Raw genomic sequence first — 121896 nt, forward strand, 5'->3', positions numbered from 1 at the left:
TATAATACATTTTCTCTGACCTGAGAGCCCAGAGGAGAGCTAAGGGGTGAAAGCCTAGACATCATTAAAATATTTCCATGAACAAACAGCAGTACACTGCTCACCTTGAAATGCAAGGAAATGCAAGCAGTTTCCCTAACACACATTATATGAGGAAGCCCTCTGTCCTCCCATGCAAAATTAATAACATAGATGACTCTAAGCATGGATGATTTGCTTGGGTTTTTGTTGCATTTATTTTTCACCAATAGCTTGTGATGTCGACTACTAAACTTAAAAATAAAGTAAAAGGAGCACCAACTGTCAGGAATACTGAAAGGGTAATGCTGATGGTCCAAATTATGCTCAACCTCTGCTTGGCAAAGGGGGCTCTGGCTTCAGGTCCCATCAGCTCAAAGCCCCCAAATTTCTCAAGTTCCCCTTCCTTGCCTCAGCCAAGTGAGCATGGTCCACACTTCACACAAAAAGAGTTTATCCTGCTTTTGTTAAATTCAGCAGCAAGAGCATAAGTAAGGTCTGAATTCCCTAACTTATCCCAATAGTAGCACCATCATTCCAGAGAACACAGTTGCACTACGCCTGACATTTGGCATGGTGCCAAAAGATTCATGCTTATGTGCTCCAGAGAGTCCTATTCTGTTGCCAATACTTCTCCTAACAGGCTAAATTGAGCTGTAATGTAAGTTGGGACATTGCATTAATTTTGTATGATGCATGATGTACGATGAGAAAAGACTAAGTAGGCCCAGGCTGTACTACCAGATTGCAGGCACAGGTGTGAGTGCACTATAGAGATTCATATAAGAAAGTTTGAGAGAAGGACCACGTCAAAACCTCTGCTCTACATTACTACGCACAGTATAAAAATGCTCCTCTCCCCTCTCCTTCTTGTGACGAAAATACGCACCCCAACACCACCCCTGCTCCTCCTGATTGTCCAAATTATGCTCAACCTCTGCTTGGCAAGAGGGGGTCTGGCTTCAGGTCCCATCAGCTCAAAGCACCTCAGAACTCAGCCAAGTGAGTGTGGTCTGCACTTTGCAAAAAAAGAGTTTATCCTGCTTTTGTTAAATTCTGCAGCAAGAGCATAAGTAATGTCTGGATTTTTGGATAATCACCATTCCACCTCTTCCTGAATTCCTGGGAACTTCCAGAGAACACAGTTGATTATGCCTGGCATTTGACATGGTGCCAAAAGGTTGTTTATGTTTATGTGCTCCAGAGGGTCTTATTCTATTGGCAATACTTCTTTTAACAAGCTAAATTAAGCTGTAACGTAAGCTGGGAGGATGCTTTAAATCTTGACTGATGCATGATGTGCTAATGACAGGACAAGACTAACAAAAGTAAACCCAGGCTGTACCACTTTAGATTGGGGCACCAAGCTTGGGATAATTGTCTGTTGAAAGGTCAAATGACGCTTCAGCTTTCTCACAGAAGGCATGACTTTTTCCCCTAGGATTTCCTGATACTTGATTGAATCCATCTTGCCCTCGACATGCTGCAGGTTTCCAGTGCCAGAGGAAGCAAATCAGCTCCAGAGCATCATAAAGCCACCGCCACGCTTTCTTATAGGGAGGGTGTCCTTTTCAAAGTCTGCTTTATTCTTCCTCCTCCAGACACATCGCTAATCCTTAGGCCCCAAAAAGTTTACATTTTGTTTCATTGCAATGTTGAACAATGTCAAATGTCAATTTTTGTGCTATTCCAGCCACAGAAAGCTCAACTCAAAACCCCATTTAAACAAGAGAATGCCACAGTGAACTCAGGCTTATCCTCATTCTTATCAAGGATAATCTTGTGAATATGCAGCAAATCTGCTTGATAAAGCCACTTTCATTAGGCCTACACGTGACTAAATTTCACATCCAAATTTATTTAATGAATTAACTCTCTAGCTTTTCAAGTTTTAAATGAACCCCTACAAGCAGGAAAGCACGTTTTATCACCATTGCACAGCAGCGCAACAGAGTTCAACCTCCGCATTAACGCATTCGTGGCAGTGAATACACACACTCTCTCATTCACTTACACTAATGAATAGGGCAGAGAGAAGACACAAAGTGGTGGGTAATCACAAGAAGCAATTGTGGGTTATGTGCCTTGCTCAACAGCCCCTCAGCTGTGAATGTATAGGTGGAAAAAGTGATGTTCCCTTACCCCTACATCTTGCCAGTCCAGAACCTTTGATCATTTTAAAACATTTGACCCTCAGGTACCTTGTGTACTTTTCTAACCTAAAAGATTTTAGAAGAAGTTTGACTACTTCCGTAAATGTTATCATTAGAAATGAATAACCTCTTGCAGGGTTTTCTTCTGAAAACAAAAATACAACTAAAAACAGAAGCACCTGTAACTTTTCCAAAGTTAATTTAACATCTCTATTCCTAGTTAATATTGTTCATTTCTGTTCAGTGTAGCACACTGGTCTTTTACTAATGCCATACTTTAAAAACTCACATGTTTGGGATCACATCTCATGTGATTTCATTCAGTGGCAGTTTTTTTCCCAAATAAATGTAAAGAAAAGGTAAACTATATTTACCCTGGCATAGCTAAATTACGAGAGTTCGGTATGTGGAACTGACATCTGAAAAAAATCCATTATAACCAAAACAGAGCTGTTATATTGGCCAGTTCCAAAACCCCAAAACTGTTACAACGTCTTGACTCGTTATATTTACACCCAACAAACCTAGCCTTACACTGCTGGAAACAAAGTTACGCATGCTATGGTATGCAGCTCCTGTGAGCTGCTGTGGTCCTATAAACCAGTCAATAAAAGCTGAGCTCATCCTTCATTTTTCATGGACTCAGCATCAAAGGAAAATCGTGTTACAGCGTGTTTACAATCTGAGCCAAAATAGTTAATGGGCATCTAAAACCATGTCTGGGAATTTTTCACCCCAACCAAAATGACATAGGCGTTATATGGCACCTTTTAATCCCTTTTCGCAGGCCCATGAGTAGCCATTTAGAGCGACTACTTCTGCCGCTCAATATGATTGTTATTATTAATATTACAATGCTTCATTGTTGTTGCATTTATTATATTTACTTGAAATATAGCTCATGAACATGACATAACAAAGCCCATTATTTGTCTTGGACTTTTCCACTGTTATCAAATTTACCTTTTGATCACCTAAGCGGAATGTATGTCACATATCACCCACATTTTATAATTTCTTAAGCTGAAAAATGCTGAAAAAAATACAACAATAATAATAAATACAACAACACCCTGTATATCTTTTATACAGCAATTAAAACATGGTAGCACACAAAAATGTTGATTCTATAGGCTGCTCTATCCTAATATGTGCATGAACCCGTACATACATAGCTCTGTCTGTGGCAGATTTAAACCAGCAAAACAATACAAAAAATATTAGGCCACAGCATAAAGAGGCTACACCAAGCGTAAGTGAGAGTGTAGCCTAAGTGAGAGCCTAAGAGGCCACCAAACTAAGGTACTCTTAGAAAAATTTTGATAAATTTGAGTTTTGTCCTATTGTGTTTTGCACTGCTGTATTTATTAGTAACGCAATACACTTCCTTGCTTACGTGGCACCGTCCTGTGGCATAAGTGCCTTGAAACCTTTTTATAAATTCAGTTTTTGCAGTGAGGAAAGACGTGCTTGAAAAAGTTCCCCCTTAGTTTGGTAGGAAAGCACTACTGTTTTTTAAAACTACAGTTTGGTTTTGGAACCTGTCAGTGATGAAGGCAACGTTGCCAGGTTCAGGTTGGCAAGCTTATAGGGAGGCAGCAGGAGCAACTGCATGAGTTGCATAAGGCTGCAGTACATAGAAAGGCTCATGCTATAGTGAGTGACCCAAGCCATCCTCAGCACAATCAGTTTTTACCTTCTAGATGACTCTTTAGGATGCCCATCATCATTCTTTTCTTTAAGCATGTAATGATCAATGTTTTATGTTTGTCTGCAATAATGACTTCATCACAGATGGAGAACAAAGACGAATGTTTAATATTGTTGGACAAGTAACAAGTATTCTATTCGTCTTCCTTGATTCAAGCTTTCATCATGGTGAAAAGTTATCCTTTTTGGAGTTTCCAGTGTTTGCAGGTTTGTAGGGCTACAGCAGAGAATATTCATGCTCAGAGAGCTGCCAGTAGCATGCTGAGTGTTCGCTTTCAGAAATGGCATGGTTTACCCCATCACACCTTTGTCTGTTCAAAACACCTTTCCTGGTCAACAGGGGATGGATTGCTTTGGGCCTCTGATGGTAAAAATAGGTAATTGAGTGGAAAAACACCAGGACAGGTTTCAAAAGGGAGACCACAAACTGTGCATACTCAGAGGCCTGAGAAAATCTGTGCAAAAATGCCATCCATTTGAAATGCATGTACACAGAGACCCAGATTTTAAGGGGCAACAATCTGAGCTATAAGAGGGCTTTGTAAGCATGGAGCATACCCATAAAGACCACATGGTGGATTACTAGGTCAATTCAGTTCAAACTCCCCACTCCGAAAGTGAATATGGGAAATGAAAAGTCAAAACTTTTGCAGCCCTTGGTCAAACTGTCCTCAAAGCTATGGTTCCCCCACTAGTTGTAGGCCTGTGGTTCACAAAGAGGAATTCCATCAACCTTTATATATATCACTTCAGGAATGTCTCTTGGAGCCATTTCAAAACAAGATCCAAGATTGTCAGTTCACAAGTACAAGCTATTGAAAGGTGTGGCCACTTTGTCAAGGTCTTGTTCAAGAATCCGACTGGCTCCCTCAACTAAAAGGGAATTGATTGAAATGGTCAAGAACAACCCAATAACCACCAAGGCACAGGCCTGCCATGAACTGGAAGCTGCTGAAATACCAGTGTCAATGTCTACAGTCAAGCAAGGTTTACACTGTCACAAACTGAGAGGCTGCCATCCAAGAAAGAAGCCCCTGATCCAAATTTGACACTCAACTAGCTGTCCACATGGACAAAAAATCTTCTGGTGGAAAGTTTTATGGTTAGATGAGACAACAGTTTAGCTGTTTGGGCCATTCAAACCCAAGAACACATCATGCTCTTGCACTGTATCGCTGCCAGTGGAACTGGTATATTGCACAAAGTGGATGGAATAATGAAGAAGGACAACCTGTGAATTCTCAAGCATAACCTTAAACCAGCAGCCAGAGGGCTGAAACTTTGACACAATTGGGCGTTCCAACAGGACAAAGACCCCAAACACACACATCAAAGCTGGTCGTGGAATGGCTAAAACAGGCTCACATTAAGCTTTTGGAAGTCCTGACCTAAACTTTATTGAAAATATGTGGATTGTCCTTAAAAGTTGCATGTGTGCCAGGAAACCAACAAGTGTTGTTGAATTCTACCAATTCTGCCAAGAAGAGTGATCAAATATCCACCCAGAGTTCTGCCAGAAGCTTGCTGATGGCTATCAAAGCTTCTGGTCAATATGCAACTAGCTAAGGAACCAAACTAAATAATATGTTTCCTGTATGTATGATTCTGACCCTGTTATAACCCCCCCCCCCCCATACACACACACACACACACACAAATTCATGTACTTTCTAGCAAAAATGTGCGTGTGTTGCACACTCATTCTGTCACAAAAAAAGAAATAACTAAAAGCCCAATATTGCCATGACATTCAGGTCAATGATGAAGGTATGTAATCTACTGACCACTGTATTGTAGAGAGAATAAATACACATTATCACACATACTGCAAATATTTACTGGGGATAAAACAATATTGTAGAAATCTGCATTGCAGCATACACACAGTAAAAACAGTAACCTAAAAATACATCATGTGGTTAACTACACTGCTCAAAAAAATAAAGGGAACACTCAAATAACACATCCTAAATCTGAATGAATGAAATATTCTCATTGAATACTTTGTTCTGTACAAAGTTGAATATGCTGACAACAAAATCACTCAAAAATCATCAATGGAAATCAAATTTATTAACCAATGGAGGCCTGGATTTGGAGTCACACACAAAATTAAAGTGGAAAAACACACTACATGCTGATTCAACTTTGATGTAATGTCCTTAAAACAAGTCAAAATGAGGCTCAGTATTGTGTGTGGCCTCCACGTGCCTGTATGACTGGCCTGTCTCCTGGTAGCGCCTCCAGCCTCTGGACACTATGCTGACAGACACAGCAAACCTTCTTGCCACAGCTCGCATTGATGTGCCATCCAGGATGAGCTGCACTACCTGAGCCACTTGTGTGGGTTGTAGAGTCCGTCTCATGCTACCATGAGTGTGAAAGCACCACCAACATTCAAAAGTGATCAAAACATCAGCCAGAAAGCATAGGTACTGAGAAGTGGTCTTTGATCCCCACCTGCAGAACCATTCCTTTATTGAGTGTCTTGCTAATTGCCAATAATTTCCACCTGTTGTCTATTCCATTTGCACAACAGCATGTGAAATTGATTGTCAATCAGTGTTGCTTCCTAAGTGGACAGTTTGATTTCACAGAAGTTTGATTTACTTTAAGTTATATTGTGTTGTTTATGTGTTCCCTTTGTTTTTTTAAACAGTGTAGTTTTATTAGACTTAAATAAACACTTTAAATAAAACAGTGATCACTTGCATGTTAGTCTGTGGCTACTGTGCTATCTTAGGTCCAACATATTAGCTTATGGGTAGAACTTTAGATTGACACTCTACAAAGCATAGATTTTGTATGTACTATTGTACTTTCTATAATGTTTAGGGCTTAAATGACCTAAAATTGAAAATATAAACACAGCGGAAACATACATACGCATTAATATGCATTAACGTCAGCCACTTATTTTTTGTGTTAAAAAATAAATTCTGTATTAAAAATGTGTTGGATTCAGTCCTCACTGTACTGTATCGAACAGAATTCTGAATTTTGTGAATCATTTCACCTCTTATTTTCACACATATGATATTAGTGTTCAAACAAAGCAAAGCTTACAAGACATGAACTGAAACAGCCACATTCAGAGATATGTGAGAGATTGTGGCTTAATGTGAAAGTATTACCATGTGTGGAAAAACATTAACTTGTGCAGAAATGTGCACTTGGAGTAGTGAACAAAACAAGAATGCAGAAGTGCTCAGGGCTATTAGCTCTTTGGATAAAGTAGCTCTCAACTGGCCCAACAGACCTAGATCTTCTCACTCCCAGCATGATCCTCAGGGAGCAATTTTGATCCCTCCATTTACATTTTCCAAACCAACCAATACCGCTGGGCATAAGTGGGTCTTAAGGATTACTATAAGGATTATGATCTAGTGCGCAAATGTGTTTTTACTGGGCAGAAGGCAACTTCCTCGTTGCCTGTGGTTTTTTGTCTCATTACTGCCATGCATTTGTATTTGTGTGTGTGCGTCTGTGTGTGCGTTCTGGTCTAAGAATATGTTTCAGAGCTGGAATGCTGATATTTCTTTCCATTACATTTTTTGCTGCTTTCCTTATAAAATGAGACACTCCACCATCGAGTAATTGGACCACACATTCTCCACATGCCATGGCACCAAGCTGGGAAAAGCTTTAAGAAGGCTTTTACAAGTTGACAAATGCTTATGTTGCAACTGCTAGGAGGACTTTGTTTGGGAATATCAAGGAGAAAGGTCATTTGCTTGAACTAAGCAGCAGCATTCTGAATACACCCTGGGGTGGAAACTTCCAGCTTCCAGCAGTAAAACAAAACAGCTACTACACTGTGATTCAGACATGGTTAATTTGAGGTACAATTCTTAGAGCTGTAACACACCTTGATCAACACTGCCCTCCAACAAACACCCAAGGAACTGCAACCAAGGGGATAGACCAAATGAGTTTAAGGGGATTAATTACACCTTTTATTTTCCAAATAATTCTTAATAATTCTGTGCCAGAGATATACACAATGTCATTCGAGGTGTTTTGGTGTGAAGTGGTGAATTGTATGTACCAACATTGTGTTGTACACTGTAGGTCATAATGTTTACATTTACATTTATGGCATTTTGCAGATGGTCTTATTCAGAGTGACTTACAAAAGTGGTTTACTGCCCTCTCAGAAAACATCTCTAATTGATGTGAATAGACTAGAGTCTAAAGGTACCGCCAAGCTTAGATACTGCCAAACACAAAGTCAGTGTAGATACCTAGAAACACATGATGCACAACACTCAACATCTAGATACATATAAACTACACTGTGTCTGAATGTCAGTCTCATTAAAGTAAGACATTTGAGTTCAATCACAATCTGTGTTGAGGTAAATGCTTTTGAAAGAGATTGGTTTTTGGTGTGTTTATTTCACCACTTTGGAGCCAGAACAGATGAAAGAATGCAATATAATATGAATATATCCATTTAACTTACTATCCAAAACCACTAATACACATACACTATATGTCCAAATGTTTGTGGATGCCCCTTCTAATGAACCCATTGCCAACACAGATGTGCAATGGGTTTACTAGAAGCTTGTTTAGTCCCTCTAGTGAAGTAGAGCCAATAGAATTGGACTCTCCAGAGCAAAAACACAAACCTATTGGCACCATACCTAATATCAGGTGTGGGCTCAATGCTGCTTCCTGCATTAAGCTGTGGAGCGGTGGAACTGTGGATGTGATCGAACTATTTTTCTAAAGCAGTATTATGCAAGAATTGGTATTCCTTGCTCCTGTGTTGGAAAGTGTAATTCGCTCTTTGTGCCCCCCTCAAGAAGGACAATCTTACATGGATTTCTGGACCTTTGAGAGATACAGAATCATTACTGAAAGTTAAAGAAGCATGTGGACTGAGGTGATACATCAAAATTACAAGCTTTACACAAATACAACTCTTATGTAGGATTAGGAGTGTTGCCTCCGCCCGTTACTCCAAGGTTACATAATGGCAATGGTTTCTGGCAAGCTGAGCCTGGAGTAGCAATGAGCACAATCCACTGGTAGCACTGTGGAGCAAAATATACACAAAAACACACATACAACCTGAATGTCATGTACTCAAAGAAGAACTGACAAAACAGCACTGGGAGATAATGCTTACGGTATTATTGATTAAGCTATAGGTTAGGGTTAAGTTTAGTTTAGGTGTGAAATAAAGTGTTGGTTAAGGTTAGGTTTAGATGTAGATTAAGATAATCAAATTTCAAGTTACCTTTTTGTAGTTTTTCCTTGGTTACAGTAACCAGTTTAATAAGTAGCAATGTGTCATATTACAAGACAGAAACAACTGAATTGGATGTTTCTACTAGGAAAGCTGCATCCACCACAGTTTCTTGAGTGTGATTCCTACATTGTTTTTTTGTTTTTTTTTTTCAATCTGGATTTACCCTTAAATTCAGTCTTAAATAGACCTGACTGTACCTCTTCACCAAGACATTTCCTTGTTGCAAAACATATCATAAGGCAATGTCTCATGATGTCATATAACTTTATATGAGAAATTAAATGCTTTGGATGTCTGGTTTCTATCACAATGAACAAAGCTTCTGTAGGTTTCTGTAGGATGGTGCTTTTCACATCAAACCACAGTAAATTACATAACAATGAAATTATGCTGGAATGCCCTTTAAATCTGCAGAGGCCTTCTCCTATACACTACGTCATCAAGTGCAATCTCAAAGTAACTCAGATCAAATCAGTTTGTAAAAGACTTTGATCATCAGAGATGTTAAAAATCAAGGATACTAAGTGTAGCAGATGGAAATGCTTTACTGCTTATCAGTGTAAATAATGCTTCCAGATTGTTCTATCCTGCATCCATTCATCCTTTACTGCATTTTTTTGCATTTATTTTCCTTCTCACTTCTCCATTCATTCTCCAAGTCATCCCAGGGCCATACAGCACAAGACAGGTGTGATTCTGCATGGTCGTGTTTGCACCCACCTGCCAAGTTTCACACATCTCATAGCTGTTATCTCACCCTTCAGTACTCCTAATTTGAAACACTGTACAGTAATCTAAGACTGAATTGATATTATATTATACACATATTTCTATTGCTAAATGTACAGTCTCCATGTCATTGGATTTCATTCATTTTAATTGTTTAAAAACATGTTTGATGGAAGACAATTCTTTAACATTAAAACACACCATATTGCATAGGGGTGGATAATCAAATATATGGTTATGCATATGTCATGTTAGTACATGTTTATTCAGGAATTCAAATAGGCCATGTATAGCTTAGTGAACAAACGGTGTACTTCCTGTCATTTATAAATGAGCTTTTGGCTGAGTCTAGGACTAAAGAGAATGTCAGGACAGAAGCAGCTCATGGTGTCTCTCAAGACAAATGGTCACATCTAAGCAGAGCTAAATTTAGATGCACATGATAAGACATGATTAGTTATAGTTTCCAGTATACTAGTATTGGTGTCACACAACAGTATTGACTGATATTACTGCATTTACAATATTAAGCAAACCAAATAAATATTTTTATGACAACATTAAAGAGGTAGGTTTTCATGAGTAGGACTTGAGTAGGACTTTCATGAGTTGGGCTTAATTTGCTTTCTTAAAGTAAACAAAAACAATATTTATAGATTCATTAGTCACACTGTGAACATCTGTATATATAATGTAAGGATAATGATTTAGAACCTCGGAAACTAAAAGAAAGAAGCAGCTAATTGAGGTTGGGTAATTTAGTTTTGCTAAATAGTAGTTGTGCCCAACCATTAAAAAACTGTCAGACTAACTCCATTTACATGAACATGTAATTGTCAGTTTAAAAAACTGGCCCGGGTGGTCCAGCGGACTAAGGTGCTGTCACTGTGATCAGAGGATCGCCGGTTTGTATTCCGATCACGCTGCTAGCCATCAGGGCCTTAAGAGAGTGCAATCGGCCTTGCTCTCTCTAGGGTGGGTAGATGGCGCACTCCCCCCACATCACTCGAGTGCGGTGCTAGCACGGGAGGGTGTGTTGCTCTCACCCTTATTAGTGTCTGGGTGTTGCATGTGATGGAGGGAGGGAGAGAATACGTACGGGTTAGGTAACTGGCAATCTAAATTGCGGGAAAAAAAGTTTAAAATTTGGATGGCCCATCCTTTCAGTCTCCTTCATCTGCTGTGAATTGTGTGCAAATTACCAAGTCTTTTCATGAGCCAGTGTCTGCAAGGTAACTCAAACTCAACCAAACAGCCAGGGAAACACTCAGGTATCCATGCTAAGCTAAAAAGTAACCCTAGCTGACTGACCTTTACCATCGTTTCTTTCCAATGTCTGCTCCTTAAAAAACAAACTGGACAAAGAGTTTTAGTAGAGCAAACCACACATCAGAAGGGTAACGTAAAAGTGTTACGTTACATTACGTTAAGTTCTGCAGTTCATTTTTGCTGACTGGATACAGTATCTATGGCTAGCTAACCAAACACTGCACCGAGAGGATGCAGAAAGGACAGCAGCATTATGCACTAAGCCATGGAAATAATTACAAAAAATATTTACAATAATACATTTATGCTCTGTAGATCCTGTAAGTCATTCCGGTGATGTAAACCAGTCAATAAAAGCAGAGCTCATTGTTTTTTCACAAGTCCACCATTATAGGAAAATCAATGTGTTTCATTCTGAGATAATTCTGAGGGTTTTTGACTGGCTTATAAAACCACATCTGAGCATTTTTAAAAACCCCAACCGAAGTCCTACTCAAACTTATCATTTATACATCTAAAAAAAAAGAACAACTCAATATACTGAATGGATGCATTGATGAAGCTTTAAACTAGCTAAAATAATACAGAACAAACGTGTGTGTGCCATTATTCCACAACTTCATTACTTATTACTTAACAGCGTTTATGCATGTTTCTTTCATCATGGTTTGATACTGTGTTTGCTGATTGAATAAACAGTGCATTAAAGTCTGGTGTGTCTCAAGCCAGATGATACCTCTCTGGAAAAAGTTTGGGAAACCCTGCATCAGAGCACTTCTGATAAAAGTCAAATGTGCACTACACTATTATGATTAGAATTCATCTAATCTTGTCTAAAAAAGTATGGCTATAATATAATGTTAGTGTGAATATGCTGATTGATCATGGTGAACAGGGCCCTACAGTATCTTCACCTAAGACTGTCCAAGCTGGTTTTGAGGCCCACTTTGATCTCATGGGGGGCGTTGAGTCCTGTACTAATGTAACTATGGAAACATCTCAAACTGTTTGCACCACGACCACAAGCTCACTCCAAACTGACCACAGAGCCTTTCAGTTGACTGGAAGTGGAACCAGCTGCAAGGTTGCAGGATTCTGGACATCTGCCCTGTGGCAATTTCACCTTCCCCAGTCTCCCCTACTCCCCCCTCTTTCATCAGCACTTCTCTTGTTTCTCTTTCATCCTTTCAGTACTCTCTTATTTGATCTCTTATCCTCCATGTCTCTTCCTGAACCTCACGTTCATCATCAGTTTTCTTTTGAAGATTTGTCCTTGAGCCGTTGCTCCTGATTCCTGAGCGATGTCATGGCACTCCTTTTAAATATTCTATTCATTCATGCATCTGAACTTTCTGTCAAACTAAAGTTTGGGAACTTTAAGTATCACTTACCCTAGATGCAGTTGATAGGCCAGGGCATTTTGATATATGAAGTTTGTCAGACTGACATTGCTAACAAACACTGCACTTAGATTTTCACCAATCTCATGATTACAAACATCCATCCAGATCTTCATTCGTTTGACACAGACAAATCTATGCTGTTTAGAACATGGTATGAATTACGTATCTCTAAGTCCACAATAATAACAATAATCTTAAAAGCTAAATACACTATATGGACAAAAGTATTGGGACTCATTCATTGTTTTTTCCAAAATTGAGGGTGTTAATCAAGTTTATCCTTCTTTTGTTGGAGTAAGTGACTGATTCTTAATCTGCGTTCTGCTCTGTACTTTTGTTCCTGTGTTCTTGTGAAACGTCATTAGTTACAAACCAAGTACCGTTCCATTTGAAAGTTCAAATCTAGCCAAGTACAGTCCGAATGCCCAGATGTGTTCTTGTTCCGCCCATGTTATCGAGGATGCATCAGGACATGACTTTTGTAGACAGCCAAATATCCCAGAATGCATTATGCACCACACTGCTGTTCCAACTGCAAAATTACTGTACAGCACTTGCGAGACGAACCTGATAAGTCAGTTCTACTTAGTACACAAGTCCGCATATGGTGGACCTTGTATTGAGAATCTCTCGCTGTCTCCACTGTCCAGGGCAGGCTTTCCACTAGATTTTGGAGCACTGCTCTGAGGATTTGATTGCATTTAGTGACAAGTGTTAGTGAGGTTAGATGTAGGATGATTACCACCCCACCTCATCTTAAAAGTACTAGGTGGAGCACCATCATTCCTGAGAACACATTTGCACTGCTCCAAAGCTCAATGCTGGGGGGCTTTACACTTCTCTAGCTCACACCTGGCATTAGGCATGACACCAGTGGGATTATGTTCATCTGCTGCGGGGAGTCATATTCTATTCGAGTTCTATTGATAATACGTCTGTATAGGGACTAGATCATTTTTGTGCATTTGCACTTCTGGATCAGCAATGACTGCAAACTTCAAGTAGCAGAATGCATTCATTACAAAGTGTGTCCACAAACATTTCTACCTTAAATTTTGGCCTGGACCACATGTTTTAAACAGGCTAAGCATAGATCAGCTATGACCATGTAGACAGGAGTTCAATATGCATTTTATTGTGAGACATTCTGCAAAGTGGCTATAATAAATGGATGGGCTCTTACACTTTTCTCAACTAAATGTTATTCAGTTAAGACATTACACAGTGAGACAATAGACTGATCAGCCATAACATTAGTAACAATAAGTTGGTCTGTCTTGTGCCCTCATTTAAGTTTTGATAATTTGAGGCACTGACTCCACAGGACCTTAATGGGTTGCATTTAGCCATCACAGTTTGGCCCTAGTCAAAGTGGCTCAGATCTGTATGCTTTTACCACATCAGCTCCAAGAACTGACTGTTCACTTTCTGCTTAATATATCCCACCCCATCACAGATGCCACTGTAGATGAAGATAATTAGTTTTTCACAAATCCAGGTGTTGTTTCTCAGAAGCTGCATTTTAGAAAAATTATAAATTTGCTCAAGTTTAACTCAAACTGCTTTCAAACATGACTTACCCTGGCCTGTGAAAAGTAAGATTAGGAGCATTTATTATTTCCTTAAACCCAGTGCAAGCTTGATTACTGAACATTCTTTTTGTAAGTCAAATATTGCAAAAGGAAGTAGAGTTCACTAAGTTCATTTCAGTGAATAATCAACACAACAGTGCTGTTCTTACTTCAGTACAAACTTTCAATTCTTTTTCCAGCCCGTCCTGAAATGTGTTTTTTTCCTGTTTAGCTTACTCTTCGGTTGCTTGTCCACCTATCACTGCCCCAAAAATAGACCCCACTAGCCTTGAGTAATGACACTTTAAAATACCATCCCACACTAAGAATACCTTCAGTGCATTCTGAGTCAAAAATGAAATGACTAATGTAGCAGCAGCAGCCCTTATGAGAGAGTCTTTTCTTTGCCCACACATCAGAAATGGCCACAAGGAAAGCCTAGCTGACTCAGCGCGGGATCTGCAGTTCACCCACAGATCACACTGGGCTGACAGTAGTGGGTACTGCCTTCTCTTTCATCAGCCCGTCTGGCAGCAGGCGTGCTGGTTTGAGGTTACACCCAGTGCCAGCGTGGTATCAAGGAAGGAACCTTTTCAAGAACCATACTGAAGTTCTTCAGCAAGTATGACTACAGACTGGTGGCGCTAACCAGCTCCACTTTGCTTAAATTGAAGACTTTTAAACATAGTTATGCCAAGATTAAATTAATTAGTGACCGGCTGAGCATGCTCACATAGAAAAAATAGCATTTTTTCCCTTCCTTGCTAACATGCAAATCTACTCGTGTCAGCATTCATTTTATACCTACGATACAGTTTTAATGAATCTATTGCAAATGTCAGGTGATAAACAGGTGAAAAACTAAATAAATAAGCCACACAAAGATTAAAACCAATTGATCAGTTAGAACAGATCCTATTTTGTTAGTTAACCCATTAATGCCCATACATGAAATTAAATTTGTAAACATTTTCTACATTTTTACATTAATAAATTATTCTTTCAATTTATTTTAATGCCATAAGTCCACAAATGCCTTTTAATGTTGAGCGAAAAAATTATTAATATTTACATCATTACTGTTTACTCTTTACATTTTGTACCTCCTTAAATTTTTTACTGTGTACTGTGTTTACTTTTATAACTGTTATATGTAAATGAAACACTCCTTATAACTTCAGTGTGAAAAGGACAGGGTACAATGCTGGAGGGCAAATAGGCAGACATTACAAAAACAACTCAACACAGCTGTTTTTCCATGATATTAGCCTTCTTGGGTTCATATGTTCTGAGCTCATGCAATCTAGTAATCCATAAAGAAACCAAGAATGTAAATGAGCTACGAAAAAACCACACTGACACTAAAGCACTGAAACTGGGTAAGACTGAGAACTAAACTAAAAACCCTACAAGGGGAGTCACTCCACCAGGAAGGGCTAACAAAAAGTTACATCAAACAATACAAGACCACTAAGAGTGGGGTATAAATATGATGATACAAACCTGCAACACCTGGAGAAGATAACAACAGAAAAGACACAAGTGAATCACAAGGAGCAAAATAAAACAAAGCAGTGCATTTCCCAAAACAGGAGTTACAAGCTAGCTAGATACAATCCTTAAAGGTAATGGCCTTCCAATAGATTTACATTTATGGCATTTTTAGCTGATGCTGTACTTGTATTACAAAGGTGGGTCAATGTAGTGTTAGGAGTCTTGCCCAAGGACTCTTATTAGTGTAGCGCAGCATAGTCACCCAGACCAGGAATCGAACCCCAGTCTCCCACATGGTGTGGTAGCTCACAGGCAGGTAGTGGTGTTATCTGTTGCGCCTCACCAACCACAATAGGACTGTCCCTCAGCTCTTCTTCTAAGCCCAAAGTTTAGGCTTAAGTTATCTGGCTGAGAAAGCCTCACAAAGCAAAACGTTTCAATTTAGGCAGATACATTGAGCCCAGCGTTTAGCCTGTAAGGGAGAAGCTGAGGGACATTTCTATTGGACAGTCCTCACCTTCAGTAGGCCAGAATGAATGGGTTAATATTGCTAGTACTAACAAAAACCTCATACTGGCATAAACCACACAGAATTTTGATGAAATTTTAATAATATGAATAAGACCACAATATAGTTCCTTGCGGTTATTTGTTTCATTACTGGTGTTCATTTGTATGTGTGTGCTTGTGTGTGTGTGTTGAGAAGAAAGGATTTAGGCACAGACTCCCTTCCTCTGGCTCATGGACCTAACTTTAAACTCCTCGATTATACAGGCTACAGGCAAAACAGATGGAGATGTAGTGTATAGCAGGGTCGCTAACATGAACTGCTGACGTAGCCTATGTGTGTGCGGTGATGTGCATTATGCATATCTAGATCTCTGACTGCAGCACTTTTAGAGTTTAATCCATCAAAGTGAAGGTAGGTCATTTCACTGGAGAATGCTGGGAGAACTAATACACCGATAATGTACCTCATACACTTCAGAAATGCCAGAAATGGCAAGAATAAGATATGCTAAGAAAGCAGCAAAGATCAAACAGAGGACAATGTCCAAATAATTAAAAGGGTGTGATTAAGGAGAGAGATTGGATTTGAAATATTACAGCAAGAACAGATATCATTTAACAACAGAAGACACCTGAGATTACGGAAAGAGATGTATTGGGTGCAAGAGAGAAAAATGAGCCAATTAACTAAATAGAACAAACAAAGCAAAAGTAGTTCAACACTTGTCTCCACCCGCTAGCTGATGCAACACAGCTAGCATTCATCAGCTCAGTTAGAAAAGCTGTGAATATAGAATATGAGTATTTCTGTCTCCTGCCAATGGATGGCTGTGGATCGGCTGTGGATCAGCTGTGGATTGGCTGTGGTCGGCTGTGGATCGGCTGTGGATCGGCTGTGGATTGGCTGTGGATCGGCGATTAAAATGTATATCTCCACAAGTTCACATTTAAGTACTACAACTTGAAGTAATTAAAGGACCAGCTGGATTCTGGGGGACGACAGTCTGTAATGTGACCACCTCAGGGAAGAAGCTGTTGCGCAGTCTGGTGCTGGTGGAATGGATGCTCTGGTACTGGTTTCCATATGGTAGGAGGGTGAGTTTGAATGAGGGATGGAAAAGGGGTTTTCCACATTGCTTGTTGCCTTGCAGATACAATTTCCATTGAGTCAATGGTGGGAATAGGCATTAGGCCCCCTTTCAAACTTTTACATAGAGATTTAATGGCAATTAAACATGAAGAGGTTAGGTGTGCACATGCTTAGTTTGAGTAAGACTGATGTAGCGATCAGCCTGCATGAGGTATTGCAATTTCTGCTAAATGGAAGCAAGACGAAAGCTAGAAAATCAAGAAAAACACTTCTTGTACATTATTCAGGAATTAAGCATCTGTTGGCTGTTCATGTTGAGGATGTACATTTTGTTTAACAGGTCTCTAATGGGGACTGTAAATTCCAGGTGTATTCCAGGAAAACACTGTTTAAGAGATGCACTTTGAGCTCCAAATCAGTGGTTACAGCTATGTGGTTCATAGAAACCCCATATTATAACATAATTTAGAAAATTGCAAAAAAGTTTTCTAATTATTATGTGCTGTTAGCAAGCTGAAGAGTTTGTAGCCAGGTTAGCTTTTAGCCTTGCCCCCGTTCGCTTCCCTTTTCTCAGGTTTTACTGGTAAACAAACAAGCCAGTGTTTTTTCCATTCGGGTGTGTGTTTAGCTTCGATTCCTTCAATATCTATTCTGAAACAAATACAGACAAATACTGATAATACTATCTGTAGTCAGAACTGCTTTTTTTGTGAGACAAAGTGGTTAAAGGAGTCTTTTGTTCTACCACAGTTTTCATTTTGAACACAAATGAATTATCTGTCTGCATAATTACTCATGGATGAGAAGGAGGGGGTGGAGGTTTCGCAAACAGACACACACACACACTCATTCAGACACAACCAGCCACACAGAAAAAGCGTAGCGCATGACTAAGCAAGCATAAAGTGGCATCAACTCTCACACACACACACACACACACACACACACACACACAAATCTGAAAACCAAAACAAACACTAAACAAAACATGACTCATACACCAAGGCCAGCTCTGTCCGTCTGTGTGTGTGCTCACTTTTACAGATGCTGCCAAATTATACTACAGACCTCTCGAAGCAGGCAGGACCAAAGCTGAAGGTAAAGCACTCCTTGTTTTCCATATACTCACTTTATTAGATGGTAAAACTGCCCTGGTAAATCCAACAACAAACCTTTCACTCCATAGGGAAGTTCTTAATGGGCTAATCGCCTCCATCAATTCTATGCAGCCTTGGGGTACATAAGGGGCTTGGTTTACGGCAGTGTTCAGTGTTCATGCAGTGGAAAATTCACACTTTCAGACGCTGCATTAATAAATGTTAATGCTCGACTCCAGATGTGCTGGGAGTCAAAATCCTACCTGCTGCAACCACACTAGCCAATTACAGCTCCTTTGATTTTAGCCTTCTAACATGCTACCTTCTAGCTGAAATACTTTCTGGTGTTTCAACATTTCATGACACAATAATGACGCAGAAAGGCTTACTACACACTAAGGTGTATTACTTAGTAACTACAGGGACTTCTGTACAAACTGATAGGGCTATTCTTTGGTCATAGAAGTTTGTACGAACACTTTCGGCCCAGTGGCGGTCGATAGGCTGTTTAAGCGGTTAACTGAATTAATGACTGTACAGCAGCTTTTTACACCTATAAGGTCAGTATATCAAACAACATGTTTACAGAATGTTCTGCATGTGTACACATACATGGTTACAATGGAACTGGATGGATAGTACAGTATTGTTTGTAATATGCAAAATCAACTAAGTGGTGAAGTGTGACTTATGTATCAGGTCATCAGACCGGGCCATAAATTGGTCAAAAGCCAAGGAAGAAACACATCTACAATGATGCTAATTTCTGCCAGCTAGTTAAATGTAAGCACAAAGCTATGAAAGTGGAATGGAATAAATCGTTTTGGCTGTTCTAGTATAAACTACAGAGAACTGCACTGTTAAATGTATAAAATCCTCGAGGAACTTTCCTTTTGGGTGTTTTAGTACAAACAGAGACTTGAAGCTTATGGACGTCAAGTCAAGTCAAGACAAGACAAACTTATTTGTATAGCGCTTTTTACAACTGTTGTTGTCACAAAGCAGCTTTACATAATCAGTAATTAGTAAAAGAATAAAAGAAAAATAAATAACATAAAAAGACTTCTAAGACCTCCAGTGTGCAATCCAGCAGCGACAGTGGCAAGGAAAAACTCCCTCAGAGCTGGAAGAAAAAACCTTGGTAGGAACCAAGACTCACAAGGGGGACCCATTCTCCTCTGGTCAGAACTATTTATAAATTAGTGATAAAAGTTACTAACCCATCTATACTGTTGTACTGCTCTGGTGCGCAACATTTTCCTAATCATAATATAATAATCATGGTGTAGAATAACTTAATATAGTCATGGCAGTGATGGGCAGAGTAATGTGAATAATAATAGTTAATATTGGTAATATTAATAGTGGCAGATAGTTAAGATGTCATTTTCATAAACAACAGTAACAGAGCAGTTAACATATTTCTCCTTGCATATAGATTTACAGGCCTTACAGGTGTACAGCACAGTTGTACAGTTGCCACCTTTTTTTGTCTGACTGAACTCTGGTTTGCTAAAATACTGTATGTATATCAACATACATTTTAACAAAGAATTTCTGTGACAAAGGGAAAAAAATTTAAACATTATTGCTATAAAAAATATAAACATTATTGCTAATTATTAGAGTGCTGGTGTTTTATTATTGGTAATGGAGTATTCATTTTAATGGAGAATTTGGTTGTTTGAATTTGAATGATTGTTTCTGTAGTTTTAGGAACAAATATCTGTATGTAGGCTTTTGTCCACTAATGCTGGTTCCTCCATTTTACCAAAACTGATAATATTGATATCTGAGATAATGTCACCATCAAGCAAAAACCTCCTATGTATGTTAAAAAGTGAACAACTGCAGATACATGGTATTTGTGCAACAGTGATGATAATATAATATGATATAATATAATATACTATATGTAATGTTTTCCATTGGACCATCTCAATATTTAAATAAAAATGGTTGTAGTTCATGTTAGTGCATGTATAAAACCAACAGCAGTCTGCATTAGAATGTCCATATTTCTTCCTGTGCGTTTTTTTTTTTTTTTTTTTTGCAGACTTGTTTGGTATTCAGTCAGGGTTTGGATATGCATGAAAACCCAACACTACCAGAGTAGACCTAACACAGCCCTGACAGAGAGTCGTTGTGATTTTGCATGTTACTGTGATAGTTCATTTCCTGAGACTAGAGAACACTACAGTCCAGGAGCAAGCCAGCTTTCAGGGCCATTAAAGGAGCTGAGTGGAACACAGGTAAATCACCTGGAAATGCCACAACACAAGCTTGCTCCTTAATGGTACATTTTACCATGCTATGCTACAATATGTATATATTAGGTACAATAATAACTCCCAAAAATATACCAGTGTGGAGCAACTAGGCAGAAGACATAAGCACTATGCCCTGTTATAAAACCTCATGTATTAGAAAGCACCATACAGTATTTGACTTTCCTTCTAGCCTAAAGCAATAGTTCACCAAGAAATATTTGTGTACAATTTGTGTGCAGCTACAATGCAATTCCTAATCTCATTATTGTTATATTTAAGTAATGTGCTGTTGCTGTTTAAGTAAAGCGATGTTCTTATTTTATAGTTCCTTTTTGGCTGGAAACTAAAGGTTTAAGATCAAGAAATGCTGACCAGAAAATTATGCACATCAGCACTCTTTTCCCCCCATAGTGTCTAGGACGTTACAGCAAAGCTAGCTCTCCCATTGGCTAGGTTTTAAATTCTGAGTGGGACAAATTTTGAGAAAAAAGGTACTCTAGGCCAGGTGGTGCTCAGTCGTGTTCATGCAGATTTACCACCCTAGAGAGTTGAACTCTGCAGTGTTGTACACTGTTAAAAGTTTAAGATCTTTCAAGACCTTTTGGGTGTTCTTTGGAGGTGCTTTGACGGCCCTTCAGGGAACCATGTACCTCTAAAAAACTTTTCTTTTTAAGGTTCCTCAAAGCACCTTAAGAGCTTTCTCCAAAGTTTCAAATTGAACAACCCCCTTAAGATTTTTATACATTTAACAGTGTAGATGTCCAAGACCAAGATTGGGTACCTCACTCTAGTCCTGCATTAAACCAATTGGCAGGATATAGGCATCCATTACTTGTTAGTTCCAGTGCAAAACTAAAGAAGCAAACTTTGGAAACCAAGCATTTCTTGGCTGACTGACGTAATTTGAGGTAAAGGGGAAAAATAGTTTTTGCTGAAGTATTGTTTTAAAGATTTCAAAAATCACAAACAAAGCCACAGATTGGGATGGTGTACTAAATCCGTGCAAGAGGATCTCAAAAGTTCTCTCCCATTCACAATGGTTCATGGCTTCTCAGTTACTTTTTGAATATGCTGAAGCTGACCACTAACATGAGGATGCAGCTGCATTTTGTGGCCAAGTGTTCTGGACTTAACAGATTTATGTTAAAATGTGCCTCACAAACTTACAAATAACATCACCACTTCCTAGATGAAATAAGTTCTTGAAATAAAACGCTATGATTTTGAAGCTATTGCCATTGAGAAAGAGCTAAAATATTCAAGACTTCCCATCAAATAAATACAGCTGAGCTTTCAGACAGGAATGTGTTGGACAGTAAGTGAAGCATGTGTTTCACAGAGAGAGAGGTCGGCATGGAGTGTTTGCTGACCTCTGAAAGAAGGGTGCAGTTTTTACTCTTATTCTCAGTGCCAAAACCACTCAACAACAAACCCTCAACAGCCGCCCGCTACTCTCCACTGCACCCAGACATACAGAACCAGGACAGAGGAAAAACAATAAGAAAAAAGTGAAGAGAGCTCTGTAAAGCCTCAGCCTGAAACTCTGTAAGTAGCGATGGTTCAACCAAAATTCCCAGTTACATGATTTGTCACAGTATGGTTGGCCTATTTCGGAGCTGGAGATGTGATGCTAATGCAGCTAACAAGTATTGGAAGCTCACTGTTTAGATTAGCACTGTGCACATTCCATGTCTAAATCATCTCACACTTACCAAACCTGTAATTGTAAAATAATCTCAAATAGTCTTGCTTAAGTAGTTTCTGACACTGTATGACATACTATGACATCTATAAAAACGGACAGAAGTTCAGACAAAATTGAGAATTCAGGAGGCTACTCGGTACTACCTAGTCGTTCTAGGGCCCTGAGCAAAACTTGCTCACCCAAAGCAGAATCTTCATACTCACATTAATGAATACATTTTCTACATTTTCTAGAGGCAGAGTTGTCAATGATGTCGTCTTATTAAAGCTCATGGAAAGCCTCAATACTCATAAAGGGGATTCCACATCATTTACCACTAGTAGCCTCCTAGCTCTGTTTAAATGAACCCACTAATGCACTAAAGAGAGTATAATGCAGTTTCAGATTCTCCCATGAATGCTAGCTAGCATAGTTCTGCTGTGAACTCAAGCAGTAACATGCTAATGGGTGCTTTCCAAATGTTTTTATCATTTGCTCACATTTCTAACAGGCCATGAGGATGATTTAAATGAGTGATACAACATGTAATTACCTGTATCTTGTTGATTAATCATGCTGTCAGCAGCTGTTTGGGTATTTTCCAGTCCCCCGTGCATAATGGCAGTTTGAAGCCATTTACAAAAAAATTACATTGCACATTTTTGTTCCACATGTGCTCTGACACTTGGGAACTGCAATGCAAAAGCAGACTGGGATACCATGTGCTGCATTATATATCTACCCCTTGACAGATGCCTGTAGACAGTAGATTAAGATTCTCAACGTTTTTACTTGGTTCTAATGTTATGCCTGATCGGAATGCATATTTTATTTATATTATAAATTTTTTTCCACAATAATTTATGCCCATGGTTGAAGCAATCCACTCAAGTACAATGGAACAGGTTGTTTCTGACCATTCAGACCAATGTGGTTGACAGTTTGGGTCTCCTTCAGACCATGGCAAAGTGGCTACACTTCCCAATAACTTGTACTTACCTACAACAGTTTGGACTGTTAAAGTAAACTGCCTGAGGTCTAATTTGCTCTAATGTTAAATTAGGTGAATTTCCCTTTTAGAATAGTCTGGGATGTGTAAAATCTCGACTTCTTTAGGATCTATGTTGGTGTGTCCAATGAAATATGGTCACAGTATATAATGAACTGTATAATGTGTTTAAGTGAGGGGCCGTTCCATTTTATTACTGGATTATATAGCTGTGGTCTAGGTTGCCAAATGCTTAATTTTATCAATCCAACCTAGATGGCAGTGCTGTCATGGCAACGGAAGGCAAGAGGCTTCAGAGGAGAGGATGAATAGGAAATGATGCCTCTGCAAAGGTATGCAGCTATCTGCCTTACACACACACATATACACATACATGCTGTAAACATTCACATACATGCAGCACACGTACATATCTCATATCCTCAGTGAATCAGTTTTTGCTCATTTCTGACCAGTATGCGAAAGCTGCAGAAAACACATCAATGGTATTTTGGTTTGCTATGAATCATGGAAAGCTCTAGTCGGGCCTTAGAGACAGGAGGGAAGCTGAAAGCCTGAGATATTCCCTGCAGCAACAAAAGGCCTTCCTGCTGATTCACTGTCTGACCTTCTCTCGTCTCTTTTTCTCTGTCTTTCTCTCCACAGCAGCCATTTGTTTCTGTATCTTGTTCATTCCTCAGACATTTAAACTCTCTTCCTCCTGTCTCTCAGACTCCAAACCTCTTCCTTTCCACCAACATTTCTCACCAGCCCTTATTTGGTCGTTGGTCTTAGGTGGTTTCAGATGATCCAAACTCGTAAATATTTTTAGATAAAAAACTATGCTATAGAGGAACCATGTTTGGTTCACTAAAACATGTTTAAAAAATGTGTGTAAAGAGATCCTTCAAAAATGTAAAGAATATTCACATCATGTAATAATGCTATACCAATTCAAGGGTTCTTTCTTGAACCACACACACATACACATGTGATTCCCTAAAGGTCACCTCAAAATCACAGCTGGATAACTCTCACAGCTGGATAACGCTAACTGTCCTGCTGGTCTGTGCTGTTATGAGTGAACAGCTAGACTTCTAACTCACTATGTTGCTAGACTGTAAGGGAGTAGGGGTTTGGTCTGGGGAGCTTTGGTCTAGAGTGCAGGTGGCTTCTGCTTTATGGTAGAAAGATAGTCCCCTCTCTGATAAGTGGAGCCAGAAATGACAGATGACTGGGTAAAAAGGGAGGAGAAAGGGTGGAGGAGGGCAGTTGTAGACACATGATCAAGGTAAAGACCGAATTAGTAGGAGGGCAGGGTCTTCAAACATGTTTCTCCTCCCAACATTTTTTTTTTTCATTTCAAAAAATAAAAATACATATATTTATTTAAATATTTATACTTTCCTTCTGACAGAGGAGTGTGGATTTGAAGGACATTATATTTTTTGTCTGCTTGTCAGGAATTTGGCAAATATTTGATTTGATGATTCTTACATTTACATTTACATTTATGGCATTTAGCAGATTCTCTTCTATCCAGAGCGACTTACAAAGTGCTTTGATATTTACCCAAGAAAAACCTTAGCTAGTTAGAATAGACTAATAGTTCAAACGATACCTCCAAGCTTAGACATTACTAAACACAAGACAATAAGGTGACCATAGTACTCTAATCGTCCAAGTACTCTCGGAAGAGGTGGGTCTTCAGTCTGCGTTTGAAGACAGCGAGCGACTCGGCCGTTCGGACACCCAGGGGAAGCTCGTTCCACCACTTTGGTGCCAGGACAGAAAAAGCCTGGACGCTTGTCTTCCGCGGATTTTGAGGGATGGCGGGTCGAGCAGAGCCATACTTGAAGCTCACAGGGCTCTAGGTGCGGATCGGCTTTTGACCATTGCCATCAAGTACGGAGGGGCTGGTCCGTTCTTGGCTTTGTAGGCCAGCGTCAGGGTTTTGAATCTGATGCGGGAAGCAGCTACAGGAAGCCAGTGAAGAGAACGCAGCAGTGGAGTGACATGGCTGCATTTAGGGACATTGAAGACAACCCGTGCCGCTGCATTCTGGATGACTTGGCCTGATGGTGCGCAGAGGAAGACCAGCCAGAAGAGAGTTGCAGTAGTCAAGTCTGGAAGTGACGAGAGACTGAACAAGCACCTGGGCGGCCTTTCTAGAGAAGAATGGTTGAATTCTCCGGATGTTGTACAGGAAAAATTTGCAGGACCGAGTTACGTTTGCAACATGACCTGAGAACGATAACTGATCATCCATGACTACATCAAGACTTCTAGCTTCTGGAGCACTGGAGTGACTAGTGAGTTCTCAAAGGAGATGGCAAGATCGTTTTTTGGTCCAGCAGTTCCCGGGATGTACAGCAGCTCCGTCTTTCTGGGGTTGAGTTTGAGGTGGTGAGCCGTCATCCAAGAAGAGACATCGGCAAGACATGCTGAGATACGGGCAGAAACCTGTGTGTCAGACGGTGGGAAAGAGAGCATGAGTTGAGTGTCATCGGCGTAACAGTGGTAAGAGAATCCATGAGAGGATCCATATTTTTGCTTTTTCATCCAGGCTTACGCTAGTTGTTCATATGCTTTTGCCATTTGTGTGTGTTCGCATGTGTGTGTTTGAGAGTATGGGGGCACAAGTTCAGGCCAGCGGTTAATGAATGTAATTACCCAATCAAAAAGTCAAAAGAAAGGTGGAATAACTTAAGTTGCAATGATCTGTATGGCATTTACAATAGGGTCTTGATGCTTTTACTATTTTAATGTGAACAAATCAGCAAAGATTGTTGTGTTTGTCAGTTATCCTTTATTTAGACAAATCATGATAAGATATTGGCATGCACTGATTTTAATCAAGACATCACATTCAATTCCACCAACAATCCTAAGATCTCTTAACACCAATTCATTATCATTCAAATGCAATTATCTCCATCTAGATCTGAAGGTCTGAAAGTATGCCATAGCTGATTTTGTATGTGACATTTATAGAAAAATGTTAATTAGAAAGAAGTGTTTTAATGTATTTATGTGGTTCTGTAGTGTAAGATGGTGAAAGTTCCCAAACTCTGGTCTTTCTTCCATATTATAGCATTAGCCTGACCTTGCATATTAACACTTGTGGAAAGCACATTATTGAATGATACATAATGCATGGACTGATAGGCCATAATACATTCAACAGTTGTTGGGGGAACCATAGTTAACATACTTCATTTACATAATTATATGATAATAACAAATACATTGTTATAACAATAAATGGTTGCATAATATTTTAATTTAATGTTAGAATTGAATTTGTAGAAGGAATTTGTTTGCGGGCTATGCTGGTTCCTACAGTACAGAGGAAACAGTGGCAATGGAATCAGTCATTTCCACTGTCTTTAGGATATATAACATGTGATTAAAATGTAGACTTTCAGCTTTAATTCAAGGGGTTTAACCGTTAAGGAATTCCAGCCATTTTGATTTCACAGGACCAAAAGTAATTGGACATTTGACTGATAAGCAGTTCCATGGCTCAAGTGTGGCCTCTTGCCAGATTGGAGTTGATTCCAAGAGTTACATCTGCATTTGGTGGCTGTTCATCCAAACTTTGCCTGTCATTAGAAGACTAGGGAAAAATCAGCAGTTTCTGCTAACATTGACTAAATAAAAGTGGCTAAATCAACAATCAGCACATTTTTTAAAATAAACACATGCACTGAGAAGCTCCATAAGACTAAAAGGCACTGTACCTCCAGACCACAGAAGACAACTAGGGGCAGTGGTGGCTCAGTGGTTAGAGCGCCGGGATATCGATAACAGGGTTGTGGGTTCGATTCCCGGGCTCGGCAAGCTGCCACTGTTGGGCCCTTGAGCAAGGCCCTTTACCCTCTCTGCTCCCCGGGCGCTGGAGTTGGCTGCCCACCGCTCTGGGTGTGTGTGTGTACTCACTGCCCCTAACACGTGTGTGTGTGTGTGTGTGTGTGTGAGTGTGTGTTCACTACCAGATGGGTTAAATGTGGAGGACACATTTCGCTGTACAGTCCACACTGTACAGTGACGAATACGTGCACCTTTATCCACCTTTAATGATGGCAAAACGTATTGTTTGGTGAAGAAAAGCCCCTTCACAACATCTAGTCAAGAACTCTCTGAAGAGAGTCAGAATCTACAATCAAGAGATGCCTTCAGGAAGGTAAATACTGACGGTTTACTTCAAAATTCAAATTACTGGTAACACTCAAGTACAGAAGGGTGGAGGTGGTGGAGGAACTGTTATGACATGCAATGGAGTCACTGGTGTTTATTGCTGAAACGACTGTTGACCGAAGAAGACAGAAGTTAACAGGATTCTAAATTCTGAAGTGTATAGAGCTACACTTTCTGCCCAGATTCAAACTCTGTTAAACTGATTAGATGGTGCTTCACAGTACATATGGATGTCCCAAAACATACCACTTAAGAAATGAAATGTTCTTAAATGTCTGAGTCAGTCACCTGACAACCCAGTTGAATTTTTCATTTACTAAAGACAAAACTGAGGGCAGAAAGACTCACAAACAAGTAGCAAATGAAGGTGACTGCAATAAAAAAAATCCAGTGAAAGCAACTCAACAGAGGAAATACTCCTTATATTTATAATTATGTTAGTTTGTTCCATTATGTTTAAGCAATGGGACAAACTGTACAATAATAAACTGTTAAATATTAAACTGTAATAAACTGTCTACATTTTAGTGACATCTTGATTGCTTCATTTCAAATCCATGGTGGTGGTTACAGAGGCAAAATGACAAGAACTGTGTCCAAGAACTGTCCAAACACTTATGAACCTGACTGCTATATAGTTTCACTATGACACTGTTGTCAGACTATCTTAGACTGCTCTTTCACTTGAAGAAAAAAAACACTTTAAATGGAACGTTTTTATATATATCAAAAATATTTAAAAAACAAATCCATTAAACAAACCAGATGAAATAGGAGATGATGTTTAGAAAAAAACACACAGAAAAACTGAATGATCTATAAGGTCAGCCAAGATTAGTCTTGGCTTGGTGCGTGCACACACACACAGACGGCTATAGCAAAGTAACTGATTTATATATTTTTTTCCTTCCATTCACTCTGAAAATTGCACTGTAAACCACATCCTGCCAGATTTAATCTACCCCAGACCACAGCTATTCATCTCTCAAATGCTTGTACACTGAATAACTGCCAGCACACTGAAAGAGTGCAGCTTCTACCCCTTTTGTATCAGAGATAGGTGTGACTGTATCTCATAAACCCTCACACACTCTGTTCTACACCTTACTTTTCATAGTCATATGATGAACCACATGCCTTGGGAGGTTACGTCCCAAACTGCTTTCCACTGTAGGTATAGATTACAGATTTCTTTAACCTTGAGGAGTCCCTGTCATGAAAAAAATGAATCATCATTGACTCCCTAGTTCATACATCCTGTATATGGAAGTTAAGCTGCAGAACAGACTATTTTAAAACACTTAGAACACTTTAAGACCACTTTAAAGGTTTAAAAGTTTAAATCTGGTTGTGTGAAGTTACTGGAAGTTAGTGCAGCGACTAGCTACAGCCAATGAAAACATATAACACAGATAGGGGAAAAAAGGGGGAGGGAAAAATAGGGGCAAATCAATGCACAAACAACCTGTATCTCTTACTGACATCCATTTTGAAAAGGAAAAAAATAAATCATAAGTATGACACGCATTGATTCCAGCATAAAAACGTGTTTTTTGACAGCATAAAAAAATTGTTGCGGGTTTCTTCTGCTGAATCTTGTAATCCGTGTCCTGACTCATCAGTTGTGTAATTTGCAATCCACAACCACTAAAAATTCCTGATTACAAGACAAGTCATGTAGTGTAACTCTTAACCCGCTAAATGTACAATAACAAAGTGTTATCAACTATCTGTTATCTGTAAATCTGTTATACCTACATGAAACAGGCCCTCAACCAAGCCATCGAGAGAGTCTTCGAGTTTCACATAAAAGCAAACATAGTAGTAGTAAGAGTTGTACCCTAATCCTCTACTTTTGACTCCACAAATTTCTGTAGCTGCCAATACAATATATGCTTAAAAGAGCAAATCTGGTGTCTTTGCCTGCCTCAGATGTTAAAAACGGGGGGGGGGGGGGGGGAGATGAATGATGTGACCCACTAAACATTCAGCCAATCAGAACGAAGTATTTGCTTCAAGTTGCGCCTCCACCACACACAACGGAGAGCCCACAAGTTATCTGGCTAAACCAAGAACTCCTGCTTTGTCATCCATTTTGGCCAACAGATTAAAAAACACTTAGAGCTGGGATGTTTGAGACATTTTGCAACCACCTCACAACAGCAGTAAGTGCAGTGCTTTTGCACAATACTTTGCTGACTCATAACTGTGATGATTAAAATATGATAGAAATATGAAAACCAATGGATTACTGTGTGGCATCATGGCATTTGTAATAGTGAACCCACTACCCCCTCTCCCATTTGGGGCTGGACCAACTTAAATCTCTTAAATGTCAAATCCAGTACTGGGCAACCACCCAAGTTCAGCTGTTCTTTGATGTATACATAGTAAGTGTGTGACTTTGGTTAAGAGGGGAAATGCTCAGATGTGGTTCTACAAACCTAGTTACAACCCTGTTATTTTACCTCAGAATTAAACACACCGTTTCCCTTTTATGGTGGACTTGAGGAAACAAAATAATGACTCTGCTTTGATTTTTTGGTTTACTTCACCATGGCAACCCATAGCCATAGCATTGCACGCCATAGCATAGCTTTGCATTTTTAGCACTGTAACATGATTGTGATTAGTTTTATAGTTATACACTGTTCAAAAAATAGAGGGAACACTCAAATAACACATCCTAGATCTGAATGAATGAAATATTCTCATTGAATACTTTGTTCTGTACAATGCCTGGGCATGCTCCTGATGAGGTGGCGGATGGTCTCCGGAGGGATGACTTGGACTGAAGCATCCGCCAACTCCTGGACAGTTTGTGATGCAACGATGGAGCGAGACATGATGTCCCAGATGTGCTCAATAGGATTCAGGTCTGGGGAACGGGCCGGCCAGTCCATAGTTTCAATGCCTTCATCTTGCAGGAACTGCTGACACAGTCCAGCCACATGAGGTCTAGCATTGTCCTGCATTAGGAGGGCTGTGCAGCTCTCCAAAGAAATGCCACCCCACACCATTACTGACCCACTGCCAAACCGGTCATGCTGAAGGATGTTGCAGGCAGCAGATCGCTCTCCACGGCATCTCCAGACTCTGTCACGTCTGTCACATGTGCTCAGTGTGAACCTGCTTTCATCTGTGAAGAGCACAGGGCGCCAGTGGCGAATTTGCCAATCCTGGTGTTCTCTGGCAAATGCCAAGCGTCCTGCACGGTGTTGGGCTGTGAGCACAACCCCCATTTGTGGATGTCGGGCCCTCATACCATCCTCATGGAGTCGGTTTCTAACCGTTTGTGCAGACACATGCACATTTGTGGCCTGCTGGAGGTCATTTTGCAGGGCTCTGGCAGTGCTCCTCCTGTTCCTCCTTGCACAAAGGCAGAGGTAGCGGTCCTGCTGCTGGGTTGTTGCCCTCCTATGGCCTCCTTCACGTCTCCTGGTGTACTGGCCAGCCTCTGGACACTACGCTAACAGACACAGCAAACCTTCTTGCCACAGCTCGTACTGATGTGCCATCCTGGATGAGCTGCACTACCTGAGCCACCTGTGTGGGTTGTAGAGTCCGTCTCATTCTGTGATGTTTAAGTGTTCACTTTATTTTTCTAAGCAGTGTAGTTAGAAGCCATTTACTTATTAGTATTTTATTAGTAATATTTTTATTTCGTGGTAAAATATTTACTAGAATAAAAAAATTAACCTACATGAAATGGAAATTCACTATATCAACAAAAGTATTTAGGCCCACCTTAAATAATTGAATGCAGGTGTTTCTTTCAGTGACATTGCCACAGCACCTATCAGTCTGCTTTTACAAACATTAGTGAAGGAATGGATGGTTCTAAAGAGCTCACTGAATTCAAGTGTGGTACTATAATAGGATGGCATTATTGCAACAAGTTGGTTCTTCTTTCCTAGATATTCCACCATCAGCTGTGAGTGGTATTATTGAAAAGTACAAGCATTCAGAAAGCACAGCAACTCATCCACAAGTGACACAAGTGCGTCAAAGTCTCCAAAGCTCTGCAGGATCAGTTACTGTTCCAAACCTGCTTGTAGAGCTGAAAAATGGCACCAACTCCATATTAATGCCTATGTATTTAGAATGGGATGTCATAAAAGTTCCTGTAGGTAAAAAAGTGTCCCAATACTTTGGCCCATGTTCTTTCCCTGGAGTTTGTTTTAGATTTTTTAAAAATAATTTTTCATTATTGTAACTTTGCCATGTTACACACTTCATCCTGTTATGTATGTTGTTCTCCTATTAAAGCTTCCTAATAGACAACCTCATATGTAAGTTCACTCTTACTGTCACTAATCATTCTAATATCTCTGAAATATGGTATGGTATGAAATATAGATACCATAAGATATGAGGTGTGTTTTATATACCATTTCTTTCCTAGATGATTGAAATAAATCGTGTCCAATATGGATGCAACACAACCCACAAATCCTTGTCATCCAGATCGATGGTGACTCTGTGGCGTCTTTTCCAACTTAAAAAAGCAAATTAAACAATGTGAAATTACATGCTCAGGGCCATTACATGACATGGAGTATGTTTGCCTTTCTGTTGTAAGAGTATGGCTAATTTATGGTTCACATTCCAAGCAAAGCAAAGGCCACTGAAATGACTCTCATTTTTCACTGACATGTCCTTAACAGCCTCCTCACCCATTGGCTATGGTAGAAACTGAGGGTGACTCGTATGCAATAAATGTGCTATAAATACAGATGCCCAAAATAAGCCCTTGTTTTCACAAGGAAATCATTCCTATCAACAAATCCAAACCAAAAATACATATGAATAAATCTGTGCATGATGTAAGTTAGAAAAAAACAAATAAAGCCATATAATAGATGATAAACCTGACAAAAGTGATTTTACATTTGTAACTAAAACACTGCAAATCAGATAAAGGCACCGTTCCAAAAATACACATCCTATAAAAACACCCCAAAATCCCAACGAGTGTAAATTCACTTACATTACCACTCTGTCAGGGTGTGCTAGTGCTATTGCTATTTTGTGGACAAGTGAATCACTCTGAGGCCGACACACTGCAGGCAAAGTAAAGAGGAAGGTATACCACAAAACGCCCAAACAAGGATGCAAAACGTACACTCTGCTTCCCCAGAATCATCAGTTCCGGAAACTTTTGCGTGGTGTGATTCACTCAGTCTTAGCAAGCCTACAGAACACTACCTTTCACTGAATTGATTTTAGCCATTACTGAGCCTCCATTTCCAGGCAATTTTGGACAGACAGTTGTCTGGGAAAGGAGGGGAGGGTGATTCAAATATAGATTGGTCATTTTCTTCTACTGACTAAAGCAACTGTAGAAATATGACACTCCCTTGGGTGAGGCTAAGGAGTCAGCAGGCGGTGTCATTGCTTTTAATTCCACCGTAAAATTATTCCAGATTAAGGTGATGTTGCTGAGTTCATGAGTTTACGGAAGAGGGAAAGAGGGCATGAATGCTTGAGAGAAAATAAAAAACATGGTAGTGAAACAGCATGGTCGTGAAACAAGTCTGAAAGCAGCCGTGAGAATAAAATTGCATTTAACAGCCCTTAAACAGTAGGGATGTAAATCATGCAGGGTTACTGCGTCAAACAGAACAAATGCTGATTTCTGCATGTGCGTATTTGTCTTGCTTATTTCCCCCCATTCAGCCATGGCCTGGGAACGCTGATCTTTAACAGCAGGTAAAAACACTGCTATAGCCTGAGGTTTGGCTGACTTTACTTTATGCTTGTATTGTGTTCTAACTTAGACTTTTAATAATGGCTTAAAAAGTGCCTATAAAACGTATTCACCCCGATGGATGTTTTCTCCTTTCATTGCTTTTAGTAATGGAATCATGCTCACTATAATGACTCTTTTTATAATAAAATGTCAGATCAGATTTCTACACATTAATGTCAATAAATAAAAAGATTTAATGTAAAATAAGTGACTGCATAAATATTCAACTCCTTTAAAGTGACTGGCATAATTCAGCAGAGGTCAAGGCAACTGCTGCTAGTAGTCTCACTGTTAGTAAAATGGAGTGCAGTGAACGTGTCTCAAAGAATTGTAGTATAAAGACACCTGTCTGGAAGGTCCAGTCACTGGTAATCAGTTTCACTGGCTACAAATACACCATGAAGACAAAATAGCCCTCCATGCAACTCTGAGAAAAGGTTATTGAGGGCAAGATACAAAAAATGGCACATATATAAATCTGACTAGAGCAGGCCATCCTCACAAACTGAGTGACTGTGCAGGGAGGCCACCAAGGCACCTATCTATAACTGCTCTGAAGGAGTTTGTCACAAGACCTGGTTCGTGTAGCCTGGAGTGTTTGTGGCAAGCCTAGCTGGCACTGTGGCTGGAAGTTAGTTAGGCCATGTACACAAAATTGTGTGTGTGTGTGTGTGTGTGTGTGTGCACATGGCTTTTTTATCCTAGACTCTAGACGTCACAGCTGCTTGAAAATGAGGACCTGCAACACAGTCCTCATATTCCCATAACTAGCAGAGTCTGGAGGTACTTTGCTGTTTTACTGTTTCTGCTGTTTGACTAGGGCTTTCACTAGGGTGCTGGGTTTATGCCAATTTTGGGGGCATAAATATATAATGAGTCAAGACTGTTACATTACAGATCTGTGGTTTTGGAATTAGTCTGTTTTACAGCTCTGTTTTGGTTATGGCAAATTTTCTTTTGAAGGAGGACACAACAGTGTTTGAGGTTCATTGGTACAGTTTGTCAGTTCCATGTAGCAAACTCTCATTTGTCGACTGTGCCAATGCAAATACAGTATGTCATTTGAGGTCCTCTTTAAAACAGACTCAGTTGGTTCTGGTAGAAAATATGATTGAAGTAAAGGTGTGAAGAGTATGAGGGTTTTAACTGTACCATGCGAGTCACAAAGTCAGCAGTTGGGAGATCAGCCTGATGCCAGTGCAAAGAAGTGCTGAGTGGACTGGTTTTAGATTAATGGTCTGCACTCAAGACACAGACACCCTCTTATGAGCGATGAAATGTCTTCTCGAACGCGTCAATATTGCAACTCAAGCTGTTTCCACCCAGCCCTTCTTGGCTTCGGAATTGATGGGACAGTGAATCTTTGTATTAGACTCCAGCTCGGGGCTTTAAATGCAGAAAGTGAGCGAGTATAAGAGAGAGAGAGACAGACAGACAAACAGTGAGAAACAGAGAGAGAGAGAGAGAGAGAGAGAGAGGAAGGTTGGAGTGTTTGTGGCTAGCCTAGCTGGCACTGTGGCTGGAAGTTAGTTGTGCCATGTACACAAATTTATATGTATGTGTGTGCTGAGCTTTTTCACCCTGGACTCAAGACGTCACAGCTGCTTGGAAGTTTCTGCTGTAGTTGTTTCAAACACTTCTTCCTGCGCACCCTCAAAATAACAGCACAGATGATTTCAAAGCAAACCCTGCAATGTCCCCATACGGATGGAATGTGACTATTATGTGGCTTCAGCATGCAGCTGGAGAGCAACCTTCTCCAAACCAACAGGAACCTTTGTGCCAGCTTTTTAGAGACATTCTGCGGGCAGGACAAAAGGGATTGTTCCACACCACAGCTCCGTTAATTGTTCCAGTTTTCTACAGTGTGTATCTACATCAATACATCCAGTGCATGTATATGCGTGTAGGCTTGTGTCTATGCTATAAGACATGTAAGATGGACAATAGTACCTGATGTGGTTGGGATCTGTACTGTGAGGACCAGCAACCGGGTCCTCTTTTTTTCCCCATTATGGTTACTAATGCTAACCATACACTAGAAGACTGAAAAGTCTGAAGTCTGACACTCTCTCACACCTAAACACAATTTGTTTTTGCAAGCACTTAGAATCTTGCAGGGTCACTGTTTGCAAGACTGCAACTGCAAGAAGAGAAGCTGTTGAACAATGGAGCAGAAACAGAAGCAGCTTTTGCCACAGCTGCCCTTGTATGTAGTAGTAGTTGATTCAGAAAAAAAAAATTCAGGAAAACTACATAAATAAAGACTGAGTCAAGACGGCTATTCTAATACCCTATACCAAACAACTATGATGACAGAAATGTCCATTTTCCTATTATTAGAAAATTCAATATTCTAAAGGATAAATATTTGAGACTGTGATGTGTTTACATTATAATGGCGACAGGTGATGGAAACCCTTATATTCCATGTTATTTAATGGAGCAAAAATGGATCATCCTCCTTCTGCCCGTGGATAATCTTCCCAACTTGTGCTTTCAACTGCAATGTTGGAATAACGAAGATGCTCCTTTTTTTAACCTCTAGATTCTTACTAGACACCCAGTTGTACCTGTTTACTTACAACAAAGCTCACGCTTAAGCAAACACTGCTAATTATAGACATTAGCATGTATTTTGAAACATTTCAGGTTAAAATAGTGCTAAATGCTATCCTTCCGCACACAGGCTGCCACGCCACTGCTGTTCCAGTAATGCCATGGCAACACAGGCCTCCATCGGTCACATACCGCTATGAGGCACAGAAGTGCAGTTCTTGAACAGTAACATGTAAACAAAGCACTACAACGGCGGAGTGGAGGTAAGTCTGATCTGTTATACAGGTATATACAGGTTTATTTGTGTCATTTCTGTAGTAACACTAAACAAAAAGCTAGAGCATCCAGATTGAACATGCTAACCACAAGCTGAAGCAATAGTTAAGATTTTGTGTAGTTCTGTTGCACTGTTATAATGCTACAATACATGGTATTATTACACCCCCTCTTAGACATACAGATAGATATAGATATAGATGTAAGACATAAGGTATGTTTGACCCCATGTCCTTACATTGGACAAAAACGCATGTGTGTGTGTGTGTGTGTGTGTTTTGCATGGCCTCTCCTCCTCATCTCCCATCTGGTCTCCATTAGGCAGGGAGTATAAAAACACAGACAGAAAAGTGCCGATCTGACAGTCTCCCACACACTTTCTCTCGCACAAACACACACTCCCTCTCCGTCTCACAGCCATGAGTTCAGCGCTGTGGGTCTGTCTGCTGTGCCTGCATGGCTACCTGCTCACACACGCTCTCGAGTGTGCCGACGGAGGCAGAGACTGCGCCGCTGGGGAGGTTAGCGAGGTCAAGGTAGGGCCTTTGGCGTCTGTTTAAAAACCTGCTTTATTTGCACAGAGCTTCTTTTCTTGCAGTCTGTAACTTTGTTACTACTTGCTTTCACACTCACACACTCTTCTGAGCTGTGAATGCCACAGAGCACCTATAAAATTATTCATAGTCATTATTGCATTATCTGATTATCTTTAATACTTTATCTATAATACTAATAGCTATGGTATGTAGTTATGACAGCAATCAAGGTCTGGACCCACTAAGTGGTTTACAGTTCAGGTGGTTTTAAATAAAAGCAGAAGTAGGTTTTATTTGGAGAAGCAAGGATTTTTAACTGAAAGCCACATTTCTACAACGCTGTGGTTTGGAGAAAGTAATGTTTTAGAGTAATGTAAGTAATAAAGTACATACACTACACTACTTACAGTGGGGGGGGGGGGGGGGTTGGTGAGTTAAGATGATTCTGAGGGTCTGTGACAGACAGGGGTCCTAAAAATGTGTTAATTGAGTATTTTGGCAGAATTGTCAGAGTTGTGGGGCCCAGTCTATCTTTTCATTGGGCCCAAAATCCCTGGCAGCACCCCTGAAGATAAAAGAAAACCTTTCAAGGAAATGTTCATATGAGATACCTTTTTTAAGGTTCATAGAAATCTCCAGATAAAGGTTTTACACCAGTTAGTTTGTCCTAGAACCATACACCCAAGTTAAATACCATTTAGGAAATACAATTTAGGAAGGGTATGGTAATATGGACATCCCTTAGAACTGGCGATAAGTTGTGGAGTAGGAGTCTGTGGTCTATAGTAACCACCACTAAGTGCTCTGGAATGCTTAATCGTTACGTTCCTGCAAAAGTGCGTCACTACAGTGCGGCAGACTGGGTTGTCTTAGCGTGGGATGAATGGAATAGGCATAAGGTGTTAGAGACATATTCAAACATTAAAGGCTGTAATGCAGGCTCCAAACAGATGTGCATCAGGGTGCCCTAACCACAAGGGCAGATGTGAATTAGCTCTTTGCTCTCTGTCCTGTTGTGTGGTGTCTGAGCTTTTACCAGCCTCCATTACCAAAAATACCCTGAAGGGAAGAAAATGTCTCCAACGTTCCGTGGTATTTCCATGAGCCAGTGCCCTGTTTGACTTTCCACTCCCTGCTAATGTGAAGGTCCCCCTCCCCATCCTTCTGTTTCCCACGTCCAAATTGAACTCAGACACAAATGCACACACATATGCGCAGACAGGAGTAAAAATCTCTGTCCAGATTGCATGGAGTTCTTCGAGGGTCACTGTTTGGGTCAAACTCATTTTTTGACTTCCTTTCATTTTGTTAATCTGTTAAAAGGGCTGCCAGCTATTATTAAGAAGCTGACCCTTATTACATAAGAAATCCTGAATACAAATGTGACAGCTATATTCTGTCAAACATCAGCCTAACTAAAAACCATGCTCTCTTGACTGCGGGAATAAACTGGTAATAATGTGTTTGAGGTTAAGTAATTGCATCTCTTTTAAATTAGTTCAAATGAGCATGAAATAGATTGCTTGTTAAAGAGAACTGTGCTGTTGGCCAATAAAGGAAAAGCATCACACCACCATGGATTTGTTTGATGTTTAATTTAGCCAAGACAAATAAGTGTTAGAGTGGCTAAGAAAGAGGAGGGGGAGAGCGAATGTGAGAGAATTGATAAGTGGCAACTTCAATCACGCATGTCAGGACTTAGTCCCTTGATACAGCTACATTTAGAATATTAATTACTGAATTGTATTACATATTACATTTAAACTACCCTCATTATTCGTTTGTACAAACCTCACAATATTGCATCAGTATAACAATGATTTAGAGTGTAGAAAATAACAAACTAAAAAGAAATCTTTTCAGCAAGCTGTAGCAGGAAGCAGATTTACTTGCATAGTTTTGGGAAGATGATTAGTGAGGGATTATCACTGTACCTATTCTAATGTTACCTCCAATGAAGTAGAAAAAACAGCCATTTAACGGTACATTGTGGAATTCCTATTTATTGTTGGACAGTATCATGTATCTGCATGGAGTTAATATACAGTATTAGATAGGATAATGTATTTCTAAGAAGTTCATTGTTCTCCAATGAAAAACATATACTTTCAAAACTGTGACTTTACAGGAGGATGCAAAAATGTTATTAACTTTAAATAGAGTCGATGTAAAGGGAGAGATTATTTCAAGTACATTAGAGCATTTCAATTGGTCTAATTATTCAGATTTAGTGACACTGTGTACAGAGCAGCTACAGGGTTCAAACCATGGAGAAAACTAAAAACTGACAAAAATGGAGATACATGGTTTTCATTGGACAGCAGTGTTACACAGTATATTAGCATACTGTATTTATATGGAATTCATAAACAGTATAAGGTCAACTGGATCTCGAAGAAATGGTATCCAGAAAAATAGCATGAATCAATCAAGATCTAATAAGGAATGTTTTTTTTCCCCCCTTTTTGCATGCAATTTAGTTAAGGGTCCAGCGAGACACTGACTCAGACAGAGAGAGAGGAGGCCACGCCAACCTACCAGGAACATTTTCAGCGAGAGGTTTCCCCAACACTCTCATTCAGGTGGGTGTGTGTGGTGGAAATTAAAAAGGCTAGAGATATGCAGAAGTCTAGCTTAATCCCTGTTGTGTATTCAAAAGCAGACCTCAACAAATTGATCTTGAAAAACATCAGGTTTTGTTTGTTAGTGTTAATTGATAAAGTTATTTGTATGGGATTATTCAGAATGCTTTAATTAAATGTCATAACACATTGGAGGAATCTCTAAGTAAAATAAAAAAATATTTTTATTAAGAAAACTGAAGCCTTCTGATGCTCTCCAGGCAAAAAGGAGCACATTTTATTTACTGGATTAAAATTTCCCCTCAAAACCCCTTTATGGCCAAAATGAATTCAACTAAAAAGCTAAATCCTTCAAACATCAAAACTGGACAGGTGAAGAATGGGGAATAGCCTGGCCTGGTGAACCTTAATTTCTGCTGCAGCACACAGATTTTGCACCAATAGCATGAATCCATGGATCCAACCCATCTTGGGTCATCAGTTCAGGTTGGTCGAGGTGGTGTAATGGTATGGGGAACATTTGTGACACACTTTATGGGCCTGTTAATACCAATTAACATGGCTCGAATACTAAAGGCTGCTGAGCATGTTCATCCATGACTATAACTTGCACACTTTCTAACATCTACATCCACAGTATCATGTCAAAAACAGACCTTGCAAACTGTGACTGGTTTCCTATTGACCGGATCTGAATTCAATAGAACACCTTTGAGATGTGGTAGAATAAGAGATTCACAGAATGAAGTGAACCAGAAAAATCTGTGCGCTTTAATAATGTCAACATAGACCAAAATTTCCAATATATTGTGAAATTCATACCACGAAGAAATTAGAAGATGTTTTGAGAGCAAAAGGAGGTCCTACCTACCATTAGTATAGCCTTCCTAATAAATTGCTTGATGAGTGCATTATGTTTTTTTGTATAGAGCTGGAAATGGTGTAAACCTTTGAATGAAGTAAATTCTATGTGCTTTATATTGTACGCTTCATACATTTTTATGTTTTGTACATTTCATTTGTTTTTCTATGTTGTTTGCCTCAGGCTGACAGATCGAGGCGTCATCTGAACAGCAATAAGAAGAAACACGCGCCTCGCAAATCGCGAGTCGGCACTTACTCGCTGCTCCGGCACAACCCTGCGAATCCTCTGCAGGTACGTATCCATGGCAACGACCTCAGGCATGATCACCTTCTCAGTGAATAAATGAACTAATAAGCACCATCTTATCCTTGAAGGCAATAATGATACTTGGGGAAAAAAAAACAAAAAAAAAATGTTGCCTAGCAGATACGCGTCCTCAACTTGGCTATCTCTAAGCAATGATTTTCAATGTGAACCTTTTCATTATAAAAGGCTGTCTGAAGCAACAGCCTAACTATTCAATTAACCGCTTCAACTGGTGTTGTGGTACAAACAAAAGGACATTCTAAAGCATGGCTGGAAAACTGAGAATTCTCTGTGGATTTCTGTTGCAGGTAGTGCGAGCTCGAAGGCACACTGAAGCTGCTGCCGTTCCAGACATGCCTCCATTAAAGGTATAGGAGAAACTAATGTGTCATCACTCACAGATTACTATACTTATGTGGGCTAATCACTGGCCTAAGTGGTGGTGTAACTAAAACAGTCTAATTCTAAGGCTAAACTCATGACCGTAACACTAACCGTAATTATAACACAACCATAGCCATAGGTGTAACCTTTAACCATAAGCTAAAACCCAAAACTCAACCACACAACACAATGTACCAGACATATACACAGTATATACATATGTTACTAAGGCATGGTATTTAGACCTATATAACTATATATATATATATAGTAGACAATAAATCAATGTTATTGAATTAACTGCATAAAAGGAGTGATATAAACATGTAACTTAAGTTTAATAACTTAATAAAACTCTCATAAGTCTGTCTTACAGGTCTCAATAAAACCTCTGCTTTCTCTATATAAATACAGGGACAAGCCAGAGTAGTATACAGTACAAAGCATATAGTTTACAAAAACGATTTGGAGCCTTCAACTTAGTGGCAAGGGTAAGGTAAGCTAGCCAGAAGGTTGTGGGTTCAAATCCAGTTTATAGGTTGGGTCTCAGATCTTTAATTTTGGGTCTTCAATTCAGATGTGAATGGAGAATGGAGGAATCTACACTAAGCATACTTACCAAATAAGCTACTCATCACTCAGTCGTCACTCGTTCTGGGCTCTAAGGACCTGCCTCCAATAATAAACACTCATATCCTGTCATCATCTGACGTTTCACATGACCACGCTTTTCCGCAATTCAAACACATCAACTATTCAATTTACTTCCATTATCCTTTCACACTACCCTCTCATTAACTGTAATTACCCTATAAAAAACACAGGGTGGAGGTGGAGAAACTGTATCACAGACCTACGTCAGGTTCTACAATAAAAAAAAGCCTCCTGTGTAGATGAAGAAGTGTATTTTAACTCTAGAAGCCTTTTCTGTCCTCGATCTCTACAAGAGCTTTTAGAGAAATACTATGTTTGGAGTATAGCTGAATTTAGGTCATGGGCTGAAGGCTGCAAAAATGGAGAATCAAGTCGGCATCGTTTATTGTTTCTGAGATCCACTCTGGGTGGTCCGGTTTGTGCTACTGGGTAAGGTCGTTAACTCCCACTTCCTAAGGTGATGTTAACTCGATGGCAATTCTGTACTGCATTGGGCATAGTCAAGCAGAAATATAAATGTAGGCAGATCAATAATGTATAGCTTACCTGAGTTACTTGACCCAACTGGCATTAGACTGGCTAAAATGTAAAGCTTTGTCTTTCTTCTGTTTAAACAATTAAAAGTAAATCTGGTGATTTAAGTGTATTTAAATAGATTTAATTTATTAACATTTTTCAAATTCTCATCACAGGCGTTATGATAAACGTGTGAATACCAATAAACCTTTCTTTTCATTGACAAGTGCAAAGCGCATTTCCTGAAGGAAAGACTGAATGGTTACCCAGCTTAAGTGGTTCTACTCCAGACAGTTGCTAGGCTGTTGCTATATGTTCATGAGGGTGAAACTGTTTTTGCTCTTTCATGTGGTTGCTAGGCAGTCGCTATGAAATCCCACACGATTTCTACAGTGTTTGCTAGAGTATTCAAGATGGTTGCTATGGAGTTACTTAATAGCTGCTAAGTGGTTGCAATAGTGTTATTAGGAGGTTGATGCGGTGCTGCTTACTGGTTGCTGTGTGGATGTTTCCACAGTTTCTAAGGTATCCATGGAGGGTGCTATAGTGTCTTCAGGGTTTTGCCAAGTGGTTGCTGTGTTGCATGTTGGTTGGGTGTTACTAGTGTATTGTATCACTGTTACACAAAAAGGCTGCACTACATTTTGCACCCCATTAATTTCTATAGGGCAAAAGGCTTGCATTATTAAAACGTTACTAAAATATCTGTAGGTTTTTTTACAAAATATTTTTTTGTTTAATGTGAATATATTTATCACTTTTATCATTCCTCAAACACACTGACAGCCACTGACAATTTTGTTTGTACTTATGTCACAGAATGTCTTGTTCTGCTTCACTTCAATAGAGTTCACAATAAAAAACCCATATGAGGTAAAAGAAAACAGTAAGCAAAAAGAGTTCCTCCTGCAATATACTCTTACAGAGTATAATACAAACCCATTCTGATAAATAAATGAAAATTATAATTATAAAAATAAAAAAAAGAACTTATTAAAATAAACGTTGGTAATAAGAAATATGTATGTAGACACATTATGGTGATGAGAATCAGGGTTAACGAGTTTTGACTAACGATATAGAGGTGCAACTGATCTACTAAATGATATCAATATTGCTTGTTTGCATGAGGACCATGGTGCTCATGTGTATTGACGTGTTGTCAGAATTTAATGAGAAATTGGCCAACTAAATCTAACTAGTAAATGACATCTGTTTGTTTTAGACAGTGAAGCAGAGGCCCAGGAGAAGTGCAGCCAAAAAGAAGAAGAACACAAAGGCTGTGGTCTGCTCGTGAGATGGGAAGTCTGTGGAAGTCAAAACAAACCAAAGGCTAATACAGGCACAACATTCAGTTAATCTGGAAACAAACACACACCAACTCCATTCACACTTAGAGGCTGGCGTCCTGTAGGCTTTTCCTGTTTGATCATGCAAGAGGCCGTAATTGAGGGTCAGCTAATTGTCTGCTAGTATTCGCTGTCGCTCATTTGGCACTTCAAAAGCCTGTCCTTGTTTAACAGCATTAAAGGTGTGTTTATGCAAGTTGTTGAAGGATCTGATGGACAGATGATAAAAGACAATGAAGCACATTTGTATTTACACAAAAAGTTGCAATTATATTAAGCAATGGCAGGACACTGGAACGGGCCGATTATGCTTTTGTTTGTAATATTCTTATATAGTGCAATGTTATATAATGCAGACTTTTTGCAGATATATGCATGTATAAGGAATTTCTGGTAGAACACAACTTCAGCAAATTTACACAAAACAGGTGCTATCATAAGTGACTTGAGAAAACAGGCTATACTGATGCAAAGTTTTACAAAAGCATTTATATGTAACCGAACGTTGATGTTTTCATATTATTTTGTATGAAGCTAATATAAGAAGATGGATTGTTTTTTATCCTAATATAAGAAATGATATAGGTGTATATGCAGTGCTTTAACAGGTATATTTACACTACTATGTACATTGTTCACTAAATAAAGTCTTTAAATATGTACTTTGGATCATTTAAGGCCATGTACTGCTGATTAATTTAATTATATCATCTTTAAAATGTGGACATGTCAATGAAGATGTCTTGTATTAAAAATATCATTTAATCATTTTCAATTCAGTTCTATTGACATAAATGACATTTTTATGAAAAAAAAGCTAACATTTTAAATGATAGAACCAAACACTTCAAGATCTTCCATTAAAATGTGATGAATTCTGCACACTCCTAAACAATTTGAAGGTTTTCATTTCAACCAAGCAAGATCACTCCTTGTGTCAATCAGAGATTCTCCATTTATGGATGTAGGGTTTACCTTTTAGGTCATCTTCAAAACATCATCTTTAAGGTCATGTTTTAGACATCAGAGAAAACTGCATCACTTCTTAGAGCAAACAGCTTCCAGTCTAATGAAAAACTGTCATGTCTCAGCGCTCATGAATTTAGACATCTGTGCCAATGGTCACACTGCATCAGGAAAAGTGCCCTAAAACCAAACGGCCTCAGAAGAAATGGCATCAGGGACTAGTGGAGATTCTGCCATCAAAGGGCACTAGGAGAAGCAGCCTCTCAAATGGCACCAGGAGATACAACCATCCACCAAACAGTATCACAAGAACCTGTGGGTTGGTGCAAGGTTCCCATGATGCCGCTTCATCTGAGGCGGTTTCTTCTGATGCTGTTTTTGTCAGAAGCTGTTTCTCCTAATGCCATTTGTTTCTCCTAATGCTGTTTAATGAGAGGTCATTTCTCCAGATACTCTTTGGTGCAAGGCCATTTCTCCTGATACTGTTTTATCTGGGGCAGTTTTACCTGAAGCGGTTAGCTCTAAGGAAGGAGGCCATTATGTCTGATGTGTGACAGGTTCTCTGTCATGTTAAGTGACAAAACACAACAGAATTTGAGGAAAGGCATTGTAACAGTCTGACACATAGCAGTTTGTGTAGAAAATGATAAAAATGGCAAATGTCATAACTTCTAGCTTACAGATCCCTGGCAAGAGAAAAGACGTGGAGAAAGGGGACGTGGAACATGCTGAGCACAGCCAGAACATGCGCCAGTGATGAGCTCAGAAATGACCAATTAGAGAAGAACCACTCTGACCTTAAATGGTTCTGCAGCTACACATGGCCTCATTCATCTCTCAACCACCAAGACCATGGTGTATATGAGTGTGTGTACGGCACTTGCCCACGCTGTCCTTCTAATCCAGCCTGTTAAGGACTCCAGGCTGGTCTCGCTTTAACTACACGTATAAATATGTACCACTTGCAGTCTCTCACGTGCACACACACCCACCTCCACCCCCATACACACATGCTGAAGTGCTCTGTCTGCATCCATTCATCATATGATTTAATGAAGGTTAAAATGAAGCTGAAGTACAGCAATCGAGAGGAAACACTCATTCCAAGAGGAGAAAACACTTATGCATGCTTACTGACATACAAGATGTAATGGACAGTTTCTATGTCTCTTCTGGATTGATCAGTGTGTGTGTTTAAAGAAGACTCTCAAATGCATGTAAATTATTTTATTTACATAGTTTTTTATAAGGCATCAGTGAACTAAAAGGTAGTAAAAATGTATAAAAAAACCTATGTAGCCTTCCATTAATCCTTATTTCTACAGATCCTTTTTTGCATTATTACAAAATCTTTTTAAAACTGATTGATGAGATTTTAAGGTTTAGCTACTGAAGGTGCAGATGCTGCTGAAGGTTTAGCATAACTACACAAGGTTCGACAAAAGGTCTTTTCTGGAGCAATGCCATAGAAGACTCATGTTTGTAAAAGAGAAGGTCTAGAGGAGGCTGTTCTCATAAACCGAGTGATTGTGCAGTAAGGAGACTAGTGAGGGAGGCCACCAAGACACCTATGACTACTCTGAAGGAATTAACCGCTTCATCAGATAAAATGGGAGGAACTCTGCATACACCTGTCTTCACCAGTCAAAGCATTATGAGAGAGCTTTTAGAGGTTTAGAGAAGTGGATGTAAAGGTTTCAGTTTTAAGGTCCTTCACCCTCACATCTCTCTTATGAAATGTCTTTATGGAACCAAAAGTGGTTCTTCAATGGTATTGCTCATAGAACCCTCTGTAGCACATTTATTTTTTTATGCATATAGATTTTTGCATATAGAACTTGTTAATCTTCATATAGGTTGAGTCAATACTGCAAGCTTTTTCATTAGAGGCTGATCTAGTGTCTGAGATGTTTCCTGATTAAACTGACTGCAGCATTGACTTGAACATTCATTTTAGGTTAGCGACCATGTGTCAAAACGCCATGCTGTAATATTGCGAGTACTCAGAGCTCATAAAGAAATCAATAGAAAGTCAGAGTTTCAGTACATGATGGATGAGGCCCAAAGCCTAAAAAAAGAGCTTAATCAGTCATTGTTTCAGATCTGCTTATATATTACGTGGATTGACAGCAAGAGTTGATCATACGTATATGTTACCTGGCTAATTACGGGCTACTAAGTCGCTGTTGAGAGGTTGCTAGGTGGCCTCTGGCATCCGTGATGAAACAATGCGGTCAGGTGCGTCTAGAGTTTAGCGCTCACTTGTCTGAGCTGGTCCCTGAACTCCATTTGGGCAATGGAGGACAGATGAACCTCATCAGGACCATCAGCTAAACGCAGTGTCCGTGCATATGTATACCTGAAAACAATCAAATGCATTTAACTACCACAGCACAATACACATATGTGCATTTATACATGAAAAGTCCTCTGCATAATGTGTGTCCAGTCAAGGTAGGCAGGTGGGTTGTTAGTAAATAAATACATAAATAAACAGTTAATAAATACAACCAGTTAATGTAGAACACCCCTACGTTTTGGTGTCATCACCTACACAACATCTTGAAAACAAGACATTGTAAATGTTTAATGACAAATGGACCAATAGAAATGCTCCAAAATAACTGTAAATAAGAACTTTCTACATTCACTTCTATTGAATTTAGAAGGTTTTAGTGTGACAGCAACAAAATATATGTGTTTGCATTAACTCAAATAATTTGTATTGCTTTTGAATACTCTTGCCTATATTACATGTTGATTGTAAGGAAAGGTTTTTAAAAAAGCCTGAGGAAACAAACTCATACACAATATACACAATAGAGTACAGAGTTCAGAGCGCACATTCTCTTTAGTTACTGTCTTTTTAATTATTTATTTATTTTTTAAAGTCAGCATGTTGAATGTGCCAGAACGTTTGCACAGGCCACATTTTGTGTCTTATTTTTGTCCAGCATGATAAACTCAACAAATGCACAGTAACTGTAAAGTACATGAACAGAATGTGCCCTTTTCCCCCACTTCCCCTAAAATCAACAAATTAATGTGTATTTGTAAATACTGTGGACCAAAGGTGCTCAAACATTAGCATACTGCACTCAAACAATGATTTATGAAAATTGATAACTCAACATTAGTTAAGTGTTGGATATGTTTAGACTGTCCTACTCACATCTGAGCCAGGGGAAAGTCATCAGACACGCCTGCACCACCATGGACCTGAATGGCGCAGTCCACCACCTTACTTGCCATCCTTCCAGCTACCACCTTTATCATGCCAATCTAGAAAAAGTAAGGTGAAAGAAACACACACACACCCACACACACACACACACACACACACACACACACACACACAATGCTCAGTCTCACTTTGTCTACATTCACTGAGATCTAAATCTGATCCATTTATTTATATTGGGCCGTTCAGTGTCAGAGTGATTAACCTTATAGGACTCTATATTATTGTTATTACTGCTGCTGTTTAAAGGGTTACATACCTATTATTCTGTAAGCTGTTGTTAGTGTTGAATATGTTGACTTTTTTACAATTCTATTAATTCTGACTTATAATAGCAATATAGCTGTTCTCCAAAGAAGGATGGCAGAAAAAACACCAAGGGCACTAGATTTGTAAGTACCCAAGTGGTATTGAAAATCTAAATTCTGCGGATGTGGTACTTTTATACTGTAATACTGTGTTAGGTGTGTGTATGTGTATGTGTGTGTGTGTGTGTGTGAGAGAGAGAGAGAGAGCGAGAGAGAGAGCGCTCTTTTTCTCTCCCCAGTGGGTGGTGTGTTGGAGCATGGTGGCTTTTCTCTGAAACAGCACGGTTTCAGTAAGAAGCTCGGAGGTGCAGGTTCCGTGCGGGAACACAGCGGGCAGTCAGTGTTAATGGGATCAGTGCTCACACTGCTGCTACAGAGCAAGCCGGATGCTGCGTTGCCGTGACTACAGCCAGCAGGACAACATGGCCAAACATAATTACCACCCCAGGGAAACGGCATTGTGGGTAAATGCCCCCTGCTGGACCGGTAATGGAACACAGTGAGGAATGTGAGGCGTGCGTGTGTTTGAGGAGATAAGACAGTGGGCTAAGAGGCTGAAACACAGGCTTTCTATTATAAGATCTCTTTGATCACAACAGTCCACAAGGGTTCACCAGATGGGCATCAGTTCAATTCCTCTGACCTGAACCTAACACCACATTTCCTTTGCATACTGGGTGTGTAAATCTCTAACGTTAATGCAATTACTACTCTTTATAAAGCAAATTGCCATGGTACTACAACTGCATATAACAGTTTTAAACAGTGGGGATTGTGAGCTAGGCTCCCCCTACAGTCACAAGTACAGTCACACTTTGAGCCTCCCCTAAAGGACATGCTTTTCTGCAAGCTGAGAGATGCAGTCCCTGTACCTGAAGTAAAAGAACAATGTGGAAAAATGTGGTAGAGTAATATTGCCTTATATTATATATATTATATAGTAATATTGCCTGATTTTAAAGTGCCTTCAAAAATATTCATCCCTTTGGATGTTTTCTGCTTTTAGCGCTTTTATAAATAGATGTATGGTCAATATAATTAGGCTTATAAATTTATCAATATATTATCAATATAATTATGTCCCCTGATCTCCATTTCACTAATTGTGAGAATACTAGCATCAGTTCCCTGGACTTGCCTTAGGTCAGTCAAAAGGGGGTGAATATTTATGTAATCACTTCTTTTACATTATATATTTTTATTCAGTTTTCACTTTGACATTAAAGGCAAAACTTATATTGACCATGATTCCATTATAAAAGAAAAAAAAAAAAAAGGGGGGGGGGGGGGGGTAAATACTTTTCATGGTATAGCACTGTAGATGAATATGATGCGGGTTTAATGACCTACAATTCCTGCTTGTGTCTACAGCCCTCCCCCAAAATTGAACATTCATTATTAGCTATTAGTTACCTGCTTCCTTGCAGCCTTGTTCCCCTTTCCGTCCAGTGTGTAAGCTGCATGTAGAGACAGCAGGCGTGTCTGTTCAATAGCAATGCGACACTCTGCTATCCAATGCGCCACAACTTCCTACAGCCAAAATATAAACAAAAACACCATTTATATATGCAAAATTAACAACTTATTTTAATGTACAAATACCAAGCCGTTTGAAATGTCCACAAATGACAATAGCAGCCTGCATGTTAATCATCTGGCTCTGGTTCTGACTGCTGAGGTGAAAAGAGCATCCCTAATTAGTTGTGTTATTAAAAAACAAACAAACAAACAAAAAAAACTCATTCACCTGTTTCTTATTAACATTTTCTCTACCACTTTTAGCTGAGCCAATTAACCCACCCACTCACTAGGACTCCCCCTATCACTTGAAATGCTCCTGACACTAGTAGGGACAAACACATGCTTAAAAGATGGAAACTTAACTGCTACAGATCCTTAGCTCTGATACACCAGCCAACAGATACCCGTGCTGGCCAGCATCACAATGGAAATAATCTACCCACCCAGAGAGAGCATGGGCTGTTATGCTCCCCCGGGCTCCAGCTGCTGATGGTGAAGCAGCATGACTGGGGTTCGAACTCATGATCCTCATGAAGTAACAGTGTCAGCATCTGCTGAGCCACTCTGAGCCCCAGGTTTCGCAGTTCTATACAGATGTCAAAATGTAGCAGCTATGCCATTTAAGGTGGAATAGAAAAGTCTAATAGGAAGCTGGCAAGTTAAACTATTTGTTGTAAATCTGTAAAACTGAATAAAAAGAAAAACTGAATATTTAAATAAAGTAAAGATTGTGACTGAACTGATTCCAAGGGCAACCAATTGCCATTACAAGAATGTGCAGAGTGGCCAGCAGAGGGCACTTTGTGGTCAGGGAGTAGACACAAAATTACTGGCCATAATTATCAGCCATAATTGTAAACTCACCTTTATATTGTGCATCTGAACTTTTTTAAAATGGAAATATTTGGATTTTTTTGGGAAACTTTAATAAACATAATAACTTTAATAAATATAATGCGATCTCAAAATAGGTCAGTTCACTCAACTGTGTGTATGTCCTCAAGAAAGAAAGAGAAGCCTCTCCTTTTTTCTTTTCACATAATTTCAGGATGCTACAGTGTGTTGTAAGCTCATATTTATAGGCACTGTCTGCAGAGACACTCTGCTAGACTAAGAACAGCTTCCCTTTAATCTCACAGCATAAACGTTTCTCAAACACTTTCCTCCCTCTATCCTGCCAACGCTACACTCCTGTCCAGCACTGTACACTGCTCTGTGTCACACCATAAAGTGTTATGAGTGCAGACGTCCACAATCATTACCATTAAACTTTAAATGTGTTTGGAAATTCTGTTTTGGGGACATTTAATTACACTGCACACAAACAGAGGGAAAATAAGCTTTAAGTACAATACAAGAGCAGAGCTGTAGGTGCACAATTACGGACTGTAGTCCATCTGTTGCTGCATAATTTGTTAGCCCCTCCTCTACTCTGTACATCAATGGAAAAGAAACACAGTACAACAAACAACGACTAGACATTCTGGGGTTCACTTATAATGAATAAAAGTTAATTACCCTACCTACCCTAGACAGGCCATACCACTAATAACCTAGCAAGCTATATATAGAGTGTATGAGGTACTGTGCATATGTAAGTCATTCATTATTTAAATTTCTAAATAAAATAATTAATTCACTCTTCTGTGTCCCCACCCTTCACCTGTACTGCAGCTTTTACATCCTTTTTTAGGAGAATCACTTTTAGGTTTTCTGAAATCTGCAGAGACAAATTTTCACACCTCCAAAGTTTAGTCCCAGAAGCAGCTTCTTACCATTTTACATCATTCCAAACACATAAAATGAGGTCTAAGGTGTGACCTCTGGGGTGGTCAGTCCATTAATAAAGCCAGCAGATTCAGCAGTTTCATTAGCAGATGTTAGAATTCTCTCCTGTGAAGAACTTATATTGTACCAAAAGACCTTTTTAGATTTTACTAGAAATTAAACAAATAAGAGGTGGCCTCTGACTTCTTCACATCACTGTATATAAACTGATTTTTTAACCACCACCATCAATAACAAGAAAAATGCATTCATTCTATATATGACAGGCAGGAAATGGAGTGTTGGACTAAAGTGGACGCTTAGGACAATCAGAGAAATAGGAGATATCTTTATGTATTTCTTCCTTTTAGAGAAGAATGCTGAATGTTCAGGAGCCTGACTGATGTCTTGGTTGTACAGCATGACTGAGGCACATTGTGCATAGAGCCAAACCATATGAAGTGGAGAGTGTGTGGGTGTAAATGGGTGGCAGTGGTCAGAGATCTTGGCTACAATTCAAGCAGTCAAAAGCTTGACCCCAAATGCTGCATTTGGCTTTTAGCTGTATGACATTAATGATGCATGAAATGCATTATAACGAATGAGAAGTGTCTTATTTCAGGAAAACAAGCTGGCCACTTTTGATCATTGCTTTGCTTCTTTTGCTTTTTCCAACAAGGAAAGCAGCCAAACATGTGTCACCGTTTGGCAGTTTGGTGAGGAGCAAAGGGTAAAAAAACATGTTGCATCTGGTGTGAAAAGGTTGTGTTGTTTATTCAGACCGTGTTTGTAATGGCCTTCAGTCCATAGCTAAACTGTAGGCAGAAGAAACTGCCATCATTCAAACATACACTTTAAGCAATGTTCTCCCCTTAATTTTATTTTTCAGACCACTAAATGACATGTTAGCAGTGTGCAATATAATCATATTTTATTGTTTATCATCATAAAGTATATCACAATGATTTTTTTCCCATAATATTGTGAATATCTTTAGTACTTGCTTATAAGCTTATAATGCTCAGTAACACACACAAAGGCTACCTGAGTCTTCAGATATTCAACCTAAGAAATGTGAATATGTGTATGAGCAGCCTACAAGCCAGATCCCATAAAGTGCTTTTCCTCCTGAGAATAAAACAGGACACGTTTATGAAAGTATTGTTGTCCTGCAGAAGGGTAAATACTTACATGTTGGTATAGTCTCTTCCCGAAGGTTTGTCTGCTGGCTGATCGTTGGCACAGCAGCTCCAGAGCATATTCAGCCATCCCCACTGCTCTCATGCAGTGGTGCAGTCTTCCTGGACCCAACCGTCCCTGGGCTATCTCAAACCCTCGTCCTTCACCTGAAAACATCCCGTTTGAGCGTGAGGTCCAAAAGAGAAAAGCAAAAAAAAAAAAAAAACACTGTTGTTCACAAGTTTGAAATCAGTACAATTTTGTATGGGAAACATGCCCAAAGTAAAAGTGATATTACTTAACTTCAAAGAATCCTCATACATAAATGTGTGTGTGTGTGTGTGTGCGCGTGTATTTGTGGGGAGATGATTTATTACACCTTTAAACATCCGAAATGCACTGACAAAAGTAACATCCCAAATGCTTTATAATAAATTAAAACAAAACAATTACAAACTACAAAACAATTATTAAAGAGAGCATTCCGTTATTTACATTTGATTAGCTATTATTGCTCTCAAAAGATTGTATTTTATTGTTACTTCTTATCTTATCTCTTGCACATATGGCTACATTGCATATGACTATTCCTATCAATGGATCCTAAGTTACATAAAGAACAACAAATAAAAGAAGCATCCCTAATTTACTTAAAATATAATGCAATTTAGAGTAACTGCTTTGTTGCTGGAATTGCAGTGAAAACATATATATTAGTGCATAAGTAAAGCGACACTGTAAATACAGTGTCCAACCAAGTCTAAATGTGCACGCATATACAACCATAAACACCACAAATGTGCACACATGTCTGTATGTATGGTATCTCACCTAGAAGAATGTTGGAGGCAGGAACCCGAACGTTGTTGAAGTGAACCTCAAAATGACCACCATGACTAGCATCTGTGGAGATGAAAGAGAAGGAAGATAAACATCTAACACTCTAGGTTAAGCTGGGTTTCAGAGAGCCTGCAGCACACACACACACACACACACACACATATGGAAAAAAGCACAAAGGAAGGATTTGTTTATGCCAGAATCATCAGATTATGAGGTCATCATTCAGCTTAAAAAAAGAAAGACAGACAGTGGAAGTTCAGGAGATACACACCACAAAGCCACTTGCACTAAAGTGAGCAGTTAAGCTTTAAGAGTTCAGTAGTGGTCAGAAATTTACATACAGTTAAAATGTTTTTTAATGCTGCTGAAATATCCAAAAGTGATGTTAATATTCTTATTGTTGATCTTCCCTTACATACATTTCCCTTTATCTTTACATAGTTTCTGCTGCTTTGAAGATTTTGGTCTGTAGAGAACACAAGTTTGTAATGCAGTGAAGTCTGGAACTCACCGTCCTGTCCGAACACGGTAAGTGCTCGGACCTTTCTCACTCCAGGTGTGTCCATAGGAACCAAAATCATGCTATGCTGACCATGCCTGAAACGGACACATACAAAACAGCATTTTTAAAGAATACTGCAGTACTGTACTGTCATGCTGTTTTTTTATCAGCAAGTTACAACAAACATCCCCTAACACATTCACATCTCGCTCTGCTGCTGACTGTAGACGGTCTAATTATTCATTGGGCCAGACTAGAACAGACTTTAGACATACTGTATGAAATGCAAGTGGAGAGTAAATGAGGACAGAGACACTGCAGGTTTTCTTCACTGTCTCTTGCCATCTCTCTCTCTCCTCTAACAAAGTCATTGCATTCTCTGCGGCAAACATACCCATCATGTTTAGGTGAGGTTGTGAGCAGAAAGACTTGGACAGCAAGAGATGAATTCTAATGCAGCGAGAACCTCCCTGTGGAGCGGAGGAAGAATAAAAGACAACCGAGTGGGGAGAAGGAGAAAGAGAAAGAGAAACACTCACACTCATGGATGCACATACACACTTCTTATTGGACTGGACTGGAAGCTGAAGCTCACAGATATGAATATTAGACTCTCAGGCCCTATCAGTGATTGGATGATTGCTGATTTGATCTCGAGTGAGGCTGCAGTAGTCTGTGGCCGGAAGTCTCAGAGAGCACAATTGTCCCTCCCTCTCCTTGCCCATCAGTCAACACAACGCGAATCAGGGTGGGTGTCTGTTAGCAGACTATGTTGCGCTACACCAATAAGAGTCCTTGGTAGGCCTGTCACGATAACAACATTTTCTGGACAATTAATAGTCTCCTAAATTATCGCGATAAACGATAATATTGTAATATGCAGAGTAAAATGCGATGTCTTTTATCTCCTTCAGAATGCCGTCTTTCACTTCATTATATAAAGCTGGAATGGCAGTTTGAGAGATGTATGTTTTCTTTGGCAATTCGTACTGCCTGTCAAACGTTTTCAGCATGTTTTTGAATGCTGTTTTTTCCACCGTATTTAACGGCTGCATCTCTTTGGCTATATAGTGAGTTACACTGTTTGTAAACGTGCGCCATTTTACGCTATCACGTTTATATTTACACTGTCGAGCAAAGGCATCCGTGATGGTCACCTGCTTGGACGCCCCCTCTTCAACCGGGTTCTTTGTTTCCAGCTGGATAAATTGAACTGGATGGTTGTGCTTTAAATGGGCTCTTAGGTTAGTTGTATTACCATCTTTTGTTGCCACTGTTTTTAGACAAAGACGACATACCGCCTCGTTAAAGCTGATGGGCTCTCCGCGCTCATATGTCTTAAAGCCAAAGTGTTCCCACACTGGAGCAGTGCAATGTGGCTTTGAAACCAAGTCCATCTTGAATTACTTCTCCAAACTTTCTTTCTGGACCAGCCAACACGCCTCCACCTGCGTCTGCCTCCTCTGTGTGCAACGCACACGTTTCCTAACCGATAAATGTCGCTGTCTGGCCCAGACATGTCTTCGCCTTAGATAGGGAGCCAGCGAGAGAGCAGCACCGTGCGCCTTGCAGAAATCTTGCTGCGTTTTTTTTCTAATGTAAACAAACTCGCGCCAAAACCAATTGGCTATTATCGGCGTCTGCTAAACTTATCGTGGACACGTCCATTTATCGTACGATAAGTCGATAACAATTATCGCGGCAGGCCTAGTCCTTGGGCAAGACTCCTAACACTACACTGGCCCACCTCTGTAATACGAGTAACCTTGTAAGTCTGCTAAATGCCATAAATGTAAATGTACCCTCCCCTCACACTCCCAGTTATGCATCATGAGATAAGGGGAATCCTAGTCACTGTTATAAATGTACAGTAAACACTGCAGCACTGAACACTGTTAAGAATGTATAATAAACACTGCAGCACTGAACACTGTTAATAATGTACAGTAAACATTGCAGCATTGAACACTTAAGAATGTACAGTAAACACTGCAGCATTAAACACTGTTAACAATGTACAGTAAACACCGCAGCACTGAACACTGTTATAAATGTACAGTAAACACTGCAGCACTGAACACTGTTAATAATGTACAGTAAACATTGCAGCACTGAACACTGTTAAGAATGTACAGTAGAAAAGGAGAAATGTGTGGTATCTACATCTGTGAGAATAGTGTGGGACAGTGTGGTTGCTGGGTGGGGATGTTATCGTGTCTGATGTTTAAAGTACAGAACTCTTCCTTTCTCACACCCTACACCACACCCACAAACACACACACACACACACACTCCCCTACATTCCCATCCAATTAAATCTGTACACCTGCGTTCACACACTCTCAAGAGCGTAGTGCCATCCAAGAAGAGAGGGGGGGGGGCATTACTCTCAATAAAATAAGAACTGAAAAAAACACTTAACCCTTAGAGGTCCAATTATTTTAGAGATCTAATCCCATTTGAGCTCCTTAAATGTTGCGTATCGTATCGGTCAATACCGACCAAATCTTTGTGTTTTACAGATTATAGCCATATGATTTTGTCAAGATCCGGGCATTTAGTGTTGCCAATTAATGCTGCAGCAAAATCCCTTTTCAGTAGATTATATAATGTGACATTCTGGACTAATATATATTTTAATATATATTTTTATATATTAGTGTCACGAATGCACATTATCCTGCTCCTCCCTCTCGGTTGTATATGCAGCCTTTAGAGTTTAAAAAACAGAAAAGACACAATTCATTTTTAACCAGCTATTACTGAAGATGTGGAAAAATGTGGTGGTAATGTAATGCCCAAATGGTTTTGGCGGCATAGTCAACAGCTGGAAATAGACAAACAGCTGTGTAACAACCACAAACCCACATTTTACACTCCCATGTTTGTGGGCACATAAGCTCAAATGCAGTCAAAACATTATGTTGAACTGTAAAATAGTTTCACACTGCAAACTCTAAACTGCCCTGTTACCTTCTAAATACTCTCCTTACTGCTCTGAATAATGTCCTTTAATGGTGCTCAGATGACATAAGGGGGTGCTGTGTCAGAACACAGCAGCACAGCAGTAAAAACACAGGATAGGGTATTGGCTCGTGCTTAAAATAACTCCTGATCCATTAAAATATGCCTTATTCGATAATGCATTACAGATCCCTACTGTAAGCTATACGCTTTAAGCTGCACTAATTGCTGACACAGATGTGCACACACACACACACACACACACACACACCTTGTCTAGTATTTGTAGAGAAGTATAGGACTCCCTAGAGCAGATATACATGAACCTTTTGGCACCATGTCTAATGCCAGGTATGGGCTAGAGGGGTGTAAGGCCACCCAGCAATGAATGAAATCTTATTCTCATAGCAATGCTTCAAAATACAATAGAAAGCCTTGAATGTACTCCAACAAAAGCAAAAGTAATTTTAATACTTGTACACGTCCTAATACTGTTGCCAATATAGTGTATCATTAAGATCATGAAAACATTGAATTTTATGTTTGGTTTACATTGTGTATCAACAGATTTACATTTGTACTGATTTCTGTTTGTTTTCTAGAACTGGCAAAATATGGCCAAAAAATATTATTAAAATGTATTATCATTACTATTATTATTCTTTTGGTCGTACAAATCGGATCGGTTAAGTGTAAACCACCCCCTGAATTAGTTTAGCTGCATTGCACAAGAACACAGTATCCATTTAATGAGATCAAATCTACAATTTTGCCCCAAGCTTTCTGACCACTGACCAGCTGCAACAGCCTGCCTCCTTTTCTATTCTCCTTTCTGTCTCCTCTGCCTTACAGCATTCCTTCTTTAGCTTTATTACACACTGCATTGATCATTCATGCTTTTTCAATAGACCTTTTTCACTTCTCAAAGTCCTCTCTGCCTTTGTTTTTCTAACACAAATCCCTCCATAACTCTAGCCTTGTCAGAGTTTGAGTGGTGAACTTTACAGCAGGTCAAGGCTGAAGACTGGAATTGTGTTTAGAGACGGTTCAGTGAGAGGAATGCAGACAGTCAGACCTCTACACTGACCACAGCTTCTGGTTTCAGCCGGTGTCTGCATGTGTGTGTGTGTGTATGTGCATGTGAGTGTATTGCTTCACTGCGTCTCACACAGAGGAAGTTATGAGTGCAGTGGAAATTCTTTCTGGACCTGCCAGGCTGGGTGAAGTTAGCTTGGTGCTAATGCACACAAACACACCCACATATAATCCCCTTAACCCCCATATGTAAAGCAATGAGCCTGGAGGCCCTTGTCGATTCTTATGCTTGCCTATTTTTCACTTGGACCGGTACTAATGTTATGGCTGATGAGTGTACATTATATATAATGTCACTAGTTGGAAAAAGCAGTCAGTTTTCTTCTCACTGGATGTTAGTGATGAAAACTGGACCTTGTTAAAGTTACAAAACAAGTTCAGGCTAATGTGATTGTTGCTTTTACATGATGGAAATAATATAATTGCAGCAATAAATCCACTTTGATGGAGCTTATTTTGTCTACTTATATAACTACAATAAAATGCACAGCTTTTAAAATGCCAAAAGAAGCTTTTCTTTTGGCTCAAATAAGACACATGCAAATACGCATGATAAACTACACGAAAAACAAATGATCACTCATCGCATTATACGCAGTGTATAAAACTAAATCAATGTCTAAAAGCTATACTGTGTTATTAAGGTAATGCAGATTAGTACCTGTTACTTGGGTCAGTTGTTTTGCTCCTGCACATCACCACAGCAATCTTGCACATTGGGTTACCTGCACCTGGAGAGAGAGGGGAAAAAAAATTGGCAAATGATGAAATACAATGTGAAACCTTGAAAAGAGTTGTGAGTTCAAAGACTGATTGACTTAAAAGGTCCTGGCTTTTACATATTTAGAAATAGCCTTTTCCAGGATGCATCAGAGAACATTTTAATCCATAGAGCTCTTCTTGTTTGTTTTTAATGTAATAGAAAATGTATTAAACTTTCAGATCTAAACTCTTTTATACTTAAAGCATATGAAATTTTGGGAAATCTAAAGGCAGCTGCTACAGTGTAATACAATATGATGATAATTTAGATGAGGGCTACTAATTGACTCACTGACTAACTTTCATTAGCAATGAGTATTGTTAGCAAAATAACATGAAAAGAAGCTTATATATACATTTTTTAAAATTAGTTGTTACATTCAGAAGTACCTCCACCTTCAGTTTCCCAGTGACCCTTCTTAATAAAGCAGTGTTAATTAAAAAAACAAGACAAAGTCTAAAAGCTCATTTACCTTAGAAGGACAGTTGGAAAGTAATTGCATGTAAGTGGTCATGATAACCAAGCTAATATGTTCTCTAAACAGCCTACAGCTGAGTTTAGGGAAATTTAGTTTGATATCGGGGTATTAAGAGGTGAAAGATTATATCGATATAGAGTGGGAATCAAGTTTTGTAAAATTTTGTAAAGCACCTGGAAGGCTACGACCAGCACTGTCTTTAATACATAACATCTCTAAATCAACACTGGATGCACATAGAACCTTATTCTACACCTTATTCTGTGAGGTCTATAGGCTCAGCATGTGGCTGCTGCTGTTTTTTTTCTTTGCTACTTTATTGCCGGTTCACCTTTGTTCAGTCTTGTTACGAATTCTATTGATACACAGTTTAGCAGATTGCCATTTACACCGCATGCAGTTGTTAGTTTGTAGCCTTGTTCAAGCTCTTCAATCAAGTCTTCTACTTTTTTACTGCACATGTGTTTTGTGTTTGTTTCTCTAGAGGGAGCTCTTTCTCAGTCCACCCAACAGAAACGCAGTCTGGCAGTAAACAGCAGGAGAATAATGTGCGCTTGGGCGTGTATTTAAACTACCACTCAAACAACAACTCAAACAAATTAAATTCATGTTCCAAAGTTTGAAATTGACTAATAATTGAATGGAACATCACGTGGTATTCATGTGCAACCTCATACATTTAGTATAATTATAAGGTAAGAAATGTTAGATGTGTCCACAATAACCTGTGTTGTAATACAATAACGTGTAAAAGGCTATTATTTTATCTCCGCTGCAAGTGTGTAAAACCTGTAAAAGCACCATATATTATATTAAAATAAAACACAAGCTGTCAGATTTACAAAATTGCTTTTTAACCCGTCCTCAGCTAGAGCCAGTTCATGCCTGGATTCATTATTTGGATGCTAAAATAGATTATGAAAGTAGAATAATTATATAGATACTGGGTGTCCATACTTGTTCTAAGAAGTCTTCTTCTAAAAACAGAGCAGCAGACTTGTCTTGACCTCAAGAGTTTTCATACTCACACTTGTCCCAGTTCAAATTTAGTCTCTGGTTGTGAGTCTAGCTACTATTTACCAAATATTACATTTATTTTTAACTGTTATCTGTCACCACCAAAAACTGACTCATACTCAAGCACCTAAAAAGCAGGGGTTGAACTGGGCAAGAGTGCAGTAGAACAGAGAGGAGCTCTAGCAGGTTTGTGGACCAGACCTATAATTGGATGAATTCTACAAATATTGATTACAATTGTTGTTTAAATATATTGAAATAACTGCTGTGATGAACCAAAATAACCTTTAGTTATTTCATATTTCACTTTCAGTTCATTTATATACTTACATTTATGGCACTTAGCAGATGCTCTTATCCAAAGCAACTTACAGAAGTGCTTCACCGTTCATCGGCAGTCCACAAACATTTCACAAGTATGTGTAAATAGACTGGAGCCCAAAAATACCTCTAAGCTTAGATACTACTCAATACAAATATATGGGTACCGAAATACAAAAGCTGCACAATACTCAACATCTACATAGATAAAATACACTACACCTCAATGTCAGAAACAACAACAACGTAAGACGGTCACACTCATACAGCAGTTATGCTCTCTGTTAATAGGGGGATTACTAAATTTAACAACAGACCTATGATACATAACCAGCTGTTTTGCCAACTGTCTCTAAATAAACTAAGGGCACACATTTTGACCTATTTAGCTACTGTAGATACAGTACAGTAACACTGTACACATGCTGATGTCAACACTGTTTGGATTTTTTTTTTTTTTCAGCGGGTATTGACAGAATTAATTTAGAGAGACCACTGACTGATTTCTTCATTATTCAATCTTTCAGAAAACATATTTTCCTGTAGATTCCCCAATCCAGTGCTTTTAAGAGATTGCATTTCATTATCATTTGAATTAGAGCTCATGTTTTGCAGTTTTATTCAATTTAAGATAGAACATGCTTTATATTTTGATACTGAAGTGATTTTACTGTCTCTGATCTATCGGACTAGACCTCATTTTGAAAGCAGTTCACAAACCACAAGGGGGTAAAAAAAAAAATAATAATCTGGGATGGAAGCAGTTAAAGTTTGGTCTTGATAAGGACTCAAACATTATAGATCTCTAGTGTTCTAGATCTGATCTTGCACTTATTTGGATTCTGTCTTTACTTGGACTCATTGTCATTAGGACTGGGTTCGAATCCCAGGTCATGCTGCCTGCCATCAACAGCAGACACCAATAGAGCACAATTGGCTCTCTCTCTGGGTGGATTGATTGCTCTCTCTCTCTCTCTCTCCCCCCACACTACTTCAGAGAGATGCCGACTTGGGCATCCAGTCAGGATGCATCAGAACTAGGTACCCATCCCAGGTGGTGGATTATTGCACATGTGTTGGAGACAGCATGCATCAGTCCTCACTCTTCCAGTGTTGAAAGCATTACATGTGATGGGGAGAGCACTAACGAGTGGGTTGGGTAACTGACTAAAATTGAGGAGGAAAATTGGATTTAAAAAAAAAACTGGAGCTTCAGAAATAGTAACACAAAAACCCAGTAACATATCTACATACACTCTTTCTCTCTTATCTATTACATTCTCTAGTTCTAAATGCAGATAATACATGTGGCATCTGAATCAAAGTAAATAAAATGCAGGACTTTTTTCCCTCGGTGTACACACTGTCTTACACATGTACGAAAGGTCAGGAAGGGAGGCCTGGGACCGGCGACAGAGAAGCCCTGGGGACTGGAAGGAGTGGCCATACTTCTTTCTCTTGTTTTCCTCTTTTCCTGTTTATTATCCAAGTCTCTAACCAGTAATATCCACATACAACAGATCTACAAGGCAGATTCAAACCCAGCCAAACCCAAATCACCCCGGAGGAGCTTTCCACAGATCACAGATCGCACACAGACGGTACACCTTTAAGCCTCAATTCAAAATAATTACATGTGGATGAGGCACATTTGTGATTATGTAAAACACTTTAAGTACTGCTTAATGACTTAATTATTATGAAGTCAAATGTATGGAAGATAATTTGGGGATAATTACACATCTATACCTAAGGGTTTAATATGTGTTGATCTTCTGTGCTGATAAAACTGAATCTCTCTCTGTCTGTGTGTGTGTGTGTGTGTGTGTGTGTGTGTGTGTGTGTGTGTGTGTGTGTACACACTATAGAATGTAAATCTGAATCTTTTGAAAGAGAAATTTTCCAGAACAGAATGACCAGATGAACTCCCCACAGCCACACGCACATCTGCTGTTAAATATGAGAGGAATGTACAAAAACACACACACACACACACACACACACACACACACACACACACACACACACACACAGATACACACACACACAGATACACACACAGACAATATGTATTTCAGTTACACAATAAGTATACATGAATAAATGGAAGAAATGCTATATGATAAAAGTACTAGGCTAAGAATGCACCATAATGATAAAGTTCTTCTACACGCAGACTGAGCTATGCTCCAACAACACGCATGCCAGTAAGAGTCTTCACATGTGAGCACTGCCAGACAATTCCCCCCAATGCCAATGAGGCATCTGACATCACCTGTACTCTGCAAGCAACACATAATAAATTTCTGTTAACACAACAGGTGTGTTATTTAACACCTAATGCGTTCTAACCAGCTCAAGTGCAGTACATCAAGTCCAGTTCAACTGATTAACACATCCGATTTTTGAAGTTAAGGTAATGTCAAACATCATGTCGGAGACTTTAACACAAACTGTGTCCAAATAATGAGCGTGCAAAAGTGTGTTGCTAATTAACACATCATTTATGGAAGTGTGTGATGAGAGACAGCTGTGTATTGGTTTGCACAGCAGGGATGCACACAGCATACACAGCTTTATTACAGTGATATAAGACAAGACAAACCAGACCTGACAGGCTGTTATACGTTATGTAATTCTCACACACAGACTATGTACAGACCTATATAAGGCTTACTGCCAAAGAACAAGCTCCTCAAATCTATGCAGTGTGTATTTGCTCAGTTAAATTATAATCTCACAATACAAACAGCATAAACACCTCCAAACACCTAGTTTTATTGATAGTTTTCACACCTGGCTAATTAGATCATGTGATCTACTAATGGAATTTAACAAATCCATGCACTGCATTTTCCAAACTAACTCACAAAACTCTTCAAAATTAAAAATTCTAGTGACTTTTATTGTATTTGTTTGCTTACAAGCAGAACCACTGTATTACCACAAACAAGCAACATCACATTTAAATATTAATATTTAGAAAATAATCATATACATTAAGAAATATATAAATGTGATAAATATTTATTCTATATACACACATATGCACAAATTCTATAGTTTTACATATCAGGACATAATAAACCAAACCTGGTTCTCAGCAGGTCTTAAAATTAGGTAAACACAACCTCAGAAACACCACCACTACAAAACAGACTCTACTGCATCATTATTTATTTGAAAAAAACAAATGAAGCCAAAATGGAAAAGTCATGTGTGAAGTACACCCCAAGAGTCAATGGCTTGCAGAACCAGCTTTAGCATCAAAAACTTAAAGTAATGGTTTGCTGTATGACTATCAGTCTGTCACATCATTCTCTATCACATTGCTGCAGTTCAATGGAGTTTGTGGGCATTTGCTTATGCACAGCTCTGTTAAGGTCCTGCCACAGCACTTCTATTGGGTGGAGGTCTAGATTTTGCCTGGGCCATTGCAGCTCCTTTTTTTCAGCTTTTGTGTTGTAGATTTGCTGGTGTGCTTGAGATCATTGTCCTGTTGCATGATCCAACATTAGCCAAGATTTAGCTGTTGAATAAATGGCTTCTTATTTGACTCTTAAATATGTTGGTATACAGGAGTTAATGGTTGACTTAAAGACTGCAAGGTGCCCAGGTCCTGTGGCTGCAAAATAAGCCAAAATCACCACCCCTCCAGGACCATGCTTGACAGTTTGTATGAGGTGTTTGTGCTTATATGCTGTGTTTGTATTTTCCCAAACGTGGCACTGTGCAGTACATCCAAACACCTCCACATTGGTTTTGTCTGTCCAAAATACATTGTTCCAGAGGTCTTGTGGTTTGTTCAGATGCAACTTTGCAAACTTAAGCCGTGCTTAAGGCTTTTTCCTGGCAACCATACTTGTTCAGTCTAATTGTTTCGTCATGAACTTCAACATTTAACATGCTAACTAAGGCCTGTAGAGTATACGATGCAGCTCTTGGGTTATTTTGCAAATGTATGCAGTGGTCAGTACCTACCAAAAGGACCCCAATACTACAGGACACCTTCAGAGTTTGTGTGGAGTCCATGCCTCAAATGATGCTGTGGTGGCACTAGGGACGTTATTTATTTCCAACTACTGCCAATGCCAAGACTTTGTTTGTGAGCAACATTAAGTCTGACTATAGCATAAATATAGTAAAGGTAGCACTAGAGAATGCCTTCAGCCCTATGGATAAATCAACAGGCAGCAAACTATCAAAAGTAACAGCAAAATGGAGGTCTAGTGTATGAACAAAAGGCAAAGGGACTGGAATCATGAAGCAGCTGGAATCATTGACTGTATAAATGACATACAGAGTATTTTGCTTGAACCTGCAGCCACTGGTTCACACACACAGACAAACAGGCTCTGTACACTGACACTGTATCCACAGCAGAATGCAACTCACACACCCAAACAGACACACACACACGCCAGTGGCTTCCCTCTATTCTGGAAAGACTTGTGGTTTTCCTAAGTATGACCGTGTGAGCGTGTGTTTTAACTACACTTACATAACATATCATTCTGGTGAAAACACACACACACACACACACACACACACACACACACACACACACACACACACACACACACGCTCACAGTGTGATTCTGAGGGCGTGATTCTAAAGGCATGCCCAGTCATGTTCACTGCGCCACCAAAATAAGAGTCAACCGTACAACCCTGCGTTCCAACGGCACAAGGGTGCATTCCACCTCAAAACAGAAAACACAAACAGCCCCAGGCATCAAGACCCTGATACATCTCCTAACGACCGGAATATTGCATGCTTGGGAATTACCCAGAGCACACAGCAGAAATCTAAATGATTGGAATCAATTGCCACAAGACAATTGCCTATTTTTCTAGTTAATCACAAGGCAATTTTAAGTGTGTATGGATTTGTGCAATTTACAGGAACCACAAACTGTATATTTCCCACTTTTTGCCATAAAAGGAAAAGGTGGTGTTATACCGGGAATACCATTTGGATTTATTTCATAAGCTATTTCGTAGTTTTGAGCGTGCAGTCAGGGACACACTGTTAAGGATTTGACCAAAAACTCTGGTTGACTTTTCTTTAGACTATATCGCTACTATGTTAGCTAGATGGTTGACTATTCTAGCTGATGTTATCTAGATGCTAACTACTCTAGCTGATAGATCTCAATTATGCTAGCGGATGTTAGCTAGATGCTAATTACTCTAGCTGACAGATCTCAATTACTTTAGCTTATGTTAGATGTTAACTACTCTAGCTGATAGTTAGATGTCAATTACTGCAGCTGATGATATAGGCTTTTCATAACAAATGTCACAAAGCGGCTTCACAGAGATATGGGTCCAAGCCTCATCTGAGCAAGCCAAGGGCAACAATGGCAAGAAAAAAAATTTCCTTTAAGTCGAGAAGATGAAACATTGAGTGGAGCCAAGACTCAAAAGGGGAATCTATCCTTCTCTGGTCAAATAATTCACAGCAAATAACATAACAACAAGAATAACTAGACATAAAAAGTGGGATAATGAAGAACTATGGCTAATATGACAGCAATGACAATGCAAAATTGTTCGTTGGTAAGGAAAACACCCTTAGCAACATCCAGTCAAGTCAAGAACACTATTGAAAAGGTTGGCGTGTCATTATCTACAAACAAGAGACGGTATCTTCAGCATAAATACAGACATTTTACGTCAAGATGCAAGCCACAGATAACACTCAAAAACAATGGAACTGGTGTTTATAGATGATGTAGCAGGATGAATTCTAAAGTGTTCAGAGTTAGAGTCAGTTAAATGCTGCGAAGGTGAAGGCACCTTAAAGTACAGATTGATAATGACTAAAGAATTAGTGTGAATCGAACTCCATTGTCTGGTTAAAAGAAGCCAGTAATTGTACTAAAATTACTGAAATCTACAATTTCACTTTTTGGCTATTAAGAACTACATAAACAACCCTCTGGTGGGTGGGAGGGCACAGAATTACCTTAGTTTAAGTTAGCTGCAAATCTAAAGAGTGAAAAACAGAGAATTTCACTTCATATGTTAGTTTTCTCACAATGAATAAATGTCTTTACTGACAGTTAGAGATGGGTTTTCCAACAGCCTCTTGGCACAAAGATCATTATTAAATGGCAGAGCGAGAATCACTACGAACACGTTTACTACCGGTAATGATGAGCTTCAAAAGGTTTTAAGAAAACTAAACATGGTCAGTATACATATGAGATGCCCCTCCAAATGATCAATCAATGTTTATGTAGACTACATTTGAGTACAGCCTGTTTGAGTGAGGGCCTACAAGCTAACTTGCCCTCACTATCATTATAGTCTATACAGCCTAGCTAATGGCTTCATTTTAAACACATTAATCTTTTCAGCGTATTGTTCCAATACTACATTTGGTCATTTCTATGCTATTAGGAGGCCACAGAAGACGGGAAAGATTAAGATCATCCCTAATGGCCACTGCACAACAGTGCAACGGAATTACCTCTCTGCATTTAACCAATCCGATAAAATGAACACACCCACACACACATACGGAGCACAAACTCAGCGCCACCTCAGCAACAGGGGATGCCTTGTTCAAGGGCACAACAGTCATGACTGTTGAGGGATCCTTTACATCCCCTGCCTTCACATCCTGCGAGTCCTGGGCACTGAACCAGTGACCTTCCGGTTCCCTTCCGGTCCCAAACTCACTTCTCTAACTATTAGGCCACTGTCACAAGAATTTGCATAATTATAACTTTTAGTTAAAAAAGGTTATCTGACTTAAAAAAAACTAAACCACCAAGAATCCATTATTCCTGGACTCACATTTTATTAATTGTTCGCTTCAAACACAAAACATGGTCCAGGGAGTTTCTAACTCAGAAACAGTGACTAGAGAAGAAAGGAAATTAGGTGGGGTTTGGGAATCTCCAGAAATGTTGCCCAGAAAGTCAACGCTCAGAAAACAAACAACATTTTAAAGGTGCACGTATTTGTCACTGTACAGTGTACACTGTACAGGGAAATGTGTCCTCCGCATTTAACCCATCTGGTAGTGAACACACACTCACACACACACACACACACACACACACACACACACACACACACACACACACACACACACGTGTTAGGGGCAGTGAGTACACACACACACACACACACCCAGAGCGGTGGGCAGCCAACTCCAGCGCCCGGGGAGCAGAGAGGGTAAAGGGCCTTGCTCAAGAGCCCAACAGTAGCAGCTTGCTGAGCCCGGGAATCGAACCCACAACCCTGTTATCGATATCCCGGCGCTCTAACCCCTGAGCCACCACTGCCCCATTTGTGTTTGTACGCAGAAGAAGAAAGATTTTATTATGATTTCAATTTGATAAGCAAAGTCTTGTTCTCCAGAATGAAGAAACCTTGTAAAACCATGTAAAAGTATTACATTTCTTGCCAACAAAACAAAAGCGCTTTTGACCCAAAGCATCAAAAATCTGTTGATTCTGAAAGTACATAACGTGTAGATTATTTTCTAGGACATCCTGTCAATTTTATATCTTAAGAATTGAATATTGGCATTAGACAAACATGAAATTGGCTATCTTGTGTAATTACTGATACACGCCAACAAATGAATAATAATAATTTAATTTTACAATACACAGTTAGAAATGTTTATCAGTGTTTTAGTTTACCTAAATGAATTGCTTCCTATGCATTCTACACTGCAGTTCAGAGGCCAGCCATAGAGGTAGGATTTTCCTTCTCTACACGTCTCCAAACATGTAATTACAGGTTCCTAGAGAGATTTAAATCAGGTGATTGCGGTAACTGTGGTAGTTGGTCATTGTCATTGCGCCATCAAAACGCAGCGTTGTCTGCGTGATCTTGTTGGAACACCTAACCATTTGGTGGATTTACCACTTTACATGACCAGAAAGGACGGACCCAGTCACATGGAAGCATTTCCAAACATCAGTGTTTGACACGTGCATTTGAGGATGTGTCTACTTTTTGACTGCCAGTGTATTTACTTCTTCAGTCGTTCATAAATGCAGTGCTTATGTTCTGTGGGCTGAAACTCCAAAGGCAGTTTACAAATGTAAAGTCATTAGATGGGTGTGGCGCGTCACAATGTCACATAAAAAGGATTCACAAAGGCCTCATAATCTCAGAGTACTGTGACTTAAACCATTAGATAATGAAGAGGAGAGAGACCGGGATAGCCAGAGAGAGAGCACAAGAGAGTGAGAAAGAGTGAGAGACAATGTGAGAGACAGAGAGAAAGAGAAAGAGGAAAGAACGATACAATGAAATACAATTACCTTGGACTATTTAAAGCATTTCAACAAGGCTATGAATGTACTGGCAGGATTATACCCATACTTTTGTGTAACAGTGAGGCACAGGAACCTCTCTCTAGGTTATGCAATTCCAATCCATCCCACACACCCCGAAAAAAAACCCTCAGGCATATTAAATCAATAACTAAATTTCTACAATTAAAAATGATCAAAACAGAGAATACATACTTGCTTATGTAATTGTAATAGATTATGTAATTAAATTAATAAAAACACTAACAATGTACAGCTGTAGTGCCCACCATGTGTGCCATAAAATAACCTGGAAACACACTTTGTCACCATTGCTCCCCAGTACAGTGAAATTCAACCTCCGCATTTAATGAGCCGTGAACACACACATGTAAATAGGGCAGTGAGAACACACGCCAGGAGCGGTGGGCAGCTAACTGAGCTGCGTGGGAAGGAACACCACTTTCTAATGGCCTAGGAGACTAAACCAGTAGAAAGATGATTTCAATGGTGCAAGTGGGGGTGTACTCACGATAGAGTTGAACGTCTGACTGTTGACATTTGCCAAGGTTGTTTTCAGTCAGGGATGCACCTGTGTTCTTCGTTGCCAAGACACCAGAAATTTACCTGAACACACCTCATTTCGAGACCACTGCACCCATCAGTGTAGATATATTTGCAAGCAACGCTATTTAAACAACGCAGGCAGAAGGTGCGAAAATAGACTGTTGACAGGATGTAAGATAGCAATGAGCATCGCAACGTGCTATATGCAGGGTGTAAGATACGGCCCAAAGAGTAACATAATAAGATAGTGAGGAAGAGGTCGAGTGTGATGGACAGAGAACCAAGAGAAAGAATAAGCACGGACACCATACAGACCATTTTCCAGCTAACTGCAGGCACAGGCATGTTTAGTAGGCTGCATCATCCAGGTTTGCTTGCTTTTCCTTTTAATCAAAATTGGGCACGCCGCTAAACTCGCAACTATAGTGGGCTTGTTTTTTTTTTCACACCTGTTATCAGAGTGTGACTTCACCAAACAGCCCCACCCTGTGGCTCTCCTAAAAGCACATGGGAGAATGAGCTTATTTGGCCATATACTAGATAGACAGACACAAAATGGAAATTTGACACATCGTAAGTTTAAAAATGCCATTCTGAATTTAACAGAGCGTCAGTATTTTGAGATACCAACAAATACCTACAAATGAGATACCTAGTGACAAATATACAAAGTGAAACCACAGACACTACAGCACTTGTTCAGGAAGGCCTAGGGTCTCCTGTGAAAAGTTGCTCTTGTTAAAATCTCACATTTGTTCACACACACATAAGTCTGCATTGCGTTTGAGGTATTTTCGATACAGATTACTCATCACTTAGTAATCTCATCACTGTTTCTCATTACTACTTCTAAGCATGTTGCTTCGCAACAGCCTTTCATGAAAAAAAAAATATTTTACTAAATAAAATAAAAAACCTGAAAGAAAGACACATGCGATGTACAGACTTAAACCTAAACCTATGGATAGAAAAAGAGTGCCAGAGATTCTGTCATCACTGCAGCTCTGGACTCTGCACTAGAAAGAGAGCTGCATATTCTCTCCTTATGTTCCAGATAAACATACCTCAGACAAGAGTTCCTACACTTAATATGAACCAACTGTCCACTACTTGAAGATAAAATGTTGAAAATCTGCTAGGTGTGTATTTAGGAGAAATTTCAGTCTGTTTGATTATCTGCCAATATTTTATGAACACACCCGCCACACTCTGAGAGAAGAGTGGCACTCTATATTAAGCCCATGTAAATATATATTACTCTGCACTGCTTTATGTATGATGTGTATATGCATGTATTAGTCTGTATTAGTATGTATCATCATTAATACTATGATTTTTTTTTCTAATAATCATTTGCTTTGGCAACAGCTGCTATTTAAAATCCTACCAATAAAGCTATTTGAATGGATTTGAATTTGAGAGAGAGGTAAGACAGAGAGAGAAGTGACAGAGCGTGAGAGAGTGCGAGAGCACAAAAGAGGCAGGCTTGCTGCAGGAGCACTGTACGCTGAACACTGTGTTCGTTCATGAGTTCATTACAATGCAGCGTATAAAGCTTCATAGACTAAACACACCTACTGTTTAACCGTTCATTCACCAGCTCGGCTCAACACCCACAAATTCATCACACATCCCATTCTCATCAGTTCAGAATAAACCACACTGCATTCTCAGAAACCCAACCGAATTCCTTCAACAGGAAATGGAACAAAAAGTGAAAGAGAGAACGAAAACCAGGGAGAACTAGGAAGCTCCTTAAAGTTGTGGCAGAGAGAGGTGGGGTAATCATGTTCCCTTGCTCTTTTTTCCCACGTGCAGGCAAACACACACACAGACACAAGTGCGCACACACACATGCGCTCTCGCACGCAGGCATCTCAGTTACCCAGCAGTCTCTTCATTCCTCCACACTGAGTATTGTTTCCCTGACGGGCTCCGGACTGCCAGAGAGCAGGAGTGTCTCAGTGATAGGGCTCCTCAGAAGAGAATACACACACATATACACACACCCACACAAACAGCCTGCGTTCAAGGTAAGAGAAACTCCACACACTCATTAACGCTTTATCCGCAGCACTTGTTTTACAGCCAAACAACAGTTGCAGCAGGTCAAAGTGCTTTTGCCGTGTCACTATGTTTGCTGATCTGTACAGTGCCCAGCAAAAGTTTGGGGACACTGTGCCTTTTGTTGTGTTTTTCATATGTGAACCGGTTCATGTTCTGTGTCAGTTTACAGGGCAGCCCACATTAACATTAATATACAGACTGAAGCAAATTAAAACAGACACAGTTCTGATGTGCCTTTGCTTGAAAAAACTCTAGATCACAGCAGAACAGATGCATGTGAACACAAATAGAATAAAATACTTTTTAAATTTTTCATTTGTGTGAGACTAGCTTGAAGAACAAAGTTTGAGTCTCCAGATTTCTCCTGGATGTTCCCACTTTGAGCTTGGATTTGCTCAATTCCATCACCTGATTTAACACCATTAAGCACTGATTTCTGGTAACTCTAAATAGTACTGTTTTCACATGAGGAGAGCTTTTGGAGATGTTTTAATGAAACATCTGTGGCATCCAATCACTACTTTTATGAACTTGTTAATGTTTATTTTTATTTAATGTTATTTGTATTTATTAATGTTATTTGTATTTATATTTTTATTAGTGTTTTACTGAGTAAATAAACACTCAATGCCCAGATAAGGAGCGTGCGGATTTTCACAGGTGCACAGTAGTACTGTATGTGACAGTGCTACCATGGCTTTAATGTCAAACTCTGCACATTTTATTAATTTCACTTAAAAAAAAAAAAAGCCAGTGCCGAAACGCTCTTCACGTAATGCCATATATACCGTACAGTACATGCTATTGATCTTGGCCAGGACACCTCTGCCAAGGACGGCTTTAATCTAAAGTAAGGTTTCCCTGTTTTTCACACATAACAGAAACATGATATTAAAAATATTCACATTTCAAACATCTTAAAACTTTTTAACCAGAGTAGAAAATGCTAAAAAAGCAATAGTCCCATGCTGAAGTGACGTTTTCTGTGTATAAACTGTAGAGTCATTGTTTTTTCCAGCCGATTTACCGGAAAAGCTAGTTGACATTCTGCTGGGCATTCTCTCTGGTGTAGCATTTAAAAGTCTAGGCAAAGTCCCAAGCACTGTGCCTCACACGTTTATGACAGCTGAAGCTCTAAAGTTCAGGATAATGATATATAAAGGGCTTTGCAGTACAAGCAGCAGGTAGGGCATTTTAGGTCATGAATTTCCTTTTAAAAACATTTAAAAGAGCATTTGCATGTCAATAAACTAGCTATTCTTTATTAGTGTGTGAGCGGAGAGTGTTGTGTACAGTGTTTACACAGTGACACATGCTATTGAGCGAATTAAAGGGTGTAACAGGTCTTTTAAAGGGAACCTAAGGTTTCCGTGACGGATTGTGACAGGCTCAAAAAGACAGCGTGGGCTGGGGCAAAACAGTGTCACAGAGTCCTACTTTAATATCAAGTCTACCTGCGTCATCAAGTCTTGAGCTTTACTGCTGCCATTGTTGTCATTTCGCCAACACAATTTCATAACATTAGCACCACTGACAGGTGAAGTTAAAAACTACAGTGGCATCTGTCAAGGGGTAGGATATATTGGGCAGCAAGTAAACAGTCAATTCTTAAAGGTGACATGTTAGACGCAGGCAAGTGTAAGAATCTGAGCCACTTTGACAAGGTCAAACTGTGATGGCTAGACCACCAACAGAACACACAATCGAGCAACATCAAGCAGGCCCTGTGGGGATTTCCCTGGTATGCAGTGAGCAGTACAACTTGGCGCAAGATACCACAGGACACCTTCAGAGGTCTTGTGGTGTCCATGCCACTAAACAGTGCAAAAGTATTTGGCATCTCAGGATTTTTTTAGGAAAACACAACAGGATTTAGAATAAACATGAATACTATTAATAAACTACTAATAGTACCACTAATAGGACCATTTCCAGTCCTCTCTGTCTTATGTGTTGCTATCATCCAACACCTGCTCGGTCTATTCAATCAGATATTAAAAGATATTAACGATTGCATTAAAAACCCCAAATCGTCATACTTCACTGTTCTTAAGTTTATGTGTCATTAACCTAAGACTTTTACACAGCACTTAATGTGCATTTTATCCACCAGAAAAAGTACTTCCAGCAGCTGTTGTTGTAACTTGGCAACCTTTGTTTGTCACAATGATACAAATTAGCAACAACTGGATGTATGTATGATAAAAAAAAAGGTCCAGCAACTGCTGTTTTAAAGCTGTGGCATACAGCTACTGTTGTTGCAACTTAGCAACCGCTGGTTAGTGGAATGATACATGTATGGTGGAAAAAAGTCTCAGCAATTTATGTAACTTAGCAACCACTGGTTTGTGATATAAAAAACATATAGCGCCAAAAAAGAGAAAGAATAACAAATGAATAAAAACACAGGGCAACAGAATAACAGCACACCTGACCTTACTGTTGCATGTAATAAATCTAAAAAAAAACTAATGACTTCTGTATTAATGAGCTAGATACATTAATATATCAGATATTATATTGTGAGATATTAAGACCACATTTCAACGTGCTTTTGTTATCAATGGCAGTGACAATGACATCTAGGGGTAAAATATAAAAAATAATTTTAATTTAATTAATTTAAAAGAGCAGATTTATTTTTGAATATTAGGAATAATATTAAACTTAATATTTGCATTTTTCAGAGGAGAGATGTGGTGAATTCCTTTTTTTTTTTTTTTTTTTTTTTACATCTCAGACAAAGCTGACAGACATACAAACCCAGTGAGAGAGCACTCTGTTTATGGATCCGTAATCAGTAAGTAATCAAAACTGAAACAGTGGATCTGTGGATGCGTATCTTATGCACTATAAAATAAACCAGACAGGAGCAAAAGGCTAAGTGAAGATAAACAGATCTGATCTAACTAGAGGTAAACACAGCAGGTCTGACGCTTCCAAGGTAGTCTGCACTAGTCACACATGACTTTTTCTAGATAAGAAGATATGAAAGACATCTGCTTTTCATGTCTCTCACACTCACACACACACACACACACAGTCACACACACACACAGTCACACACACTCTGTTAATCCTGTTTTGATCGCTGGAGTTAGACAGATTTGGCATGAGCACAGCGTAGCATATTTTACAATGAAGTAAGTGGAAAAAGTCATTTGATTTTTAAACTAGAAGAGGGCGGGGTGGTGGGGTTGTGGGAGGGGGGCTATAGAGGGGCCAACTGAGCAGTGCAGTTGGACCTTGACTGGCATTCCAGCATTTTCGTGGAAAATGGAAGCTGCACAGAAATGTGTCAGGATACTCCCATTTTTCCTCTTCACCACATGTTTAATTTATACACTTCTGATTTGATTATTTCATAATTTGGTAGCTTAACTTTCACCACTGTTATTTATAACAAACAGTGATGGAAGTTAAGATTAGGAACTTGGCTCACGTAAAGAGCAGCTGATGATTTATAGCTGTGTTTAAAAACAAAGAGCAGATTTAGAGGCGATAACACAATGGCATGCGAAATGTGTGGAACTAAATATTATTCATAAAACCAGTGTACTGCTGCTCAGCGCATTGCTTCTCCTAACCACCACACTCTTTTTCTGAGTTACTTTGGAAAGAACGCCACCTTGGATATGTTAATGATCTCATACATGTTAATCACCAGCACTCAGGGCCTGTTTGGGTGCCAAAATAGACCAAAAATCTCAGAAGCAGAGCTTGAACAAACACTATCAATGTAGTATCAAATGTAACACAATTCAGGGTGTATTCATGTCTAAAATGAAAAGCAGCAGAATGATCTCTTTTCAACCTACATTTGTTCTTTAATCTGAGTGGCTGAGCATTTAAAGCTGTTGTGAAAACACTTCAATTCTGTATTAATGCATTCGGAAATCCTTCTAAAGCAGGCCTGGGGAAATCCAGTTCTAGCGGGTCGGATTTCTGCAGGGTTTTTTTTTTTTTTGGTTTTCTTGCTCCAGCACATCTGATTTAACTCAAAAGTTTATCTCCTGGTTTAGTCGGTGTACTGAAGCAGGGACATCACCAAACTGTGCAGGACTCCGGCTAGATCCCCACTCTGTTCTAAAGCAAGTCAAGATGCAATAATTGTCATGACAATACATTAGTTAAATCAGGTTGGGTGTGTGTTGTGGAAGATCTGAAGAAGCGTTGGGGAAAAAAAAAACCTTGATTTAAAGCAACATTTTGTAGCATTTTTACCTTAAAATAGCGGTTAAAAAAATCGTGTTAATGCTCCACAGACCTGTAATAGTGAAAACAGAGTCTCTAACGCTTGCCACTCTGGACTTGTCACACCAGAAACTGCACTGTGTAACTCTGGTGAAGTGGCAGGACAACACTTGAGAGAACTGCATAACGGTGCGTAAGTCACATTTGTGTAAAATCGTGTAATATTACTCTATTACATCAGTCCACTCAATTTTTTTCTCTCTGCTTGTAAAAATGTGGCTCAAAGCTTAAATTCCATTTCCTGGCTGTAGGAGTAGCCCAGGAGCTAGAAAATACCAATTCTCACATAATGCCACTTTAAACCATAAAAAAAAATTAACCAGTGGATTTCCATTCTGCAGGCATTCTTCAGAGGAAATGAAATTGGACAGTTGGGTTATATTCATAAAAAGAAATTATGATATTTATACAAATTTATTAAGAAAAAGAAAAAGAGGTTGTTAAATGAAACCTGTGATCTTGTACAGTATTACCATATTAAGATTTTAAATGGCTTTTGAATTACTTAAAGAGAATGTAGGATAGTAGGATGTAGGATATGTTACTGTCTGTCATCATTTAACATTTGGTATCATCCAGCACAAAGATAATTTATGTATTTAGTAATTATTTAAACAATGTACTGATTTAATCTTTAACTCCACATTCACACTGTGAACACTGTTCAGAAAGTCACCAGACGCTGTGTCAATACATTATTTGGAACTTTGGAATTTGTCAAGCAAGAAGAATATAACACTCATAAATTAAGAGTGACTTTTAAGGTGTTTTCATGGTGTCTTTTGCATATATGAACACATTAACTGACATCAGACCCTCTAAACAAAACCACAAATGGACTGAACTGAGATCACTTTCCGGTGGTCTCGGTACATGTCACTTGTGGATCGTTTTGTGGTGCGATTGATTTGGGCATTGTGAAGAACAGCTGAATACTACTATTATCTTATAGCACTCAGCAGGGGGAAAACAAACTCCTCAGTGGAACCTCTGCCCAGCAACAGCCATATTTCAGCAATAAGTAACATAAGGCTCAAATGTTACAGTTATTTTATCTTGATGAAAGGGTAATGCAGGGCACACCAAGATGCAGTGTTAACCCCCCTACTACTCTGCCTTAATTGAATACTGCCTTATTAAACATTGACAAACAATTTAATAAATAGCATAAAGTACAATAAAAGAAATCTTTTTGAACAACGATCGTTCCATGTACATCCTTAATGGGTTTATAATAGCTTATTGGACTTATTGGTGGAGTACTTCTATCAAGGCTTTTAACTTGGCTGAGCAAATCAGATCTGTCATATTATGAGCTTGAACATCAAGGTGTGGTGTGAACAGAAAAACGGTCAGAGATCTAATGAGAGCTGAAAGAGACTGAAAACAGTCTGCTAAACACAAAAAGCACAGAACAGAGTTTAGTTGCAGCTGATTGCCTTTCAGGTCCACTTTAACAGATCAGAGTGTGCTTCATTTAAAACTAGGTGAATGTGAAAGCACCATTACACACTTATCACAACAAAAGAATATCTCTGCCCTGCTCATTGCCTTGACCTTGATGGGCAGACACTACAACCTTCAGTAATCCGTTATCTTCAGAAATGGAATACTAACATAACACAATCTGTGTCTGTACATGTGGGTGGGTGTAGTGGGCTGTTCAAAATAGATCCAAAAACAAGCCAAAAAAGTAAACAAATTTAAGACTGACTTTTTTTTTTTTTTTTTTTGGAGATGTGGTGCATTTCTTTTTCTGTTTATCTGACACATCAGTGTTGCAGTGCTGAACACTCTAAGACATTCCAAAAAACCCCATCAGAACTGTGGCAAATGTTACAGTCCTGGAATTTGCCACATTGCATTCCGAGGTCTAGAGATAACGCACATACCAAGGCTATACACTCCTCAAAATGACAGATTGTCCTGCTGGCCATAAAGTATTTGAAGCATCACTACAACAGAACCTACAACAGAACCAAGAGTAAACCTGCAGTGTAAATATGGAAATTATATTATTGTTCTGGCTTTAATCAGTATTCTAACCAAAAGTTCCATTTACTACGACTTGGGAACCCAGGGAATGCTGCTTTGGAATTCATTTATATGGTGTATATGGCAAATCATTTATATGGTGTGATGTTGACAATTCTTGTACATGTCTGCCAATATCGGCAAATTGTCTATAAAACGTAGAAATTGGGACAAATTCTATCTAGATTAGTAATACAGAGAAATGTAAATAATAATCATTTTTTGGTACTTTGCTCAGCGCTGCCTGAACATTCTAAACACGTCCTGAAATACTGCCTTAAAACATCTGTCTGATGTCCTACTTTTTTTAAAAGTACTGTTTCTATGCATGAAGCCAGCAAACAGACATAGCTCAATTAAGTAAGTGTCCAATCCCAAAATGGAAGGGTTTTCCATGTTGTGCTCATCAAAACCTGCAGCTGTCATAAGCATAATTCTGGGCTAAAATCTGTCAGAGGGTCACATTGCACACATGCACATACTGGATCATGCAGTCTTTAGCCACTAAAAAAAGTCACTGTTTTTAAATTCCTTCTCCAAGCAGATGTGAAACCTGCCTTCAAGAGCAAGATAAATGTTTCCACTACACCCTGCTGTGGCTCTGAAATAACACATTAAATCATAGATGTTCCTCATAACCATTCAAGGAAAACCAGAATAAATATATACAAATAAATATACAACAAGCCCTACGGTGAGCACTCAGCCAAGGAGAAAAAACTAAATCCCACAGCTCCTAAAAGAGCAACACAGAGAAAGCAAATCATAAATGGGGAAAAAAAATAATAATCTCAAGAGACACAGCCACGTCATCCACCCGGGTCTTTACACCAAACGGCGTCCAATCCAATTATGCTGATTTAATTATACACAGATGTGTTCATTTTCTCTTTGGTGAGGCGCTGACACTTGTTTAGATAACATACAAACCCTGCAATTTTAGAGATTTTTATCATAACATTTATTAAACAGAATGAATTTCTGGACTAAAGCTGATGCCACGCTGTTGGCATTATCTTCTCTCTAAAATAGACATGTGACGAGGCCTTCTCATTTAGCAAAGCAAAGACAAAGTTCAAAAGTTAACGAGGCAGTGTTCTCGGTCATGTTTATAATGGATGAGATCAGAGAAATGCAGTCCATTTTCCTTATGTCATCCCTCAGTAAAGCACATGGACACGTGCATAACACTGCAATATTACTCAGATGTTCCTTAAGACCATGCTTTGGTGGATGAGGTGTGAGCAGGGTGTTGCATTTTGGCATTTCACAAGACATTACTGTAAAATATGAGGAGAATCAAATGCTGCCATTTAAGTGTGTCTTTTTTTGTTTTCTCTTCCAAGTAGAAGGGTACAGCCTGTCTTTGGTCAGCGTAGACTACTAGATAAGGACACAAGAAACAGGAATGCTGAGAGCATGGTTTGAACGCACCTAGATAAGATTGTTTTAAGGTGGAGTTTATTATTTTATTTTTTTATATTTATTTTTTTTATTTTTTTTTTTTTATTTTATAACCACAAGAATAATTATGTCCCTCACCAAGTTTTGTCCACTTTGAAGTGTGTGTTTCTAAAACTTGAGCCAGTTTAGAGTACAGAGTAAACACTGTAGGCTAGTTCGGAGGCTGTAAGAAGCCTAAATTAAACAATAGTGTCCAAATTTCGAAAATACTCATTCTCAATCCATTTTATCTCCGGCTAGTTCCCAAAGTTTTGAATGTTTAGGGTGTAGCCTGGCTACTGGCATGCTACATTAGTTATCGTGCCACACATCAACAATCTGATTGGCTGCTGCACAGCTTCAGGCATTCTTTCACATTATGAAACTTACACTGAACATCACTCTTTTTTTTTATTTAAGGCTATCATGGACACCCATCAAGATTACGACTTTGAGGACCATGATCATGACAATCACAGCTCCAACCACAGCTACTACTATGATGAAAACTATGGAGACTACCACACTGTGTGCGACAAACATGAAGTTCGTTCCTTTGGTGGCATCTTCCTTCCTGTGGTATATGCTCTAGCCCTTGTGGTGGGCCTGGCTGGAAACTCAATGGTGGTCTTCGTCTACCTGTCCCGAAAGCGCTTACGAACCCTGACAGACGTCTTCATCCTCAACCTGGCCTTCGCAGACCTCCTTCTTCTCTTCACCCTGCCTTTTTGGGCGGCGGACGCAGTCAACGGTTGGGAGCTTGGTGTGGCTGCCTGCAAGATAACCTCGGCCCTCTACACCACTAACTTCAGCTGCAGCATGCTGCTGTTAGCCTGCATTAGCGTAGACCGCTACCGGGCACTAGCTAATGGTTCCACAAGTGCACATGGTCCATCTGGTAACCCACGCAGAAAAAGGGTGATACTGTGCCTCTTGGTCTGGGTGGCAGCCTGCATCTTTGGTTTACCAGACATGTTGCTGGTCACAGTCAAGCCTCACTTTGGTGGGCGTAAGGCCTGCAGGGCAGTGTACCCTCCAAGCATGGTGCGAGCAGCTAAAGCCACCCTGGAGTTTCTGGAGGTGTCTCTAAGCTTCCTGCTGCCATTCGTAGTGATGATATTCTGCTACTGGAACGTTGGTAAGGCTCTGAGCCAAGCGGCAACTTCTGGGGTGAGAGGGGGGAGGCGGTGGAGGGCTTTCCGGGTGCTGATTGCTGTAGTCGGAGTGTTTCTTCTGACACAGCTCCCCTATAATGTGGTGAAGCTCATACGGGCAATGGATGTCATCTATGCTATTGTGACAGAATGTGAGGTAAGCAAAGGACTTGACCGGGCCACTCAAGTGACGGAGAGCCTTGCCCTCACACATTGCTGCCTAAACCCTGTGCTATACATCTTCATTGGATCGTCCTTTAAAGAGCATGTGTTGAAGATCGCCAAGCGTTGTGGACAGACTGGGAGACGCTACAGACAGGGTACCGAACAGCCCACGGTGGAAATCTCGCTCAAACCACGTACGCAAATTGAAGCACACTCTGAGTCAGAGGAGGAAGACACCAGTACCTTCACAATCTAACCCAAGACTAATGTCCATGAACAAATGTCTGCATTGTGTTACTGAACAGACGCAGATTTTCCATTGGTCAGGTTGGTACAGCACATCCTAATCCACAACTATCAGATACAAATTTCATTACGGTCTCCGGCGATGATTTTGTTGTAGGGAATACAAATATAAAATTAACTAGAAAACATTGTTAAACATGATGGTAGTATTACACGTAAGCAAGCAGCAGGTTGGCAAGCTCTAGCTCCACCTATACACTCCAACATATTAACCAAAATTAGCATGAAAATGACACCAATATGTGGGATCACGGATCAGTAGCTGTACTGCACCGTCCAGTGAAAAACACCAAGAGAGAAACACTTTTTAACCCCTTAAACTACAAGCTTATCATTAACTGGTAACAGCTAAAAGCATAATATTCTGTAACAACACAGAAATTACTGCAAGTTAAAGGAGTGAGGAATGAAAAGCTATGCATAGTTTAAGGTATTTTATTCATTTTTATTTATAAAATCATTCAACAACTACTATAAAACTTTTTTTATTTTATTTTATGTGGTTATGTGCATGTACTGGGCAAACATATGGACCTATGCAGTTTTAAAACCTCAACATAGTATCACAAGAAGAGTTCATCATACCAACTATGTTGATCATTTACTGGTTATCAAAGCATATAAGATTTGAGTATAATACAAAATAACTGACCACATGTCAGAAGTTGTGTTATGTCACTGTACATATTGTCTTCGTTTAATATATAACACAGATTATGTACAGAAATATATTAAAGCATTCTTTCATAACAAAATGTGGATTGAGTTTTAAACCTGGAGCTACTTTTATAATTGGATAAATGGCAAGTTTGGGGCATGTCCGAAGCAAGAGTTGATTTATCTCTGGCTATATTTATAAATGTATAATTGTGTATTTTACAGATTATAACAGGACACATAAAAGTGTCAGAAAAGCATCCTTTCATTATCATATCATTACATGCACTTTATCTGCACATATTATCACTATATTTTTGGTTATACATTAACCAAAAAAAATACAATCGCCAACCTCGCAGCCCTAATTTTAAAGGAGTGTGGTATTTGGCACCAAGACTTACAAGCTTGTAAGTCGTGATCCTTTTTGTCTACAAAAAACAAGTCCACACCCAGGCCCGATACAGATCTTGTTTGGTGGGCCGTGGGCAGGGTGTGTGGGCTCATTATCAGGGGTTTGTTTTCAGAGAAATCGCATATGAACCTAGGTTTTTTTTTTGCTTGCATTTTTACATTATGATAGGACCTAGATTTATCTGTTCATAGCCTTCCTTCAATACAAACACTTAATCAGCGAAATATAAATGCCATTTTCCAATGTAGGAACATCTACAAAAGGAGCAAACAAAATGAACCAATCACACAACCCCACATGCTGTGCCAGGAGCAGACAGCTTCCACACGCACAGCAGACCACACCGGACCCTCATCTCAAGAGGACCAGAGATTGGTCTCTGGAACCCTTCTGGATTTAAAAAATGCTTTCACACTCAAACAAACATACCAACATCTCAGCGCAAGCATTACTGGGTCCCCTACTGTGAAAACACCCTTAGGTGCCCCGGATCCTGACGTCATTTTATTGGTTGCCCTTTCATTGGATCACTTTTGGTAGGTACTGACCAAGCTAGCCATGACTATTTGATTCTTGTCAATATGGCTCAAATTATTATGCCTGCTTATTTTTCCTACTTTTAAACACATCACCTTCAAAAACTAACTATTCGCTTGCTACTTAATGTCTCCCAACCCTTAACAGATGCCACTGTAAATGAAGATAATCAATGTTTTTCACTTTACCCGTCAGTAGTATTAATGTTATGGGTGATTGATCGGTGTATATGCACTATTATACTGTATACAATGTAGTACACCAGGCATACATACAGTCCACCACATTCACACACAAATATCCGCATACAAACATGGTGTGCAAACAAAGTGCACTGGCATCTGATTCTAATGTATTATATGGCTTTGAGGGAAAATCAGTACAGTTCTCAGTTTCATACACAGCCCAAATTGAGAAAGGAACTTCCTCTCAAAGCAATAAAACTAATGGGCCATATTTCTTGCTTACTTGAAAGAAAGCAAAAAAAGGCAATTATTCTCTCTTTTCTAGCAAAGCAAATTCATGTTGATTTCCTCCATCTTTAGACATAATGAGATGGATTCCTGTACTATAACCATGACACATACCCCCTCAATAAATCACTGAAGTCTTTAAGATGATTCCCTATTAATCAAACTGTTCCAGAGAGCTTGTATCCGACTCACTCCTCTTACAGCCACGAGACATAATTTTAATCAATCAGCTCCACCACACTGCATTGCACACCGCTGACAAACAGTGGAGGCACTGTCTCACTCCAAACACAGACATAAATAGAAAGTCACAGACAAGATAGTAAGAAATACAGTACAGGGACGGGGTTCTCACACACCAGCCTCATAGTCATAGGTTGGGTTGGAATGAGGTAGGTCCCTCTTGTGCCACCATAACAGATCTGATAACGAACGCTGAAGACCCCTGAAGACGTTGTGTGGCATATGGCATTAAAGTATCCTTTAAGTCCTGTAAGTGGCCCTGTCACTTTTTCACCGGCTGTCCTTTCTTGGAGCACTGTTGGTAGGTATTGACCACTGCATACCTAAAACACCCAACAAGAGCGGTTTTGAATATGTCGCTGATTCTGTTGTTTAGACATCACAATTTGGCCCTTGTCAAAGTGTCTCAGATCCTTATGCTTGTCCTTATGCTTTCCTTCCCACCATTAAAGTTATCCCAAAATATTAAATGATACTGAGGTCTAGACTCTGTGGTGGTCAGTATATTGTTCTGAAAACAGCTTGGCCTGCCAATTTTTTTTCACAGTGAGAGCTTCTTGATCAGCTCCTCATACTTTCAGACACACAGTACAGAGTCATCGTCTCACAGTGGAAAGATGGACAGAAACACGTGGAGAGGGGAGCTTGATTTCCTCCTATCAAAGATTAAAGCTTTAAGAGGTGTTTACTTGAGGACAATTTTGTTGCTCTACTAGGACTAGGTCCTTTCAATTTCTCCTTGCTTATGCACATTTATCTATAATCAAATCTCTTCTGAAAACATCGCCTGGAAAAGAATGACTGCTCAGGAAATAATGTGTGACAGGTGTAGGCTTTGCTGTTGTAATGGTAATACTATACACCACAGTATTTAAAAATGTTGCCGACATCTCAAAACGAGGACAGTATTTCAAAATGATGACATATCTGATGTGTCAAATTTATTTTCTGTCTCTACCCAGTACATGGCCAATTAAGGTCACTCCCCTTTTAATAACACCACAGGGTGGGGGTGCTGTGAGTGCTCACTGATAGGTGATGTCACGTTCACAGGTTTGTGTGTGTGTGCTCCGAGATTTAAAGCTTTATAAACATGCATGATTTGAGCCTTAGTTAGTTGGAACACGGTCTGTGGTGTAGGGTGTAGTCTGCTTTCGAACTAGGCCTAGATATACCCAGCTACGAGTACAAACACAGCAGTCTCCTTTCACCTTTCTGTTACTCCTAACACCAGTGGCTTGAATGTACTGGGCTGTCTCTGTATAGGTGTAGTCAGGCTAATTACGCAAAGGTAGTGTAGCACTGGTTTACAGATCGAAAATCAGTTTACATTCAGCAGTCCCTCGATCATGAATCACCAGTCATCAAAACATTTATAAGTGGGGTTCCTGTCAGCCAGACTTGAATTTGTTCTGTGGTGAGCATACTGTTATCCTGCTAACTAACAGTCACCCTGTATGCAGTCACCCTGTATGCAAACTGAATATTGCATTTGGTTATTTTTCGGTTCAAAAATAAGGCAGGATGAGATTGTCTGGAAGCCACATAAACGTAATCCCCTAGTAATACTGTATACTGCAATATTAGTTTGAGATGGTATAACCATTTGGAAAAAAGTGGATACCGCCCAACCCTGGACAGATGGTCTCTAAATCTTTGCCCAGCCCTGTACATTCGGAGCTTGTGTATTGGTACAATGAAAAAAAGTGTTTTCTTATGCTCACAGCTTACTCTAACCGAAACTTTACTCATGTAGAGATTTATGTAGCTCTTCAGAATTTACAATCAGTATGAATTAGAGTTGGGGAAAAGCTCTGCCTGTGAATGCAGCCACCAAGTGCCACACTCTTCTATGAGCATTTTTTCCGGCTACACACCCTGATGACTCATCTGGGGGATGCGGGGTGGGGGTGGGGGTGGGGGATGCGGGTGGGGGTGGGGGGTGTAATTTAACCCCATCAACCACATCATTTTTGCTATTTTTGCCTTCAACCTTTGTTTATCCAGGGTGTAAGAAAGTACAATTTCTGCACTTGGGTGAAATTCTGTCGTTATCCAACAAAACTAAGAATAAAAACACCCAACCCCCCCCCCCCCCCCCCAAACATAGAAATAGAAAAAAAGACATAGAAAAAGTAACAAATTAAAAACTTTGTGCAACATATGCCTGTGGCCACTGATGACTGAATGGGTTTCTGTGGTAAGAGCATCCAGTGATTAAAAAGGCATTGCCACAGGTTTAAAAATTCACTGAATAAGTGAATTTTTTGATCTTCTACATTAAAACTACATTTATGGTATTTAATAGGTGAGACTGAGCTGCAGGCAGATATAAGGCCTGTACAATAAGCTGCCTGTATGGTATAGTGTACATCTAAAGACAATTCAATTGGGACATACACAAAAGCAAAAAAGTTTTTTTGGGTTTGCTGCCAAATATAACCTAAATTATTCATTCATACTGCCCCCCAAAGCCTTAAGTCTAATGTTCTGGTTGCTCATTTTGACTGTATATTTTTTCTTATGAGTAAGAAGATCTTTTCAATGGAAATAAATCCAGAACACCCAGCAGGGCCTGCTTCCAGTTTCACAGTGGGAAATGGGAACTGTGCGTGGCTGGCTGGTGGTGAGTGAGTGGGTGATGTGAGAATGACTCAGGCTGAACCTTTTATAAAAACACAACAAATACAAATGTAGCTCATGTGTGGATGTGCGTGCATCCTGGTATCTGTGGCAGCTGTGTGACGTCAGTGCTCTGGTCTTTTTCTTGATATAATTTGGTATTACTCACCCCGTTCTCCACAATTACAGGAGGATGTTTATGTTTACCAAGCGTGACCAAGCAGACTTCTACTGTTAGCTGTAGCATCATCATTAGCAGGTGTATGCGTAAGTGGAAGATTTACTAACATATGCTTTATCACAAACCCTATTTTGGTCCCAGAAGATCCCAGTTTAGAATTCATTGATGATTTACCATTTACCATTCTACAATTAAAGGCTCCATATCCTACATACACACAACCATTTCCCAACCTCTCTTTATCATTAAGAACTAAACAGGCTGTTTTGGTTAATTCGCTTTAAGGACTGATAAGAATAATTAGCTCTGTTCTGATTGCCTGTCCTATGCTGTATGGTGCCTCAGGCAGGTGGAGATATGTAAATGAGATGGTTCTCATGACAGAGAATCACTGAAGTTATAAATATGTTATATGTGGGCTATATATGGGCTGTAGGGCTGGAGAAAGAATGGTACGTTTTGAGGCAACATTATATCCAGGAACTCGACCCATTTCAAGAAAAGAAGTCACATTCTGACTTAATGACTCAGAGTTTGAAACAAAGAAGGCTATTTTTTCCTCCTGTTTTGTGGAAACAGATTTCCACAGGAAAGCAAGAATGTCAAACAGGTTTTGTAATGCTATGTTCATGTCGCTGCTGTCCAATGAAAAACATGTATCTCCATTTTTTGTCAGTTTTTAGTTTTCTCCATGGTTTGAACCCTGTAGGTGTTCTGTACACTGTGTTATTAATTCTGGATGAACAGACCAATTGAAATGCTTTACATTACTTGGAATAAGCTCTTATTTTACACTGACTTCCATTTAAAGTTATGAAAATTTTTGCTTTCACCATTTTGGAGATTCACGTTTTTCATTAGACAGTGAAAATATGTAGACAAAGGTTTGCTTAAATTACAATAAAGTGTTTTTAGATGCACAATTGGTTTAGAGGGCTGTGCTCTGTTGCCAGGAAATCCTGGGCCCAAATTCAGATCTCACTGGCCATTCATGGCTGGGAGTCCAAGCAAGCCCAACTGAGAGCTACACTCTCCTAGGAATAACAGTATTAATAGCATTAGAAAGGGAAAGTTGGTGAAAGAACCAAAGCAACAAATGCAATTTCTTTGTAAGGTGTTCACAGATTTGTTCAAAAAGCATAATGCATAAAACTATGCTACTGGTTTTACTTTAATGCAAAAATGGAAAAAAAAATTGTGATTACTGTACGCATACTTTTGTTAGGATCATTACCAAAAGCACAAGCATAAATCTACGCTATTTGGCCATATTTTGTGGTTGTATTTCAAAAACTGTGACCTGTGAAAAATTTACAGAAACTGAAGAATAAAAACAAAGATAGGAAGAAAAGTCAGAACAGTAATTTGGCTTTGACAAGCCAAATTAATAACAACACAGTGGTGGCTCAGTGATTAAAGTGCTGGGTTACTGTTTACAGGGTCCTCTAAGCTGCCATTGGTTGGCCCTTCAGCTAGGCCTCAGAGGTGCTGTAGCATTTCTGCCCCTGGAGAAGAACTTTGCTGTGCAAGTGTATAACATAATAAAAGTACCATGGAATTGGCCAGCCAGCGGTCACTTCCAAGTGTCACTTCCCCTTTGTCTTTGATACACTAGTCATTTTTGCCAATAACAATGTAGTTCCACCACAATTGGTCTCTTGCAAACACTGATGTTCCTTAGTAACTGCAGTAACTATTGATCTAAAGTATCTCAGATTTTTCTCAGTATCTCCTGTTTGTTACTAGTCTCTTAAAAAGGTCCACATAATGGAAAACTGCTTTTCCCTCACCAGTAATATGTGATCACTGTTAGAGTTTTACTCCACACTCCATACAGTCCATTTATGGAAACAGCAAAAAGTCCATTTTGAAGTAATTGTTTTTATGATAACATACACTATATGACCAAATATTTGCGAACACACCTTCTACTGAATGCATTTAGCTAGTTTAAGTTGCACCAATTGCTGACACAGATGTGCAAATACACACAGACGGCTTATCTAGTCCTTGTAGAGAAGTATTGCCAACAGAATAGGACTCTGCCAGGCTATTGGTAGTGGGGTATAAAGCCTCCCAGCATTGAGCTCTGGAGTAGTGGAACTGTGTTCTCTGGAATGATGGTGGTGCTCCATCCAATACGTTTGGAATGAGCTGGGAAGTTGGAGAAGAGGTTGTGGTGATGATCATCAAACATCCTGATCTCACTAATGCTCACTAATGCTCACTGAATGCAAACACACCCTCAAAGCAATGCCCCAAAATCTAGTAGAAAGCCTTCCTTGGACAGAAGAGACAGTAACTTCAACAAAAGCCAGATAAACTGTATTTTAACACCCCTGGTTTGGTGACCAGGAATGATGTCCCAATACAAAACTGTTGAATTATATGGAGTGCTTTAGTCTGGGTTGCCTTTTAAATTAGGGTCAGTACAGTCCAGATACTTACAACAGCAGTTATTTACATGTATTTATATGTACAGTACACAGTAATGAAAACAGATGGTCATGAAAACCGTTATGTAAAAATAAATTATGACTTTTTAATACACAAAACCACACAAATGTGGACCTACCAGGAAAAATACATACCTACCAAGAAAAAGACAGTACAGTTTGATGCTTTCCCTTCTCAAAAAAGCTAACTAAACTTGAACCAGGTCCGTTTTTACACGTCTTTCCCTGGACACAATGGCTGGTATCCATAAATCCTGAAGTCCTGAATAAGAGGGCTGACCTCAGAACAAATTCTTCAATTTACAATAGTCACAAAAACTGATCTATTGCTGAGGCGGTTTGCCAAGACAGACAACTGCTGAAATGAATTTAGACAAAAAATCTATTTAAAACAAGTACAAATGTGGCTTGTATGCGCAAGTGCTCTAGCCTCAGTGGTGGCTGTACATCACTAATTTGGCCTTTTTCTAGATATAATTTGGCATTTCTAACTCCATTTGTGACAGTAACAGGAGGGATATTTATGTTTACCAAGACTAGACTTTACCAAGACTTTAGTCTGAGCATGATCATTGGAAGGTGTATGAGTGGTTTACCAGAAGGTCATGGGAAAAAAAAAATCATAACAGAGAAACACAATTACGTATAACGTAACGTATAAAGCACTAGAGCACCAGCAGCCACCCAAATTATATGTGCTATGAGTAAACTGCACCAATAAGGCAACAGTCATGGCTCTCTGGAAGGCAGTTCAATGGGTATGTCATGAGCTCAAGACTGTAATCCATTATGCATTTGAAAAACACAAGGGAAACTCCCAACATTCAAATGTAATAAAAAAAATAATCTTTTATGAACATTTGCAAAATTGCAGGCTCACAGCTCAGACCAAAAAGGAGGTCAGTAACCGATGTCAAAGTGAGGATCAACAGCCTTACTTTGGGGAAAAACCCTTTTCAGCGTATTCCTCCAATCAGCAATCATTTTTCCAGGTCAGGTTTATTCTGTTACATGTGTCCATAGTAGCCAATCGACTCCCCAAGCCTGATTCAAATCATTCTGAAAGATGAGAACACGAAACAACAAAAGGATCCGAAGTGAAACTGGGACTCACCAATTAAAACCCTCACAGTGCTGCGCCAATATACACTGGGCCCTTGTATTCTTAAGCTGTGGAGCCTGGCTCAGTACAATGGCAAGTGTGAATAACAACCATGCTTTTTTTTTTTTTTTATCTGGATCTGTGTTTGCAGAGAAAGCTTCAGGCCCATTTGAGGCATTCTCTCCACAAGGCCTCTGAAGGTGTCCTGTGGTATCTGGCACCAAGACGTTAGCAGTAGATCCTTTAAGCTATGCAAGTTGTAAAGTGGGGCCTCCATGGAGCCTTAAGTGTTCACAACCGTGTCACTAGTTCACAGGTTGTCCTTTCTTGGACCACTTTTGGCATCAGCTATTAATAGGGATCAGTCTATTCATAGTCCAAACGTGATCCGCCTGTATTTATTTCACATAGCCAATCCGGAGAGCTGATCATTTCACACAAGATGCTGCAGTTCCTTGTTCAGCCGATAGATGGAAATACAGACTTCGCACCAAAAAAAAGTCGTCAGTCTAGTTTTTTGTTTTACTATATCTGACTCAAATGCAAATATTTGTAGAATGTGTTAAACTAATGTGATCTGTGGTAAGTAAAGTAAAGACAGTAACAGTAAAGACTGCTAAAGACACCACTTACACTCTAAGAGTACAACACTCAGTATAGTGAATAACAAAACACCAGAGAGCTAGCAAAATCAACTAAACTAAACTAAACACAAAAAGCCAGCAGACAGCACACACCACAGTTGACCAGGTAGAGCCGGGACAATGTTTAAAATGTGGTTGACACCAAAAAGCAAAGCACATTTCATCTTGAGAGAAAATGGCAGAGATACACTGCACAATGATGCATTAACATTTCCAGGCAAACTTGTCCTCAAACAGTATCAGCGATCATCCAGGTGTGCTGAAAGGTGACCGACAATCGGTATAGGCCCCAAAAACACTGAACACTCTATCCTTAGTTCTGGGCCCTAAATAATTTATCCTGTGGATGTTTTTTTTTTTCTCCCAAATACTTTTGCCTTGTAGCTATGAGGCTCACGTAGCCAACAAGAATGTATATACTCCACCTCAAATAGACTTATGTGGTTTGATACTGTCTGGGACATGCTGATAGAAAAGGACAAAAGCATGTAGCATTGCTAAAAAAAATGGATAGTAGTGAAGCCACAACAGCAAGTGTAATTGAGATTACTTGCTAATGAAACATTTAACTGAGGTGAAGTGTACGCTGATCTAGGCATGCAGTTTGCACACCTGGTGGGGTATAAGCTTTCATTATATTTTTGCCACATCACAATATTTAGCAAAATGTATTAGGACTTATTTTAGAGTGTTTTCAGGACTGCTGACATGCACAAAATACCCAAGAAGCATCCAGTGAAATTATTGATAAAATATCAGCATATATCTGCATCACTTAAATCATTTCCCAAAATCCCAAAAAAGTTTACATTTTTCATCAAACTCTTGCTTTAAGGCTCTGCGTGCATGCGAAGCCACATGAAAAGCCTATTTAGGGGGCTGCCCTGACGGTGTGATAAAGAACAGAGGTCTGGAAATGATTTGATGCAAACACAGGAAGAGTGGAGCTGTAAGGGGTCAATGCTAAGGGTCTCCAGATCTCCATCAGATGCCACCCTGGGAGCCATTGAGGGAAATTGTGCGTTCCTGGAAGGTTTAAAGTTTAAAAAAAAGAAAGAAAGAAAGAAAGAATGAAAGAAAAAGAGGGGGGGGGGAGAACAATAAAACCACTGCAGAAAAGGAAAGCGGTGGGCAGCTGGTTCGATGCACACATTTCTGTGGCTCCCCCAAGATTTGTAAATGCGACGGGTGAGGCAAAAGAGGAAGATGTGAGGACAGTTGAAAGGAAATAAAATCATTGGTGGCAAGAAGAAGCATACTACAGTGATTAATGTTTGCATTCAGAAGTATGGATGTTTTTATAAAGAGCATAGCAGGTCAAAGCATCAAGCAGCACTGAGAGAAGAGAACATTCAACAGTGAGACTTTTGACTAGTTTAATACAATGACAGCACACTATCCTACTATAATCAGAGCCTTCTGTCTCCTACTATAATCCAGTCTGTCTGTCTGCCTCTGTGTTATACAGTGTGTCTTTGTTACGATGGGAAACTGTATTATGATCTTTACTGCAAAATACAGTTGCAAGAAGAAGTAAGTGAACCCTTCAAAAGTACCTGTATTTCTGCACTGATTACAAATAAAACATCGTCTGATTATTATCTATTACATAATTACAGACGAACACAACTTAACTGAACAAATAAACATTTGGACTGTCCTTTTATTTGGCACATTGGGTAAACATCCATACTGCATGCTAGAAGTAAACCTCTATGTGAATAACCTCTCCAAGTGCTAATTAACAAAAGATGAGACTGGTTTTACATGTGCATTAAATAAAAAACACAAGCTCTGTTCTTCTCAAGAAAGATAGTGTCAACCATTCCTTGAAGCAAACAACTTTAAGACGACGTTTAGTTTTCTTTTCAACTAAAAATATTTCGAAGCTTGACTAGTTTCCTTTGTTATTTAGCTTTTGATTTGATTAAAGAGAAATAAAGAAGTTAGAAGTTAGCTTACTCTGTAGAAGACAATTTTATGTTTAAAATAAAACTATGCTACAGAGCTAACTAGGCTATAAGAGCTTATTTTAAACATGAATACATTCTGCTGTCTGTCTCAACATTCCTCCAATCCATATTTCAGCCTGACATTATATGTGGGCAATTAAAATGGCCTGCAATATTTTATCATACTAAGCATCGCTTTTACTGATTTTTTTAATGCTCAGAATACATCCTCATATGGGGGAAAAAAACTGTGAATAAATAATCTTCGCATTGAAGGGAAATCCCATTCGACTGACAATATTTTGAGTTGGGTACAGCCCATTTAGTGACGTTTAGGTCTCCTCCCCTCTGATGAGATAGAAGATCATCCTGCTCAGACCTACCCAGCACCCAGCACCTAGCAATAAATTCATACTAGTTCATGCAATTTCGGAGTGTCTGGAGGAGGGTCTGGGGAGAGAGCTCACTCATTTTTTTGTTACGGCCTAACTCTTTTAACTAGATTATGATATATATTTTGTTCTATATGAATAGATTTTAAGGCATTTTTAAGGAATTCTACATAGCTATCTAAAACTATTTAATGGTTAGCTAAACTACTTTATTTCCTAATGACACTGGAAAAAATTTGAATTCAGAAAGATCCTGCAGTTTGAGATTGTCTCAACACTTTATCATCACTAAATAAACCTACTCAATGTCTCAGCATTGCCCAGCATGATCAGTCTACAAATATACCAGTTGGTTTCCAAAGTTCAGCAGTGCTGATCAAATTCTATGTAGAAGTACGCCGGCTATGCCGTACAACAACAACAGGAAAAAACACCTATAAAACACACACAAGTCACCAACCATCCTGTCTATAGCAGGAGTCCTGTTTCCTGTTGAGTCATCCTTTTCTATTAAACAGTTCAGATCATCCAATAGGCTAATGATAACTAAAACCCTCCTACAAAACTACAAAAAACAGACACTAGCGCAGCTTGCCAACTCACTAGCTAGGAATGCAAGGCAAGTCCTGTTTAAACGATCAAACCTTCAACAGGAACTCTGTAGTAAATACGGGCAGCAGATTGATTCCGATTAAATAAATTACCCTCATTTCCATGAACAGGTGTGACAGCTAAACATGAATTCACCCTTAACAAATGGCCCACAGTTAAGCCCATATGTGTGTATAAAACAGAGTAGTAGTGTCTTTGGGAAATCCACCACACCAACAGACCAAACACAACAAACAAACAGTTTTTGATTGTTGTGGGAATCGTTCTCTCCTCATTAACACCAGTTAATTAATTGTTTTTCAGCACACTATAAGGACAGAAGACACACACCTTCCTTTTGTCGGTAAGAATGGCTCATAAGTCCAGTTGGTGCACTGGTAGAAAGTAACTAACCTTTAAAGTTATATTTCCCTAATTTGTACCATTTCACACAGAAATCTATGTAATATCCATTTCCCGGTACATGTACAGTACTGTGTAAAGGTCAGACACCACCCTACATTTTTTCAATTTTGTTTAAAAAAATAAAATAAAAAGCATTGCGTTATGGCTTCCATTCTTGTCAGGTTTTAGGTGTTTTAGGTTTTCTTTGTCCATACCTCCAAATTTCAGTTTGTGAATTTTCTGCTTCTCACTACCGAAAGACATTCAATGATGATGAAGTCTACACTCCCGGGTGGTCAGTTCATTGTTCTGAGAACACCAGCAGCTCTTTTGGACACAAAGAGCTTCTTGAACAGCTCCACATCTGTACATACTCTCAGCGTTGAGTCTTCTTTTTACAGGGGAAGATCTGAAGCACGAGTGGAGCTTGATTAAGTGGCTTGTTCTTATATCAGAGCTCAGAAATAACTCCTTTAGACATTTTTTCCTCTATTTTTAAAACGGTAAAATTTTAAAAAGGTTTGGCCTACACACATACACACACAGCCTCCTATCCACCACATCGGGTCATATTCCCAGTAATCCCGGGTCATACTGCTGCTAGAGTTGATTGAACCCATTCATTCTTTAACAGTTTCAACACAAAATCCATTTAGAACTGTCAAACTTGTGAAGCCTTTTCCCGTGTTAATGCAAGAGCACATCTTTGAGCAAGAAAGCACAGAGGACATCTCCGACTCTAATAGGACACAGATAGCACTGGCAAAACCCATTCCATCCCACTGCTTCCAGAAACAATGATCACTGCTGGCTTGGAAGGAGCTTCATGAGAGGAGCCGTGAAACACATCAAGAGATGTGAAGTAGATTAATTCCAGAAAGAGAAAAAGAGAGAGGCCATGAAGAGAGGTCCCCCTACACACCCCAATTTATATCAGATACAATCAGAGATCTGCTCACCAGAAACAGCAGACCACCCGTAAACAACAGGGTCTGTGACATCTGCTATGCTGTATTCGATTTCTTATCGCATGTCCACAGGGAGCAGAAGTGGGAATTTACGAGGTCACATAATTAGATCCTGAGGTTTCTTGCAGTAAATGACTTTTGGTCTCTAATTTTGTCAAACTGTTGGAGATTTGAACAGCAACAAAGAACATCTTGATGAGCTTTATGATGAGCCTGCTACAGAATGTACCTGGCATAACCTTTACTGAAGGTCCAGCTCCTGACTCCACAGCTCATGTCTGACATTTTACACATATTTTACAAGGAGCTCTGTCCACTGGTGGTGCGGTTTTGCCAAATACACAACCCAGCCTGCCATGTCCTTGAAAATGAATTGAGAAAACAGCAGCATCACAGCATTCTGCTTTTTTCTATAGTTATGTTTAGGGTTAGGGTAAGTTTGGGTTATAGTTAGGGTTAAGGTTAGTTTAGAAGTTTAGGTTAGAATTATGTTTAGGTGTAGTAGGTTTAGGTAGTAAAAATTTCCACTTTATTTCATACTTGATCATTTGATTTCTGTGAGTCTGGGTAATGTGTGCATAGGCACAAGGGTCAAATTATATTTAGTACACATTGTACTAATTCTCAAATAGTCTTTTAGTCACATATGTATGATTTCCTCTTGACCCCAGGCTGGACCTCATGGGGTCCCCGAGTATGGGTCTAAGGAGCTCGGATTTATTCCCACTGTAGGACTCAAAATGTCCTTACGAATTTATCACTGGGAGGCAAAGAAGCTTTTATCCCACTATTAACATCTTTCTTCATACTTAAGAAAAGTCCATGTAAGAAAGCGTCCTGGCCGAGTCAATACTAGAGTATCACTAGAGTATAGTCAAGCGAGTTTTACATCGCCATGGACTTTGAGGCTACCATCCAAGAAAGAAGTGCCTGCTTGACTACAGTTCGCAGCTGACCACATGGACAAAGAAAATGCCTTCTGGAAGAAGTCAAATGAGACAAAGATAGAGTTTTTTGGACACAATGACTCTGGGGCTGGATGGAGTGAATGAAATAATGAAAAAGGAGGACTACTTCAGAATTCTTCATAATCTCAAACCATCAGCTGGATAGTTGAAATCTAGACACAATTGGGTGTTCCAACAATGATCCCAAACACATCCAAGATGAAAGCAGGCTAACAATAAGCTCTTGTTTCTGATCTCAACCCTAATAAAATATAAGGACTGTTGATGTGTTGAAAGCAGGAAAATGGGCAAGCATAAGGATCTGAGCCACTCTAACAAAAGTGTAATTGTGATGGCTGGACAACTTGGTCCTCTCCAAAAAGGCTGGTCTTGTAGGCTGTTCCTTGTATGCAGTGGTCAGTAACCCCCAAAAGTGATCCAGTGAAATAAAATCGGTGAACCAGCTAAGGGTCATGGGCACCCAAGGCTTTCTGAAGCATGTAGGGAGTAAAGGCTAGCCTGCCTGGTCTGAAGAGCTACTTTAGCATGAACTGGTGAAAACGTTAATGCTGGCCTTAGAAGGTGTCAGAAAATACAGTGCATTGCAGCTTTCTGACCCCTGTCCACCACCAAAAGCACCTACACCATGTACGAACGTTATGTATGTTAGGGACTATGGGTATACCTTTGCAACATGGTTTAATAAGGAGAAACAAGGCTTTTCTTTTACATTCGGCTAGGGCCTGGTTTTTCTTTTGCACAAACAGCACAGCAGCTGTGTCTGAATGGGTCTGAAGTTGCCCCAGAACGCTTAAACAGTTAATGGACTTTCGTGCCAAAGCCCTAGACAAGGGGCCTTTGGTCTTTGTACACTGAGAAGGGGGAAAATCTGGAGGCTTCAAACCACAAAGGCCTGCAGCCAGAACCAACTAGATAATTCTGCAGGGGACATGGACGAAGAGATGAATTCCAAAACATCTCCAAACGTCACAGAGAATAACCTGGGGCAACTATCGCAACAGAAAAGAACACACTAAATACATCAGAATCATGTTATAATTCCCAGTAACAAATACAGAGACAACGTTCCATAACAAGAGAGCCGATTATATGGTCTGGTTGTTACAAAACACATCCCAAACACCAACAGAATTCAGATAAAGCAGTCGTTAAAGAAGTCTGCGGTTCCATTAGAAAATCTGGCTTGCTGTTCAGTTGAAGTTAAATTAAAAATAAAAGCGAATAGAACTGGAGGAAGACATGAGCAAAAAGACAAAATAAACACAAGTTCAGTGTGAGGGTTCGTCATGGCTCAAAGATGACTCACACCAGAAGTGAAAATTTTACAAGACGTCATAAATCAGATCCTCTTGCACAGCAGGGCTGTGTAATAAAAGTTCTACAGACACGTTCTGTGAAACTGCAATATACACTATATGGACAAAAGTATTGGGACACCGTTTGTCTGAAATCAAGGGCATAATATTTTTATATCCTGTAGGAGTAACTGCACTGCCTTGTTCAGTGAAGGCTTTCTACAAGATTTTGGAGCATTGCAGTGAGAATTTGATTGCATTGCATGCAGTAAGATCACAGCTCAACTCATCCCAAGTTTCACTGCTCGACAGCTCAGTGCTGAGTGGCTTTATACCTCTCTAGCGTACATATAGCATTAGGTGCTACACATGATTAACCTTAGATTCTTAGGAAAAAAAGGACATTCCATAGAACAGTGGCTCCCAATTGATGTAATGCGTAGCCCAAGTGATGATATATCAAAGTCTGCAGATGCAGGGACTTAAAAGTTTACATTCTGCTGCACTTAATATAGCTATTAGCTTTTGGGTTGCATGTTGGTAAAGCTGCTTGCGTTGTAGAGCTGTTGAACACTAAATGGATGATGTTTTGATCTGTGGCTCACATTTGCTATTTGTGAAGTGCTGACCACGCTCTCACTGTGAGACAAGGCAAGGAAGGGGAACTCTGAGAAACTTGGGCTGAAGTTGCATTGCATTGTTTTATTTAATATACACAACCAAGTTGTTTAATTTTAAAGTCTAAAGAAAGGTTAATACAGTTAAATAAAAAAGAAATGAATACTGTTTTTGATATAGTATAATAGTATAAAAAGCTGATGTGATGGGGCAGTACTGCACGCCTTGGTGATATCAGTATCAGTGAGACCAGTGATGCATCATGCAATGCTAATGAGCAGCGAGAGAGTAAACACCCACACACATGAAGCATTTTCCAACTCCCGTCAAACTGTGGGAGATGCGACATCGCAGAGTTTTTCCCTTCCCTCCTCCTGGCTCCACTTTGCGTCTCAGTTCATGCTCAAAGCGCAACTTTAGGCACCGGGTCTGTTTCGGCTTTGCCACCCGTCGTGAGCCGCTTTGTGTCTCCTCTAGCAAAGGGTCTGTGTTTATTGTTCACAGACTGCATGGCGCTGGTTTGGGTAAACATTTTAAAAAGCTTCGTATAAAAGTCATTGGATACAGTAAAAATGCAAGATGCTTTATGGCATGAATCATTCAGATGATATACATCTTTAGTGTTAAAGAGAAACAAATTGGTGAAGCCAGATGAGTAGTCGATACGAGACCTTTAGCTATTCCATATGAAAGGACTTCAGCAGGTGGCATGTTTACCATTTCGCATGCAAGTACTGTCTAACTTCAACACTTTGTTCAAAGCATACGCAGCATCAGTTATCCATCATCACTAGAATGGAGAATGCCGGAGTCCTAAAGAGAGCACAACTGGCTGTGCTCTCTTCGGGTTGGTAGATGGCGCTCTCTCCCCTCATCACTCCTAAGCGATGTCGGACAGCACAGGCGTCTTTTAGTTGGTGTGGTGAAGCTGGGGATCTGCTTTCCTCTGAGCGTGTCACTTTGGAAAGAGGGCAGCTGGTTTGACACGTATCGGAGGAGACGTGTTGCGTTAAGCCGTTAGAAATAAATGAACAGACTTAATGTTAAATTTGTCTGACTTTTCTGTTATTCCTGGTTCAGCAGCTGAAAATCTCAGCCTCATAATCAATTCAGATCCATCATTTGACCAACATGTGACTTATATTAAAATGACAGCTTTTCTACAGAACATTACCAAGCTAAGAAATTCCTTATCTCTACACGTTTTATTACCTCAAGGCTGGAACTGCAACGCACAATTGTCAGGAAGTTCCAGCAGGAACAGTAAACTTCAACTAATTCAAAATGCTGCAGCCAAAACTACAAAATGTGATCACATCATATTTGGTCAGCACTGCACTGTCACCATTGGTTTGCTCACCAGAGGTTTGTATGTTTATGTTTCATGATTTGTTAATCTTGTCGTATTGTTGGATTCCTGTAAAGCTGCTTTGTGGCTGTTGTAAAAAGCGCTATACAAATAAATTGGATTTTAATTTAATTAAGTCTATACCCTCCTAGTGTCAGGAGCATTGCGAGGGTGAGTTACAAACGGTTGGGTTAATTTGGAGTACCAAACTGGGGTAAAATGAAAAAATAGGATTAAGAAATAAAGAAAAATAAATAAAAATATTTTTTAAAAATTGTCCTTTTGATTTAGGTTGACTTTAATCTCACTTGGATTAATAAACCTGGGAGAACATCTGGCCCACAGAAAGAAGTGTTTGAAAGTACTGAAAGAAGTGTATTGTGTGTGTGTTTATAGAGAAGGAGGAAACAGAAAAAAAAAAAAATCCATAACACTAGTCCTTATTCACTATATAGACAAAAGTATTGAGGCACTGGCTCATTCATTTATTGTTTCTCCTGAAATGTTCCTGTTTTTGTTAAGCGTTATTCTGCTTTTATTGGATCAACTGTCTCTACTGTTCAGGGAAGACTTTCTACTAGATTTTTGGAGAATTGCTGTAAGGACACATATGTAAGAATGCTGTTTGTGGGCTGCAGTTCAGCATTCAACACCATTACAGGTGCTGGTAATAAAATTAGAATATCATAAAGTTGATTTATTTCAGTAATTCCATTTAAAAAGTTAAACTTGTATATTATATTCATTCATTACACACAGACAGATATATTTCAAGTGTTTATTTCTTTTAATTGTGATGGTTATAACTGACAACTAATGAAAACCTCAAATACAGTATCTGTAAAAGGTTCACAATGAAGACACCTGGTGCCACACTCTAATCAGCTAATTAACTCAAAACAACTGCAAAGGCCTTAAAATGGTCTCTCAGTCTAGTTCTGTTGGCTACACAATCATGAAGCCACAATCATGCTGACATGACAGTTGTCCAAAAGACAACCATTGACACCTTGCACAAGGACACAAAAGGTCATTGCTAAAGAGGCTGGCTGCTTACAGAGCTCTGTGTTCAAGTACATTAATAGAGAGGCGAAGGGAAGGAAAAAATGTGGTAGAAAAAAAAGTATGAGATGATTGTGAAACAAAACCCATTCAAAAATGTGTGGGAGATTCACAAAGAGGGGGCTGCAGCTAAAGTCAGTACTTTAAGAACCACCAAGCACAGATATATGCAAGACATGGGTTTCAGATGTCGCATTTCGTTGGTCAAGCCACTCTTGAACAAGAGACAGCGTCAGAAGCGTCTCGCCTGGGCTAAAGAGGACTGGACTGCTGCTGTGTGGTCCAAAGTTATGTTCTCTGATGAAAGTAAATTTCTTTGGAAATCAAGGTCCCAGAGTCTGGAGGAAGAGAGGAGATGCACAATTGCTTGAGGTCCAGTGTAAAGTTTTCACAGTCAGTGATGGTTTGAGGTGCCATGTCATCTGCTGGTGTTGGTCCACTGTGTTTTCGGAGGTCCAAGGTCAACGCAGCCGCCTACCAGGAAGTTTTAGAGCACTTCATGCTTCCTGCTGCTGACCAACCATATGGAGATGCAGATTTCATTTTCCAACAGGACTTGGCACTTGCACACAGTGCCAAAGCTACCAGCACCTGGTTTAAGGACCATGTTCTTAATTGGCCAGCAAACTCGGCTGACCTTTTGTGAAGAGGAAGATGCGATATGCCAGACCCGACAATGAAGAGCTGAGGAGTAAAATAGACTGATCAACTCCATGACACGTCGCATTGCTGCAGTAATCCAGGCTAAAAGAGCCCCAACTAAGTATTGAGTGCTGTACATGCTCATACTTTCATGTTCATACTTTTTATTTGTAAAAAAAAAAAAATTCTAAAAATCCTTTTGTATTGGTCTTAAGTAATATTAAAATTTTCTGAGATACTGAATTTGGGGTTTCATTAGTTGTCAGTTATAACCATCAAAATTAAAAAAAATATAAACACTTGAAATATATAAGTTAGTGTGTAATGAATAAATATAATATACGTATATAAAAGTTTCACTTTTTGAATGTAATTAATGAAATGAAACCTTTTCATGATATTCTAATTTTATGACCAGCACCTGTATTCCCCCAAGGCGTGACATCCAGCTCTGGGAGCTGGGTCTGAACTGCTCTCTGTGCAGCAGGATCCTAAACTTATTGATGGGATGACAGCAGATGGTAAGGATGGGCAGCATGACGTCCTCCTCACTGACCCTCAACATTGGAGCCCCATGGGGATGTGTGCTCTGCACACTCCTGTACTCCGTGTACTCCCATGTCTGCACAGCCAGGCATGTTATCATTAAATTTGCTGAGGATACAACAATCGTGGGCCTGATTTATAACAATGACAAGGCAGCATACAGAGAGGAGGTTGGCTTCCAGTCACACTGGTGCCAGGAAAACAACCTTTCTCTTAGACCAAGGATCTGGCAGTGGATTTCAGGAAATAGGAGAGAGGGCCATCAATGGGACCACTGTGGAGAGGGTCAGCAGATTGAACTTCCCTGGTGTTCACATCAACGAAGTTACATGAACACAATACACCAACCGGGTGGCGAAGAATGCACAACAGCACCTCTTCTATTTCAGACAGTTAAGGAGGTTTGTATTCTGACAGGCGGTATTACCACCTGGTACGGGAACTGCACCACTCTTGGGCAAAAAGCTCTGCAGAGGGTGGTGTGCACAGACCAGCACATCATCAGGGTTCAGTTTGCAAATTTCCTAGATTTAAACACCAGTCGCTGTCTGAGGAAGTCAAGTAGGATTATTAAGGACTCCACCCACCCAAGCCACTGCCACTGTTTTCACAGCTGCCCAGCGACAGGAAGTATAAAAGTATGAAGACCAGAACCAGTCGGTTGAGAAACAGCTTATATCCTCAAGCAATTACGCTACTGAACAAACAACAGTGCAGTATACCGGTTCACAGTCCACAAGCCATTTCATCTGTATCATCACACCTCCAGCCCATACAAACACACTCTGCACCTGCACTTACTACTGGGACCCCTATGCACAGTCACACTGCACCCACAAAGACTTCTCCCCACTCACACTACACCTGAATTCACACCCATCCAGTGTTTTTTGTAAATAACGTAAACATGTGTGTATAAGTGAATGTGCAAGTTCCACTTACCTTTACACCAGTGTAATGTGACATGACAAACATGATTTGAATCGACAAGAACATTACTGGGGTCATCCTAAAAGTATTACATGGAACACCATCAATGCTCGGGTACTTAAGCTCACCCCTGGCATGGGGCATGGTGCTAATAGTTCATGTTTATCTGCTCCACATTCTTTTTTCTATTCTCCGGACAAAACTTTTCTGTCAAGCTGTGTGTATGCAGTTGAAAATCTTTGTCAGCAATGGGTACAACTTAAAGCAGTTGAATGTCTTTATTAGAAGGGCTGTCCACAAACATTTGGACATAGATACAGCTATGCAAGAGGAATTACAGTGCATGGATCAGCATGTGGAATTAGGAGCTCTCTGTGTGCTACCGTGTTTTCCATCACCACCCACTAGTTAAAGTTCCCCTACTGCACAACACACATATCACAAACCAGCTACATGAAGCCACCCAAACCCATCTGGTCTTTAATATCTGTAATGCGTTGTTTAAAAACATAAGGATTGAAAACCTGCCTTTTCACTTGGAAGTTTCAGTAATTTCATCATCCAAAATGATACTTTATACAGCGAAGCACAGCTACTAAAGTATTTTCCAGCCAAATGAACACATTCATAAACACTCACCACTGCTCCACCACTTCTTGCCATTGATGATGTAGTGGTCTTTGTCTCTTTCAAGCGTGCACTCCATGTTGGTGGCATCACTGGAGGCAACATCTGGCTCTGGAGGAGAAAGAGAACGGGCACGAAGAGTGAAGACAAGAAGGAATAAGAGACAGGGGACAGAGAAGCTACTGTACCACTCACTTCTGGCACTTATAATCCAACTCATATGCTCATGCAGAAACAAAATACTAAGAATGGCTTAACAACAGCCAAACCAGCAGAAAAGTTTTAATAACAGGGTTTCTGTACATATTTACTTTTTAATACACCAGTCAAAACCTAACAATTACAGACACAGAACTCATACAACTCATCACACAAACTCCTAAATCAATAAACCAGAAAGCTACATCCCAATAAGACCATCTGTGTACTTTCAATGACAGGAAACTTATCGCCTTTTCATCAACCCACACACACACACACACACACACTTGTCACCCTCTGGCAGGCAGCAGAATGGAAAGGAAATGACTCATATTCTCTTTCCCTCTGCCTCTGCCTTCAGCTGTTCTCTTCTGCTCATTTGTTCAGCATCAGTATCCACACACACACACACACACCTAAAGTCAAACCCATCCTTCATTTATGAGAGGAAGAGAGAGGGAAACGTTTGTGTATGTACTATCTGTATGTTTCACGGTCTTTGTGGGGGTCAAATGTGCCCCAAATATGCTCAAGTGACACAATATGCAAAGTCTGTGGTTGTATACTGAGGCTGATATATACAGCTATATAATATTTTGAAATGCAATTACACACTTTTTAATCAATTCCATAGCTACATAATTGTTTATATTTACATTCTATTTGAATCCTGCACGTATTATGGTATCACAGCTGACGTTTAGAATCTGCACTTTTGACAGCTTTTTTTTTACCTGTTTTGATGAGCCAGAAGTGAGAAATATCATCAAACAAACACTATGCATTTCTTACAACTTCTAAAGGTTCACAAACTCCAGTTTATTCATAGCTCTCTCTCTCAGTGATATTACTGTTCAGATGTTTCATGTCCGAAAGCTCTTGGTCCAGCAGTTACAATAAATCCAGACTATCCGCCCCCTGCAGAGCTTAGTTCCCGACCTAATCTAATACATGTGCCTCTAATATACAAATGCTTCTGAAGACCCTGATTAGCTGGATCAGACATGCTTGAGGAGGTCTAGAACTCAGGGACAGGCTTCTGGACATGTTACGAACAAAGGGCTTGCACAAAGAAGGCATGAACAAAAACACTGCATTTCACATAGAAACTATCTATAAAAGGAAACACTTGCTGACAAATGTTTGCCCGATAACACTGAGACGAAGACCAGGACGTGTGGAACAATGTGCTTATGAATCTTTTGACTTGTCCTTTTGACAGCAAAGGTTGTCTCCCTTGAAAATCAAACATGTGTGGTCTCTTTCTGAAGGCAGATGCTGTACTGAGACATCAACTGTGGGACAGAGCTAGCTGTAGGTCCCATAATGACTTTTTAGATTTGTTGGAGACTTCTTTACACATCTAACTCTTTACTCTTTATCTGCTCTTGGGCTGAACTTGCTATGATGGCAGTTGTTTTAAATGTTCATATGCAAATTATTTTCCAGACAGTGGCTTTTAACTGTTGTGCAAAAACAAACAAACAAACAAACAAACAAACAACAAAAAACCTTCCAAAACTCAATGCACCCACAAATGTTCTTCTGAAGGCCTTCTGAAGAGAGATCTTTGGATGTTGCCATAGTGATACCACTCACTTCACCAATCAAGAGCAAACCAAACAAAATGTCTAAGGGTTAATAAGACAGAATAAAAAAACAAAACAAAATGTAATCATCTGCATCTGATGTGAAGCACCTGGTTCTAATTTCAGGCATTTTAATAAGTAAAACAGCGTGGGGGTGTTTTAATTTTTTCCACCAAAGAAATTCTTGTTTTGGTTATTTACATTTTCCAAAGTAGTGTTTTCAATTAACATGAGCTGAAGGCACGGTCCACACTAGGAAAATATCTTAAAAAGACATTTGTTTAGTTTAACGTGTTCTGTTATACTACCGCCACCTCTCAACACTGTTTATATGAAGGTCAAATGGCAATATGTTTAAATATGTTAAAAATATACAAAAATGATCTTTATTACAGCTTTCATTCTTTCCAGGTGACTCCCTTTCAGAGTCTCAACAGAAAACTGCCAGGAGATTTTTCCACAGTTCAGCCTTAGAAGCAATCTCAGCATCTCACCGTCCAAGTCATCTCAATCATGTTAAAGAATGAGGACTGTGGTCTGGACTCCTTCTGAAAACTCCAGCATCTTTAGCAGTTGGTTTTAAATGTTCTTTATTTCTGTCCCTTCCTTTTTTCAGTTAGGCTCTCTCATTCAGGTTTATTTATCATCTGTTCATCTGATGGGAGCAGTTTTCATGGAAACCAGGTCTCACAAGGGGTCGCATTTTATCTTTTACTTGAAATGGCTCATACTCTCATACTCCGCTCATAATACTCTGTTTATTGTGCAGTCTGTCAATTTTATTAGTAATTAAGTAATTTCATTACTTAAGCATTTCATACACAAGCTATATATGGAGATTATACCTTTATTACAACTTCCAACGTTTTCCAGTTGATTCACTTTCATCTACAGGGAGATTAGATCTTTCCACACTTCCAAAGTTCAGTCTTATAAGCATTTTCTGCTTCTCATCATCACCAAGTCATCTCAAACATATTTATTTATGAGGATTGAGGTCTGGACATGTTCTGAAAACTGCAGCAGCTTCATCAGTTTGGTTGCAAATGTTGATCATTCTTCTTTGTTTTTCTTGCTTCTCACAATCCAAATTATCTAAAACATTCAGCGATGAGGATTGAGGTCTGGACTCGATCAGTAAGGTTTTCTTGATCAGTTTTTTTGTTTAATGGGAACAATTTTGCTGCCCTACCAGCTACCAGTTGTCACACTGAATTAATTCAGCTCCAGTTTTGGAAATTACCATTCTCATTTATTTTTGTTTGGCCTTGCTTCTTATTCTGGGAAATCAATCGTTTTATTTAACCTCATTACAATGTCTTGTACCTAAAAGCTAAACAAATGCAAGATGGTCACTGACTTTGACACAATTCTGTATGCACTCTGGCATGTTTAATACTGATGCTACAAGAATGTACGGTGCAAGTGCTTATACTTGCGTGTGCCTAAGTGTGTACTAGTTTGAGAATGTGTGCGAGTGTGCATTCGCGTGTTACCGGTCATGCAGAAGCAGGATCGGATCTCTGCTCTGAGTAAAGGCTCCAGCCACTGCTTCTTCTGCTCCTCAGATCCATACAAATGCAGCACTTCCATATTCCCCGAGTCTGCAGCACAGTAACACAGCAACAGAGCTGTCATTCAAACACCAGAACAGAAACTTCTTAAAATATTGCATCTATCTTTATCTGTCAAGATCTGAAAAGATTAGTAAAAGAAAAAGAAGTCAATTCAGTTTTACTAAAAGCTCACTTTTTGGCCCAGGTTGAAAACTACTAACAGTTTTATTCAGTGAAATTACACTAAGGTCATTCTCATTATAACATGGCCAGCTGTTTTTCAACACAGTTGAAACTCATGAGCCAGAACATGTTTGTGAATGGATTCATCTTTCTCTAGTGTGCTACTGATTTGTTCCAGTTGCCGCTCTTTGGGATTTTGTTTACACAGTTTGGCACTGAAATCCATGAACCACAAGTGTTTAGAAAGTAAATTATTTCAATACTACAACCATTCATGGTTTGGGGACACTAACCTCTTTTGAAAATTCTGAAGGAATTGACAAAAATACATGCAAAGTAACAATACAATAAACTCTGCAAATGTTTAGGCACAAACTATTCCAGAAATGACTCAGCTATTTTAATTCAGCTATTTTAACCCATAGGAACCCATTGGGACCTGTGTGTCACAGACCCTTTTAAAAATGTGGAAGGTTTACAGCATCTAGTCCTTCACTTTAAATCTAGGAAGTCCCTAAGTGACATATACCGAACACCCTGGATGCATCACAGCACAGTTTGTGAACGGGTGTACATGTGATCTTATGTACAGAATATTAGTGTTTGGTTAGTGTTTGAGACAAAACCAGCTCACTTAAAAGTGTACTATGTAACTTTGGTGTAGTGTGAACATGACTGCTCACATGAACTGCCTAATGTTGCATAACTCAAGACATATTTATGTACAATCCTGTAATATTGCTTTACCGCCACCACATGCCTCTTTCACTTAAGATGTTGGTTCTGTATCTCACAGCTCGTCAACAAATGCACGTGTACAGCTGTCCATATGGGGAACTTAAAGCTTGATTTGTTTGTACTGCACTGGTGTACCAAATTATACCAAAAATGAATGCCTGTTATGGATGTTTCAGTTTTTGCCAAGCAATGTGACTATACTCAGAACACTGTCTGTTTATGCAAAAGACGCCCAAACGTTCCTTCCGTCAACCATCTTTATGTCTGGAGCCACCCAAAACAATGATCAAACTGGACTATAAAGAGAGTGAGAGCTAATAATTACACAGCCCATAACTGATGATGACAGTGGAGTTACACAGTGGTTTTAGATCAAAAAGACTCTGAAACAGTAAACAGTATTTTGATTTGATTTCTACAAAACAATGAATTTAGAAGTTACCATTAAATGCACTTAAGATATCTTCATGGAATAGGCTAAGGACATCTGCTTATTTTATAACATTTAAAAGAATATTTACACAGACCTGGGGCCTGGCAGTTGAAGACCTCTGCAGCAAAGAAACATTTTCCAGTTTCCTCAGCAATGTAGGAATAATCCACCTGAGACAGCCCACTGACTGCCGGCAGGAACAAATTCCACAGTCCTGCAGCACGAGCTTTTGCCTTCAAACACATACAGTTTCTTACTAAATGCAAACACAAACACTAACCTTCAACTTAACTAAAAGCCCATTACATACAATTTCATCTACAGTCTTATGCAAAAGTCTAGGCACTCCTGGTCAAATTTAAGTAAGGGCTTCTTCGATAATCATAGCTTTGGCGCTATTTCAGCTTAAAACCACTTGCACTTAAACACTCATCAAAACACAATTCATTATTTATTTATTTATTTATTTGTATTCATTCTAGTGATGAGCAAAGTGCTCACAACCCAGATGAACAGCTTCACATTCATATCATCAACTACATTTTAAGACATTAATACTTGTTCCACAGCTCTGCATGTATATTCGTGTGTCCTAACACTGTACAAAAACTATAAATGTGTGTGTACATGTTTACCTTCAGCTCCTCTAGCACAGGAGGTGTCTGCCATCTCTGAGGGCAATCAGTGTGTTTAGCGTAATACTCTGTTATTTGCTGAAACAGAGAGAGCACATTCACTGTGACGGGTGCTTAGGGCCGGAATTCAGAAAGCAGCCATTTAGCCGTGTAAAATGCTTCGACCTGAATGGCTCTTCAGACCAGAAGTAATTCAGGAAGCCAGGGTAGAAACTGTGCCAGGGTGCCAGAGGGACAGAAACATGGAAGCAGGTCAAACATTCAAATAAAAAAGCAGCTTAGTTCATACTGCACAGACTGAGCGCACAGACTAAGTGAAGACTATTGAAAACAATATATTGGAATATTGGAACAATAACCAGTCAGTTTAGCCAAAAATTAAATGTACGCAATCTTTTCCAATTGTAGTTGATCAGATAATACATGACCAGTGCCTGAGGTTTGCCTGTCTTGTCCTGTCCAGTTTTAACAGCTAAGACAGCTAACAAGGTTGCAGCCACGGTTATCACGGTGGCAGCTTCATATGCTTTCTTTACTTGTAAGCTACATTAGTTTCGTAGCTTCAGAGAAAACCCAAAACAAACTTTAGACACCAAACAGACCTCGTCATCATCTGCTAGGTTCAGGAAAAGGGGGAAATTGGGCAATTTTGATGTTTGGCCACACCACTGCTTCTACCTTATTTACCTCAAGACAAACTGCCAATGAAAATGTTTTAAGAAGCACTTCAGCACTTACAAATCAGTCTTTCAAAACATTTTTCTGGCTGTTCGTCTTAGGTTAAATCAATTTCCAGATTTTGATCCTGCAGCCCAAACATACAAAAGCAAAGCAGACTTTAATTAACAACACCAGGTCCTGTGTTTATCCATGTGTGATACACATAAAGCGGTGAAGCTTTAGTAACAAACACAGTTCTTGCAATGTGTTGAGTTGTTATGCACTGTAAAACAAGAATGTGAAAATAAATAAATACATAACTCAAGTAAACATAAAATGCTGTATTAACTAATTATAGAAAGTTAACTTAGTTCAACTCAAACCTATGAGTTTAGGACAAAATTCTACTAACTTTAGCTTTTTTAGTTCTGCTTTGATTTGAGCTGAAATTAAACTAGATCTTAATTTAGAGCTTAATGTAAATTAAATTAAATAAAATCTGTTAATTTGTGCCACTCTACAGCTATTCAGCCATGTACAATTCAGTGTTAAAGAAACAATGGAAAGGTACATTTTGGACTCTATGGACTAAGGACTTCAAATGCCTAAAATTAGAATCAGATGAAGCACAACAGCTGCAGACGATTAGAAGATCCTAGCAGGTTCAGTCCAAAAGCAGACCACAAAATGCGTAAAAAGGTCTCCAACAATCCTAATCACAGGATCTACAGGTAGCTCTTGCCACAGCTGAATTCAAAGTATAGCATCTACCATTAGAAAGAGACCACACACATGAGGAAACATCAGAGCAAGTTTTCCACAGAACACCTAGACCAACTGCTCTTAATATTGTTTAGGTGAGGGTCAAATGTCCATATGGACATTCGTTTTTAAAGGGTTACTATATGCACTGTTGACCAAAATGAGATGCAGAATTAAATTTGAGTTAGGTCAACTTTTGACTCAACCACGTTAACACAAAAACACTTTGTAATCAGTTACATTATCACTTTAAGTAGGCCTGCTTTCTTCAATATTTTTTACAGTGTGGAGATGACCCTTAAACTGACCTCTTGAGCAGGGAGGACATGCCGCTTCATGAACTGCTTGACCTGCTGGAGTACAGCATGGCCTTTTGGCGACTGGAGAAACAGTGTTTCAACAACTGGCTTGACCAACGATGAGCTGTATGCAAACAAACACAACACAAACACATGAATAAAAACTAGAGGCATTTAGAGACTGTACTGAAAGTCAGCATTGTCCCAACCAAAACATTTTACCCTAGTTTTTCCTTTTACCCTGAAATTGGTTGCTTTGGTTTGCACTGGAGCTATGTAGATAATACAGCAAAGTATTGGAAACATATTGTCTCCCAATTGTCATTGTACAAACAGCATCTGCATGCCTAAATCACACACTTAACCATATGCAGTTCTTAATTCATCTCAGTGCTTTGTGGTTTCTGACACTATACGTCATCCCACACATAATTTTTCACAGCTATCAGAAATGGATAAAAGTATGCCATAGTCAGCACAGTAATAAGAACCATTTTGTAGCCTGAATTGTGCCTGTTTTAAGGACAGATTTAGATTTCATAATTTGTTTTAGAATTTATAATTTGTTTTACAAGTTGATGTGGTTTACATGTCATGTTTTAAGCACATATTTTGCATACAAAAAAGGAAAAGGACATGAAGCAAAAGTCTGGGCACCCTGTACGGTTAGTACTTAGTAACACTCTCTCCAGCAAGTATTACAGCCAGTCAGCTGTACTGTCTTTCAGTTCTTATTTAGAGTATTGTTTAGGCCCATTCTTTCTTGCAAAAGACTTCTAGTTCTGTGAGATTCTTAAGTCATATTATTGTACAGCTTTTTTGATGTTCATCCACATATTTTCAATGAAGTTAAGGTTTGGGAAGTTCAGCTTATACCTCTTGAGGTAGTCAGTTGTGGATTTTGAGGTGTGTTAAGCACTGTTATGCTGCTGAGGAACCACCATCTTTTTGTTGCTGGTACAGTATTTAGTTGAATCCAACTCAAGCCCAAACCTTTAATCCACAGCTCATGCTAAACAGCTTTAGAAGTGTTCTTTTCATGAAACTAAGCACCCATTTACTCCCAAGCACATATTTGCTTATTGTGGCCAAAATGCTTTACTTTCTATTTTGACTTGTTACAGAAATACATCAGACTTGTTTACATCTGAAACAGAAAAGATTTTGTTCTGATGACTCTGCCATGAAGGTCATATTTGCGCAGGTGTCAATGCAGAGTACACAGTAGGACAGTGCACCAAAAACCCTGAAGTCTGCCCAATTTTTCTGAAGGTCTTTCACAGTCAAACAAGGTTTTTTTGCCGTTCCACCAATCCTACAAGCAGTTCTCTCAAAAAAAAAAAAAAAAAAAAAAACCCTCCCCGCACACTGGGCTGATGAAGGCATCCAAGCCATGTGGGAAGAAATTTTGAAATAATGCTGAAGTGTTTTTAAAGCAGGAAATTAGGATCAGGACCCCATCTGGTCACACTGGAGATGCATTTAATAAAAATTGTAAATCCAATCAACAGTACTATCCAGATAGAACATACATAAACCATTAATGTGAGTGTGGAAGTGACCTGTGGGCAATCTTCAGAGCCAGCTCAGCCAAAGGCTCCACAGTGTCTCCATATTGAGCAGCATCAGGAGCACTGGCATTCCCCAACATAAACCTTGCATAGATCCCCTACAACAAACACAGACAGAAGAAGGACACAGAGAGTGAGAATAGGATCATTTCAGAAATGTCTGTTTCTAGACAAAAAACATTACTTTTTAGACATGAACAGAAAATAAATTCCTAATTTCTGATAAAGATCAACACATTTATTTTAGGGTGGATTCTTGGTAAAGTGATCACCAATCAGTTTTATATGCTTATATATAGTTATCTGACTACATGTCAACAGAAAAACAAAAATAAAAACGCCAAAAACAGAACAGCAGAGAGACCATAATTAGAAGTAAAAGTATGAGCCTATTTGAGAGAAACTAGAGCAGGCATGTGTATAGATAAGATGTACCCAGAAAATCATCCATCATCATCAATGAAAACCCACAGGATCTCGATTGCATACCTGTGCAATGCAGGCCATTTTGAACATGGCCAGGGCAATGAAGAAATTCTGATGAGGAAGAGAAGGGGGGAGCCCACGGCAGCGACAGTAGATGGAGATCAGGTCTTCTGGGGGTGGAACGCCTGCAGAAAGAAAATAAATAGAAGACCATGAAAACAAACAAACGCACTCACGTTTTCAGACACACCACAAAAAGCCATGACTCCACAGCTGTAGGGAAGTCCTAATTCTATCAGAAAGCTATGTATTAGAAGCCATTAGACATGTGCCAATCTGCCAATTTACCTTTTTGCTGAGCACCCAATCTTTGTATTTTCATTTACACATCATACTTTCTACAGAGACAATGATATCACTTTAATCACAATGGCACAAATACACCATCAGTCAAAGGTTTCAGGATACCCCATTTTTCAGTACTGCACTGATACTGCTGCATGGCCTTCTTATTTTGCCATCTCCAAGTCTTCTTTTTGCAGTTGAAAGAGACTTGGTCCAGTGCTAAGTTGTGCTACAACATATTGTAATTGTTCCCCCCACATGCTCTGACAGTTTACTGCATACTTTTGTACCATTTGACCATCTGAAATCACTGGACTTTGTACCATTTCAAAATTTGAAGATTTAGCATTGGGGGCAAACGTTTGCCAGTAGTATATCTCGCAAAGGTGAGAGGGGAGAGAACAGAACAGAACTAAATAAAATATAAATACTCAGTACCACATATGCCCATATTCAGTTAATTTAAAGAGCAAAGTAAAACGTTTTTTTTTTTTTTTTTAAACAGCAAAAAAAAAAAAAAAAAGACAACAATGTCTTACCCTCTATTTCTGTAACTCCACCCAAAGTGCTGATGACCCCGAGGTGGGAGGGGCAGTAATGAGGCATGAGGAAGTACGCTAGGTCTGCAGTTGGCTGACCGGTTGTCGATAGTTCCCAATCCAATACAGCTAGCACTCGTGCCTGCACAGAAAATGTGAAGAAATAAACACATATAGAAACAAACACAGAAATAACAATGAACATAAATAGAGCATGTGATTGAAACAATGCTTTAAAGAAACAGCAACCAACAACGGATTTATAGCATTGTTTAGCAAAACAATAATGCCTGTATTAAAGACTCTGAATGTCTACTGGTGTTCTTATCAGACACGCAGAGAGACAACGACATTGCACTAAACCTGATTTGTGTTCATAAATGTTCTGAGTGTTTCAAAGTAAAAACTCTGTGAACAAGCTCTCAAGAGACAGTCTGCCAGAGCAGTTCATTCTGTATATAATGTGGGGCCTATTCTGCCTCTGATCTCGGCAATTCAGGTGACCTGAAATGCAACACACTATTTACTACTGTATACTTACAACTCTGCATACATAAAGCTGTTGAATGATTACAGAATTGGATTTGTTGTAAAATGGCAGCTGCAAGAAGGCCTGTTATTATTGCATAATCATGTGATCACAACTATTTTCTACATTTGTTAGCTTTCACAATCGTATGTTTTTGATGCAACAAACAGCATGTGAATTGGGTGTGTGTACATGCATCTGGTTAAGGAAAACATATTTATGTAAACCTCAGCAACCTCAGCACCTCAGCAACATCATTTTTAACTTCCGACTTTGTGCAATGATACCTTTAAAGGGCTGGGATGAGTTGTTTGTTTATTTGTACATTGGGGGTGAACTAACTATCAGTTAGATGAGTTAATACTCATCATAGATAGGCAGCCAGTATCTAGACTAGGCTGCCTTACAGTTGCATTCAGTAAATTGTAAAGTAGTCTAAACATCACCGCATAGTTAAAAAAAAAATCAAAAAATCTAAAATAAATAATTGAAAATGAATAAATAAATATGCTGTATTCAGAAGGCAGCCCATGTTTACTGTTGAGCACTATATATAATATAATGTGTGTGTATGTATGTATGTACAGTGCATCCGGAAAGTATTCACAGCGCTTCACTTTTTCCACATTTTGTTAGGTTACAGCCTTATTCCAAATTGTATTAAATTAATCTCTTTCCTCAAAATTCTACACAAAATACCCCATTATGACCATGTGAAAAAAGTTTTCTTGAGAGTTCTGAAAATTTATTCAAATTAAAAAACAAAGAAATCATATTTACATAAGTATTCACAGCCTTTGCTTAATACTTTGTAGAACCACCCTTGGCAGCAACTACAGCCTCAAGTCTTTTTGAATATGATGCCACAAGCTTGGCACACCTCTCTTTAGGCAGTTTTGCCCATTCTTCTTTGCAGTACCTCTGAAGCTCCATCAGGTTGGATGGGAGACGTCTGTGCACAGCCATTTTCAGATCTCTCCAGAGATGTTCAATCGGATTCAAGTCTGGGCTCTGGCTGGGCCACTCCAGGACATTCACAGAGTGGTCCTGAAGCCACTCCTTTGAGATCTTGGCTGTGTGCTTCGGATCGTTGTCCTGCTGAAAAATGAACCGTCGCCCCAGTCTGAGGTCAAGAGCGCTATGGAGTAGGTTTTCATCCAGGATGTCTCTGTACATTGCTGCATTCATCTTTCCCTCTATCCTGACTAGTCTGGCAGTTCCTGCTGCTGAAAAACATCCCCATAGCATGATGCTGCCACCACCATGCTTGACTGTAGGGATGGTATTGGCCTCGTGATGAGCAGTGCCTGGTTTCCTCCAAACATGACGCCTGGCATTCACACCAAAGAGTTCAATCTTTGTCTCATCAGACCAGAGAATTTTGTTTCTCATGGTCTCAGGTGCCTTTTGGCAAATTCCAGACGGGCTGCCTTGTGCCTTTTACTAAGGAGTGGCTTTCGCCTGGCCACTCTGCCATACAGGCCTGATTGGTGGATTGCTGCAGAGATGGTTGTCCTTCTGCAAGGTTCTCCTCTCTCCACGGAGGAACGCTGGAGCTCTGACAGAGTGACCATCGGGTTCTTGGTCACCTCCCTGACCAAGGCCCTTCTCCCCCGATCGCTCAATTTAGATGGCCGGCCAGCTCTAGGAAGAGTCCTGGTGGTTCCAAACTTCTTCCATTTACGGATGATGGAGGCCACTGTGCTCATTGGGACCTTCAAAGCAGCAGAAATTTTTCTGTATCCTTCCCCAGATTTGTGCCTCGAGACTATTTTGTCTCGGAGGTCTACAGACAATTCCTTTGACTTCATGCTTGGTGTTTGCGCTCTGACATGCAGTCAACTGTGGGACCTTATATAGACAGGTGTGTGCCTTTCCAAATCATGTCCAATCAACTGGATTTACCACAGGGGGACTCCATTTAAGCTGTAGAAACATCTCAAGGATGATCAGTGGAAACAGGATGCACCTGAGCTCAATTTTGAGCTTCATGGCGAAGGCTGTGAATACTTACGTAAATGTGATTTCTTAGTTTTTTATTTTTAATAAATTTTCAGAACTCTCAAGAAAACTTTTTTCACATGGTCATAATGGGGTATTTTGTGTAGAATTTTGAGGAAAGAGATTAATTTAATACAATTTGGAATAAGGCTGTAACCTAACAAAATGTGGAAAAAGTGAAGCGCTGTGAATACTTTCCGGATGCACTGTGTATATATATATATATATATATATATATATATATATATACACACACACACACACACACACACACACACATATATATATCAATATATACACACACATACACACACATATATATATCAACCCAAAAGACTCAAATATCAAAGCTTAATATTTTTGGTTGGAGTGGGTTTTTTGTTGGAGTTGGAGTTGGCTATCTTAGGAGGATATCTGTTTGTGCAGGTAACTATTACTGTGCAGAATTATTAATAAAACTTAATAAAAAACAAATATATACCCATCTCACTTGTTTACTTTCACCAGGTAAACCAATATAACACAAAATTTAGAAATAAACATTGCTGACATTCAAAAACAAAACCAAAAACAAATCAGTGACCAATATAGCCACCTTTCTTTACGGGGACACTCAAAAGCCTTCCATCCATAGATTCTGTCAGTTGCTTGATCTGTTTACGATCAACATTGCGTGCAGCAGACACCACAGCCTCCCAGACACTGTTCAGAGAGGTGTACTGTTTTCCCTCCCTGTAGATCTCACATTTCATGAGGGACCACAGGTTCTCTATGGGGTTCAGATCAGGTGAACAAGGGGGCCATGTCATCATTTTTTCTTCTTTTAGACCCTTACTGGCCAGCTACGCTGTGGAGTATTTGGATGCATGTGATGGAGCTTTGTGCTGCATGAAAATCATGTTTTTCTTGAACGATACTGACTTCTTTCTGTACCACTGCTTGAAGGTGTCTTCCAGAAACTGGCAGTAGGTCTGGGAGTTGAGCTTCACTCCATCATCAACCCGAAAAGGTCCCACAAGTTCATCTTTGATGATACCAGCCCATTCCAGTACCCCACCTCCACCTTGCTGGCGTCTGAGTCGAAGTGGAGCCCTCTGCCCTTTACTGATCCAGCCTCGGGCCCATCCATCTGGCCCATTAAGAGTCACTCGCATTTCATCAGTCCATAAAACCTTAGAAAAATCAGTCTTAAGATATTTCTTGGCCCAGTCTTGATGTTTCTTGTTCAAAGGCGGTCAATTTTCAGCCTTCCTTACCATGGCCATGTCCCTGAGTATCGCACACCTTGTGCTTTTTGATACTCCAGTAACGTTGCAGCTCTGAAATATGGCAAAACTGGTGGCAAGTGGCATCTTGGCAGCTTCACGCTTGATTTTCCTCAATTCATGGGCACTTATTTTGCGCCTTTTTTTTTTTTTACACGTTTCTTGCGACCCTGTTGGCTATTTGCCATGAAACGCTTGATTATTCAGTGATTACGCTTCAGAAGTTTGGCAATTCCAAGACTGCTGCATCCCTCTGCAAGACATCTCACAATTTTTTACTTTTCAGAGTCCGTCAAATCTATCCTCTGATCTATTTTGCCAAAGGAAAGGAAGTTGCCTAATAATTAAGCACACCTTATATAGGGTGTTGATGTCAGACCACACCCCTTCTCATTACAGAGATGCACATCACCTGATTTACTTGATTGGTAGTTGGCTTTTAAGCCTATAGAGCTTGGAGTAGGACAACATGTATAAAAAGGATGATGTGATCAAAATCCTCATTTGCCTAATAATTCTGCACACTGCGTGTGTGTGTGTGTGTATATATATATATATATATCTCAACAGTAAACCTGGGCTGCCTTCTGAATACAGCATATTTATTCATTTTCCATCCATCCATCCATCCATCCATCCTCATTAGCCGAAACAAAAAATATTATTCCTGGTACTCCATTGGAAACTTAAGTAAGAAAAGTAACATTTTGTTTAAATTTTGATAAATATTACATAATACTCTCTTTTAGCTTCAAATGAGCTAAGACAGTGACACTGTGTGTACTTGCTTTTAGGTTCAATCAGGAAGTAAGTTGTCGAGTTTGCTGTTGTACAGTTGGACTCAAATGATTGATTGCTGAGTTATAATTCAGCTTAGATTGCACACTTATGTAATGATGTAATGTAATTATGTAATTCCATAAAATATGACCATATTAAATTATCGTGTTATAATAGTGTCTTTCTACTGAACTAAGACACATTTTTCAATAAAAATAAAGACACCACAGCGACTAAATAGTTACTATGGACTTCTTTAGTCAGAAATATTCACTCAACTGTATATGATTAAAACCTTTTTAAGTATTCTTAAACCCTGCCATCCCTGACCACAACTGATAGATCTGATCATTGAGAAGTACCTCGGTTGGGTGGAATATCAGGTTGTCAATTCGAAAATCACCGTGAACAAGGGTCACTTCATTATCATTTGATGGTAGGTTGTTGCTTAGCCAATCAGAAAGCTCATTCATAGCTGGAATGCTTCTGTGGGCTGAGGCTCTGTACTGCTTTGTCCAAGTCGAAACCTTAAAAAAAAAAAAAAAAAAAAAAAAAAAAAAAAAAAAAAGGGTTAATCAAGTCTCTACCGCAAATCTCTCAACACACCACAGTCGACATGAAAAGCTCTGAAAGCTCACCTGTCTCTTAGAGTAACCTGTCCCTTTCCCATATCCCTGGAGGTTGAGTTTGGTGACATCAACAGTGTGCAGCCTGGCTAATGTCTCGACTGCAGCCACATACAGAGCACCACGCTCTGCTGCGCTTAGGCCTGGCAGCTTCAGATCACGGAATATTCGCCCCTGTCACACATACAGATGCAGTATTGTGCAAAAGACCCACACTACCCTTCATTTGTATCACTTTTAATGGCAATTAAGTGCAAGGTATTAATTTTTCCATCACATATTTTTGGGGAGATTAGATGTCAGATATAATTGTATAAGGAAAGGGAAAGTCAAAGGAAAACAAGTGAGAAAAAAATTGTTTCCAAAAGGAAAAAGGGAAAAAAAGGAAATTATTATTATTATTATTATTATTAATAATAATAATAATAATAATAATAACAATAATAAATTACAATACAATTACAATACATTACAATAGTGCCAGAGTTGACAGACCACCAAAAACAGTCCCCATCAAATAGCATTTAAAACAAGCATTCTTAGAAAGAGGAGAAATAGCCTCCACTCTCTCTTCAGATCTAAAAAAAAAAAGGATTATATCCATCCTTTCAGTGTGAGAAGATGGCTCAACACTGTGGGTCTGAAAGGATGTAGAGTTGATCATGAAGTTCTTACTGAGAAACACGTGATTTTATACAGGAGGAAAGTAAAACAATTACCTTTTCAATTAAAACACATACATTTAATTAAAAAAATAAAAAAGAAAAACATGCCAACATTACTAAATGGTGCTCTGGTTTTGGTTTGGACAAAGCTTATTCATACATACAAGTGAATCAGGCAATGGTTGTGTAATATTTGTATTTGAACAACAGGTGGCGTTGTAGAGCTGTGTTTCAAATGCTTTTGAAGCAACAAACTATTTTGACTTCTAATATATTACTACTGCAATAGCCTTGTTCAGCCCATCCCTAGTAAAGGACAGACATGTAAAACTGCAACATCTGATATATTACTAAGCTGTTGAGCTTTTATATGTTTTCTTCCTTTTTTTCTTCCTAACAATGCAAAAAAAAACTTGATGTACTTGATGTACCTGATGATTATTCTGATTGGACGTGGAAATGAATGAAGGGTGATCACATGATGAGAGCTTAACACCAGAATGGAATATGGAAGCAAGGCTACAAAGGCCTACACTGTTAATTATCAGCCCTTTATAAGACCAGACAATGGGTCTTTAGTTTAGTGAGAACACTGATGTAAGATCTCTAAGGCCAGTAGTCCTATCCAGTGCCATTTAAAAGCGCATATGATGATTCCAGATCAGCATGCATACTACAAGAAGCCTGATGAATGTGGGTCAATGTGTGTGTAAAGCACGGCATCATGGACTGGGACCAGGAACCACAGTCTTAACAGTCTTGTTGTTAGCCTGGCTGTCAAGGATGATGTAAGGAACTGCAGATCTGACCTGTACATGCTCCATGATGTAGAAGTCGGTGCCGATGACATCCGTGTCTGAACAGTATAGCAGAGGCTGAGGAACAGGAAAGCCAGCAGAGTGCAGAGCCTTTTGCACAGCATACTCTCTGTCTACCTATTAACAAACACACACACACACACACACACACACACACACACACACACACACACACAGTCTATAAAGCAGCATAAAGTAAACCATTTTGTATATATTGTATATATACAACATACCTTACATTGCACAAATTTGTGGAATTCCCCTATGACAGAATATTTGCAATAAGTGCAACGTTTACTGCCCTATCTTGATTGAGCTATAGGGTTGCAAATAAAAGATTTATTTGTATAGCGCTTTTTACAACTGTTGTCATCACAAAGCAGCTTTACATAAATAGTGATTAATAAAAGACAGAAACAAAGAAGAAAGAAGAAATGCAAAAAAAAGCAATGCAAAATGATAGGACTCAGGTGATAACTGTAAAAACATATTTTAAAAAGCCATTGGATGATTGCCTTTTAGCACAGAATTCTCATTTGAGCATCCTTAGTAAATACCCTATACATATCTTTTGTTGTGTACATACACATACATCAGGGATCCCACTCTTTTTAGAAAAAAATAGTTTAGTAATACTTTAATAAGTATATGTGAATTAATAAGTATATTTTTTTATATTTTTATACTTATTAATATTAATTATTTTTATATTTAAGTATTATTTTCCAGTATTTTATATGGACTTTTCTACATGAAAACATACATACAATCAGCTTAGTATATATGTGCACATTTTTACCAAGGCCCTAGAAATGAATAGAAATAGTTTTGCCCGCATTGTTAGAGCATTGGTGGCTAAAATACAGCTATTCAGTGGCTCAATAGCTTAACTGTTCCAAGATCTCACATGTCCAGGACATTTTTGCAGTTTTTGCATTTTCCAGAACTTCCGGTGACTGAAAAAGTCTCTAGATATTAGGTTTACCAGATGTTGCATAGATGCATGGGAATCCTAATTATGTTTCATTACAGTTATTATGCTTTTTCCAGTTTATGTAGTGCTAAACATTATTAAACAAAACACACTCCTACTGGATGCAAGTGTACTTAACCAGTCAACTGATTGAGAGATTCAGTCCTTTACAGACTTGTCTTTGAACGTGGCTCCATCTAGTGGGGCTATTTACTACTGACTGTTTATTATTGACCCTTGACATACATACAAGTTTCATTTGACAGCAGTGCAGCTGTGTATCAAAGTCCGAACTGTAACCTGGTTTGGTCTGAACTTCAAAATGTTGCCTTTCATTTCAGCTGAGAACGAATAACAAACTAAAAGCTGAAGAAAACAGGGGCTAACCTTGTGTGCACCAGGCAGCAACTGCCCAGGAGGCTTCTTCCTGAGCACATACGACTTTTCTGGAGTATTGATGAAGAAGGTGGGGTTGGACTGTCCAGCGCTGGAGAAAACAGTCAATAATAAAACGTAGTGAAGGCTGTAGCTTCACAGTGAGGAATAAAAAAGTGAAACACCTCATACATATTCATGAAGTTCGTTACCTGTACTGGCGCACAGACAGCGCGGTGTGTTGTGGGACGCTGTGCAGTTTACCTATGAGGTACTGCTGCAGTTTCTTCACGTTAAAAAGGTGCTGCTGCCGAACTGGAGTTGTCTCCTCTTCCATGATTGCGAGTATATAATGATGCAAGACTCGAGATGTATGCAACTTTTAAATGATCATCGGAAGGTTGTATAAACCAGATATTTAACTTCAACCAAATTCAACTTCAGTCCATTCGGGTGCTTGTCTGAAGATCCGCCCACTAAGCATTAGGATTCGTAGGACACGGAATCGTCCACAGACGCTGAGATTTAACAGACTAAATCTGCTAAAATGAGTGGGCTGAGCGTTTGAGTATAAATATATATATTAATGATAACTGAATAAAATAATATGGAAAAGGTCAAGGGTCGCGATATTCGTCACTTAAATATGCATTCATTGGCTGTTCGAGTGCAATTTACAAGCCCTACAAACAGCGTTTCCCCGTTTCCGACACCACGCGACCGCAGTATCATGCTGGTGTTTCTACGAGGCAGCTGGAATGTTTCAAAATAAAAGTCCTAATAAAAGTCCTGTAGGAAGCTTTGCTTAGCTTTGCTAGAAAGCTTTGCTTTCTACAGCGTAGTGTCAGGGTAGAAAGATCACATGATCTCTGATCTCTTTTTCCATAAATTTTTATAAAATGTTACCTCAGTTTATAAAGAGGTTCACCACCATGTAAGAAAGCTTATGCAGATCAGGATGAAAACAAAACAAACAAACAAACAGCAAAAAAAAATATATATACTTTCTTTGTGTGTATTTGAATCTGTGTATTTCTTTATTTATATATATATACACACATATATATATATATGTGTGTGTGTGTGTGTGTATATATATATATATATATGTTGTATTGCAGTGTATTTTTTCTAATGGTTAATTAAACTTTCATAATTCATGGCATATATAATTTCGAACATTTTCTTGTTCGGCAAAAAGTAAACATCCACAGTCTATGCACTGCCTGATAATAGCATTATTATTATTATTATTATTATAAAAAATACAAATCCATTATTTACAATAAAAATAATTTAAACAGGGTAATTACTTTTCCATACTTAACTGCATTACCGGAGCACATGCCATCATGCCTTTCATTATATTACTGGTTTAATGTTGGTCTGGTGCTGGTTTAGCTGCTCACCCCAGGATACCAGTGCTGGTTGTTCAGCATGACAGCATCCAAAACATAATCTACACTGGTTTTGCTGGTGAGCAGCCATGTTTGTTTTTTTAGTGTTCCACAAACTCATGTTGTGTTTCTATTTCGAGTGTGCATGCTGAGCCTTCTTCAAATTCAACAAAATGTTTTCTATGGGGTTCAAGTCAAGCAACTGTGATGACCAATCCAGAATTTTTTAAATCTTCTAAAACCAAGCTTTGGTGGATTTTGAGGTATTGTTGGGATCATTATCCTTCTTGAAGGTCTAGTGATACCCAAGCTTCAGCTTCCTCACAGAAAGCATAATGTTTTCTCATAGGATTTACTGAAACTTTATTGAGTCCATCTTGCCCTCCGCACA

At 39.3% G+C, this 121896-nt stretch overlaps 3 protein-coding genes across 3 annotated transcripts; 2 read left to right on the plus strand and 1 right to left on the minus strand.

The window, feature by feature from the left end:
* Positions 1-36452: 36452 nt before the first annotated feature.
* On the plus strand, positions 36453-43805 carry LOC140555368 (uncharacterized). Its single transcript, XM_072678665.1, has 5 exons — positions 36453-36569; positions 39050-39151; positions 40197-40307; positions 40631-40690; positions 43102-43805. The coding sequence occupies exons 1-5, from the start codon at positions 36453-36455 to the stop codon at positions 43171-43173; spliced, it is 462 nt and encodes a 153-aa protein (XP_072534766.1). The 3' UTR covers positions 43174-43805.
* A 1598-nt stretch (positions 43806-45403) lies between these two features.
* On the minus strand, positions 45404-120827 carry acad11 (acyl-CoA dehydrogenase family, member 11). Its single transcript, XM_072691100.1, has 20 exons — positions 120321-120827; positions 120121-120220; positions 118752-118877; positions 117290-117451; positions 117014-117178; positions 112077-112218; positions 111256-111377; positions 110758-110864; positions 109205-109319; positions 107475-107552; positions 106934-107072; positions 105426-105533; positions 102152-102250; positions 58273-58342; positions 53562-53647; positions 53039-53110; positions 52220-52374; positions 49154-49270; positions 47364-47473; positions 45404-46550 (listed from the first exon to the last, which is right to left on the minus strand). The coding sequence occupies exons 1-20, from the start codon at positions 120443-120445 to the stop codon at positions 46436-46438; spliced, it is 2313 nt and encodes a 770-aa protein (XP_072547201.1). The 5' UTR covers positions 120446-120827; the 3' UTR covers positions 45404-46435.
* ackr4b (atypical chemokine receptor 4b) lies at positions 70934-81220 on the plus strand. Its single transcript, XM_072691112.1, has 2 exons — positions 70934-71075; positions 79261-81220. The coding sequence occupies exon 2, from the start codon at positions 79267-79269 to the stop codon at positions 80413-80415; it is 1149 nt and encodes a 382-aa protein (XP_072547213.1). The 5' UTR covers positions 70934-71075; positions 79261-79266; the 3' UTR covers positions 80416-81220.
* Positions 120828-121896: the final 1069 nt, after the last annotated feature.

The sequence above is a fragment of the Salminus brasiliensis genome, chromosome 1 (assembly GCF_030463535.1).
Source record: "Salminus brasiliensis chromosome 1, fSalBra1.hap2, whole genome shotgun sequence".
NCBI classification, from domain to species: domain Eukaryota; kingdom Metazoa; phylum Chordata; class Actinopteri; order Characiformes; family Bryconidae; genus Salminus; species Salminus brasiliensis.

Coding starts and splice junctions, on each gene's coding strand:
- LOC140555368 (XM_072678665.1), top strand. CDS start 36,453: ATGAGTTCAGCGCTGTGGGTCTGTCTGCTGTGCCTGCATGGCTACCTG. Junction 36,570..39,049: donor GGGAGGTTAGCGAGGTCAAG/GTAGGGCCTTTG, acceptor CATGCAATTTAG/TTAAGGGTCCAGCGAGACAC. Junction 39,152..40,196: donor TCCCCAACACTCTCATTCAG/GTGGGTGTGTGT, acceptor TGTTTGCCTCAG/GCTGACAGATCGAGGCGTCA.
- ackr4b (XM_072691112.1), top strand. CDS start 79,267: ATGGACACCCATCAAGATTACGACTTTGAGGACCATGATCATGACAAT.
- acad11 (XM_072691100.1), bottom strand. CDS start 120,445: ATGGAAGAGGAGACAACTCCAGTTCGGCAGCAGCACCTTTTTAACGTG. Junction 111,378..112,076: donor TGGAGTTACAGAAATAGAGG/GTAAGACATTGT, acceptor TTCTTTCTGCAG/GCGTTCCACCCCCAGAAGAC. Junction 107,553..109,204: donor ATGTCCTCCCTGCTCAAGAG/GTCAGTTTAAGG, acceptor TCTCTGTTTCAG/CAAATAACAGAGTATTACGC.